The 143,857-nt window shown below is 45.1% G+C and overlaps 2 protein-coding genes across 2 annotated transcripts; one reads left to right on the top strand and one right to left on the bottom strand.

Moving 5' to 3' along the window:
- Nucleotides 1–2,326: 2,326 nt before the first annotated feature.
- TSPAN16 (tetraspanin 16) lies at nucleotides 2,327–16,031 on the bottom strand. Its single transcript, XM_066612688.1, has 7 exons — nucleotides 15,975–16,031; nucleotides 15,014–15,220; nucleotides 11,601–11,675; nucleotides 9,005–9,112; nucleotides 6,743–6,871; nucleotides 4,006–4,089; nucleotides 2,327–2,386 (listed from the first exon to the last, which is right to left on the bottom strand). Exons 1-7 carry the CDS (start codon nucleotides 16,029–16,031, stop codon nucleotides 2,327–2,329), a joined length of 720 nt encoding a protein of 239 aa, XP_066468785.1.
- Nucleotides 16,032–35,399: 19,368 nt separating this feature from the next.
- DOCK6 (dedicator of cytokinesis 6) lies at nucleotides 35,400–140,073 on the top strand. The gene is made up of 50 exons (XM_066616621.1): nucleotides 35,400–35,479; nucleotides 53,439–53,529; nucleotides 57,497–57,672; nucleotides 59,174–59,242; nucleotides 60,497–60,626; nucleotides 62,536–62,748; nucleotides 63,440–63,525; nucleotides 65,307–65,373; nucleotides 66,321–66,470; nucleotides 67,839–67,919; nucleotides 68,185–68,341; nucleotides 70,020–70,144; nucleotides 70,307–70,400; nucleotides 73,892–74,054; nucleotides 80,566–80,683; nucleotides 82,467–82,537; nucleotides 82,859–82,997; nucleotides 83,434–83,535; nucleotides 85,259–85,345; nucleotides 86,284–86,515; nucleotides 87,429–87,587; nucleotides 87,941–88,116; nucleotides 89,227–89,331; nucleotides 99,236–99,325; nucleotides 101,242–101,337; nucleotides 102,433–102,573; nucleotides 104,666–104,779; nucleotides 105,657–105,827; nucleotides 107,708–107,847; nucleotides 108,144–108,313; nucleotides 109,235–109,386; nucleotides 110,679–110,861; nucleotides 111,856–111,982; nucleotides 113,926–114,010; nucleotides 114,958–115,054; nucleotides 116,046–116,180; nucleotides 116,790–116,942; nucleotides 117,656–117,814; nucleotides 118,550–118,650; nucleotides 119,696–119,888; nucleotides 120,284–120,427; nucleotides 121,085–121,216; nucleotides 124,125–124,139; nucleotides 129,050–129,175; nucleotides 129,864–129,953; nucleotides 130,540–130,776; nucleotides 133,542–133,685; nucleotides 134,490–134,596; nucleotides 135,953–136,117; nucleotides 137,390–140,073. Exons 1-50 carry the CDS (start codon nucleotides 35,436–35,438, stop codon nucleotides 137,430–137,432), a joined length of 6,345 nt encoding a protein of 2,114 aa, XP_066472718.1. The 5' UTR covers nucleotides 35,400–35,435; the 3' UTR covers nucleotides 137,433–140,073.
- The last annotated feature ends 3,784 nt before the right edge of the window (nucleotides 140,074–143,857 follow it).

Here is a 143,857-nt window from a genome sequence, read left to right as displayed (position 1 = left end):
GTAAATTGATTAAAGAACATGTTGATGATTAATTAGCTATATTTTCACTGGCTAAATAAATGTCCGTATTAACAAAGCATCAGTACAAATATCTTTTTGAAATTCTGAAGGGAGAAAGAATTTACAATTTAAATAATAAAAGCTCCTATGTTGTTTGAAGGTGAACCATCTTTTTCCTTTTTTCCATTTTCTCTTACAGGGACACATCAGACTTGTCAGAGATCAATATGTAATCCCAGGCCAGAGTGTCCTAATTCACAGAAGGGAGGGACCAAGGAAGGTGATCTGGCTTCCCTAGTCCTTACCCCTGTACCAGGATCTTCTTCCTCTCTCAGGAGGAGATAGCTCCAGTCAGTGAAATAAGAAAAAAACCAAAGAAAAGGTTTATTCATTATATCATGTGAAAATAGTATAGAATAGGGGTGGCCAAACTGCAGCTCACGAGCCACACTCAGCTCTTTGACATATAATGTGCAGTTCTCAGAAATATGTTGGCTGGTTTTTTTTTTCATTATTAATATAAAAAGTAGAAAAAGAAATTTTCAAGGTTTAAAATTATATACTCAGTATATAATTAGAGATAGAGAATAATATCAGAGCGTTCACTGAATTAAAACATAAGTTTAATGTTCATAGTGAGTAAATATATTTAAGAATTTAAATGCTTCTTATGTATTGTAGCTCTCAAATATCTGAAGTTTATCATATGGGACTCCTTATGTTAAGCAAGTTTGGCCACACCGAGTAAAGTAGCTTGACAGAGCCAGTTCTTTGTTCCTCACTCTGGATGCAGGAAGAAGTGCACAGATGATGCTGAAGCAGAAGATGCAGTAGAAGAAGCCCCATCCATTCTCTGGGTTCATCTTTTACCTCCTTGTCTGGGGCAGTTTGTTCTTCCCCGTGGAACAGGCTCTGTTCTCAAGGCTCCTCCTCTACTTTAACCTCCTATCACTTGGTCTGGGGTTGACATGAACTAGAATTTTCCACTTCTCCATAATATCTAGCTTTGGGTGGTATCAAGACAAAGAGCAGCACCGTGTTATCAAAAGTGCAGGTGGCCAGTATGTTTCTGTCCTTCTTGCACGGGTCCTCGGTTTTCCGATCATATTGGTTTTGTGAGAACTGCATGTTCTGGGAAGTTTGTTCTATCCAAGGGAACCTGTCCCTGCTAAGGTTGTTTATGGAGGCAGTAAAGTTGTCTGTCTTCCGTCCTTTGTGTTCCAGCTTCTTCCCACTGTGCTTCAGTCCTGATCAGTCATTCTCCCATGCATTCCTGCCTCATTCCTATCTCTGCAAAATTTAGCCAAAGTCCTTTTCTGACTGCAGCCATGATCAAAGAATAAGGTCCTTGAGCTACTTTTCTGGAAATGGCAGCTGGTCTCTGGCAGAATCAAAACAGTCTCAACAAAATAAACACATCTATCTTTAACTCACAGTCTCGCTGCTTAAAATTGGCTGCCACTGTTGAATCATCTAAAGCCAGGGCTGACTATCAATTAAGCTGATTAAAGCTTAGAGCCCTAGCAGTTACTCAGTAAAAACAAGAACGCCCCTACTATATCAGAAGAACAGATCCACACAAGTCATGTTCCCATGTGGTATGTACCTTGAGTCATGCCCACCTTGCCAGGGTGGGTATTACTGAGAAGTATGGAGGAGAAGAGAGTGGTGGGCTTGGGCTAGAGACCATACCATTCTACTCTCTTCCACACTTCCTCTTCCACTCTGTTTCTCTCTTTCCATCCAGAGAGCAGGAGAAGCAGGGACTGGCACATCACCATGTAAGAGGTGACAGTGTGAAAAGGACTTGGGCAGCCCTGGCTTCTGCACTCCCAAAATGCCCACTAAGCCTGCAATCCTAAACACCTGAGAACAAGTCTCACTGAATACAGTGAGACTTACTTCTGAGTAATCAGGTACAGCATTGTGGTGTAAGCCATTATGCTTGGCAATAAGTGTTGTTACAAAGATGCGTCTTCAGTGTGCCCAAAGGAACCTAACCCTGTAAAAACTGCCCTGGATAAATCCTCCTGCAAAGGGAAAGGAGTGGAAGATACACAACTCAACAGGTTTATTTTCTGTGTTTTCAAGTTGCCTTGTCAAGAGAAAGCATAAGCTATTGAATAGGTACTATTTTTAAATAATGGAATTTTAAAAATGATTGTGATTTAATTACTGATAATGAGTGAAGAAGAGCAAGAGCTCCTAACCGTGCTGATCCAGAAAAAGGTAATACCCTCATTTGATCAGTGAATAAGGATGTTCTGATGGCAGGCCTCTTTCAGTGCCAGTGCAGAGATTGTCAGTAGAAGCAAAACACCTTCCTTCAGGAACTTGTAGTCTTAATCTGACTAAACAGCATCAAGGAGACAGCCATGGCAGCCAGCTAAGGAAGGAGAGAACAAGACAGTTTAGTGTCTTACACAAGACTCCCTGGGATTCATTGAAACACCTTGAGTGCTGTTTTACCATATCTCTGTCTCTCCCTGAAACAGTAACATTTCCCATACACTTACATAGTCTGACTCATAGGTTGTGTGGCATAAGAGCTCACACAGAGCCTGATCAATATCCCCTGGGGCATTCATTCTTGCTTTTTCATTAATCTGCCTATGCAGAATTTATAAAGGAGTTCTGGAGGAGAATCTGAATTTAAAAAAGAACCCAGTATAGACCTATATGGCTTATCTTCTGTGAAGATATGCTTGAAAACATCCAGGTAATTTTCTGCTGAGTGTGGAAGGATGGAGGGAGCAACAACCCCAAAGGGGGGGGGGTCCTTGCTACTCCACATGGCTAGCCAGCCCTCCATTATGGCTTGCCCTCTCCTCCATGGGTATCCTCTTTATATGCCCATTCCTTTACTATTCCCACCAGATGATTTCTGAACAGAATCAGTGTTAGCAGACATATTGTCATCTTCTATATGGAAAGCAGAATTTGAAGTTTCTGGTCACATGTCTGCAGCCATTTTTATTTCATCATTAAATAAAATCAGCTGGAGCAATCTCATTAAGCTCCCCAATTTGCAAAGAAATGCCTCAGATTACCAGGATTTAAAATCTGGAACCATATTTAGTCAACGATCCTAAGCCCTGAAAAATCTTCCACCACTCAAGGAAGTAGGAACAGCATTACCGTGAGAGTGGAGGCAGACACAGCATCACATGGAGCTCAGAGCACATCCTTGAGCCTTGGGGTGAGCTTGATTTTGCAATCAAAATGACAGGCATGCATGTCAGCAAATGAAATGCTGGCTCAGCTGACTTGCCCCTCCCTCATCATTCAGGTGGGATGTCATTTTTTTTAATGTTTGAAAGTACCACTTACAGACTTGCTTTTAAAAAGGGAGGGGAACACTTAAAACAGCGGGGGGGGGGGGAGGATAACCATCTTTGTACACAGCTTGGTTTTGCTTTAGTCTTGCAGAATTACCCCCTGCAACCCTGGACAAGAAAGGGACATTTTGATCTGAATGCAAGAATTGCCACTTACTGTTCCAAAATTGTCTTCACCCTGAAAGAGTCTTGCTCAAAACTCATTTGAGGAGAAAATTTTAGAACTTTTGGGACTAGTTTTCATATATGGTCCATCATTCTTCCACCTAGGAAGTGTAAGCTGGATCGTGCATATTGACAATTCTCCAGCAATATATTCAAGGTGCCAGCATGTTGCAACATAGCCTAAAGATGTCCCTTAAGATCAGGGGTGATGTGATTCCTTTTAGTGCAGGAAATAATCTCCAGTCATGTGGATAGTTTCCTGAGCTCACAGTCTGCATCTGCTCAATTGGCACAAAGGATGAAATATTCAGTCATAACTATGATGTGAAAAGAGCTCCCAAAGGGCCTGATCAAAGCAGACAGTAGGATGAGTGAGGCGGCCTTTCCAGGGTGGGTGATGGTCTTGGTGCTGGTTCATAGACCCCATTTTATTAACCCCATGTGATTAAAAAAGTGAATAAATTTCTATGGAAGGAGAGGTGCATAAGAAGTGAGCATTTACCTCAAGAACGCCAATCCCTAGAGCTACCCCTCCAACAATCTTCCCATGCTGGTTTAGGAATGTCTGGACTTTAAGCAGGCAGCCCTGCAAATGACATAGAGACATTAGGTAGCAAAAGGTGTTTCAGATATGATGCTCTTCTTTCTCCTCCTCATACCATTTCCATGTTAACCAAAAATAACATTCTTTAAATGTGTGATGTCATTAAAACAGCACTCTTTGATCTACATTGCCAGCAGATGCAAGCCCATGAACTTGTCATTGGACACACTGTCTTCATAGTAAAAATGGGGGCATAATGAAAAAAAATAATAGGGCCCTTCTAAACAGTTAGAGACTGCAAAGCTGTGCACACTTTCCTGAAAGTAAGCTCCATCAAACATGATAGGACTTACTTCTGAGTAAACATGCAGAGGAGTGTACCCTGATGTATATATTTTCTCTCTCCAAAAATGTCTTTACTTTATCATTAAAAGCACTGAGGCTTTGTTTAGAAGATTAAACTTAGATTTGGTAGATTAAATTGGCTGTGCAAAGGTTCTATACTGTTAAAAATGGGGAGACATGTTGGCCTTAGGGCCCAAACAACATGCATATTACAGCCCAATACTATGCATGTCTACTCAGAAGTATGTCTCATTGAGTTCAGTGGAACTTACTCCCAGGTAAACATGCACAGGATTGCAGCCTTAGAATCTGAATTCTAGTATCCAACTATCTCCTTTGTTTGCCTGAAAAAGTATACATATAACAGTGCCCTGGGGGGAGTTGTACTCCCACAATTATACTGAATATGTACTCTGAATCTGTGGAATGATCTTTGGAGTGCATTACCACAAATAATCAATAAATCGTTTAGAATCAAGCACTCCCTTGGATCATCACATTCAGTTCCATGCAGCAGTACAATTAATGTGTTTTGCAGTTATAATCTACCAGATTCATTGGGACTTGCACCCCAATAAGCATGTTTAAGATTCCTTCCTTGAGCCCCTTTCCCTCCTCATTCTAGCTGGATGGAAACCAACTTCCCAATAATATAGGGGAAGAGCCATAGCTTTGAGTACAGCACCAGCTTTACGCGCCAAAGTTCCCATGTAATTAATATGGGGAACTACTTGCCACAGGATATTGTGATAACCCTTTATAGATAACCTTTATAACCATAGATGCCTTTAAATGAGAATTGCACAGATTTAGGGAAGAAAAGTCCATCACGGGTTACAAGCCACAATGACGATATGCAACCTCTGGGTTTTAAGAAGTAGCCTATCTCTGAATGCCAGGTACAGGGATGGTAACAGGATATATTTATCATGTTGTCTTTGTGCTCATAGAAGCACCTGTGAGATACAGGAAGCTGGACTAGATGGGCCCTTTGCCTGATTCTTATGTTCCAGTTTTAATTGCTAGCACCTCCAGACAGGGCTGGGAAAGCCCCCTGCCTGAAACCCTGCACTGGATAGACTAATGGCCTGATATAGGCTGATGGGTTCTGAGCTGTCTGTGACAGATCAGGAGAGAGATCTCAGGGTGGTGGTGGACAGGTTGATGAAAGTGTCGACCCAATGTGTGGTGGCAGTAAAGAAGACCAATTCTATGCTTGGGATCATTAGGAAAGGTATTGAGAACAAAACAGCTAGTGTTATAATGCCGTTGTACAAATCGATGGTAAGGCCACACCTGGAGTATTGTGTCCAGTTCTGGTCGCCGCATCTCAAAAAAGACATAGTGGAAATGGAAAAGGTGCAAAAGAGCGACTAAGATGATTACGGGGCTGGGGCACCTTCCTTACAAGGAAAGGCTACGGCGTTTGGGCCTCTTCAGCCTAGAAAAGAGGCGCCTGAGGGGGGACATGATTGAGACATACAAAATTATGCAGGGGATGGACAGAGTGGATAGGGAGATGCTCTTTACACTCTCACATAACACCAGAACCAGGGGACATCCGCTAAAATTGAGTGTTGGGAGAGTTAGAACAGACAAAAGAAAATATTTCTTTACTCAGCATGCAGTTGTTCTGTGGAACTCCTTGCCACAGGATGTGGTGATGGCGTCTGGCCTGGACGCCTTTAAAAGGGGATTGGACAAGTTTCTGGAGGAAAAATCCATTACTGGTTACAAGCCATGATGTGCATGTACAACCTCCTGATTTTAGAAATGGGCTATGTCAGAATGCCAGATGCAAGGGAGGGCACCAGGATGAGGTCTCTTGTTATCTGGTGTGCTCCCTGGGGCATTTGGTGGGCTGCTGTGAGATACAGGAAGCTGGACTAGATGGGCCTATGGCCTGATCCAGAGGGGCCGTTCTTATGTTCTTAATGGCCTGACTCATTCTGAAGCAACTTCATATATATTCCAACTTCAGCATAACAGAAAACACTGTAACCTCTCTCCTGATCCTAATGTTCCCTGTTCTCACCTACCAATATATTGTTTCTGCTTCTATCTAATGTTAGAGGAGAATTACTCACTCTGATTTTTTACTTAACATTTTCTAGATCGGCCATATTTGACTCAAAATGTTTGGGCTTCTCTCACCCATCAAAGTGTATGAGACTGGGTTTGATTTTATGAGCCTGGGTTTAAGTAACCCATGTTATGACTAGTAAAATGTGACTTAGGCTGCAATCCTATACCCACTTTCCTGGAAGTCAGTCCCATTGAATTTGTGGCCTTACTTCTGAGGAGACATGCATCGGATTGCACTGTTTGGGATCCTTGAAAGGCAAGTTACCTTCTCCTTTACTTCAGATTCCTGGCACTCTTTGTTGGTTTTACAGCAAGCAGCTGGATATTTCTGCTTCACTTTTAGGTAGGTAGAATTGCTGAAATCTGTGTAGTTGTGGAATCCACAGCAACTCAGCTAGAACACAGAGATCCAACTTGTTTATAGCAGTCATTTTGTGTTACACCTACAGGTGAGACAGTAGCTAAAGAAGATTTTGCATAACAGGGTGATGCTAGGATGACACATGGCAACACCAGAGCTAGACCACTGCTCTCCTTTCCTCCACACTTCCTCTTCCATTCCATTTCTCTCCTTTTTGAGGAGGAAGAACAGAGGCAGCTGTTGACGTACTGCTGGATGAAGGGGGGTGCATTTGGTATGTTGCCTAAAATGCCAGGAGGGTCTGGGCTGACCCTGGGAGCATGAAGATACTATGGGTCCAATTGTCTCTGGTGGCACATGCTCTGAGGTTCAGAATCAATTGTACAAGAGCATGGATTCATTTCAACAGAGACGTCGCAATAAATTGTGCCTGGTATCTTAGGAAGAGATGCTAATGTCATTCTCCCTGCCTAAATTTCTCTGTGGATTTTGGAGATCTGAATTACTGATGACATTTGCACAGTGGCAAGAATATGTTAGCAATACACCACTATTCCATTTTTGAATTCTGGACTTTGTTCAGCCTGCTATGCATGGACTGTTTGCTGATTCTCTTAGGGCTCCATCTGGCTCTAAGCAGCTGACCTTTTGTCAGGGAAGGTACCAGAGGAAGGCAGTCTGACCAAGGAAGTATGTCCTAGTGGTTAGCATTCATGCAAATGTTCCTGCTCTCCGCTTTCCCTTTTTAGGGATCAACAGTTGAATGGGGTGGAAAATTGGTAATACTATCCTCTGCCACCATCCCAGTCGAAAGAGGCTAGACAAAGGGGGGGTTGTTGTCTGGGGGGGGAGAACCCTCACAGTACAGCACAGAACTAACTAGACAGTCAAAGGGTCAAAAAATACATGATTTGTTAAAAATCCAAAAGTGGGAAGAGGGGGCTAGAAAAATGGGAAGGGGGGCTAGAAAAAAAGTGCAAGCAGGCTGATGGAAAATGCCTGAACTTAGTTGGAGGAACTCAAGCATTTGAGCCAATGGATATAATCACTAGTAACAGTAGATAGAGCTGGGATGCCACTCCAGAGCAAAGCATACAAAACCCCAATGCATAGCTAAATTGGTGAAGTCGACAGGTTGGCTGGGAGTAAAGAAGAGCAAACAAAACAAAATCATCTTCCTGAACTTGTCTAGCTAGGAATACAGTACCTATTGCTAGCTACTTTCATTGTCCCAGGTATCCTGGTCACTGCAGTTACTAGACAGTAAGTAGATATGCCTCCTGCAAACCAGTACTAGATATCATGGCAGACCTAACAGAAACACATACTGTACAAGGATCCATGCGCTTAAACCTAAGTAACCTGTTGGTAGGTGTGAGGCAATAGAGTTACCTGACTAAATAGGTGGAACCCAACTGGCCACTCCATTCCACCCCTTTACCAGACAGACAGATTTGATTGCCCAATCAGGAGGCAGATGCCAGTCTCAGTAGAGGCTTACCTACTCTAGGCAGGGAGAAGGACCCTGAATGCACAAAAGCACAGGGCTGGCTGATAACAGCATTTCAAACCAAACCTCACAGTACAGCACAGAACTCACTAGGCAGTCAAAGGGTAAAAAAATACTGTATCCCAAGAGCTTCTGAACTTCTGAAGTGTTTGAAACAATGAGACATAGGCAAAAATGGGGGAAGAAGAGGACATTCATCATATCTCTGCTGGACCTGAACCCAGGGAGAGACCCCCACCCCACCTGCCATGGATGAAGCAGTGCTATCTTATGTTTGCCTCATCTTCTTTTTATTATTAATAAGAATGCTGATATATAGTTTTTTCAGCAAAAGCGTTCACAAAGTAGTTCAAATATATGCAAATCAAATATATATAGCAAATAGCAAATATATATAGCACATAGCAAATCAAATATATGATGTAATGTCATTTAAACAGAGAGGCCCTGTTAAAATCTCCAGATTTGCTTTCAGTAGTCATTTTGAGATTGATGTAGAGTCCTGGAGACCCAGGCCAATCCTGGAGGGTTGGAGCCCCTTCTTTGTAGCAGCACTTCCAGAGGTGCTCCAAACTCCTTCAAAACCTCTGCTGTGGAAGCAAGCCTTAAGGAGAAATCTACTTCTAACAATATGATTAGAAATTGGATATTGTCACCTCTCTCATTGTGGTGTCCCATATGGCTGTGATGTCCTCTTGATTCCCGTAGTCCTCCTTTAACGTCTTCAAGGCCCAGTTTTTCAAATAGTCTATAAATATATCTGCCTGGATTCAGGAGACAACTCTGTAAGTAACTCATAACTTTAAAGGACTTTCTTCCACCTATCCTTTAAGTAGGCTGCAATCCTAACCACACTTTCCTGAGAGAAAGCCCCATTGAACAAAATAGAACTTACTTCTGAGTAGACCTGGTTAGGATTGTGCCCGTAATAGGTTAAAGATGTTGCCTGTCTGCTTCTCACCTGTGACCAACCTTTCCAGCACTGGATAAATTGCAATGATGTCATGGAATGTTTACAAACATGTTAAATGGTGACAGTAAATGTAAATGCAAGAGAATGTTGGGGGCAAAAAAATTCAACTTCTGTACTAGAAGTGAAAGATAAATTTGACCTGAAGAAAATATTATACAGGGTATAGGGCAGGAAAAATTGGATGTTGTTGTAGGGCAAAAGCTCAAAGAAAGCAGGGGAGCTGGATAAACCTGGGACACAGAGGGCTATGAAATGGACTGAGAAGGGAACCTAGAGGAAAAATGGCTGAAGGAGTGGGGAGAGACCAGGCAGTAGATCAAGAAGTGGTTCATTCATTAATACTTTTGTTCTAATGATGTGTGTGTGTGTGTGTGTGTGTGTGTGTGTGTGTGTGTGTTTGTGTTTCAAGTAAGATAGCAATAGCAAACCAAATTCCCTTTGAAAATGAAATTCTTTTGGAAAAGAGAATATGCATTTGTTGTATTGAGAGTGGGTGTCATGGCTTAAGACACATCAACCTGATTCTTAAACAAGCTGAAATCAATATTCTATATGCCAATGCATTTTCCCAATCTTATTCCTAATGTCAGCTTTATCTGCTACCCGCTGCCTATCATCTTCACCCCTACTGCAAGCCACAGAGGCTTGAAATTCTTTCAGAAGACAGTCTTGTGCCGCCTTAAAGATTGACACATTGATTGTGGTATAAAATTGCATGAACCAGAGGCCACTTGGACCAGATGCACAGAATGTTTTATCAATTGGCAGACGTATGTAGGTGTATATTTATGTACACATACACAAGGCTGGCATCAAGGTCTATGTGGCACCCAGCCAGGGGCAGTGCTAGGCCCCTGTGCCACCTGAATCCCCTGTCTACTGCTGTGTCTGGATGTGTATGCAAACCCAGCATCTCCTGTTCATCCTTATTGCAGACAGGAAAGGCACAAAGCAGGGACTGTGCATGCCACATTCTTTATAAGTAAACTAAAGGAGGTGGGCGAGTTCCAAACTGCAAATTCATAAACACCAGGCAGGCTGAGAGTAGTAATTTGGAGCCATGGTGGTTTGCTTTTTACCCCATCTTTCTTGGCTGCCACTGCTATGATCCTCTTCTGACTTGCACCCAGTGGTAGACTGGAGAGTATGGTAGAGAGATGGGCTCATCTGTTCACCACCCCTCCAAGGGTGGCACCCCATGTGACTATTTCAAGTTGCCTCATGGTTGGGCCATCCCTGCCTCCAGGTCAAGATCTGATCTGGGCCTACCCCTCCCTGGTGCTTGCATGTCCAAAAGCACATACTGTGCACATGCATGCACACACACATGGAGTTATCAGACTATTCAAAGATGCCCCTTCTTCAGCGCTTTGGCAGCACTGAGGGAGGGGCACCCTCCAAGCTGGGTCCACTTCCTTTGCCTGACCGGGACAGGTTAGGGAAAAGAACCAGAATGATCAGAGGATGCCCCTTCTCAGCACTCCAGTGGCGTTAAGGGAGGGGTGCCTAAGCGGCCTTCATCATTACCTCTGAGGAAGGCCAATTGCAGATGGGATGGGTGGGACAATGCAGCAATGGCACAAGTTGCTCAGGAAGACAGAATAAGGTACCAATGGCACAAATTGCTCAGTTGAGTGACTTGTGCTATTGCATTCTACTTTGAAAGGCTTCAGGGGTTCTTTAGTTGGCCCAGGGGGACCCATGGGCTCTTGGCCAGAGCCCAACCTCATCAGCTTCTGATACCGACCCTGTACACCAACCCACAAACAGGTCAACCCACAAACATGTTCTTACAAGGTGCGATCGTAATGTTCAACAGTGCAAGAGGCAGTTGTGACACATCACTCCAACAGGTCAAATGGAAACCCAGTGCTACAATGCGTTTACTTGTCTTTCTGGAACTATAGGTTTCTCTGTTGTTTTTGCTGCAACAGACTTAGGGTCCAACCCTATCCAATTTTCCAGTGCCGGTGCAGCTGTGCCAAAGGGGTATGCACTGCTTCCTGTAATGGGGAGGCATTCACAGAGGTCTCCTGCATTGTGGTTGCACCGGTGCTGGAAAGTTGGATAGGATTAGGCCCTAACAGAGCTACCACTCTAGAGTTTTTCAAAGGACACTTGGAACATCCAAAGTGGCAGCTGTACAAATTCAGTGACATTGCCTCCCACTGGTATTTCAAACAACTCAGTCTGCAAGTCCAGTCAGGTTCCTGTTGCTGCACAACCTGGATGTCAGAAGCCACAGTCTTCACCGAGCCCACATGCTACTGTTGACTTACCACAGCAGAGAAAGCCAGCACCACAACAGCTCCTGACACTTCTACTATGAAGACAATCAGGACGACCACAAAGAACTGGAAACAGAAAAAGACAGCATGTGACAGCCACAGCCACAGCCTGGGGACTATAGGTTCTGTGGAGGTTGCCCACAGCCAAAGCCTTAAGCCTAAGGACTCTGGGCTCTGAGGAAATCTCCACTTCCTTCTTAGGGTTTTCAACTCGGACTGAAGCTATTCTTGGAGTTTTCCCTCCTCCCCCACATTGTGTAATGCCAGCAAGCTGTTAAACTCTCTAGTTACTTTTAGTCAACACCTGGAAACTGATGCTATTCCAGAAGAGTCCAGGTCAAACCTATTCCCTAACTAATGAGGCTCAAAGCAGCAGCATATAGTTGGCTCCAATACTGATCTCTTGTACACCTTTTCCCCCCTGGAGTAACAGCATTCTACTGTAATGGTTATATGATCCAATGGGCGTCCATTTAACTTGTGCACTGTCATTCTTCTCTATGATTGATGACCACAGGAATACTGGTGGCAACATCTTCCTCAGAGGGGAAATCATCTCTTGAAAACCCCCTTGCTCCACAGAACAGAGTAGCCAGAACTCTAAAGTCTCTGCTTCTAAAGGGGAGTGAGCCTGTCAAAGGAATGCGTTGAGGATAGAAAGTGTTTCACCAGTCTTGTGAGAGCTTGTGCAGACCTTGACCTGAGGCTGTCTGGTATGGCCAAAGCTAGTGCTCCTCTGAAGACAGTTCTCTTTGTTGCAGTTCCTTTGCTGGTGCATTAGAGGATTCCTGTTACCCTGCACATGCCCGATCTCATCTGATCTCAAAAGCTAAGCAGGGTCAGGCCTGGTTAGTACTTGGATGGGAGACTGCCTGGGAATACTGGGTGCTGTAGGCTTATACCATAGTCTTTCGAGACTGAAGGTTGCCAACCATTTAGAGGATTCCATCTACTCCAACTGGATAGCACCACCTTCCCATTTAACCAAATGTGGCCATAGACCACAGAAGCCACAAAACACCCTTGGGTGTTCCATGCCAAAGATTTTATTTCAGTGCCTTATATATACTGTGTTAGGCCTGTTTAGCTCAGTCCACATCAATTAGCAGCAGCCACACAGTTTGGGGTCTTCTTTTTCAACCCTACCTGGAGACATCAGGGACAGAACCTGTGATCTTCCGCATGGAAAGCAGCTGCTCTGTCTTTGAGCTAACTGAGCCAGAGCATCTCCCTCCACCCTTTCACAAAACATGAGCCCTGCAGTTTCGTGGCATTTGAGGAGCACAGTGATCCTGAATAATATTTAGCAGTAGACAGTCTACTTCCTCCACAAGCTGGGAAAAGCATGGCAGAAAAAGATATGCGTAGGAAGTTCTTTAAAAGGAAGGAGGTAGTCCAAAGATCATAGGGAAGGGAATTACACAATAATAGGCACTGAAGAGTATGAACTGATAGAAGTGATAATTGCTGTAATTTTTATGGAAAGTCCATAAGGGAGAGGGGAAAGCCCCTGAGGTTGCTGAATGAAAGGATATGGGATTTTACTTTGATGAATCAACTTACACAATGTATTTGTGTTAAGAAAGGAAAACAAAACAAGTATTTTTTTAGTGAGATGGTTTCCATGCATAAATTACTGTAAGAATGAAACATGCAGCAAGAAACAGTGTTGCAAATCCTTGCTGCAGGTAATGATTGTCATTGTACCTTTATAGATGTAATTGAGCAACTTTTGTAGCATTTGTTTTAAATATGCATATTAATATGCATTAACAGACTGAAATATTGAGATAGAATGTGAGAGATTTGCAACATGTCACTGGTCAAGAATAGACCTGCGAGCCAGATTCCAGTGGGCCCCCCCCCCCCGGAGCCCTTCCCAAATAACTTGTGCCATGCAGGCAAATGTGCTCTGTAACCATGAGGGCTTTAATCTTAGAAGATACCAGCTTTATGACTGAAGCTGGCAAGCTGCAAGAAGGCTAGATTGTCTGGTTTCACCAACAACTATTAGGGGAATAGGTGAGAATTCCCTATTCTTCAAGGAATGTAGTGAATGTAGTTTTCCATCCCTATCACAGGTGAGAAATAGTGCAATTGTATGCATGTTTTCTCAGATGTAAGTCTCATTTTATTCAGTGGAGCTTATTCCCAATTACCATCTTATTACATGTATAGGATTCCAACTAAGGCAAAGAATAAAGAGTTGGACAGGTCATTTTATGATGGAAAAGACCTTTTGGGTTCTAATGTTGATTCACTAAATAATCTATAGACTAAATCTGATTCTGTGTCTTTTGAGGTATTAAATTCCAGTATCAATCAATAAAAAATTAATTATGAGATGTATATCCTGCTTTTCACGTAGATCAATAAAAGCAATTTATAAAATACAGACTATCAACACGCTAAGCTAATGCTAGCTTCAAAGGAAATTCTATCCCTGACCATAGAGCCTTACTAACAGTGGGTGATGCTGAATCAATATCTTAAACTTGACTCAGCCTCCTTGGAGCTGGTTACCCTGGAGTCCCAGAAACCAAGCTCCACCTTTCCTAGCTTCTTCTTTGAAAAGAGGCTTTTGTGCCTATCGGAAAGGTCAGGGTTCACACTCTTCTTACAGAACAGCTGTCCTTGTATATCAAGATAACGAAACCTAGCCCTAATTACTTCTTAAGATATTAGAACCTGCTCGGCATAGTGCTTTTGACACAGAGTTAAAGAGAAACATCAGAAGCTTGGCTGCCTTTTTATTTTCCTTTTCTGAAGTTGTCTGTGTTCCTTGATATCTTTCACCTCATTGAATAGAGCACTGTTCTTGCCTGGAAAGCTGTGACTAGCCATATCATGAGATCAAGCCCAGCCCTTTGCCTGTTACTGACCTGAGAGTCAGGGCTAGCCTATCCACAGGGCCAGCTGGCCACCTCAGGCAGCAGACTGGTAGCGGTGGGGCACCTATCTCTGCCTACTTGCTCCCACTGCCCCTCCTTGCACACCCTGAATCGGAAAAGGAAGGTGGAGAAAAGGAGAGTGCTGAGCTAGAATGTGGGAGAGTGGGAGGAGCAGAGGTTGGCACATCATCGGGTAAGGAGGAGAACCATTTCGCGTGCTGCCTCTGTCTTGGGCTGACCTTGTTAAGATGAAAGTTAGGAGGACCCCTGTACCCAAAGAAACAGGGGAGACTGGAGACCTTGCTCCAGAACCTATTCTCCCCCTTGTTAACTCCTCCACTGGGGGGGATCCTATCTAGGAGTTGGATAATAAGGATACCAGAGCAATACAACTTTCATGCCCCAATGTCAGAAAATGTGCAAGACCCCAGCCCAGGCAGCGAGCAGTTCTAGAACACTTGAGCCCTGACCCAGGCTGATATCCCTTCCCCCTTCTTTTGTTAGGGCACCTACCAGCAGCAGCAGGCATTTGCTTTCTTTCATAGCCCCCCAGCATCCCAAAAAGCCCATGAGGAGAAGGAAGCAGCCAATGCCGATGCACAGGTAGCCTACGTTAGTCAGCTGCGTCAACTGTGGAGTTGCAGCTCCCAGGATCTTCACAAAGGATTTGCTGTCCACCTTCACCCAGATGCCGACGCCCAGCACAGCAGCACCCCCCAGCTGTGTGGATAAGGGAAAGCCGAGGAGTCAGAAGGGGTTGATTCAAGGCTAGAAAGCCCTGACAATGCAATGAAAAGCTGATATCTTAAACACTGCCCCCAACACACACATGCATACACCTTACCCACCCACCCCCACCGCCAGTTCTTAGATAGGCTGTTTGTAGATACACCAGCCAGAGATAGCCTTAGCAAGGAAGGGGCTGGTCTAAGTCAGGGTAGGGGGGCACTTGTCATCACCCCTCTTTCCAGAAGCCATGCCCAGTAGAGTTCATCCCCCTTGTTGGGTTTAAGGAATTGACTAGTGAAAGGGGCATAGGCATATAAGAGAAGCAAAACTGGAATTTCCTGGCCTCCCTACCTAGATTGGATTGTAAATGCAAGGCATGACAAAACATTAGAATGCTGCCTGTCTGGTGTGAAATGGTGTCATGTGTCCAATCTATCCTAGAGAGAGATGTTGGGGTCTAGGAAAGACCAGGCTGGGTCCTGCCTGTGGACTTTCATTGGCCATCCCTGTACAAGGTCAAGGCATCACCCACAACTACAGCTGCAACAATGTCCCACAGTGTGCAATTTGGGATGATCAATGCTACTATGCTGAAAATAGAGACAAAGCTTGCTCATACTGGACACCTTCTGGTGGCACAGAGATGACCTTGCAATGATGCATTTCTGCAAGGATGCAGACGATCCACTTGCTCCATTGCTCTACCCACCCTCAGTGTGCTTGACTGTCCATCTTCCATACTCACAAATATCACACCGTTGAACACAAACATCATCATCTTCAAGAAGGTGAAGCACCCCATCTTTCTGCACCTGTAACAGGGATAGCCAAGAGAGCAGCAAATTCCATGCTTAGCCATTGCGCAGCATCTTCATAGTTATCCAGTTAAAGAGACCACAGAATAGTTGACAATTGCAAACATAAGGCTGGCTTGGGCTAAATTCTGAGCCAGTTGCTACTTCTCTCAGCAGCCTGCTTTGGATAGCTAGGAGGCATATATGTGGACAGCCAACTTCTCACCACCACTGCACTTTTTGAAGGCCTTCAGACAAGTCTAGGTTCTATTCCTCACTTTTCGCTGATCCATTCATACTACCTAAAACTAGGGGTGGAGTGGAGAAAAAGAAGCTTCACAGGAAGAGGAAGGCACTCTCTTCTTCCTGGTAAGGTTTCCCTTCCTACCAGCCTTCCTCATAGTTCACTTTCTCCCTCTTTTCCATTTGAGAAGAGATGGGATTGGCAGCTGTGGAACCAGATAGTATCTCTTCAGCCTATGAGTTGAAGCAATTGGCACTTTGGAGTGCCAATTGCTCACCCCAACACAGGCCACATCATATCTGTAGTTCAAGGGGTGCAATGATGATTGCATCCTTGGTGGAAAAGTGGGTCATTCAGAACTGGCCCTAAAATGTTGACATACCTAATAGTGCAATGCTATGCTTGTCTACTCAGAAGTAGGTCCCATCGAGTTCAGCTATGACTTACCCCAAGGTACATGCCCCTCGGATTGAAGCCATAAACATTCTACAGACGCATGTATACAGAGGCATTCTACACAGGAATCACTTTATATCAGGGATGCTCAATAGGTGGATCGCGATCTACCGGTAGATCGCAAGGCAAAATGAGTAGATCGCGGAGTGCTGACCCCCCCCTTTCAGGTACCTCTGGGAGGAAACGCCGGGAGTAAGGCCCATTGTACTCAATGGGGTAAGGATTGCAGCCTCACAGCCTAATCCTAGGCATGTCTACTCAGGAGTAAGTCCTGTTATACTCAGTGGGGCTCAAGGTACACCAACATACATTGTACACATAAATGTTATATGTTATGATGGCGCAAACATTGTAAAAAAAACTCTGGTAGATCTCCGGACCTTGCTGGGTTTCAAAGTAGCTCTCGAGCCAAAAAAGTGTGAGCACCCCTGCTTTATATAAAGTGATACGTAATTCACAATAAAATAACAAATATGCTATTTTAAAATGGTAAAGATGGAATCATGTGGATATTTGGGTGATTTTGGCAATTGCTCCATGGAATTCTGGTCTGTGAAAAGGTTCAATAAACCCCCTGCCTCCTTCCCACCCCCAAACCCATTGGCATGGTGGCCATTTAAGGAATCAAACATTTTTTATTCCATTCACTTTACCACAGGGTAACCAAAACATTAAATAGGCACACTGAAGCAGCAGCTGTGTGTGACACTGTTCCCTCAAGAGACTGGCATTCTCAAAGGCAGCTGTTAGCTTGCGAACAGGCAGTTTACTGTGGGAACTCTACAGCCTGGTGTTTGTAATATTATTCATTATTCAGAAGTGTTTCTCTGGATCCCTCTGTCCAATTTGTTTGACAAGAATGACTACGTCTGAACTTGGCACTTCGCTGAGACTCAGTTTTTTAATAGTCTTCTATCGCTATATATTTGCGCAACATTTTTTTGTTCCGTATACATTTTTTCTTCTTTTTGTAAGCAAAACTTGAATAAAGTGTATTTTAATAAAACTCATATGAGGCTACACTACAGGAAGGAAGGGTGCAAAGGAACGGGAAGCAAACAGAGGAAAGATTCTGGATTCTCTCCAACTATGGAGCTGCAACTGTGCAAAGGCACACTTGACCAGAAAGGCACATAACGGGATGAATGTGGAACTTACCTACAACTGGCTGTGTGCACTCCTCCAAACAAACACGCCTCTCTCATCAATTCACAGTACAGTTTGGAAATTAGTACATATAAAACAAGATACAGCTGAGTCGCCAACACCACGTGGTGCCATAAAGCAGACACATATGCTGAATGTTTGTATGGAGGCATGTTGAGCCATTTATGACAGAGTAGTCTTTCAAAGTGTACTGTATTCTGTAGCAACTGGAGGGCTGTGCAATTTGTAATCTACACACGTATGGCCCTGTCAAGTGTTACTCTGCTGCTGCCACCACCACTGCTACTCTGCACCTAGACTTGGAGTGGTTGCAAGACAGTGATCCTGCTTGGCTCAGACTGAACCAGGGCTGACCGTACGCATTTCCAGATATGCAGTAGTTGGTTTTTCAGTTCCAGGGCTTCAAGGTCAGTTGCTGGGGCAAAGAATCTGGAGGGCGACAGATTGATGATCACACTGTATTGGCCACGTGAAGACAGAAGTGTAGGCTTCTAGTATTTTTATCAGATCTGGCCAATCCAGACTTCATCTTGGCTGCAGTTGCAATGCTGCACATTCTTACTGTGTGTTCCTGAAAACGTCTTTTGAGATCTGAGCATATGCAACCTTGGGGAGCTTACCAGGCGAGGCTTTGTCCTAAGACCACAAGATTAGACCCTGGAGTCCCTGACAACCATATGGACTGAGGGCTAGCTTAGGGTCAGCCAATAGAAGTGGTGACTTCTGGGAGCAAATCGGAGGGAGGGGAAAACACATCTCTGTCTGCCTACAGGGTTGCCTCTGTTGCTCCTCTTTCTCCTTCCACTGCCTGGTTTGGAAAAGAAAGGGGGGGGGGTGTGGCAAGGAAGAGGAAATAAGAAGGAGAGGAGAGTGCTAGAGATTGGAGAGCAAGAGGAACAAAGAAGGGCATATCATTGGGTAAAGGGGGGCAGCATTTGGCATGCTGCCTTGGGCACCAGAAGGTCTTGGACCAGCCCCGGGCTAGCTGCAGATGCAAATAGCCCTTCACACATACAGTGCCAGAACCCAGTGTCCCCCTATTTACTGCTATACTGGCTCACCCCAGCCACCTGGCTCCGGAAGGGGAGGGCATCTGATGCCATCTGACTGCAGGCTACAGCAGCGTTTGCTGCTTTGCTGGGCCATTTTGTTTCACTAGCATCCTTTTGTTGATCCGTTTGGGCTCTTGTTTTCCTGGCTGCTGGAGAGCAGCTGAAGCTGTTGCTTAGCAGCACCCTCACAGCTGTTCCTTTCTCGGAATTGCCTGGCTTTGGTTTCTCATCAGGAAAGGGATCTCCACCAGGACAGAGCCATTGCCAGGTGCATCACTTCATCCCTCGGATCAGGAAGCAGAAGCTTCCAATTACTTGGCCAGCCTGCAAGCCTCACAAATGTCTTTTCCCAGTATTCTCTGCACACTACAGGATCTCTCAGATCGGAGGATGTGGGATCTCAATAGAGATGAGTACAGAATATGGGATCTCAAATAGAGATGAATAAGAGAGACGAGGGCTGGGCTTGGTGCAAGATCTCTTTTTTATCCCCTCTTCCCCCTCATTCCAGACACTCTCTTTGCCTAATCAAACAAGCTAATCCTCTCACACCACGTCTGCCTTTTGTTGATTGGGTTTGAGGCAAGGAGGCTGAATCACGGGTGGCGTGGTTTGCCAGCGCCTTCGTGACAGCGTCCCTACATCTCCCCCTTTCTTGTTTTAAGGCATTGATATGCATAATACATCTGGCGTTGAGTGGGCACTAAGGCTTTCGGCCGACAATAAGGGATACAGAGGGCTAACAAATTAGGAATACATTGTACAAAACAACATCCTATGATTAAAACAATACAAATTAGTGCACCATATTGTACTAAGGTACGAAGCAGGCCAGTGGGAAGCCAAGACCAAAGGGCATCCTACCATGCAGGGATGCAGGTCTTGATGTATGCTCTGCGCATAGCTCTTAAGTTTGTTAATTTGTTGTTGAATTCGGTTGCTATTGTCTGTTAGGTTAAAACAACACATATCTTTTACTGCTTCACAATAGCAGCTCAGTTATCTAGAATAGCATGGTGAAGTTCGTGCTGTTCTTTTGCTAAGAGACCAATGGCTATAGAAGTGGCGTTGATGGTTTTTGCTAACAAACAGGCCATCTGGCCTATAGTTTTTGCATTATTCACTGCAAGGCCAGGGACGCCTACTAAACTGGCTGCTAAAGACACAACTGAGGGGATACATTGACACAAGGAGGGGATACATTGAATAAAACAACAGATAATGATCAGAACAACCATCCCAAAAAATCCCATGCCCAAAAGTCTGTCCAAGCCATGCAAAGTCCGGCAGCCATCCTGTAAGCCAATCCCAAAATCCACCAAAGTTTACATCTTGTTGTATTTGTGCAATTGTCTTGAGTTGTCCACCACCAATGCTAGGATTACTACTAGGGAGGCTGCCAGTGAAACATACTCAGCTTTGCTTAACAATTTTACATTTGTATCACAATCACTGTGGAGTTTTAGAGTGTCAGCGCCTTCAGATCTCCCCAGGTTAGGGGATGAGCTTCCTGTCTGGGTCTTTTGGCTGGCTGTCTGTTCCTTGGCTGCTCCTGTAGTCCCAGCTGGACTCATCTGGAAATTGGGGATCGGATTCTCCAGGCCCTGGTGACATCTTTGGCTGGCTGCACACACTGCGCTGGTACCTAAAGCATTCCTGTAGGAGTAAGCATAACAGCATAGCCTCGCCCCCAAGTTACCAATGGGGCTGGGTAATGGTTTCCTGACTCCTTCATGTCTTTCATTAGGAGTAAACCTTTCTGCATTTAATGTTAAAAATTTTAAGTATATAATAAAGTATAGAATATGATAAAGTATAGAGTGTTTCCTTAATATGTATTAGCCCAAATCGTCTCATATCTCCCTTTTTTGTTTTAATAAAAAGGTTTTAATAATTTGTGTTTGCACTTGTGAAAAAGGGATGGAAAATTGTTTAACTAACATCTTCCCGGACTGATGAATAGCTGACTAGCTATTGGATCAGAGAACAGGGAGGGAGTTCACTGATGAAATAGGGAGGCTCCTGAGAGTCTGATCAGCTTTGTCCTTTAGATAAGAGCCTTGGAAGGGGGTTGTGATTAGGATGTGGGCTACAAAATAAGGTTGGGTCCAGTCTTGAAGCAAATTCTGCATGTTTCTTCCATCTTTGGTGATGGGGGTGTGTGTGAAAAGAAAACACATTGGTTTTAAAAGCAGATAGAAAAAAAAATCATGGTACCAAAAATGATAATGAGCTCAATATACAAAAATAATAAAAAATTGTTGCAACGAATATCAGGCCTATTACAGAAAGGAAGTCATGTGGACTTCAGATAGACTTCACTATAAGTCAAAGACAAACAAGAACAAAGACAGACAAAGCGCTTCTTTCATACCACACACACACATCCAAAGAACATATAGAACATTTTAGTATTTGTATGTATATAAGCAGAGAACATAAGTAGAATTAAAAGAATTTGTCATGACAATTTTTCCATTAGAAAAGAAATACTTCATTAGTATTAAAAATATAGATATAGGATCACTGCTTATTCCTGTAATTGAGATTAAGTAAATTTGTCCTCTGGAGGACAAATGCTTTTTTCTTTTCTTTATCCTTACTTGCTGCTGAAACAAAAAGTTGCTATATCAAGCAAAATAAAATGTGTACATATGTCCTGTAAAAGAAACAAGGTTTAGTAATCTTTAGTCCTTCTCTTGAGAGCGAATGTTTTCTTTTCCTGTTCTTTCTTGTTGAAACAAAAAGGGTTAAAACAAAAGATTGCTGATATTTTGCACTCTGTGCATGCTCTGAGGCACAAAGATTAGGAGGGTTCCTTCTGCTTTTCTTTTCCTTAGGAACCATGCATTGGCTTTTTGCCTTGCATACATGAGAAACCTAGAAAGTTTTAAGGAAACACTAAGTTATTATTCAAACTTCTGTTGCTGGCTACAGTGGCAGGGAGTTCCATTGGCCAGCAGGATCTATTAACCTAGCATCAAAGAAACAAAAATGTTATTAAGACCTTTTAATAGGTTTTAAAATGCATTAAACATACACATGGTTTAGTCTTTGCTCCAACAGGATCATCTGATAAGAAGTGGAAATTTCCCACAAATGAAGGTTTTCATTTTTTGGTAAAAGGCAATTTAATTTTTACTACAGCCTTGCCTTGGAGCCTCACTGCTCTTTCTGGCCCCTTGTGAATGAGAGCAGTGATAGCCTTCTGATAAGGTAACACATTCCTGGATGGGTTGGCTGACTGACAAAGCCATTCAAGAATGTATATCTGAGTTTCTGTTTTAAGCTACAAAGGTGGGTGTATGGGTCAGAGAGTAGAATTACTAGCCACAAAAGATGGGAGCCAATCTACAAATTAGTGTCTCCTGATTTGTTATATTTCTTGTATGGAATTACAAGCTTCTGGAGAGAGGGTGATTTGCTTTGCGGGGTCTTGGCCCTCTTTAGGGTGGTCAAATACTGGCTTTAATAGTTGTGTGGGAAGCTTAAAATACATACCTAATGAATATGTCCCAGCAACTGCTGCAATTGTACTAAAGTCAGGCATTGGGAGATTTTTAATTCTGGGCTTGCAGGCGCAGCATAAGTTGTTAATACTTTATGCCCTAGATACAAATAAGGAACTTGTTGCTGTACCTTTTCTGGTGCTATGTGAAGACCAAACTGTTGTAAATTTTTAGATAGGTCTTGCAGGAGAGAAGAATTTAATTGGGGACCTGCTATCAATATATCTTCCATAAAATGTTGCATTATGAGTTTTGGATATTTATTAACATGGAATGGGATAGTGGGTTAAGGGTTTCTACCTGGATCCACATGACACTTTGTTGGGAGGTCTTCTCCCCTCCTACCTATCCTCACAACAACCCTGTGAGGTAGGTGAGGTTGAGAGAAAGTGACGGGGGGGGGGGAGATTTTGAAATTGGATCTTCCAGGTTTAAGTCTACTTCCCAAACCACTACACCACCATTACTCTCTTTGAAAATGACCTTTTCTTTCTTTCTTTCTTTCTTTTATATTTAAAGCGCTGTTTTTTGGCTTTAGGATTTTGCTGTAGAGCAGCAGAGAGTAGGCTGTAGAGCAGGTGGACCTTTGGACTTTGATTATCAGCCATCACTAAGCCTCTCACTGCAGCCAAGAGTTGGAGTGCTTTCCTACAGTTTTCATTTGCATTGTCTGCAGCAAGTTTTAACTTTAACTCTTCAGTTGCCTTGGGGGAATTCAAAGCTTCTTTTAATTGCTTAACAGGATTAATTGGGCACTGAGCTTCTCCTTCCCATTGAGGGTTAAATGGAGACTCTGGCCAACATCCTGCTTGCAGAATGAAGGGTTTGGATGGAACCTTCTCTTGTACTATGAATGATGCTACCTTGGGATTCTCTACCTGTTTAATGATTGTCTGCTGGAGGAGGTTTGCAGAATCCACATATGGTTCTGCAGCTTCCTGCTGGACTGTTGCAAAAGACTTTCCAGGCTTGCCTGTTGCTGGAATCTTTTGCAATGCCTGCAGGGCACAATCAGCTGTCTCATTCAGATTCAGGTTTCCTAATTGCACTTGCTTGTCTGTTTCAGAAACTGATCTACAGGGATGGCTTGTCCCTGTGTGTTCTGGCCAGCCCCTGCAGGGCAGATCATTGAATTTTTTTTCTGCTTTTAAATCTCCTGATTTCAGGGTCTCTCTGGCCATGCCTTCCATGACTGAAGCCTGCCTGTGAGGGGTAGTTTCTGGAGGTTCTTTCTTTTCTAGAGGAAAAAAGGCAGGGGATTCCCAGTGGTTGGCCAGATCTAGGGTGCCTGCTGTGCGGGCGGCTATTTGAGACCACCGCGGCGGCTCCGAAGGAGCACCAGGCACGGGAGGCGATTTAATTATTTCGAGGGTTGGCGCTGCTGGAAGGAGTATTGGATATAGGGGTGGCCCTGTAGCAGAGGGGAGAGTACCTTTCAGAAGCATATTATCAGGTGGATTAAGTTGGCACAGAGCTTTATACACCTTTTTCCAGGTTAAAATTAGAGCAATGGGGATCTGGGGTTCTGCCTGCAGATCTTTCCCCAGCCTCCCCCAATCCGCAGTCAGAAGACTGCCTCGTTTCGGATACCATGGACAAGAGGTGTCCAATTCCCTGACAAGATCTCGAAGATCTTGCACTGAAGCCGAGCCCTCGCCGGTCTGTTTGACCAATTTATATAATTCTTGAGCATGCTCGCTCTGTTCCTTTGACAAGGAATCCCCCATACTTACCAGGGAGCCGAAGCTGAGGTGCACCGAAGACTGTTCCAGTCGAGGTAAGTTGGGTTCTGGGATCACGTCGGGGTCACCAGATGTGGGATCTCAATAGAGATGAGTACAGAATATGGGATCTCAAATAGAGATGAATAAGAGAGACGAGGGCTGGGCTTGGTGCAAGATCTCTTTTTTATCCCCTCTTCCCCCTCATTCCAGACACTCTCTTTGCCTAATCAAACAAGCTAATCCTCTCACACCACGTCTGCCTTTTGTTGATTGGGTTTGAGGCAAGGAGGCTGAATCACGGGTGGCGTGGTTTGCCAGCGCCTTCGTGACAGCGTCCCTACAGGAGGAGCAATGTGTCACAGGACACTGAAAGCGTATTTGTGTCAAGTTTCCTTCTCCCATAACATCACTATCACTTAGCCCAGGGTTGGCTCCAGGACTGAGGGGAGGGCCATCAGCAAAATGCCCTCCATAGCCTCCCCAACACAGTCTCCTACCAGATGTCTCATGTGCAAATGGGTGCTTTTTCCTACAGGCAGGCAGGCAGTCATCCTGAAAACCTGGTATTTGTTATTCAATGCTAGAGGCTTCTGGTACAGAGAGTAACTCATTGTGTATATTCCCTCTACCAAATACATCCATTGGAATGACAAAACCAAAAAAAGCTGCAGACAGAAGCCTTTGTAGGAAATCTCCCATTTGTGGATAAGTCAACTGGGAGAAGACAGCAATGCAGTGACTCTCTTAGCCAGGAGGGCTTTCTGACACTATACTAAAGTGGGTTGTGGGTATTGCACCATCTGGACGCCCAGGGCAACTGCCCTTAGGTGCTACCCTCTACTGAACTCCAAATTATCCTGTTTCATATCATCATGTGCTTACATATCCCTTCCCCAGATCATTGGCCAGCAGGGGTGAAGAAACATGTGGTGTTCTGTCATCACAACCCTGGGTGATTCTTGGGTGCCCATTAATCTACTCATCCACCATGGGCAAGCCCTGCTACCTCCAGTACCACACACAGATCCTCTTGCTGAAGGTCTCATTTTCACATGCATTTTTGAGAAGAAACAGTAGGAGCCTCTTCCAGGCAGGAGATGCCTGTTGTTTTCTCACCTTCACCCATACATCAGTGCATATGAGAGAATATCCCACCTCTCTCTCAAGCCCTCAAGTGGGTGGTTTTGCTATCACAAATACTGAGTGGCTGGTCAGCCAAGCCCACATTTGTGGACCCCTGGTGAAACTCAGGAAGGGGTGCTATTTTAGTGCCAAGTGTGTTCGCAGCACTATGTAGCTCTGTTCTCTGGGCCCTGACTGGCAGGGAGCTCTTCTAGGTCAGGTCATCCTTAGCCTTGTAGATTATTTTGGCTACCATGGATAAGAGCCAGAATTGTTCTTTTCCTACCCTGGATAGTACCCTGGGATAGCCCAGCTGCTGAACTACTTCTGAAGATTTTGACCTGAGCTTCTGGTCCCCTGACTTAACCATACTTGTCTTCCCCTTGATGAACTTTGTATACACCCCACTAAACGGACATGGGTGCCAAGTCCTCAAGCCCTGATCAGGGAAGCATAAATGTCTAAAAGGGGAAAAAAAACTATTATTGAATTATATATCTGATGACTCTATGGTGAGAAATGGCATTCTGCCTGTACTCAAGATGCATTCCTTTCTCTGGAACAAACAGAAAAACAGAACAAAAGCACAACAGGGGGATATGTGGTCCCAGGGGCTTCGCAGCAGTTTATTTGTGGTTCAGTGTTGCTGTCAATTCCCAGCTCAGGCTGACCACTGAGCCTTGGGGCCGATTTGAATATTATGACACAGCTGTGTGCGTGATTTGTGCTTGTTACACTTAGCTTTCCCTTTGGAATGAGCTCAGAGTGGCTTATACTGGGTTCCTAGGTAGTCTCCCAATACCAAGTCTTCCCAACTTGGTATTGACCAAGTTAAGAAATCCACTCAGCTTTAACTCAGCATAGCCTGGTATGCCTCAGATTTCATCTTTAGGGCTTGTGCCTAGTGCTCCCCATCACACAGAAAGGCAGATATGCAAACGGCAACATCACACTCTGTTTTCCACCATCCCAGTGATTTACAACACCAGAGAAGGCAGAGGACATACTTAACAGTTATGGGAGAACATCTGAATGGGCTCCCCTCCAAAGGTCTGCTTTTATTTAACTCTTCTAGCTTCCCCACCCTCTTTTTGTTTCAGTGATAGGCAACATGAATGTCAAGTGTGCAGACCTCTGTCTAGATTAGCATAGGCATAGGCAAAAGAACAGCTTCTCCTGGGGGAGGGACAACAGCTTTCAAGTGGGACAGGAAGGACAGCACTGGGATTTAAGCAACCTTCTGCCACATGAATCTGTGTGCCCTATAAGATAAGCGGTTTTCAGCCTTTTTCATCTCACAGCACACTGGCAAGGTGCTAAAATGGTCAAGGCACACCATCAGGTTTTGGACAATTGACAAGGCATGCTGTGCTGTGGGGGGGGGGCTCACATCCACCAATAGCCCTACTAATAAATGACCTTCCCCCAAACTCCCATGGCACACATGCAGACCATTCACAGCACACCAATGTGCTATGACACAATGGTTGAAAATCGCAGTATACGATACTTCAGAGAGGGCTTCCTGTGAGTGCCACTGCCTTCGGAGACTTGGCTGGCAGTAATGGTCAGTTGTGGTCCCCCCAGTCTGAATTTCTGAATTGTTGTTGCTTGTAATTTCCATTGTTCACCTGAATTGTGATTTTCAATTCTTGTGATTATTACCTGCCATAAATGAACTGAGAAAGGGGATGTTCCATTAAAAAAAAATGAAACTGTGAAAATTACCAGCATCCAGAAGAAGGGGGGTTCCCTTGGCAGCAACTGTGCTGTGTATATAAAACCTAAGCACCACTGCCAGTACTCTGAGTACCAAGCTAGCAGCCACTCTGAGCTGAAAGCTAGGATGGCTGACAGGGTCACCAATCATTGACTGATGTCTAAGCGTGTGTAGAGAAAACATTAACTGAGTGTGGCTTAAAGAATAACTCTGAAAACCACCAGAAAGACCTGATGCCTGCTCTTATCTCTTGGGGTGCTCCTGTTTTGCACTCAAATTAAGACTCATTCCTGGAGAACTCTTCTCCATCTTAATAGAAATTATTTTAAATTATAACTCCCTCCATTCCACTTCTTACTGCATCATTTATTAGAACCTTAAGTTGATTTGGAAGATGGCAGGACTAAGGGTCAGTTGGCCAAAACAGGCACTGATGGAGCCTACACACCTTGCAGGCAAAGTAGACTCTCTTGTCAAATGCTGGTTTTGCTTTAGATACATTTTTAAAGCTAATGATTAAAGACTTGTCCAGTTCCATGAATCCAGTAGTTCAGAACACAGGAAGAAGCACTGAATAACGTACATTTTACTAACTCTCTAATAAAGCACTCAATTTCTTCCCAGTGAAAATTTGCTGTTTGGGCTAGCTGCTTTTTGAGTTCTCTCTCCATCGTGTGTGCCTTCCATTATGAATAAAGGGAGAAATATTTTGAAGTGGAACAAGACCGGGCATTTCCCCTGAAGAAATTTCCATTTTACCCCTCAATGGCTTGGTTCCAAAGAGCTACTAAGACATGCCCATATTGTTTTGACTTCTGCCTTTTGAGAGGCACAGTCACATGCCATCTCAAAAACTGCTGTTCAAGCTTATCATACTTTCAAAAGAGGCTCTTCATGCAGCAGGGGGATAGGGATGGGTGAGAGACTGCAGTTCCCAGGCTGCCTTGGGTGCACGTGGAATGGTCATGCGGTTCTTTGGATACATAAGTTTGGGAGAGTATGATGGAGAAAGGACTATAGAAGCAGACCTGGAATTGGAAGGGAGAACTGGGTAGTTCAGTCCCTCCTCATAGCCAGCCAGGTTCTCCAGAACTTAAAGGAGATATGGACCAAGTGATATGGAAGACCCTCTGGAAGAATCAGAGGTAGAATTTCAAAGCTATGGAAGAATCAGGAGGATTCCTTGATTTCCCCAAAATCAGTCTATATAGTTCATAGCTTGAACATTATCACTTACTAGTACCTGCAAACCCATTTGCTGTCAAAGACACAACAACAGGGGCTTATAAAAAAAGTTGGCAACCCTGCTTAAGAAACCTCACTAGGCAATGAGGTTCTAGGCAATGTCCTAAATATTATTCCACAGGCAAGCCACTTTAGTATTAAGGAATATCTGCACACCACACATCAGTTCAGTTTTAGTCCTCTCCTGCTCCAAACAAAGTAAGAGTCAGCCTTTCCTTTGTTACCCAGTTTCTGATGAGAGCCCCATCCTCAGTTAGTGGAAGAGAATGAACTCTGAGTGGCCACTAGAGATCTAGTAGTTGGTTGGCCAGAAGCTAAAGAGGGCACAACCCTAATAACTGTGAACACTAGAGGGAGGTTGTGTAGTTCACTCCTGCACAATAAACTCTACCACCTGAATTTCCCACTTTTTCATAACTAGTTTTGGGGGCCAGGCTCTCCCCCTTTGTGTCTGGTCACTCTACATCTGGCACACCTTTCAACAGAAATGCAAGACATTGTGCTCAATTCAATACATATATCCAGGTGAAACAGTCATTCTGCACAAAAGACTCTTACCTTTTGCAGATTCAGCTGTGAAATAGAACTCTGCGCCTAGCACCTTGTATGCTTCTGGTTTCCAAGGTGCGGCCAGCTACTTACCAAGCATCCCCATACCTGCTGCTTGGAGTCTACTTTCTCTCCCTGCCCTGCACCTGGCTCCAAGAGACTTTATCTCTCCCCTTCTTGCTCCTTAGCTCCCAGCCTCAAAAGAGGGAGGAGAATACACAGAGGTCCCTGGAGATGAGGCTGTTCATTAACCCCTTCTTTCCAAAACAGTCTGTCAGAGGAACCAAAGTGATTTCTGACCTTAAAAACATACCTGAGTAACTTAGGTATCCCCACTGGAGCTGCTGGGTACGTAAGCCCCTAGTTGACTTTGACTAATTTGTACCATTTGTACTCATGATAAAGCTACAGGCAATATGATTGTGTGTGTGTGTGTGTGTGTGTGTGTGTGTGTGTGAGAGAGAGAGAGAGAGAGAGAGAGAGAGAGAAGCAGAATATAAATCTTTTTGTTACTAATGATAAGAGGTTTCATGCCCCTCACCTGGAGACTTGCTCAGGGTGATGGCCTCTTACATTTCCTCCCAGCTTACAAATGCAAGGCTAAAGTTGTTGCTGTCCATCAGTGTCAGGACAAGTTATCCAAGTGCTCCCTTGTGGATTTGAAAGCCTGGGGAGGGGTAAACTCTCTCTTCTATATACTCCAGGATCAAGTACAGTTTGAATTGCATGTCCTCTTTTTCTCCCCTTTCAAATCTTTTCTTCTTAAAACCTGTGATACCTTTAATTTCATTTTAAGCCTCACAATTCTAGTCCAGGTAGTTAACACAATCCTGTTTTTATAACATGGATTTAAAAACTGGCATATTTTACAGGCAATTTTACTTGAGATGCAAAGTTTTGTTTTTGTTTTTAACAGCCAACATGAAATGTCACATACATTTGGAGTTCAGCCAGGCTTCCAAAATTTAAACAGCATTTTTAATTTCAAAAATTTGTATTTCAATGTTGAGAGATGAAAAAAATTCTTAACCTTCACTGATCATGAGAAAGGTAATAATGTTAAGTAACAATGTCACCCATTCAGAGCTTCCATTGTAAACAGCCACTTTTCTAAAACCTGCAAACCTAGCAGCATCTATAGAGACAGATGAAAATACATTTAATTAAGAAACAGATACAAAGATACATTGCTAGGTGGACTGCAAATGACGGAAATAAATTTTAGAAATAAATCTGAATTAGGAAAACTTGTTGAAATTTTTAGCTCTTCTGTTTTAGCTCTGATTTTCTCCTTCAATTCCAAGGAATAGGAGATTAAACACTAAAACAAAAGAATTTGCATATACTTATTAGGATTCCCTCTCATCCCACTAAACACACTTCTACAGTTGGTTTATCCTTTCTCTCTCAGAAATATTCCACACTGAACATCACTGCTGCCTTTATGTGGCCTAGACATTTGTTCTTCTCCCAGACACTGCAATAAATAATAAAACAAAGTGAAATGGTATTTGAAACTTTATGATCTTGAAATCAATAATATTTTGCCAAAGAGCAATTATTTAGGAGCATGTCCATTATAAACGCAAAAGAAATCCACTCAAGGGTTCCATTTATGAAACAGGACATTCCCCCCCCCCACGCATATCCCATGTGATTTTTTATAGGTAGTCCTTATACCTGTGTCCAGCTCACTAACCTCTAATGCAGAAATCTCAAACTTGTTTCATACAGAGGGTTGAAGTTAGCATTCATGGTAACTGCTGAGGGCCAAAAGTGACATCATTAAGCAGGAAGTGATATCATTAAGCAGATGATGGCCAGAAAGAAGCACTTTGTTCTCACATAGAAACTCATTAGCTGCATATGACAGAAGAGAAAATGTGCAAATCTTGGTCATATTTCCAAGGTATGAGATAGTTCAATTATAAAGCTGGGAGAGCCTAATTACTGTATAACGGGGGAGGGGATAAATGACTTCTGGGGGTTGCATTTGGCCTGTGGGCCTTATGTTTGATACCCTTGCTCTAGTGATTACTGTGATAAACAAATGGATTTATGTACAGGTCTACAGAGCTTGCGTCCTGAGTACACTACTGTACTGCAGCAAGTCATGGACTCTTCGCTCACAACAGGAGAGGAAACTGAACGCTTTCCACATGCGCTGCCTCCGACGCATCCTCGGCATCACCTGGCAGGACAAAGTTCCAAACAACACAGTCCTGGAACGTGCTGGAATCCCTAGCATGTATGCACTGCTGAAACAGAGATGCCTGCGTTGGCTCGGTCATGTCGTGAGAATGGATGATGGCGGGATCCCAAAGGATCTCCTCTATGGAGAACTCGTGCAAGGAAAGTGCCCTACAGGTAGACCACAGCTGTGATACAAGGACATCTGCAAGAGGGATCTGAAGGCCTTAGGAGTGGACCTCAACAAGTGGGAAACCCTGGCCTCTGAGCGGCCCGCTTGGAGGAAGGCTGTGCAGCATGGCCTTTCCCAGTTTGAAGAGACACTTGGCCAACAGTCTGAGGCTAAGAGGCAAAGAAGGAAGGCCCATAGCCAGGGGGACAGACCAGGGACAGAATGCACTTGCTCCCCGTGTGGAAGGGATTGTCACTCCCGAATTGGCCTTTTCAGCCACACTAGACACTATTCCAGAACCACCTTTCAGAGCGCGATACCATAGTCTTTTGAGACTGAAGGTTGCCAACAACTAATAGCTAGACGTGTCACAAGCACAAAGTCCTTTCTTTTAAAGAAGTTGGTTAATATTGTACGTGAACATCCACAACACAGATGCTGAAGTGCATCTGTAGCAATTAACAAAAATGTTGCTCTCATATACATGGTTCTAGCCACTGTAGTACTGAAGCTTTACGGAACTTTTGCAACCTCATGGGGACTTCAGGATCTGGAAGAGAAAACAGTATTTTCCCCCACACTCTTAAAATCTTCCCCAGTGGTGTTATATAGTACTAAAGGGATCAGATCCAAGGCTGCGAACCTGAGAATTTTATTGCCACATGTGTAGCAAGGGGCATGGAAAGGGAATTTCTGGAGAGTGGAAAAGGAAAAAGCTGCCCTGAAAATTTGCCATCATATAGGGACAGAGCTTTTATTTTTAACCTAGTGAAGTACCTCCCCCTGTCTTGCTGTGAATCTTGGCCCTCCCATCTCTTCCTCCTTTCCCCAAACCTCAATTTACTTTATCATTTTCTTCACAAGATTACCAGCAACTGAGGGTCAGACTAGACAGGATGAGGGAGTTCTGTAACTGGATCTCTCTTTTGCCCTTTTTATGTTCAAAACAGTTGCAAGGATGTGCGTTCTGGATCTTGGCTGCAGCACTGGGGGAGGTTAACCCCTCCTTACACACCATTCTGAGTTAAATCCCCCTGCAGTTGCTATTAGCTAGAGAGGCAGAAGATAACTTATTTTCCTTTGGGGTGAGAGGAGGAAAGTTATTTTATTTATTTTCCACATTTTTATACCACCCTTCTTCCAAGGAATTCAGGGTGGTATACATGGTTCCTTCCCTCCTTTTGTCCTCACAACAACCCTGTGAGGCAGGTGAGGCTGAGATAGTGACTGGCCCATCACCCAGGAAGCTTCATGGCTGAGCGGGGATTTGCACCTGGATCTTCCAGGTCTCAAGTCCAACTTCTGAACCACAATCCTGGTTCAGGGCCATGGAAGAAAAGGTTACACTCAAATTTGTAGCCCGAATCCTTCATCTCTACAGGGCTGCATGAAAAATACATCAGAAGGTTTGATTAAGGATCTCCTGCCTCATGTCTACTTTCACTCTCCATGACAAAAAGCTTCCTCTAATTTTGAAAACTAAGAGGTACTGAAAAAAGCAAGGGAAGCAATTTTAAGGTTGTTTGATGAAGCTCCACAAGGAGGCACTGTGGTTCCTTCTTGTCAGTGCAATATATGAACCAAATTTGCAAGCAGCAGCAGCTTCCCTACTTCCACTCCCAGTTCTTCAGGATTCTTCATTAGGCTGATGACAAAGCAAAACAATGGGGAAGGGGGAGAAGAGAGAGAGAGAGAGAGAAAAGTTGGGTAGAGTAGCATAGCCCCAAAGTCTGGAGTTACTTAAGATGGAGCACAGGACTTATTGTTATACCAATTTTCATTTATCAGTTTTGTTTAATGCTATTCTTCCATTTTTAGAAAAAATACACATCCAGCGGTTCTTTGGTTCTGTCTTCAGCACTAGCTGCAGCCCAGAATCCTTTGAAAAGCAAAGAGAAACATTTATATTAGTGAAGTCTGAAATTAATTGTAGGTAACACTCGGCACAGAGACAACAGAAGCCAACATTAGGTAGTATGACCTAGTAGCTGTAAAGTAATCACCCAAAGTAAAGTTTCATCTTCATGTGTGGTTGCAGACCATTTTCCATCCAGGATGGCTAAATGAGGCATTCTCCAAAATGCATTAAAAAAAAAAATCACAGGGACCTGGATTGGTTTACTAGGAACAACAACAACAACAAAAATCTACAAAGCCAGTCTGTCATTAGGACTTACCAGAATCAAAACAGAATGACAAGAGGGAAACAATTTTACAGTTGTTTTCATCACTTTTCCACAGAACATCTTTTAAAATATTGTTAACATGTCAAAGTATTTCCCTTTAGTACTGTTTTCTCTAGAGTAAACATAACTCAGGTTTTTTTGGAGATTTTTTCCTATCTCCTTAATCATTATTGTGGCTCTCCTCTGACTTCAACACAGTTTATGTGAATTCTGTCTGAATCATGGGGCCCAGAACTGGATACCCAGGTGTGCTAACCAGAGGCAGGTAGAGTGGTGCTTCAGAGGTCTGTTCATTATTCTGCATGCGTCCTCACCACAGGTTTGTAATACTGCACATATTTCTAGCCCCCTTTCCAATAATCTTTAACATTAAATTTGCCCTTTTCACTATCAGAGCACACCAAAGGCAGAATTGCATGCAATAAACATCAGGACGGAGACAATATTTTTAGGGGAGAATCTGCAGGCAGATGGGATGGGCAACCACTCTTGCAATTTTCTCTGGGCTCAGCTTATTTCTGAGAAAGATCTTTCCTGGCTCTCTCCCCAGAGATCCTTTTAACTGAAGATGCCACAAACTGGAGCTGAGGCCTTCTGCAAATGATGAATAAACATCATCACTGACCCGCCTGTTAGTTGTATCTATAGCAGTGTTTCTCAACCAGTGGTAGGGATACCACCATTGGTATTTGAGGTGGTGTCTGGTGGTACTTGCGGAACCGCTGGACACCTGCCACCCGGCAGTGAGACCAGGAATGTGACATAACAAACAGTGGGAAAAGGCTCCAAAGCACACTTTTTCGTGTTTCATAAAAGCCCTTCTGTCCACCCTGAGTCTCTTACTGGTGTTTGCTATGTCACATCTGGTCTCCCATCCCAGAAGTAACTGGTGATGATGTCATTGCAGTTACTTCTGGTGATCCTTTGAATAGATGGACCATGTGAAGTGGTATGGCCAAGGACAAACCTTGAGAAACACTGATCTAGAGTTCTAAGTGAGTTAAAGAATTTTTAATCAATCATATATTAGTAAGTTCATGAAATCTGCATCTACTTGCAGATAAGAAAAAAACAGCTCTCTACCAAAAAAGCACACTTTCCTTGTTTGGAGATGATATATGCATGTGTCACAGCAAGGATGATCTTATAAGACCCTTTCACACACATAGGAGGAAATGCTTCTAAGGCTGCAATCCTATCTAAAGTACCTGGGAGTAAGCCCCATTGACTATACTTGGACGTCATAAGAACAGCCCCACTGGATCAGGCCATAGGCCCATCTAGTCCAGCTTCCTGTATCTCACAGTGGCCCACCAAAGGGAGCACACTGGACAACAAGAGACCTGCATCCAGGTGCCCTCCCTTGCACCTGGCATTCTGAAATAGCCCATTTCTTAAATCAGGAGGTTGCACATACCCATTATGGCTTGTAACCCATGATGGACTTTTCCTCCAGAAGTTTGTCCAATCCCCTTTTAAAGGCAGATGCCATCACTACATCCAGTGGCAAGGAGTTCCACAGACTAACTATACTTACTTCAGAGTAATGCATAGGATTGGGCTGCAAGGTGTCATGTGAATCCACTCAAGAGCTCAGTTTCTGTGGACGAAGTCGAAGTGTCTCCCTAGAAGCCCGTTTGCCTAGCCTTGAGCATGCACGGGGAGGGCTTGGCGCCGTCTGCCCATGCTCAGAGGCACTCCTGCTGTCCCCATTATGACTTCATGCACGCACTTTCCAGGGCAGTGAGAACAGATGCTTCTGAAACTCCAGCCGCCAACTCCTCCGCGCGTGCCCTTCACACACAGGCACTGCAGGGCGAGGACCTTCCCAAGGCTTTCCTCGCTTGCAAAGGTGCGAGGGGGAGGGAGGAGAAACCGAGGCGCCGCAGCTGTGGCCGGCAGGGGGCGCTTCGGTGACAGGCGCTGGACCCCGCCCCCCATCCCGGCGGCTGCGGCTCGGTCAGCTTGGCTGCTCCCGCCTCCAGGCGGTGGCTGCAACCCAAGGAAGCGTCGCGCCCGCCCGCCCGCCACTCTCGGAGAGCTCCCGAGCGGAGGCAAGCGGCGCGCGTGGAGAGGATGGCGGCGTCGGAGCGCAGGGCCTTTGCGCACCGCATCAACCGGTGAGGAGCAGGAGGGGGACGCATGCGCTGCCGCCTCCCCCCCCCCGGGGTCTGGGGCCGGGGGAGCGCCAGAGCAGCAGCCCCTCCCTTTCCACGCACGCCTTGCTTGCCCCACTCCGCAGTTTCGCCCTGCCTACCTGCTGATGCCCTTTGCTCTCCCCTAGACGCCTCCAGAACTGCAATCCCGTGCACTACACTTACCTGGGAGTAAGCCCCGTTGACCATAATGGGACTTGCTTCCGAGTAGCCACGCATAGGATTGGGCTCTATGCCTTGCAAATGCATCCCCAGTAAAATCTTCCCCCGCCTCTTGGTGTCCCCTTCCTCTCTGCAGCCACACCTCCAAAGATACAATCCAATGCCCCACACTTACCTAGGAGTAAGCCCCATTGACTATAATGGGACTTGCTTCCGAGTAGCCACACATAGGCTTGGGCTCTTTACCTTGCAATTGCATCCCCACTACTAAAAGCTCCCTCCCCCCGCCCTTTACTGTTCCCTTCCTCCCTGTAGCCAGATGCAGCCATAGCTGCAACCCACTCCCCACACTTACCTGTGAGTAAGCCCCGTTGACCGTAATGGGACTTGCTTCCGAGTAGCCACGCATAGGATTGGGTTCTGTGCCTTGCAAATGCATCCCCAGTACTAAAAACCCCCTTCCCCTTCCCCCTCCCGTTGTCTTCCACGCCTACTTGTGCCAAGCCGTCTGTAACTCATTGATATCTTGGGAAAGGTGGGTGGAGAGCTGCTGCTACCTCCTCTTCCTGGTCACCTTGCTGGTGGCAGTGAGAACTTCGCATAGGCATCTGGGTGCATAGCTATATACAAGCTTTACTCCCCTCCCCCCCCGCTCACCTATAGTTCTCAGCGGCCCTTCCCCCCTACCTCATCCGAAGCGACCGCGCAGTCTGAGTTAGTGGGTGCTGGTAACCCCTTTTGGACCTCTTAGTAGCGTTCTTGCGCTAATGTAGAGAAGGCAGGTGAAGAACGGAGTAAGAGCCCCATCCTATGCATGTCTGCTCAGAAGTGAGTCCCATCAGAGTCACTAGAGCTTGCTCCCAGGGAAGTGTGGATAGGATTGCAACCTGAGAGCCCAATCCTATGCATGTCTACTCAGGAGTAAGTTCCATTATAGTCAATGGGGCTTGCTCCCATGAAAGTGTGGATAGGATTGCAACCTGAGAGCCCAATTCTCTGCACTTTCTACTCAGAAGTCAGTCCCATTATAGTCAATGGAGCTTACTCCCATGAAAGTGTGGATAGGATTGCAACCTGAGAGCCCAATCCTATGCATGTCTACTCAGAAATAAGTCCCATCCGAGTCAATGGGGCTCAGTCCCAGAAGAGTGTGGATAGGATTGCAGCCTGAGAGCCCCATCCTGTGCATGTCTACTCAGAAGTAAGTCCCATTATAGTCAATGTGGCTTACTCCCAGGAGAGTGTGGATAGGATTGTACCCTAAAAACGCTGCATTGCACAATCACTGTGGTATGTGTTTGACTGACTGAAGTGTGTAGCCTGAAGGCCTGGTGGTGCACCTTGCCAGCAAGTGCCAAGTGTTAATGGTTCCTCAGGTTTGTTAATCTGCAACCAGAGGGACACGCCCAGCATGTCTATTCATTGTCCTTATTTTGTGTTTATCATATAGTGACATCAGTGTGCATTAGGCTTTGCAAGGTATTAGCAAAAGGACAGGTCCCTGCCCCAAGGAGTTCACATTTTGATAATTTTGATAAAGGGAAGAGGATGAATGAGGGCCATACTGTACATCTGATTCCATACCTTTCTAGTCCGTCCTCTCAAAAGTAGTATATTCTAGGGAGAACTTGGCTGTGGAGGTCTCTCATAGAGAATTACCTTTTTTGTTTATTATCTCCAGTTATCAGGAAAAGTCTCCTCTCTCACCCTCCTCCACTGTCTATGACAAGAAGTTTGCTTTGTGATGGAACAGCAGCCCTATAAGCACAGTTTATGCAGCTGAATATCCCCCTTTGGTTAGGGACAGAAAACTGATTCCCATGATGGATAGATGGCATTTCTTCATTTTCTGCATTCCCTGCCTGCGTACAAGAAATTGCTTTCACTCTGTTGAGCTTTCGTGACTGGAAAAGCAGAGAGGGGGGTGGGTTGTGTATGTGTTTGCCTCCAGGGTGGGTTAAGGGCTTATACATCTCCAGTGTCCATTTGTTGTGCTCATTTTTATTTTAGTCTTTTCCTTTTCTCTTGGAGTGAGCTTTGGGTGATGACACGTACTGTACTGATTCTCACCCCACCCTCACCCATTTAAACTAAATGCAGAGGGGTTTTTTGTTTGTTGGTTGGTTGGTTGGTTTACAGATGAGAGTTAACATTCTTTGAGCTTCAGAGCCTAGGCAAAAAGAGACTTTCAGAAGCTACTAGCTCTGGCAAATTTTAAAAACTTTTAACAACTAAGTGTTGAGCATTCAAAATATGCACCTATACCTGCTTATGGGGAAGTTTCCCTGTAGATTTTTGAAAATGTGTCTGTGTGTATTGTACTAGCATCCTGTTTCCCCCAAATCAGTGTGTGTCTGTATAGCTGATCATGTGGATCTGTGTACTAGGAGGATGTTTGATGAGAAAGCAAGACCTGGATACACTTTGAACAGTGACGTCATTCATTGACAGTAGAACATGTTCACATTACATTTATAGTCTGTTAACACTATTCCTGTTATTTTGAGAGGAGCCTTGTTCATATGGTAGGTTTGTTGTGCTTCAGGGTAAATTTTTCTTTCCAAAACATTTATTTCTCTATCTTGAGAGCTAACATTTCATAGTTAAGTTAATGGTTCAAGCAGCTTCCTCATGAGGAAGCCTGTGCCATGGCTTCCTCATGAAGAAGCTGCTTGAACTTTTCACTAATGAGGCTATACTATATCTCCAAAACTAGACGTGATAGGGCAAAACGGATGCCATTTTTGGAATCGGGCACCCCAAATTCATATCAAACCACCATAAAGTTTGGGAAAAACTTTTCTGACCCTCAATTTTGTAGGCCTGTGTAATTAAAATACTTCTGTGAGCTCATGGAGGAGTCTGCCTGATGCATCTCTGCATGATTCACTGCTCTGATCTTAAGCTGAGCAAATCCTGACATCATGATCAGGTGAGTGATTCCTCCAGAACAGTGGTTCACAACATTTTAAAAATTGTGTACTCCTTGGCAGCCCATTTCCATAAATTGTACCCCTCATATTTGCCCCGTAAGGCATTCAAATACAGACCTGCCTTTTCCCACTTATTCAAGTCTTTTTCAAGTCCCCCTAAAGGTCCTGGCAAGTACCCCTGGGGTTACACATCTCCCACGTTGGGGACCACTACTTTAGAATTACAGAGGAATGAGCTCCACTAAGAGTGGGTCACTCTTACACACTCAAAAAGCCAACCCCTTTTCACTATGCTTCCAGTTATAGCTCAGAAAAAAGTATGCCATTGGATGTTAGCTACCTTTATTGAAAATCTTTATCTCCTTCCTTAATCTTCATACAAATAAACAGATAAAACAGGAAGTGGCCTTGAAAGAGAGGAGTCCTGGTTGTCATTTAACTTTAAGTAAAGGGTTTCTCCTTTAAAAAAAAAGTATCGGAGATAAGCTCTGTTTTGTCCAGAGCTGGAACATGTGATTAGTTAGCATTGCATTTCCTTGGGTGGGTGGAATGTCTGTCCCCTTGGACTGTGTGTTTAAGTAACTAGGTATAAAAGATGGAGGCAGAATTTGAGCAGCATGTCTAGACCATAGATGAGACCACTGGTAGCAAGCATCAACTGTCTTGCTTCTCAGTACAAATCATGCTTGTAGCATTTGGGGAACTAATCAGGCTAGAAGTACAATAGTCTTGTGTTACTCAAAACCTGTCTTCCAGAAGCAGGGAAATGCTTTTCATTCCCAGCACTGGAGAGAACAAATAAGGAGGATGGTGATAGACAACAGTTCTTTATGGCGATTGACAACAGATTTTCATTATTGTGAGTTCTTTGCTTGAGGGCAGCAAGAAAGAGGAGCATTTTCTGTCTTCCAGATGAAAGTGTTAAAGAGCTGGGGACTTAGCTGGAAAAGCCTCAAATGCATTTTAAGCTAGGCTTTTAAGACCTCTGAGGATGGAATAAGTTCCTTTGCTTTGTCTTTTGGATAGGTAAGGCTTATCTCTTCCTCCTGGATGAATGGGAGACTTTTCAGTAAGATCTCACATTACAAACTTCAGGATAAACATGTTTGTGTGTGCATCTCCTTAGGGAACAACCACTGAATGCATACTTAAATCTTAGTTGGACCATCCCATCGTGTTTGAATTGTTTTATGGGGAGGAAGGAAGTGGTGTCTTCCCCCACTTTTGTCAGGAGGGGACCTTGGCAACTGCACTGTGATTTTTTTTAAGTCTCTTTTTTCATTTGTTTCCTGCCTTTTGCTTCCCTTTGACCTCTCACTGGAAAGTTCAAGCTAATGCTTTTGGAAGGGAGCCTAATAGTTATTGCTGTTGCTTGAGCGGCTCTTGTCTTAACCCCCATCTCCCTTTTGCAGATAATTCACATTTGAGCAGCAGTTCCTGGAGTCCGAACTGCGTAGGAGGTGTTCTTAAACCAGAGTTCTTTCCTCTTTCCTTTCACCCCACCCATCCTTCCCTCAAATGCTAGTGGGCAACTCACTCACAAAATGTACCAGTAGTTGTCTGTGAAGCAGATGGAACTAAGTGGCACTTCAGAGAGGCTTCAGTGCTAGCAAGGAACATGGAGGGCGATTATTTCAGGGATGGCTTCTAAAGTCTGTCCGTTTCTGTGGCTGCCCTTGGCTTCCCCTTTTCTTCTCAAGACAGTAATGGGCCTGCAGAGGTGGGTTAGGGAGACATGAGTACTCTGAGACACAGGAAGAGATGTACAGTAGTCCTCTATTGCCTTAGGAGGAGTGATGCCCACTTTTATTCTTCACAGGGGTACTATCTGAATACTTGCTGTATTCAAGAGAGATTCAGATTTGAAAAGGGTATGTTTGACTGGACCATCTTCTACCATGAAAACCTGTGCAGGCTGGCATGCTACACGGAGCTTGTTCTGGCCCGTGGCTCTGACCAGGGCTGGTGGTTCTTTGGGATCAGAGGAAGAGGCAAGTGTAGTCCAGGGCTGTCATAAAAGAGCTTTATTTCTCTAAAATCTGAGCATTAACTTACAAGAGCATTTCCAGGCGACCCACCAGGCTACGCGGCCTGCTAATGTACATCAGCAAGGCCTGGGAGCAAAGCAGTGACTGACTACAAGGGCTTGTACAGGGGCTTATATAGGGTTACTAAAAATAGCATCACAATTACCAAGAAGAGGCTAATTGACAACAAAGTGGCAAACATTGCTGAAAATATAAACCATGTGTGACTGTTGCCTGGGTTCTCATCATTAAGAGGCATCTTATCAAATACTTGCAGCTAATAATTAATTGAACTGGTACAATCAAAAGATAACTGTAGGCATTAAGCCGTTTCTGTCTGTTGCATATACACAACAGAGACCAAATGTGTGCACCTTTAATGGACCTTTAAACAGCCAGCTGCAGGTGAGGTCATTTGCTTTGAGTCCCAACATCTCTGCTTCTCATGAGATTATTATAATGGAAGACACAGAGAGAAGATGGCTGCCAGGCCTTCTGAGAGAGTTAGGACAGACCAAAGAAAATATTTCTTTACCCAGCGTGTAATTAGTCTGTGGAACTTCTTGCTACAGGATGTGGTGATGGCATCTGGCCTGGAGGCCTTTAAAAAGGGATTGCACACATTTCTGGAGGAAAAGTCCGTCATGGGTTACAAGTCATGATAGGTATGTGCAAGCTCCTGATTTTAGAAGTAGGCTACCTCAGAATGCCAGATGGTGGGGACCACCAAGCAGTGGAGAGGCAAGCGGAGGGTGGGGAGAGGGCGGGGAAGAAGCATTACAGGAAGGGGGGAGAAGGTGTTCTGGGGGAGGGAGCGGGGAAGCAGGACTTCGCTCCACCTGATCCAGAGCCTCCACATCAGGCTCACCGCCTGACACGAACACTCTTGATTCACTACTGATCTTTTCATTCGTGGTGAATCAAGTAGCCCCATTGCGGGGGGGACAAAAGTCTCTTTCTCCTAAGGAGCCGCTGGCAGCTGCCTGGAGCATGCAGGATGTGTTGGCAGCCATTTTTGGCGCTGCTGCAGCCCCAGGCAGTTATTGATTGGGCTGCCAGTCATTGGTGTATTGATCAAGGAGTATGGGGAAGGAGACATGAAATAGGCCTCAGGCCTCTAGTAAAACACTCAAATATACATCCTACACCACTGAAGAAGCAATACAAACACTACACGTGCTGTTGTGTGAATAAGCCTCACACAAGACAAGGTCAAGGAGTTGGTGGGACTTTGGAGAGGCTGCGCCACAGACCAAGGTTACGTAGCCGTATTCTGCAAGGGTTGAGAATGTTGCACTGTAGGGGCTGCGACCCCAAGCTACCTGAACGATCATGATTCGAAAGAGGGATATTGCAAGCAGAAAGAGGGCAATGAAGCAAGTCCTAATCTGCACTGCAGCAGTAATCTCAAAGGGAGCAGGCTAAGGGAGCCAAGCTGCCTTTTATGAGGGAGGCCGCCCACAAGGTTAGCTGACCAACCCACACTGGCTCAGCAGGTTTGGTAGCAGTTGGGGAGATAGAGAGAGAGAAGGCTGGAAAGAAAAGGGGGACACCAGTCCAGGGTGCTGGCTGACCAGTGTGTGGAGGCTAGAATGGGGGTGACTTAATACAGCATAGGTGGGTTTATTATCCAGGACCAGCACCTTGGGCAGGAAAAAATGATACTCTGACCCTCTGGGGTCTCCCAAACACCTACTGTCCCTCTGTTATGCCCTCCTTCATGTCAGGGTGACGCTGGAACATCAGAAATACCTGGCTGAGGATATCTTTCTCCTCACTAAGCACTTGCATTTCACCCTCAAAGCTGTGGAGCAGATAAACCACCTGAGCTATAATGTCTCACTCCTCTCTGCCCAGTCACATCCACTTGGGTCTCCAGGGTCAGGTCGTGGAGCACCCGCTGCTGCTCCAACACTCTTTCAGGCAGGTTGAAAGGGGAGTTCCCCTTGGTTGCCACATGCTGGGTTAGTTGCTACAGTGGGAACCCCAGTGGTTCTTGCTTCTGCTACAGCTGCTCACTGTCCTGGACTCTGTGGTGCAAATGGCCTGCCAGCTTTCTGGCCCACTCAGTTGTAGTAGATATGTGCCTGCAAAGCACCCTGAACGCTCAGGTTGAGAGTATGGGCCATAAACCACATCCTTTTCATCTTACCAACCTGGAGTCTTGCTGCCATGTTGGCTGTGAAAGAGACCTTGCCTCTCTGCAGCTAGACTCAAATGCTGCAACACACCCCTCAGAGTCTCTTGACTGTTGGCAGCTGTGTGGTTGCCCTACATCACAACTGCATTCAGCATATACAGTACAGATATATGTTCAATGTATCGATGTTCTGCTTACCATAACTCTTTTCTGCCCAGCCCACAGGTGTGCACATTTGATCCCTGTTGTGTATATGCAATGCTGGGCAGAAATGGCTTAAGAGTGGACGCTTCCAGTCTCAGCTTCTGGTTTGCAGCTGCTGCGGGAAGCCATAGGGGCTTTCCCAGCAGCTCCACAGTAAATCTGACAATATTCCAAGTGAAACTAACAGCTTCCCTACTGAAAGACACTAGGCTGAGTGTGAAACTGACAGCTACAGAGGCAGAGACATTGCTGTACTTATGAACAGGCCCCTGGAACCTTGCTTGTGCATAAATAGAAGCGCTTCTCCATACCTGTATACTGAGGTACGGGTAAAGCTTATTAAATGATACTGAATATTTAACTCTTGATTAAAAAAACAAAACAAAAAACATGAGAAGTGACTTACTGGAGAAGATCGAGGCCTGTTTAGTCCTACGTTTTTGCAAGAATCTCAGCAGGCACTAGACAACCCACCAGAAATTGGCCACTAGTGGACAAAAGTAGTTGTTCTGTGTTCCTTCTTTCTTAGTACCAACAGGGTAGAGTCTGTTTGTGGTAGCACACATCCTTTAGAATGCCCTGCCCAGAGAAATCTGCCAAGCCATTTCCTTGCTCTCCTTCTACCAATAGATGAAGAAGATTTCATTTGAAGACCTTTGTTTTCTGTTGTATTATAATTAGGGAGGTTATTTTTAAGAGGTGGTTTGTATTGATTGATAAGCAGCTGTTTTATAGATTTTATAATACGTATTTATTGTAAGTTGTGATGTGTGCTTTCCATGACACAAAAGGGAAGCTGCTATAATTTTTCAGACTTTTCTTTGTAAAGTCATAGGCATTTGATGCTTAAAAAGAGAGCAAGGACTGCTCTATGCAGAATGCTAGCAATTGAATGAGAGTGTGTGTGTGTGTGTGTGTGTGTGTGCGCGCGCGCGCGCATGCGCGCGCACACGTGTAAAAACCTTGTATTGCAAGCAGATTTCTAGGCCCTTGTTTTTACAAATTTGACAGCCTCTTCCTTGTAGTTCTGTATAATACAGTACTCACTGTTTTTGAGCACAGGGTTTTGGTCTTATGCTGTCCCACTACTTGTCTGTAGTGTGCCTGGTGTAGGCAGGGGAATGAGTACAGCGTGATGTTCCCCATGTGGTTGCACAACAAACGCCCTTCACAACTGCCATATCAGACTTGTAGCACCAGATTGGTAGCCTGACATGCAAGTCTTTTGAACAAGGATTTATTTATGAATATTCCTCCTGATACTAAAGGTACAGTGAAGAACATAGTACAAAATTGGTAGGACACCCACACAGGCATGAACCAAAATTAAAATATGAATTCAGTTCAAAACAAATATCCTGATAAATAAATGTAAGGCTTCCTGTAGGTGAGACCTCAAATGAAAGGAAATTGCATTGTTTGGGGGCAGACTGAAGAATTTTTCTTCTGTGTCTTCGCTGATCAGACACAAAGCGCAGCTAGAAATGGGAACAAAGCTTAGTAACTTCTGCTTAGCATCCCTAATGAGGCAAAGGGGGAAGAGAAGAAGCTGATCTCCAAACTGTGAAGGCATTATGGATGTCCATTATAGACTAACTGCCTTGAAATTGTGCCTGGAAAGGAGGGCAGAGCAATGCGTACCTTGGAGCTCTCAAAGCATGGGTTTCCCATGGCTGTCCATGTTGGGGGGCTGCATGTCTGTGTTCTGGGGAACTTGTGCCATTTATCCAGTCCCCAACTTGGTTCAGATGGTCTAGACTTGGAATCCTGCAGACATGAAGTGTTGCTGCTCTATCTGAATCTGAGAGTATTGTATCCCTAACATTGGATGAAGATGATGGAAAGCACCTGTTGCTGCTTCTGGTCCTTGGTTCTCCAGGAGTAAGGATGATCCAAGGAGAGTTGCTGACCTAAATAATCATGGTGAATGTTATGCTCTGTTATGACATGTTAAAAACAGTTTTGACTACCTGGAATGAACTTAAACTGAGATTTTGAAAACAATTTTTTTTTGGCTTGCTGCTTTCCTGTTTTATGCCTTACACGATATTCTCTGACCCCTCCTAAACAGTAGCTCCAGAGAGAAAAATATTCCCTCCTTCCCCACCAGCCATATGTTATCACTGAGAAAGTGTAGTCCAAAATGCCATTGATGCTTGTGCCTCAGCATCATGCACTAAGCTGAGTTCAATTTGGAAGCCTTCATGTCCAACCAGTGCCTGCAGATGAATGAGACATCTGTCTGTCTGGCACAGTGGTCTGCAGCATACAAAGGCATGGCGGTGTCACTTTGGAAAGTGTTGTGCTCTATTCAGCCTGGCAGATGACAGCACAGGCAGGAAATAATTTATGGCTTGTGGCTTTGTGTTTGGCTAGGCTCCTACCTCGAAGGAAGAAATTAATAAAACCACGAACAACCTTGGGGCAGCATCTTATCAGATTTACTTAATAATTTTAGGACATTACAGTTATTTCACAGTTAGAATAAATTCTGTACATCATCTATAGCAGTATCAAACCTGTACCTATATAAATGCAGAAATATTTTTCTGAAATTCAAGAATACTCACCATTTGTCTGAATATTCCTATACTGTGTCCTGATATAACATGCTGATTTCTCCTTTAGAGATAGTGCTTCTAATCTCTTGCTTCAGACGGTTTTGTGTTGGCAAGCATCTCAGTAAAATCAACAGGAATTAATTCAGGGAAGAACTGCATATTACTTATAAACAAGTGTAACTGAAGTGAGAAAAGTGACAGTAGATGTTGTGTGTGGTGCTTACATTGTCCCTGTTCTCTCCCCCTTACGCTGTAACTTCTTTCCCCTAGAACCCTGTGAGAAACCAGATGCTTATTTTCAAAGATAAACATACATCTGAAAACTTTGCAAAAGGAAAAAGATCCTGGTATTGGGGGGTGGTGGTGGTGGTGATCAAGGCTGAAATCCTATACATACTTACCTGGGAGTAAGCCCCACTGAACTCATTACTTATTAGAAGTGTATATATAGGATTGTACTGTAAGCACGCACCCCTTCCTACCCTGCTGTTTCTATATCCCAAACCACCCTCTTTTTGGGTGTTGCTTTTCCCTAATAGAAATACCAGTTCAAGTTCTGTTACAGCCATTGGTAACGTGTAGTTCTGCCCTCCGAGGAACACATAAAATATATTTAGTATTGAAGAGTCTCTAGGACTGGCATGCCAAAAATTTCTTTGAGCTTGTGCTAAGTTTGTGTTAAAAAACAAAACAAAAACCTAGCACTGCAACCGGAAACCCTACATGCTGAGTTTTGGAAGCAGCTGTACCACTTGTCCCAACTTTCTGATCTGATACTGAGAGAGAGGATTCCTGGGAAAATTCTGCTAGTGGTCCGGAACAAAAAACTGTGCAAAGTAATGAAGCCCCACCTGCTGGCCGTTGGACGTTTTACTAGGCTCCACTTTCCTTTGGAACCAGAATTGTGTGTTTTCAAGTTGGTGGAGCATAGGCTGGTGAGAAATGAAGAAAACCTGCATTGGTTCTGCATTGGTTCAGTGACCTTCCTTCCTGCTATGTTCCTGGAAGGCATTGGTCATGGAAATTCTGAGGACCCATAGCCTGTGGAAGAGACTGTCCCCCTCCAAGCCCCACCGGAACTGTTGCATTCCTGTGAAACTCAGAGGAATTTTTATGTTTAGATTTCACAACACTTGGAGAATTTGTCTGCCCAATTGCTAAACGACCTCACCAGCTTGTTGTGTGGCTAAAATGCCAGTCTGAGCTCTTTGCAGAATGTGTGGGGTACAGATGTCCTGGATAATGAGGTGACTGTTGTAGCTGTTCTTCAAAGAGAGCAAGAAAAAGAAAGTAGCTTTGTTTTGGAGGTGCCTGTTGCTGATGCTCTTGGGTTGGTCACAGTTTGCATGGTTTATATCCTGCCTTACTCCTGTTGGCTCCAGTGCAGCACACAACAAAAATGAGAAATACCTAAACCATACCACACTGTTAAGCAAAATAACCACAAAGACAATCGGTCCAGCAACAATGTATAAAGCAAAATATACAGAGCAGCAGGACAATAAATTGGAAAGGGTTGGAGCAGTGCTGCTGAAACAAAAATATCTTCAGCCTTTTATGGAAAACTGACATCCATGCACCAGAATTTATGATCTCATAACAGATTATGTGCTGCTCAAACCTATGCATGTCTGTTTTGGAAGTAAGTCCTACTAAGTTCAGTGGGGTTTATCCTCAGGGAATGGTGTTGAGAATTGCAGCCATAATCATTTATACCCACTTTGAGCACCTCGGGCAAAGAAGTTTTTATAAATATGGCAAAGTGGAGATGAAGGGACATTTCTCCTTCATGGGTTTTTTCTCTGTTTAGGCTATTCAGTCTGTTCCTTTTGGCTGAGGATTGATGTAGTTAAAGATCAGAGAGGCAAATGTAGCACTTGAATAATATGACTACATATATATGTATACTTTCTCAGCCTATTGCATTCACACAATTTACTAGCCTGTCTGTTTCTTAACCACCGCATGGGTAGGGGAGAGGAAGATTCCCACCCTGAAGGTGCTCCCCAGGCAGGGAGAAAGTTCTTTTGCCAGGAGCTGGTCAGGTGGAGCCTCCCATGTATCCAGAGCAGCTTTTTCCAACTGGTGGTACGTGATGTATTGTCCAGTGGTACGTGCAGCTCCCAGGGCACACTGGCCGCCTGGCAGTGAGACAATGACAGATGCTACAAACAGCAGTACTATGCTTGGCAGGCAGAGCTCCAGCATGCAGTTTCCATGCACTTGAAGAAGTCCCCCACTCACACAGAGCCTCTTACTGCTGTTTGTAGCATTGTGTCTGGCCTCCTAACCCAGAAGTAACTGGTGATGATGTCATTGCCAGTTACATGTGAAGTGGAACATCTGGGGACAAAGGTTGAAAAACATTACTCTAGAGAGGGGAAGCAGATGAATCTTTGCTTGATTCTTTCTCCTCTTCAGATGGTTTCCTTGAGCTGTCAGTCTCAGCCTTTTGAGGAGCCAGGACCTCCTGCTGCATCATCCCTGGCTTTGGAATGGGCCTCAGAGCAGTTCCTGCAATTCCCAGTTCCTTCCCTTCCTGAACTACACCCTGGATCAGGCTTCCCTGTTGCTGAAGCAACAGACACAGCTCTATCAAAACTCCCATGCGATGTACAAGGCAACTCTCAGTGGTAGTAGTTCCCAGCAGGGCATCTTTTGCCCCTAGGCATCTCACCTGGGGTGCTATGAACTGAGTGGGCCTTTTTTCTGGGGGCAAACTCGGACATGGCCAATAGCACTTTCTGTTATCTTGCTTGGCCCATGTTTAGCCTTGACTGGGGAGGGGGAAAATACCTTCAGTTTACAAAAGCTTCTGTGCTAGGATGTCCAGAGATGATCCTTACTCTCCTGGTTCAAATGGGAGTCCCAGTATTTCAGCCTGATACTATACCTAGAGAGAGAAAAAAACCAACAGAAATATTGGGTGAACCTGGGAATTTGTTATAGTTTCAAAAGTGACGTACAGTATGTGTATGACTGAGCCCTTCTTGCAGCTGATTTTTGTATAACATTGGTAGCTGCACTGCTGTGCCCTTGTATGCAGTTGGGGTCCAGATGCCAAAGGCGTTTTATGAGGGCTGTCATGATTGTCCAGCTGCGGGCTTCTCGGTCAAGGTTAGTGCTGATGGGTGTCAGAAAAGCAAATCTTCAGTGATAACTGGGTTGCCCCAACATAGCTCAACACAGGCAGACCCAAGATAAACGTGAGGGAATCTGCGGCCTATAAAGGTAAATAGCCAGTGTGCAATGTTGTGGGACATATGCAGAAAAACATGGGTCAAGTGTTAAAAATGCCATGAACTCAGAGGAGATTTTTTCCATGAGGGACTGCTTGTTTTGAAAGTGAATCCTGAGGTAGAATATTTCCTGAGACACTTTGTTTTTCCTTTTGACATGCGTTATCAAGACAAGAAGTCATAAAGGGAAAGATTGAGGTTAAACTTGAGCTGGGTGAGCTTCTACAAACTATGGGGGAAGTATTTCCTGAGCCAGATCCTCATATGCAAACTTCCTTCCTTCTCTAGGCAGCGTCACTCTCCCAAATCCAGCAGATGTCAACCCATGGTTGGTGGCTGTTTTCTACTAACTTTACATTCTTTTCCCTCCAGCTGAAATCTAGTTGAATCACTTTTTTTGGGGTGGTGGGGGGGAGAATCTTCTCTTGCATTTAGGATTTATAAGCACTGAAATGTGCTTACAGTGCATGTGAATTTGGACGTCCCTCTTTATTGTTAATTCTCCTGTAGTTTTTGGCATCCCGTTTTTCAAAATTAACATCCCTTCTGTTGGATACTAAAAATAAATGTTGTCTCTAATGTGGAGCTACAGGCCTCGACAGCGTGCGGAGAGGCTGTGCGTGCATCTCATGCTCGTTTCTGTCTTGCCTTTCAGTTTGAAGCATCCTCTCTTGCTTGACCTGGGGCATCGCTCGTTTTCAGCATTGTAGTTGATGCGTTGATGATGTAGTTGATGCCTGATGTTCAGGCATCAGACTTCTCCTTGGGTGTTGCTAGGAGCTGCCTTCGTGGCATTGTGTATGGACCTAACACAGGCACAGGGTGATCTGAATTGCTATGGAGCTATGTGGAAAGATGGTCCTGCCATGAAGCAGGCATTTGTAACTGGTGGCTATCTGGACTCTTCCCATCTGTAATGTGGCTCCATTACATCCTTATGGTATTTTCATCCAGGCCAAGGGTTATGTGCCTTTGTTCTGCATGGATTTACTGATAAAGCAGCTTCCTTAGCCAAAGGAAAGGGTGAGGTAGTTTCCTGGTCCAGTCCCCAAGAGCCTGAGGCCTTGCATGTTTCCTTCCAAGCTGCAAAGTCCTCTCATAATTACAGTTTATTTACAATCTCCTTCTTCCTCTCCCTCTCCCAAATGCCCTTTGATCCTGTTAGGGGATTTAGTAACACATCTGCCTTCTTTGTTAAGCTGTCCACTTGGAAGCTTGGAGGCAAATATGTTGGGGGGGGGCAGACTTTTCTGCTGTTTTGAAAAACAAGTCATCAAGGACATATGGATTGTGAAGTAAGATCTGAGCTCTTTTTTCTGCCCTGCTAGCTTCAAATGTTTCATTGATTTCTACAGAGTAATTCCAAAAGGAGGAGCGCTGTGTCAATTTAGGGGTTCAGTAGTTTATTGCAGGGTAATAGTACAGCACTCCTCCTTTTGGAATTACTCTGCAGAAATGAATCACTGTACAGTGGTTCCCTCAGGAATTCCTCCCACACTGATTTTTAAAAAAAATTTGTATAGTACTTCCCACCCTATTTCTGATACTCATATGTTTGAGACTGTATGCTCTTAGAGATAATTTGTGTAATACAGTGGTTCTCAAACTTTTAGGGAAATTTACTCCCTAAGTAAGCCCTTGCAGTGGAGGGGTGAGGGCAGCAACGCGATCCCCAGGATCGTGTCGCTGAGGAGGGTGCTTGTACTCACTTTCACTTAGGGCTGCTGGAAGCTTCAGAAGGTGCGGGGGAGTCCCGCACGGCCCTCCGCAGGGCTCCCTGAGGCTTTTAGAATCTTCAGAAAACTGAGTGCAAAGCACTTCCTAGTTGCATTTGTCTTGGGGAGGGCTGTGCGGGGCTCCCCACACCTCCTGGAACCTCCTGCAGCCCTAACTAAGTGAAAGTGAGTACAAGCACGCCCCTTATCCCCTCCCTTAGCACATCGCTGCCCCTGCGCCTTAAAGGGACAGGGGACCCTTTACATGAACTGGTGGGTCGCAACCCACCAGTTTGAGAAAAAGTGATATATATATTTTTAATATGTATGAGCGTTCTTGGCTTTGCCCAAGGTCTTTGTAACTGGGCAGATGTGCTCCAGGAAGCCATGGGCTTGTGAAACAAGAAAGTAGGTCTGAAATCACAGAAATGGCTGTTGCTAAGGCCCGTTCTATTTGCTTGCTGCTTTTGTTCACTCAACCTTGTATACAGGGACAGCTGGAAACACTTGTGCAAGCGGAAAATATTATCTGCACTGACCTTTAATGGAGATGGAATCCTGTTTGCTGTCTATATAGGATGTTTTAATCCTGTGCCCCTTACTCCTGGACCAAGGTCTTTACTGGTGCTACAGAAGTGTGTCTCCTATGGAGTGACTTTAGGGAGGGCTGACATTAGCACATTTAGTACCCTGGACAGAGACTTATACTTCTGGGAATTGTATACATGTCCACTGGGGATTCTTTAGCATCAATGTGTTAGAAAGAGTCTCCTGTGCAGGGAGTTGGAGTTATTACCCAGCAAGGCTCTTTCCAGTTGCTTGCTGTTCTTTAACTGGCCTTGGTTTCAGGGAGCCTTGGCAGTCGCTAGCAACTAGAATGGGTAGTGCTCTTTCCTGCTTGCCTTGGCTTAATTAAAAAATGATCAAATTTCCGCTCCATCCGCACCAATGAGAAGCAAAAGCCTCTCAAGCCTTCTCCAAGCTTGAGCAGAGAATATTTCCAATGTGCCTTATTACAATGCTTTTAAATTATATTTAATTCGTTAGGCATAGTGTACCATGAGGTCATTAATTTATAACATTTTTGCTTCTCACGATTATGCATTGAAATAGTGATTCTTAGATGATAGATGTTCACAGACAACTAAGGGCTCAAAAACTCAGTCTTCCATCCATTTGATATGTAATGTGTTATTATTCACACTTCAGTTTAGCAATATTTTCAACCGTTTGCATACAGTACCACTAGTTACTGCACGTCAAAAATTCATTCTTATTTCTTTTCTCTTTTCTATTCCTCGAGTCTTTTTTGCCCTACACGCCTGTTCCCTTGGGTGGCAGATGTGCAGATAGCCCTTAGTTATGCACCAGTGGCCCCCTTCCTGAGTTATACTCCTGAGGTGGGAGCTGCTATAGCATGGCTTCTTCCTATCCTTCTTAGGGGTAGCCCAAGATGCCCTGTTGGCCATATGAGGAGGTGGCCAATCCTCATGGAGCAGTTCCTTCCATGTTGCCCATTTCTCATTTTAACCTTAGCAGTGCAGAAAAAAGCTGTGCTGCAGTTGCTCTCACACTGCCAGTGCAGTGTAAGGAAGGAACCTCAAACAGAGGCCAAGAGAAGGAGGGATGGTGTTCGGTACTATTCTCTCCTCTCTTCTGTGGGGTATTGATACCGGGGTGCTGACTTGGGTTCTTTGTGCTTGCATGTATTGACTGACCCTGGGAGGTGGGCAGTTCTCCTTTAAATAGCAAGTTAACAGAAGACCTCCCAAAGTTGGTTAAGCAGTTGCATGGAGGGCTGCAATTTAATCGTTTAACGAAGCCGGTAGAAAAGATGCTTTGCCACAAGTGCATCACGTCTGCATTTTTGGAGTCATGTGCATCTTATCTCTGCTGTGTAATGATCCTTGGAATTTGCTAACTGCATCAGATCTGGAAGTACTTTCCAGGGCTTTCTGCTGGCCTTGCAGCAACAGGGCCCTTAGATTGCAAGAGGTCTCTGTGTCTCCACTTTGCAGCTGGCTCTCTGAAGAAACAGTGGCTGCCAATTCAGTGCAATGCTGCTCCATCATCTTAGATCTGCTTGTCTAAGCCAGAGAAAAGCAGTGCTCTTATCTTGTCCATTCTCATTCTACTTTCATTGCCTCTTTCGTGCCTGGTACATCATGTTGCCTCCCAGTTGCCTGTTCAGGCCCTGGGTTTTGTGGGTGGGGACAGAGAGGATTGAGAGTGCACTCTTTGTGCATAAAATGCTCAGGGAAACTGAGCAGGATCCAGCACTAATCTTGTTTTGGGTTGCCAGGGTGAATCTGCTCTGCAGCTTGACTGCCAGTAAAAAAGAAATGAAGAAGCACAGTCTTGAGTTCCATCCAGAGTCAGAGTCATTTGTAAATGGACATAATAAATGTTCATAATCTCTAGGGAATTAGTGCTTTGCTGATCCAAGCACTGAACTGGGAGTCTTGGGCTTCCTTTTGTGGTCTCTGTGCAGACACTTAAGAGATCCTGCTCCTGTGCGGAACATCTCTTGGAACCTTCTAAAAAGTGGGGATGACCACTTACGTCCCTCCCTTCATGGGGAAAGTTCTATGTAGAGTCCTCCAAACTCTGGTCCGCAGGTCAAATTTTGTCTGCTGGATTATTCATCCTGGGTGTGTTGTGGCAGTGGTGACTCCTTGCCATTCCAGCGTGCAACAACCAGTTTTCACGCTGTGTGATTGCAGAGCTTCGTGCTGGGGAGCCACTTCCCCAGGAAATCGGGGCACAGAGAGTAAGTATGGCAGTGTGGATAATCTATGGGTATTTTGGTGCTGGTGTTTGAGCGCATTGGTGTGAATGATCTCTTAAGAGCTGGGTTGTGTGTCAATGAGCAGACTAGATGCTTTCAGGATGCAGCAAGGTCTGCCTCTTGTGTTATTGATAATTTTCTTCCTCTCTTGCAGGACAGTGGCTGCTGAAGTGAGGAAGCAGGTGTCCCGGGAGTATGGTAACTCTCCCCAACTTTCCAAGAAGCGTGGTGGCACCCCGCAGTCGGTGAGTTATCCTGTGCTGTACTGTGGATCTGCCAGAAAACAGACTCGCATGCCTGGCTAGTAACATAACAGAATCTGAGAGTCATAATCTCAGAACTGAAATTATTACCACAAAGCTGGACATAAAGTTTTGATCATATTTTGGGTAATACTGTTCTATTTAGAACCAAAGAATTGGGAAAACTGGAAACTAAAGATGGGATATCTTATATGTGAAGCATCCCAGAAGATGTCTCTAGGGCAGTGATTCCCAAACCTACCTGCGCCACGATGGCCCCACAGCCTTTTCTTCCCGGATCAGCTGAGTGTGAGATCCAAGATGGCAGCACCCGAATCTTGTGAGATTTCATGAGATTCAGGATGGCAGCAGAGAACCTGTTCAGGAGAACAGGTAGGAGGGCCTACCAGGGACATCTCACAGTGCCGCTATGAGTGTACTGTGATGCCATAAGGTGTTGCAACACACAGAGCACTCTAGGGAAAGCAATTGCACAAGGCTGCTTCTACTGTCCCTAGGCTGCATATTCTGTTGTTGCTCTGCACTTGAAGGTTAAATATACATTAGTAAAATATAACCAAAATCTCCTTGACTGTTTTTGGTTGGATTTTGTTTTCATTTGTTCTGTCTTTTTTTCTTTTAAGGAGATGAGGGTGAGGAAACCGCATGAGTTATGTGGATCATTTCTGTGGCAGTTCGTTTATATTTATTTATAGTATTTATACCCCACTTTTCTTAACCCTGATAGTAACGCAAAATATCGTATAGAATTAAAAGGTTTTTTTAAAAACACATGAAGAAATATATATTGTACATCTACAATATAATTTAAAAATTAAAATTAAAGAAAATACTGAAAGTGACTAAAAAAGAGTGGAACCACTGCAAAGCAGTGTCCCCAAGTCCCAGCCTAGCCAAATGACCCAGAAGGATACCATGGTTGATAGTGTTGGCATCCTTCAGTCTCGGAAGACTATGGTGTCACGCTCTGAATGGTGGTTCTGGAACAGAGTGTCCTCCCCAGTGCGCGAAGCCTGGGTAAAGTAGATATGGAGGATAGGCTGTTACCCATGCAGCAAATCCCCCCTCTCCACGTCACTGAAATGGTCCAATGGAAAGACAGAGGCCAATACGGTTGGTTCCAGCGGCGTCGCAGGAGTTGCCAGAACGTGACTGTGTTCAGCCATGAACTGCCTCAGAGACTCCGGCTCCGGATTTTGCCTCGAGGTTGACTCCTGAAGCCTTTTCCATAACTGGATGTAGCACAAGGCAGTGGAGGTTTGGGATCAGAGTTTTCCTTCTCTCAGATGAGCTGCCTTCCCAGGCTGACGAGTCCCATCTACCCGGTGGCTGTTTAGTCGCCTCTTACGACAAGTACAGCCAAACTGAGGGCCTATTCTTATCCCCAGCCCCAGCCATGGTATCCTTCTGGGTCATTTGGCTGGGCTGGGACTTGGGGACACTGCTTTGCAGTGGTTTCACTCTTTTTTGATCAGGACTAAAAAAGCAGGACCAACAGGGATGCACTCCCTCTATCCAGTCCCTGGCACAGGTAATCCATCAGGCTGACCAAAGCTGCCTCTGCCTGAAGACTGATTGAAAAGGGAACAGATAATCAACTTCCTCCGGGATCCCCTGCAGCTGAGATGCCACCACCTACTCAAATAACTTGCTCAAAAATAGATAATGACAGAAACTAGACTCTTCTGACTCTGTTATAAGTAGTGTAGGAAACCAGAGGCCAGTAGGTATGCAAGACCTGAGGAGATGTTTGCGAGAACCCTATCGAATTTGCAGGACACCATCCAAGAATAATTACTGAAACTGTTTATTAAGAAAACAAATTTGGACACAGCTAGTGTTACAGTCAAAATCACCAGGGTTGTGCCAGAACTAGATGCTACTGCAGACATGAGACTCCTCCTGTGAAAACAGTAACAGTAATGTCTTCTTGGACTGTGTGTTAACATCAGTTAATACAACATATGCATGTGGGATCATTGTGCTGCAAATGTCATTTTCCATAGGTTGCATGCCACCAGTGAAGTGGACCAGTGCTTCCAGTCCTCGATTAAGCTTGTACTAACAGAATGGTCAATGGAATTGTTGTTAAGATGTGTTGTCTGCCCAGTCAAAATGGAGTTGGTGGTCATTGTTGATTGAGAATCTAGTCACTCTGCTGTGGTTCAGACCGGCTCAAAACCCATCACTTGGCGACTGCTGCTGCTATAATTCCTTTACAGGGAGTTGAGATGTATGCAGAGTACGGTGTTGAATGGCAAGCAAAAGTGCCTGCATCTTAGGCACTGATTGCATTTATTTGCATCTTTTCTGCTCTTATTGGATGTGTTAGAAAGATCAAAACAGTTGCACAGGCTGTGCTGCAGTTCTTGGGCTTCAGCTATTGCTGGTGTCTGTTGTTGTCTTCTAAAAACATTGGGCTCCTTAATTTAGGGCTTCCCAAAGCAGTTGTTGGTTGGGTGGGTACATGTATCGCTAGAATATGGGATAGTTTTATATCTCAAGGTATGAAGAAAATTGGAGTTGTTATCCTTTGAGTGAGGCTTTGGGATGTGGGTGTCTTTGCTGTTGGCACCACTATTTGTCATTCACCTTCTCAGCTTGGCATCTTTCAAATATTCCTGTCTGGCTTTTTGGTGCGCCTATGAAACTGCCAGCAGAGGCTCCAGCGTCTTGGTAAATGCGCACATCTGCTGTCCTCTTGGCTCAGAAAAAGCAAGACAATTGGTAGCAGGTGCTGCTGTCTGGAGTTCAAGTAGATGGAACTTGCAAAGAAGGGCGACTGAATGGGTGATTTCTTTTGCCATTTGTCATCAGAACAGATGCTTGCATTTGGCCTTTTTCCAAATGGCCTTTAGCGTGGAACTCAATTGTCTTGAAAAAACCTCCAAAGGAAATGGGCTTCTCCTCCCCTTCCCAGCTGTTTGTTCTATTCCGTGTCTGAACAGTAGCAGTTCAGCAGCTCAGCAGCTCTCTGAACACTGTGGTCATTATAGTGAGGTTTTGAAAACTGCAGAAAGGTGTATTGTGTGGGGGGTTGAGAGCCAACTCTGCTGGGGGTGCTGTGTGGTGATGCAATGGTCTGAACAAATTCTTCATCTAAAGATGGTATCTTGCTCACCTGGGTTTCTGCACCTTCTTAAGTCTCTTCCTGAATGGCTCCTATTTGACTGTTGGCACCTCTTAAGCTCCGTAGGAGGCACCTCTAACCTCTGCTTCCATTTCCAACAGATGGGATAAGATTAAAATATCTTGCAGATTCATTGTGGGATATTTGTAAAGGGTCATGAATAAAGCTACAGTATGCTGTCTTAATCACAAGTTTTTGATTGAGAGTTTTTGATTGAAACTGTTTTTTAAGCCATTTCATTCTCATTGGTTTCCCAGGCTTTCCATAATACTTGCCATGTGAAGAATTCTGTATCATAATTCTTTCATTTGTCCTCACCACTGAATGTGCATGCAGTTTAGCTCGTTTTTATTCCCCGTAGCCCCCCCTGTGTATGTGTGCACGTGCTCGTGTGGTGATAGTGATGGATTAAAAAGCATTGTAAAGCATTGAAAGGACTGTGTCCATTCATAAATGAATTGGTTCCTGCTGCTTCAGACAATTCCCATCATCTGGGTTGCCATATCCCACAACAAGCATGGAGTAAGAGTGAGTCAGGCACCCCAGGTAACTTAGGGTGCAATCCTAACCCACTTTCCAGCACCGACATAAGGGCAATGCAGCTCTGAAGTAAAGGAACAAATGTTCCTTCCCTTTGAGGAGGCTTCTGTGAGTGCCACCCAACTGCAAGATGCAGCACATGTCCCATTGCCACCGCTATGCCAGTGCTGGAAAGTTGGTTAGGATTTGGACCTTAATCAAATGAGCTGAGCCACAAGTTTTTTGTTTTTTGTTTTTTTTCCTGATGTGCATGTTCACTTCCTTTTTGCTTCTTCTCAGGTGCCTTTAGCAGAAGTTGTGGAGCCAGTAGATTTTGAGGAGTACCTGTACAGCCACCAACCAGATGCTGAGCCGGGCCCACTCCGTGACCTGGTTGAGTTTCCTGCTGATGATCTGGAGGTGATCCATGAACCACGGGACTGCCGGACACTGGAGCCTGGTGTCCCTGAAGATGGGTAAGCAGTGTGGCTTCATAATGGCTTTTCTGGTACCTAGAGCAGTCCTTTCCACCTCCAGTTCTTTCTGTAACTTTCACTGCAGTGTCTTTTCATCTCTTAGTCAAAGGCATGCAAGAATTACTACGGCAAAGAACTTTGCAATTTGCTTACATTTTCTGTATTAAAACTTATTGATACTGTATTGTTTGACTAGTCAGTAAGTCCTAATGTGTGGTAGGCAGGGCAAGCCCAAAACTCTTGAGGTGTTGCCCCTCCTAACTCGATTATATGCCAGCCTCTGTTCCTTCTACTCTTCAGTCTTCTGGCTCAGCACTCAGGAAGAGAACAGAGGGGAAACTCTCATTATGTACATCACCATGCTCCCTAAAAGGAAAAGTGCTCTTCTTGTATTGGAGGATGCGCTTCCATTTGTAGATGTCTCAGTGAGACTCCTATCCAGAATGCAAGTTGTGGCACTTCTGAATGGTGATAGACTAGACACATTTGGGTAACACTACCTGTATTTATTTTCCCCACCGTAAGAGCTCAGGATGCAAAATATTCTCATTCAAAATAATAGTGTTAAATAAAAATTATGAAACAGTACATTTGAACTATGGCATAAACATATTTCATGTTATACCATGCTACTAAAACGTTTGCCAGTGAGAGTTTTTGGGGACCGTTCATATGTTATGTAGAGGCACGCTCAAACTTGCTGCCAGGTATGTTCCCCGGCAAGTGTGTTTGTGCGATAAAACATTGGCAAGCACATATGTTCTTCATTCGCATTTTTAAATGTACACTTAAAACATTTTGAATATACCTCCCCCCCAAAAAAAGAATGTGATATGGGTCCCAGACATAGAGAGCACCTACAAAAAATGTGATTCTATTTGAAAATGCAATAGATGCTATAGTTAGATGGATGCTGTTTGTTGATTTTTTATATGTGATGGGATATGGGAAGAGAGGAATATGTTCAGCTCAGGGCTCTAGCCCTTTGTAATACTAAAAGTAGCAGCTTGAGGTGTATCCAAAAGATAATGAGATGTGCCATTGCTGGCAGAGGACACCAGCTAAGACTTCTGAACTATTGTTGGGTCGGCTCCAAGTGGAGTGCATTGCAGAAATCTATCCTTGTGACAAAGTGTTGGTTACTATATCCAGATCTGACCAGAAAAGTTGTATTACCAAGAGGTACTCTTGATTGCTGCTGAAATCCAGGAGGTTCCTGCAGAGAGGACTAATGGTGACCATTTAAGTATCTTCTAAGAGCCAAGGCTACTAGATTTGGGGTCAGGTTTCCAGTTTGCGGCAGGATTGTGCATCGGTAATTGAGTTTTTGTGACCTGTATGGGAGAAAAATATCCCTTGGGTCTTCATCTGTTGTCTACTGAAGGTGTGGAGAGAAATTTTATGCTAAATTATTAATGCGAGTAAGTCCATGGAAGTAACAATTTTTAGCTGCCAGCCTTCCGTATCCTTGTAACCTTCTTCCCTTTCCTTTTGTCTACAGGAAGCAGGATGCCCGCGTACGAGATGCTGTACAGGTCTACACAGAAGACTGGGTCATTGTCCAGAGGAAGTAGGTTTACTGATTCTGTCCTGTTCTTGCAGCCTGTTTGGGAAAGGATAACAAGGTCTGGTTCCTGGTGGCGATGGTGGATGGGGACCTGAGGGTGCATGTCTCCTGGATGAGGGCTGAATGTGCGCACATAAAGGAACCTCTTGTAGTGGACCTCTGTTTTGGAAAAAGGATTTTGATTTCTAATGTGCACTCCAGTGAAAGGAATGTACCTTTTTAATTTTTTTTAAACTCCTTTCACTTCCCATCTATTCCAGCAGCCATTCATATCTTCTCATGAGCTACTTTTCACCCAACACCTATTCCTCCAAGGTGGGGGGAGGGGGAAGAGATAATACTATGCAAACTGACCATGGGACATTTTACATTGGAGCAAATCATTTGCCACTGTAGCATGCTAAAGTAATTGCACAGGCTTTTATCATATAATATACCCAGAATAGTGGAAATTCAGGGGCTTTCAGTAACTGCATAATTATTGCTTTAGCTGGCATCCATTGACAAAGGAGTAGTTTTGCTGAAAGGAGCCGTAATAAATGCTCTGGGTAAAGACATGTCAGCCCTGCTGCTTGTGGGACTTTCAGATAAAGTTCATAATATCAAGCAAGAGTGCCCTTGGTATATCGGTGTCCCAGGCTACAGCCTACAAATGATAGCCTGTCTTACTAATTGGGTAAAGCCAGTTGATCTTAGTGTTCATTCAACAAGAGAGTGAGTCAGTTGTATTTACTATGAGAATGGTGTGAAAAGCAGTCACAGGTTCATGTTCTGATGAAGCACAGGATTTCATACTTTCTGCTTTCAGCACATAACGAGCAAGCAAAATGGCCCTGACCTAGGGCTGCTTCTGAGGAGCCCATAGCAAATCCTGCATCGGCCACTTCCTTGTTGAGGCAGTGAAGAAAGAAAGCAAGATGCGATGGGGCTAGCAGAGTCAGATCTAGTATTTAGCACTATGGCAATGCAGAAGACCCAGTACAGCATTTGTGAAACACTTGCAAGAAGAAAGTACAGCACAGGTTGCAGACTTTTTCGTGGGAGTCATACAATTTCCAGATTTTAAAATAGCTACAGTCTGAAGGATGAACTGTAAGGGGGAGAAAGCAGAATTTGACAAGAGTTCAGATAAAGGTGAACATCATCCTGCAGGCGCTTGACGTGATGGGGTGTAAATTTCATTCATGTTGTCGCAGAATGACAGGAGGTTGCAGATTATCAGCAGGCAGTAATATTGCAGTTTCCTCCCTGGTCCAGGTACCAAAGGCTGAGCACCATGTACAATGCCAATACTGCTGAGAGGCAAAGGGACCGGCAGAAAGGGCTGCCTAGGCAAGTCTTTGAACTAGATGAAGTGGCTGAAGAGCGAAGCAGTCAGGGGGATTCGGTAAGTGCACTTTGATAGGTGGAACAGCAGTTTTTGCAAGTTGTAATTCATGTGTGGACAGAAAGTACTGTGAACACTGTATCTGGTCATGTTTTCATTCATCAATTAGAGGGGGTATTAGAACAGACAAGGCCAGCTTGTGATCTTTGGAGAGCAAGTCACTTGGTCTCCAAAGCAGTTCCAAGCCCTAAGGGAAAGAGAATAGCCAGACTACCCCTTGTAAGTGGGGCTGCCTCAGAAGAGGCTTCAGCTGGCTCAAAATGCTCCTGTAAGGTTCTTAGCAGAATAGATCACCCTGAACATGTAGCTCCTATTTCTGGGTCCTATTCAAAGCTTGGCTCTGGCTAAGACACTTGAGCCAAATTACTTCAAGGGTTACGTGTTCCCATCCCACCCAAACTCTGATACCAGCTGCTCTGTTCCCTTAGCGGATGATTGTTTGGCAAGTGTCAAGAACAGGGTCTTTTTCAGTGGTGGTTCCTTGACTGTGGAACTTCCTTTCTAGGTATCTGAGTAGGCTCCTTGCTTGCTGTCTTCAAAGGATTCTCTCCCCCCACCCCACCCCTGCTCTGCTCTTTGAATGCTTTGATGCAAGATTATTTTCCTGCTTGCTGCTTTTGTCTTTTATAATTTTATTATGAAAATATCTTGTGTCTGTAAGCTGATTTGACTTTTCATGACAAAGCAGGTTTAAAGAGTAGAGTGCCATGGACTGGGCCCTTCCCCTTGCTTGCTCTCAGGAAGGAGTATGTATATAGCTACTAAGCCACCTTGGTTGTCTTCTCTCCTGTGCTGCTCCTTCCCTAGGAGACCTGCACTTAATGGATCCTGCCCCACAACTCTCCCTGCCAGGGTCTACTCTGGCAGCAACTGGTAGCCATTACCATCTCCCTTCTACTACCCAGGACACCCAGCCAAGGAGGAAGCTGAGAACCCTTTGCCTCTGCAGACAGTGTCAGGGAGAGTTTGGGGTTTTGTTGCTGCAGTTCCCCTGCACTCCTCCTCCCTGCATTCAGCCCAATCAATAGCATTATTGCCTTTCGGCCTGTAGCAAATTTAGGCTAGGCACTGCAGTTCTCCATCTGAATAATCCACGCTGCATTTAATCAAAGTTAAAAGTTTATTTAATTAAGGCAAATTAGTAAGAGAGGGCACATGGCCCCCAGGGAAAGTAGTTAGTTGGGTACATTAAGCTTAGAATAAGCAGCAAGAAAGGAACAGAAAGCTAACTAAAACTAAGCACTACTTACACACTTAAGTTCCTGAATACTGGAAAGTTCAGCAAAGTAGTTAGATAGCATCTTCCTAGCCAGCAGCATCATGCCCCCCCCCCCCCGTTAGGTGAAGCACAAAACACTTGTTTACCAGTGTTTTGATTCTTTTTATTCTTAAGCTAACCAATCATAAATGAAATGAAACAATATGCTGAGTCAGGCAGTCTTGGCAAAAGACAGCCTGTCCAGGTGTCCGGTCTGATGATCTTGATTGAAATCCCAGAATCCTTCACATCTCATCTTGTGACATGATTCAGATAAGCACACAGCTGCAGGGTTACTCCCCCGGGCATACTCTGGCTTCTTAGAGACAGACTGGGAGCACAAAGTGGCCCTGTTGTTGGGCAGAAAATGAGCTGTCTTCTGATGTAAGATCACAACTTGGGAGGCAGATTCCTCCAATTTAGATAGAAACGCATGCAGGCCCCACTTCCCCTCCCCCCAGCACTTTCTGAGTCCCGATGCAGAGGCCATGTAAATCAGCACTTCAAAGTCACCCTGAGTGCACAATCTTAGAGTCCCACTTCATAGGCAAGATAGAAATCTATTAAATATCACACAAGGCTATGCTGTAAAAAAAAATGTAGAGCTGCCACCTTATCCTAGTAGCATGTGTTCCCTGCCTGACCCTCCAGGATGACCTGAAGCGATCCTCTGCCTCCCTGGATGATATGCCCCGAGGCAGCTGGGCCTCCAGCATCTTTGACTTGAAGAACTCTGCAGCAGACTCCTTGTTGCCCTCACTGCTGGCGCGGACAGCCATTGAGGAGACTGACCGCAGGAACGAGGAGCTACGGAAAGAGAACCGGCACAGTGAGATCCTGGCCCTTTATCCTGCTCCTGATGAGGTGAGCATGAGCCCTGAGGCTCCTTTGGCCTTTTGCAGAGTCCCGCTGAATCCAGGAGATGGCAGCATGCCTAGAATGTGCTGGTGGTGCTAGGAGAGTTTGTGGGTTGGAGGCAGAAACCAGGTGGTGTGGAGGATGCTTCCCCTGAAATCCTCTGCCAAGTGTTTGATACAGGTGGTAGAAGGAACCCTTCTGTTGCCCTTGTATTCTGTTTGCCCTGGTGTTAACAGAATAGGGGAACAGGAACTATAATGGAAAGTGCTGAGAGGAGGCCTGGGGCAGGGCCTGTAGTTACTGGCTTTTCTGGGTTCCTTAAGGGCTCCTTTAGCTAGCTGATTGCCTCTCTGTTCTGAGGCACTCCAGCAGGGATTGCTTTTTTCCTGGTGAGTTCTGCCACTGTTTCCCTAAGAGCACTGGTTCCCAAACGCACTGGGATCATGGTGCTCTGCAGCCTCTTCTTCCTGGCTCAGTCGGATACCGCTGTCTTGGATCTCATGAGACCCAAAATCCCATGAGACTGAGCACCACTCAGATCCAATATGGTGGCACCCAGGAGAACAGGTAGGAGATGCCTCCGGGGACATCCTGTGAGCGTGCCATGATACCCTAAGTCATTGCAATGCACCTTTGAGAACCCCTGCCCAAGAAGAAGCACATGCTTATGTCACGGGTGCCTATTTTGTTCCTTCAGGATGAAGCGGTAGAACGCTGCAGCATTCCAGAGGTTCCCAAGGAGCACTTTGGTCAGAGGATTCTGGTGAAGTGCTTATCTCTGAAGTAAGTCACAAAACCCACAAGCAGTTGGTAACAGTTTGGAGTGCTTCTTTGTCTCTGCAATGCAGAGTTTTTCGGTCAAGGCTTCAAGCTGTGGTACTGTTCCAAGAAGAAGGCCAAAGCAGGAGCCACACAGAAATTGCTTGGGTGGTTGTCTGTGAGCTGTGCTGGAGGACTTCAGAGTTGCTTCTGAAGAAGACTCCATTCTGAATCTTGAGCCAGTTTCACAGCAATGTTTTCTCTGGTGGGTGAGTGTGTTTGCAGTTGTTTCACATTGGTGAACTGTGTGGAGAGGTTATGTCTACCCAGCAAGCTTTCATGCTAAATTGTAAATAGGGCTGGAGTCCCTTGGGGAGGAGGGGCCCTCTTGTTCTTTAACATACTGTGGAAACCTATTTGCACAACTGCATTGCTAGTGCTGCTGGTGGGCGGACTGTTTCTGTGGATGGAACTACCAGGTAGATACGGGCATCAGTGTGTTACCATTGCCTAGTGTCTGTGTGACTGGCAGGGTTTGGAAATGCACCATGTGCTTCTGGACCTTGTCAAAAGGCATGTGTAGGTCATTATCTGTTCCATTGTAGATGGCCCTTCCCTTAACCTGGTTCCAGGCACATACAAGGTGATTGCAAAATATCTCCTGTGGACCAAAAACCCCCCAATTTTGTAACTCAACCCTTTTGCTTAGCACAAATAATATTGGTATTTTCTCCTCAGGTCTGTATAGTTCTGAACGCAGTGTTTTGCAAGGGGCAGCTTGGTGACTGGGCGAGTCATATATTCGTATGGGTAATGGGCAGTAGTATTAAAGGGCACACTATGGGTGGAAGAACCAAGATTGCTGAGCAAATGCTTGAGTTTAAAACGCCTTTTGAATAATTGCCTGCATGTTTTTTTTTTTCAGTATTTCTGCCACAATGGAAGATAGAGACTTGCTTTTTTATTGGAGAAAAAAGTGGAGAATCTTGGGAATCTAAATTATCACACCTAATTCCATGTGAAATTCCTGCAGAATACTTTGCCAAAAAAGGGAAGAGCCCTGAGTCAGTACATTTACCTGAGGAAGCTGCTCCTTTGTGCCAAATCATTGTCTGAGATATGTATGTTTTGATCATTAACTGCTCAGACATGGGGACCTCAGCACCTTGGTTTGGGGGTGGAGGTGTCCCTTTCTCTAGATCAGGGGTCTCCAAACTTTACAACCAGAGGGCCACATCAAATATCTGGCATGTTATTGAGGGCTGGGAAAAAAAATTGAATATAAAATTTAAATAACTACATTAGAGATGAAAACTAGATGAATGAATGAATAAATGAATGAATGGGCTCAAATTTCCCAGGAAACACCTGAAGCATGTTCTGAGGCCTTCAGAGGGCACAAAAAATCACTTACAATTTTTCAGGAAAACCAGGAAGTGTTGTTTTTAGGCCCTCAGAACTCCCTCTGGCTGTGCCCAGAGCACAGCTCTGGTCCTGTTCAGTCAAGTGAACCAGAGGCTTGTAGGGAACCAGAGGCTGTCCATAGGCAAGTGTCAGAGAGATGATGTGGCCCTCCTGCCAAAAACTTTGGACACCCCTGCTCTAGATCATCAGAGACAACCCTAGGATTAGTTTTTGTTTGCACTATAGTTAAACTTCCTCTGAAACCTTTTTGTTGTGCTTTCATTATTTAGGATCAGAAAGGGCACGTGACTGTAGCTGAGATAGGAGTGGTTATTTTCTCTCTCTGAAGAGAGAGAGAACCTTCTCAATGATATTTCCTTTCATTCTCATTCATGGAATAGATTTGAGATTGAGATTGAGCCCATCTTTGGATCCCTGGCTCTGTATGACGTGAAAGAGAAGAAGAAGGTACTGTACCTCATATTTCTGCTAACTTGCTGTGCTGGAGTAATCAACTGGAGTAATCAGAGACTCTGGGCAGCCTTTCAGCTGGAGTCAGGTCCAGATTCTAGAGTGGGCAGGAAGTGAGGAATAGCAGGAATCCAAGGGCTTCACCCATGGGCTGTAAATTAACAAGCTACCTCCTGTTGTGTAATATCCAGGGGTTTTTTTATACACTACTTTGTTAGGCATGGGGAATACTGGTTTGGTTGGAGCCACTTTGGATTATGCCAGTGGGATAGGTACCTTTGGCAGTGCATTTATACACTCTTGATGTGGGCTCATTTCTTCCCTTGTAGTCAGGAATTCAGTCTGCACTCCTCTTCTCCTTTGAATAGTTGGCAGGAACTACTCCCAGTTTTCTGAAGGAAGGATGTATTTTCTTTCTCCAGACAATGTCCTGCCTTTTGCTATTTTATCTGACTTCCCCTGATTCCTGCCTCATCCTCCTCCCCTTTGCTTGGGAGTTTGCTTGGGAGAAAGACAGATGGAGAAACCAGGGCAGTGATTCAGAGATGCTTGTGTTAGGAGCCTGTCTCTTCCATAGGTTGTGCTTTGCCTGGTTCCTTCCAACCCAAGGGGCTTCAGCAGTAGCAGGACAGCCAGTGAACTGCATGCCTGCTGCTCCCAGCTCTTTGAATTTGAGCATAATGAGCATCTCAGAAGATTACGATGTGGGTTTAGGCATATCTTAGGGTGGCTTCCTAGTGGCCACATGAAAGACTCTGACCAGGCTTCTTGTAAGAGCATTGGTGACAGCAGCAAACCATGTTCCAAGACCAGAGTGAATCTGTCCAGCAGATCTGAATTTCCCTCTGCTTGTTATCTGACAAACTGTGATGTTTCCAGTTGCATTGCTTTTAATGCTGATATGATAAGGACCTCCAGCTTCCTCCTTTTTCCAACTTCTTTAGATCTCTGAAAACTTCTACTTTGATCTCAATTCGGAGCACATGAAGGGCCTCCTGCGAGCTCACAGCGCTCACCCTGCCATCTCCACCCTGGCCCGCTCAGCTATCTTCTCTCTCACACATCCTTCTCCGGATATATTCTTGGTGATCAAGGTGAGATGCTTGGTTGGATGCCTCCAGAGTCCCATCCAGCTTGCAGCAGTCCTAGCAGATGTTCTGGGTGTGATATAGGCAGGATGGCTATGCTCTGCTATTTTGTGTGAGCACAGGAAAAGGATTTGTTGCAGAAGGCAGCATCTGGAAATCATGGTGTTGTGCTTTTTATGCATGCTTGTGGTTCTTTATGGCTGTGAAGATAGTTTTTAAAAACATACGAGCAATGATTCATGAATTCTCTGAAACCAGAATGGTGCTCAGTAAGATTTCCAGTAGTGGGACTCTAGAGTGTTGCTGTTAGAAGAATAAGCAAAATAAATTATTCAAATTAAAAAAAAAAAAAAGATGATGATGCAAAAATGTTTGAAATACATAATCTCTACAGGACCCAGTTTGGCTTTTCTTGCCACAGAAACTTCTTGATTTTTCTAAAGCACTGAGTAAGCATGGCTCTTGTGGATAGGGTTCTTCATTTGTCATTATCTATAGAATGTGTGGGAGAACTTTCAGGTTGAAGCCCTCCAGCTGCTTGAGATGTGTATGTCAGCTTTTCTCAGAGTTAGGACAGAACTTGAAACATAGCTCATGGAATCCTTGGTTTAATTTAAATCTTAAAAACATATTTCACCATACTGAAATATTTCCTTTTGTCCTAACTCTCCCACCACTCAATTTTAGTGGAAGCCCCCTGGTTCTGAGGTTGTGCGAGAGAGAAGAGAACATCCCTCTATCTATCCCATGCATAATTTTATACGTCTTATTAAGGCCTCTTTTGTCTGGGCTGAAGAGCCTCGAATGCTGTGGCCTTTCCTCATAAGGGAGGTGCCACAGCCCACAAATCAGTTTTTGCTATGACTCAAAGTGACTTATGTTAAAAGAAACAGTACAACAAGACACAAAAAAGTAATCCATACCCAACCGGTGGAATCAGCTTTAAAAGGTCAAACCCCTAGTTACAGAAAATCCATCATAGCGAGTGGGTCAGCTGTTCAAACAGAATCAGAACAAGCACAGAAGATCACCAAGTTCTGAATTCCTTGCAAACATAGGTGGGTTTTCACTTGCTGCCTGAAGATCAGGTGGCTAAGGGCCACTTGGATCATACAACAGAATGTAGGACCAGAGAGTCAGAACCACCACTGAAAAGACCCTGTTCCAAATGGATGAATGCCTCACCTCTGAAGGTTGCAGCATCTGAAGTAGTGTGTCAGATGAAGAGTGATGCATGCAAGGTGGTATATAATGGTGATGGTTATCCTTGAGACACACAGGACCCAAGCAATTTAAGATTTTGAAGATAAGTTATCAGAAACTTCAGGGTTTCCATTAGACTTCGTCACCAGTAACCAGCCTCTTCTCTTCTAGTTGGAAAAGGTGCTGCAGCAAGGGGACATCAGTGAGTGCTTTGAGCCTTACATGGTCATGAAGGAGACAGATGCTTTGAAGGTAGATGGAATCCAGCCAAGCTGGAAACTGCTGTGCTCCAAATAATGCTATGTTTGGGTGGGTGGGTGGTTATCGTATGTTGAACTTGGCTCTGGATTCCAGTTCCAGCTGTCATTCCTTCCTTGGGTGGCCTGAGAACAGTCAGTGTCACAGGCTCATATCCTCACCAGAATAATACAGGTCTATTTCACGAGTAAGGACTGAGTAATGAAAAGGCTCTCATTATTACATCTTTCTCCTTCCCCTCCCCCACTTGTGCATTCAGAACAAGGAGAAGTTGGAGAAGTTGCGGGTGGCAGCAGAGCAGTTTTGCACTCGCTTGGGGAGGTACCGCATGCCGTTTGCCTGGACCGCCATCCATCTCATGAATATAATCAATAGCACTGGAATGCTGGAGAGGGATGCTTCTGACGCTGAGGGTGGTAAGTTGAATGCTGTGGCCCAACTCAGTAGGAAAATGTCACTGGTCTTCTGTCTTCTGCTGCTGCTTCTTTGCTTGTTATGTTGATCCTGTGTCCGAGTAAAGCTTAGGATTTGGTGGTTGCTTGATGGGAGCTCCCTGTGTCTGGACTACCAGAAGAACAGGACGCGTGGCAGAGATGGAGTGATTTAGGGAGCAGGGGAGGCTGTTGTAAAGTAGGTTGCATACCTCCAAGATCAGGAAGAGAGATTACCCAAGACAGGAATTGTGAAGACAGGGGCACTGCGGCCAAGCAACCCACAATATTATTTATTTATTTACAGTGTTTGTATCCTTCCCTTTCAGTAAGAAATGTAGCAGGGTGGTTTGCAAATATTAAATTGGATGTCATAAAAACCAATCAAAAACAATAAATTAAAAAGTCAGCAATCAAAATAATATAAGCAGTTGGTAGAAAAGCATGACAGTAAAAATGAACCACGCTGCAGTCATTTATGTGCACCCTGAGGCTTGTAATGTGGAAATTTAGTATGAAGTGGTTTAATGGTCAAGAATTGGAGGCAAAAGAGGCTGTATCTTTTATGTGTCTTCTCTCCTTTCTTTAAACAAGGATGTCCTGCTGGTGAGTCCTCAATGAACTGGCAGCAACAGACAAGGGATCAGGCTCAGATTCAGGAGCTCTTGAATGATAGATCCCAAGTTTAATTTCCAGCCTATATTGTGTTTTGTCTCTGAAACAGTTTGTTAATAAACACTTGCCCCCCACTCCAAAAATTAATAGATTTGCTGCAGGGAACTTTGGCAGTCTGCATAGCCAAAGCACAGTGCAGAATACAGCCTCTGCAACAGATTCATGGTCCAATCCGATCCCCCTTTCCAGTGCCAATGCAGTTGCAAGGTAAGGGGACAAATATTCCCATAACTTGAGTAGGCCTCTGTGATCCCTACCACCATAGGATGCAGTGCATGCAACATTGACACAGCTGCATCAGTGCTGGAAGGTTGGATAGAATTGAGTCCTCAAGCAGGTTCAGGGCATGCTTTTCATCCACATGATCAGTTTTCTTCCGTCTAAGAACCTGGTTGTGTGAAATACTGCTACTTACCAGCTTTGATGCACCAGAATTTAAAATCATGTTTAAATTCCTAGACTTGATAAGCACATGACATAGCAGTGGATTTAATGACAGCCACCTCAGGTCATCTTGTGGGACACTGTGTTCTACAAGAGACCACAAATATTTAGGATGGGGAGGATAATTTGAAAATTTGTGGGTAATTCCTGGTACTGCTTCAGTAAAAGGTTACTTTTAATGCTTTGCAATACTTTTTAATTGCGATCACCACGCGCCCAGGCACACGCACGCATGCTTGAAGACAAAAGTTATGGAGAATAAAAACAAGCTAAACTGCATGCATGTGCAGTGGGGAGGACAAAGAAGAGAATTCTGATAAAGAACTCTGCACTTGGCGAAAATTATGGAACTGACAGACTGGCAGCAACTTGCCCAATGCCATACATTCAGCTCTCCCAATTGTTTTCTTGCCTGATTTGGCCCCACACATTTTGTGTGTGTGCATGAACTCTGTGTGTTGCCTCTTTCATAGGATGCGGACCTGTTGCCTTTCGGGGCATGAGAATGTTTTCTATCTTATCTCCTATTGAGCCTCTTTCCTAGACCGCAAAGGCACCTGGAATGAGCGCAAGAGGAAAGCGTACGAGCGCTTGAGTGTTGGGGAGGAGACCTGCAGCTTCAGCAACTTCCGCCCAGCTACCCTCACAGTCACCAACTTCTTCAAGCAGGTGCGCACTCTGAGCTTGGCTGGGTTAAGTCATCACAGGGGTAGTGCCCCATCCACTGAGGATTCCCTTTATCAAAGGATGGCACTCTGTTGCTTTGATTCAACTTTCTTCTTCCCTTTTCTGCTCTCCTCTTCTTCCCCCATCTCCACTCCCAAATTTCAGGAAAGTGATCGCCTCAGTGACGAAGACCTGTACAAGTTCCTAGCGGATATGAGGCGGCCATCATCTGTCCTTAGAAGGCTCCGACCTGTCACAGGTAGGGTGGGTTTCTGCTTGCTCATTTTGACTTTCTCTATAGCAATGTTTCTCAAACTGGGTTGAAATCAACTAGGTGGGTTGCGAGCCAATTTCAGGTGGGTCCCCGTTCATTTCAATATTTTATTTTTAATCCGTTAGACTTGATGCTACCGTGGTATATGACTTCATCTGAGGAAATGTTAAAGACCTGAACTTTTAACAGGTTACTATGTATATTCTTTTAACAATGATAGTAAATGGGACTTACTCCTGGGTAAGTGTGGGTAGGATTGCAGCCTAGGATTGTTAAAAATTTTCCTGCTTGATTATGTCACTTCCAGTCATGACATCACTTCTGGTGGGTCCTGACAGATTCTCATTCTAAAAGTGGGTCCCAGTGCTAAATTTGTGAGAACCACTCAGTGGCGTCACTAGGATTTGTGTCACCCGGTGCGGGAGGCCTGCATGTCACGGGCAACACCCCAGGTGGTGGGCGTGGTGATGTACCATTGCCCCGCCCCCACTGGTTTTTTGGCAGTACCTTTTGATAGAACACAGATATTTCAGTGTGGTTTGTTTCATTGCATTCTGCATGAAATTACGCATTGATTGATATATAACATGATAGTATTATTCCCCCAAATTCTGATTTTAGTGATTTTGAAAACTTGTAGAGACTCACTCACTCACTCACTCACTCACTCACTCACTCACTCACTCTCGTCAGCTTACTAACACCTTATTGCAGCAGTTCTCAAACGTTTAGCACCAGGACCCACTTTTTAGAATAACAATCTGTCCAGGACCCATTGAAAGTGATGTCATGGCCAGAAGTGACATCATCAAGCAAATTAAAATAATTATAAATAGCTAAATTAAAATAAAAGAAATAATTAAATAAGGGGGAACCAGTCCTGTTCCACCAAGTGAGTTTTCTCTGTAGTCTGCCTGCAATAACCCCCCCCCAAAGAATCATTGAGATCTTCAGCCCTCCCCAGTGCCCAGTTTAAAGTCCTTCTATTTCAAGCACATCAGTACAAAGACCCACCTGGTTTTACAAATCTGAGAGCCCAATCCTATGCCTGTCTACTCAGAAGTAAGTCCCATTAGAGTCAATGGGGCTTACTCCCAGGAAAGTGGGGATAGGAGTCCAGCCTCAGAGCCCAATTCTATGCATGTTTACTCAGAAGTAAGTCCCATTAGAGTCAGTTGGGCTTACTCTCAGGAAAGTGTGGGTAGGATTGGGCTGTGAGGGAAACTTTGCAAGTGCAAAATAGAAAACTTTCCCCTTACCAGTTCAAGCCTCTTTGTTGGTCCTTTCTAGTGGGGGGGGGGAGGCTGCCTTCTGGGGCTTTTGTTGCACTCCAGTCCCATCGAATTGGGACCATTCTGGTGTCCTCACATTCTTTGCCTGGCCTGACCACCAGCCAAGGCACATCTGCCTACTCGTGAGTAAATAATACGTGAGGCTGCTTCACTTCCCATAGGGCTCCATACACTCAGGTGTTTTGGGGGCTGCATTCATTGGATCAGGACCATTCTGACATTGGAGTCCTCTCAGTCTGCCCTTTTGGAGGGAGCAAAGCAAGGGTGTCTACTCACGAGTAAATGCGGCCACGTGGCTTCCTTTCCCTTCCCATAGAGCTGAACACATTCACAGCTGGGAGGGGGAACCTTCTTCTCAGGTGTTTTTTGGGGACTGCACTCATTGGGTCAGGACCATTCTGACTGGTTGGAGTCCTCTCAGCCTGCCCTTTCTGACAGACTAAGACAAGTGCGCCTACTCGCGAGTAAACGCAGCCACGTGGTTTCACTTGCTTTCCATAGGGCTGAATAGGGACCTCCTTCTCAGGTGTTTTTGGGGGGCTGCATTTACTGGATCGGGACCATTCTGGTGTTGTTGGAGTCCTTGCAGTGAGCCCTTTCCGCCAGACTCTGGCAAGTGCGCCTACTCACGAGGAAACACGCGCTACGGCTCACTTTCACTTTCCATAGGGCTCCATGCATTTTTCCTTCTGGTTTTTTGACCATAACTTTTGAAGGAAAGGAGCTCTCTCAACGGGGGTTTTTTGCATTGTGTTCCGCTGGTCATTCCACATTCAACGGTGTATGGCATGACGCAGTAGCTCGTAAAGGTGCGATTTTAGTGCGTCACCCCTCCCAGGGTGCGTCAACCGGTGCGGGCCCCCACCCCCTTTAGCGGCGCCACTGCAACCACTGTTCTATAGCACTGTCTCTTGCTATGTGCTCTTGCAGAATGGGAATATGTACTGGGGTAACTATGTTAGTCAGGTGTAAGAAAAACAACAAGGAGCCTTGGGGCTTCTGAAAAGGCTAAAGCATTTCTTGTGTTATTTTTTTATGGGCCAGAGTCGGCTTGATAAGATGCATGAAATGATCTTACTTGATTAAGTGCCTATATTCTGAATATAGAGAGAAGAAATAAAGTGTCTGGGTTGTCTTTTCTTTTTTTTTTTAAACAAGGTGAAACCAAAAAGTTCATCAATGCAGGTGTAGGTGTATATATCAGAATCCATTCAAATCCATTCAAATCGCCCTGGGGGCTGGGGGATAAGAATAGGCCCTCAGTTTGGCTGTACTTGTCGTAAGAGGCGACTAAACAGCCACCGGGTAGATGGGACTCGTTAGCCTGGGAAGGCAGCTCATCTGAGAGAAGGAAAACTCTGATCCCAAACCTCCACTGCCTTGTGGCTACATCCAGTTATGGAAAAGGCTTCAGGAGTCAACCTCGAGGCAAAATCCGGAGCCGGAGTCCCTGAGGCAGTTCATGGCTGAACACAGTCACGTTCTGGCAACTCCTGCGACACCACTGGAACCAACCGTATTGGCCTCTGCCTTTCCATTGGACCATTTCAGCGACATGGAGAGGGGGGATTTGCTGCATGGGTAACAGTCTATCCTCCATATCTACTCTACCCAGGCTTCGCGCACTGGAGAGGACACTATTCCAGAACCACTATTCAGAGCGCGATACCATAGTCTTCCAAGACTGAAGGATGCCAACAACCATTCAAATGTATACAGGGGTCAGTCAGCATTTTTATGATCCACTCCCAGCCTGTGCTGTTTCTTGCTGTGCCGTGCATAGAAATTAGGAGCTGGAAAGTGATTGCTAAGCCCTCTTTTTGTGTCTGTGAAATGCTGTGCAACCCAGTGGGATGTGTGGCAGAGGTCTCTCCAACCCTGTTCCCAGGCCAGTCAGACCTGTCACTCATTTCTAGACGAACTTGCAGTTTTGCTGCTGTAGGGTATTCAGCCTTCCACTAGTAGGTGGAGCAAAGTGAGCTGTTGGGTTCAGAATGACTTCGGGCATGATGGAAATGTGGAAGCGGCAGGAAACTCAAGCGCCCTGGAACTCCCCAGTCCCCCCATCAACCACGCTCTGTCTCAGTACCTCATATCTATATGGAAATGTTGTTGTGTTCTGAATACGAGCCTTCCACACACTTGTTCCTCCACCACATAACTTCTCTTGTTTCTGCCCCACAGCCCAGCTTAAGATAGACATTTCACCAGTGCCAGAGAGTCCCCACTACTGCTTGTCCCCGGAGCTGCTGCATGTCCAGCCCTATCCCGATCTCCGGGTCAGACCCACCAAGGAAATCCTAGACTTCCCAGTGAGGGAAGTCTACACACCTCAAACAACATACAGGTGAGTACAACTCATTTCACATTGTGGGCTTCAGTCTATCATGCAGACCTTTGAAGGAGAAAGTACAGTCAGCCCTTGGCATCTGCAGGGGTTCCATTCCCAGAACCCAGGTGGATGCCGAAACCCCTTCGGATAACTGAATCAGTGGTCTGGGCCCTTACCTGACCTCTGGACATGACCCGAAGTGCCTTTCCCGACACCTCCCAGAGGGGTGTTCTGTGTACAGCCTCTTCGGGCCTCAGAAAGCCTCCTAGACACGACTGGAAGGCACTTCAGGTCACATCTGGGAGGTCAGGTGGGGCCCACCACCACCGGTTTGGAACCTGCTTTGAGTCAAATTCACAGTTCCAAATTCACTGGTTCCAAACCTGCAGTTTTGGATACAAGTGGTACCCAAAATAACCAATTTTCCTTTTCGTTTGATTTGTAGCTATTTAAATGTCTGAACTCGGTTCTGCTCCTCACAAATTTACGTTTTTGTTCCTTGGTGTGTTTTAAATGGCAGACACTAATGATCGCATAGTACACTGTGGGCAGATTGAAGGTCCAGGTGCTGCAGACCACTAAGAGAAGAGTTATTCTATACTGGCACCTGATGTAGGTTGAAACCTGCTGTTTCTTTTCATTCTTTCCCAGATCATTCTCATCCCATTTCTTCCCTTTGGCTGCCCAGCAGGACCCTCTCTTTGTATGCCGTTCCCCCCAAGACTTACACTCAAAGTCTGTGTCCTGTATAGATCGGGTGAGTGGCTCCTTAAAAGAGCATGCTCAAAGAACAAAAGGAGACACAAGACCAGTGCTTTAAAACATTTTTATAAGGAGACCAGTTTCAACTTGGACTTTCTTTTAGCATTCAGTGCTGTACCAATTTTAAGTGAAACTGTAACAAGTTTCGATCAGTGCCAATGCTCTGGGCTTAGCTGCTGCGGTCATTGATCAGAATAATAAGCCAGCTCCTTTCCCAGCATGCAGTAGACAAAGCTAGTTTTTCAATAGCTCCTCTTGCAGCTCCCTTCTGAGCTCTGCTCTGACAAAGTGCTAGTAACATCACTGCTGTTCTTGCCGCCTTGGCCAGCTCTCGCAGACACAGAATGGTCGTCCCCACTGCACGGCAGGTGAGCATCCAAGTGTCCTCCACGACAGGGGGAGCCATACCTGTTGCAGAAGGCTGTCATGGGTTGTGGCCATGTCACTTACAGGAAGTTTGCTTGTTTTGCTGCTGCTCACAAAGAACTTTCTGCTGCTTCCTTTCTAAAGAACTCCTCAGAGGACTTGGAGTTCCTGACCTGAGCATATATTGTCTCTCCCATCTAGTTGCTTAGCTAACCAGGGATGGAGAGTGCTCTCAGTGAGGGGATAGCCCTTCCAGTCTTCTCTTGAACACTTACTGGTTACCCTGGGGCACACTGCTCAACGACATTGCAGGACAGATGCAACTGTCTGCTACGAGACTATTGTGCCTTGTCAAGTGGGAGCAGCTGGCTTTCTGCTTTGAAGCTCACAAATCTCCTCTTGAGCTCCAAGATCAGTTTTCTTATGGCATCTTTGTGTCCCCTGCACTCATTTTGGAACCTCCATGGTGGTTAATCTGAGAAGGACAAGTGAGAACATAAGAATATTAGAAAATCTCTGCTCGATCAGGCCAAAATCCCATCCAGTCCAGCTCCCCCTTCTCACAGGGGCCAACCAGATGCCTCGGGGACCACACAAAACAATAAGATACCTGCATCCTGTTGCCACTCCCTTACATCTGGCCTGTCACAGATAGCCTACTTCTAAAATCATCATGGCTTGTAACCTCTGATGGACTTTTCTTCCAGAAATCTGTCCAAACCCCTTTGAAAGACATCTAGGTCAGATGCCATCACCACATCCTGTGGCAAGGAATGCCGCAGATTAATTACGCTCTGGGTAAAGAAATATTTTATTTTGTCTGTTCCAACTCTCCTGCCACTCAATTTTAGTGGTTGTCCCCTGGTTCTAGTGTTGAGCAAGAGGGAAAAACCTCAGAGTGGATCCCTCTATCCACTCTGTCCATCCCATGCATAATTTTATACATCTCAGTCGGGTTCCTTTTGTCTAGACTGAAGAGCCCCAAACTCTGTAGCCTTTCCTAACAAGGGAAGTGCCCCAGCTCACTAATCATTTTGGTCTCTTTTGCACCTTTTCCAATAAAATTGTATTAGGCAAGCAGCCACACATCAAACCTCTTTTCCCTCCTGTGGTCTTGCCCGTCTGCAGACATGGAGACGGAGACTGTTTTTATAGCAAGTATCAGGTGGATGTACCACTTCTCATCTGCCTTCGTTTTGGGATGTGTCCCTTCCCTCCCCTTAGACTTTGTAATGATTATCACTATTACAGTGATGCTGTTGGGTGGGGGCCTGGAATATCTCAGACAGTTGTCTCCTCTAATAAACAACAACTTGGACCTCCCCCCCAACACTGCTCCACACTCTCATCTGATAATATGTTTAGGGACCTTCCCCAAGGAGCACTTCATGCCCCCCCGCCTTGCCTTTTCCTGAATCCAGAGCAGCTGTTCCTTCTGCCGAGCCATTTGCTGTTGCTGCTGGTGAGTTGCTCCCAGCAGGGACCAGATGGTGAGATTCTGCTGCTGCATGTGTGCCTGCAGGGAGAAGGTATCAGATAAGCGAGGGGCCTCTTTACAGCTTTGCACTTTTTATTCTCTCTTTGTCAGCAGTTTCACTTGTTTGAGACTTGGGCAAGTGATCCCAGTTCGCAGCCCTGGAGACTCCCAACCTCTTTCAGTGCCTGCTTGTGACTCTCCTTCCAGACACCTGACCCTCCAATGCGGAATGCCAATCTGCTGAGCATTTATGTTCACTCTTGTGCCTAGCAAGAAGACCTTGCTGTATGTTAGTTATCCAATTAGAGTTGCCACCTGGCCCTCTCTCTGACCTGAGAGACAGACCTCAGAGAGGCATTGCAGATGATAATACTGACCTCTGTGAGGGGTAGTTCATCCCCTGCCCTAATAGTGCGACTTGTGGAGGCCTAGATGACTTTAAGCATTAGGTGGAGATGCTGCTGCTTGCCTTTGGGAATTGTCCCTCTAGCCTTTCCTCAGTCCCTGCGAGGCAGTCTTCAGTCCCTACTAGACACTGAATAAGTGCCTGCTAGTAGTGTTAGCAGCACACTGAGCTCTGTGGAGCGCTGTCAGCCCTAATCCTTGCTGAGAGGTTCATGATGTTAAAGCAGACAGCACCTTAAAAGAGATTTGGATAAGCTGAAAATAAGCTTATGGACTTAAAACGGGTTGGGATCCGGCTTGATTTTTCCGAACAACAAGAATGCTATTGTTGAGATTCCAAGCAAGCATGTGTTGCTTTGAGACATGTGCAGTGTGAGCTGTGTATCTATAAGGTGCGTGATGCCCGCTGCTGTGCCACCTTGAGTGGGAGGGTGGAGTGTATCTGCTGTAGCTCAAGCTAACCCATGTACAGCCTGAACAATCTTGGATTGCTTCTGTCTGGCTAGCCAGGAGCTGCTGATTTGACAGTGTGCCTTTTCTCTATCAGCTGGGCACCATGGCAAGTTGCTCTGCTTTCATTCCATTGAAAGACGTGCAGAATTCTAATTTGGAGCTGAATGGCACTGTCTGGATAGAAGTCAGGTGGTGAAACTGCATCGATGAAGGAACCAGTTTGTTCATGCGTTTTCTTGTGAATGAACTTTGTGGGCTAGTTAGTAGAAATGAGGGCTGGGTGTATGCAGTTCTCTGTATCTGCCTTCATACGTGACAGTACAAATAAAGGTTGGAAGAAAAGTTGGCTAGGTGATGTTGTCTCCCACCCCACCCTCAAAAAGGGAATAACCTGTGGATAACTTCAGAGCCCTTATATTTGGGCACTTTTTGAACCTCATGGGCATTTTGGAGAACAGAGCGGCAGAAAGGATCAAACTATAAGTGAGTTGTGGTTCTGCTTTAGAGAACAGTTGTGCTTCCAAAGGTGAGCATGGTGGTTTACCTTCAGAGCAGGATAGCCCTGTTCCTTGCCTGGGAAGCCTCTCTCTTCCATGCTAGCCAACAGCTCTTCAACCCCCTTCACTCGTTGTGACAGATTCTCATTACCCACAAGCACCTTCTGCAGCATCTTCTTGTTGTTCCAAGTCTGTTGCCGCAGCACTGTGTTCTTTGCCTGTTGGAGAGAGACCCACAGAGATGGCAGGGGGTGTGGAAAAGAGTGTTACTAGGATCTGGCTGCTGACATCCTGGTCCTCGGATGTGAGCCAGTCTGGGAATCTGCCCACATATGGCTTCACAGTTAAAATGTCATCTATAGAACTAGGTTGTTGGCCCCAGTATCCTGATTCCCACTCATGATATTTAGTATACCCACTTCTCAGCCAACACTGGCTGCCAATGCAGCTTGCCATTAAATGTGGCTGATAGAGCTGCTACTTTGCTGTACTTCAGTGGCTGCTTGCTTATTTATTTTTAAAATAAACCTTGCTTTTATGTCTAGAAGGCAACCATCAAAGCCAGTTCACAGCACATGAAAATACAGATAGAAACTAACTATACAATTAAATCATCATCAGATAAAATCCACATGTCAGGAAAGGATGATAGAGCAGCAGTACCTCAGCGGAGAGGATACAAACACTTTTCATTCTTTGAAATAAAGAGATGAAATAAAGAGAAATAAAGGGATGTTAACATCACATCAGAAGACCAGGAATGAGGGCCCCAGATATTCTTCCTGGGAAAGGGGTTTCTGACAAGGCCCAATTCTGCATTCCTTCTCACTAAACCTTTGATGTGGGGGGTGGGAACACAGAGCTGGAGTCCCTTCTACCAGGTAAAAGACGTAAGAGATCAGGCAGGCTTCTGTGAGAGGAGGCAATCTTTAAGACACCAAGGTCCCTGGCCATTCCTGGCTTTCAAGGTTAATATCAGCACCTTGAATTGGGCATGGAAGCAAGTATAGAGCCTGTGCAATTGTCACAACAGTGGTGTTCCATGCTCCCTGTGGCAAACTCCAGTTAGAACTCTTGCTGCTGTATTTTGTATCCAGTGAGCCTTCTGAATGCTTTTCAAAGGCAGTGCCATACTGGCACAGCCTGACTATTGCCAAGGCATACAGGACTGTGCTTGGGTCAGATTGCATCAAGAACTGTGTAGACGGAGTGCCAGCCTAAAGCTGATAAAAGGCACCCTTGCTGCCTGTTTCCACATCCTGGAGCAGAACTGTGTCCAGAAACACACACCCCAAGCTGTGTCTGGAATTGCCTCTGTTGCTCTTACATTGTGAACCCCCTTACCTTCAGCCCCTCAACCACCTCTCTGATCTCCTTTTGGTCCTTCTGGGCTCTTTGAGTCTGACGATGTAGCACTCCTAGGCGCTGCTCATGGGTGCCGATGCTATGCCGAATCCTGTCCAATTTCTGGGCTGTAGAATCATAGAGGTCATGCAGTGACTTGCTGAACTGCAGCACCCCATACACCAGGATGTTCACGTCCCCCTGCAGGGCCACCTGCCGGAGCCCTGTAGATAAAGGGGCAGACATGGCTACATGGGGCAACAGGGTGCCCAGGAATATAAAAGTCAGCATTGCTGTCACTGGACTAAGTGAAGAACAGAAAGAGAGAATGAAGTCTGCCCCTTTATATACAGGGGATGGGAGGGGTCAGTTGGGAAACTGTGGATATTAAGCCTTGGAGCTCTGCTGAGCAATTCTCTCCAGCTGTTTCTGAGTCAGCAGTACTCTGAGTCTGGGCTCTTGTCCCACAATTAACTATTCACTCTCAGGGCACAAAGCCCCTGACCTGGGGCAGGCAGGCTGCCCAAGGCTGGCAGGAGATTACCACATGGACCTCTGGGGACGTGGAGGTTGGCTGTGGGTCCCTGGTCTGGCATTACCAAAACACTTCACAGCTGTGGGTGGGGGTGGAAGTGTATCTGTCCAGCCACGGGACAGTGTTTATACTGGCTGGGCTGTCAGAGAGCCAGTATGGAACGCCACAACATTATGTAATCTATTCGAGTGGGTCACATGAAAGAATGGCGTGATACAGGTGCTTGAGCTCCAAAGGTCACTTTCTACCTGGGCCTTCAGGTCTCTTGCTGTTTCTGTGTGTCACTACTCCGTCATTATGAATCCCTCTTTTATGGGAACTGGTTGCTTTTTTTGCAAAGATAGTTCAAGATTTCTAACTTTTAGGGTTTGAGGCAGTTCCTAATAAACAGTTCCTGAGCTGTTTGGTGGCAAAAGATTTCTCATTGGTATAGATGGAATTCCCTTCCACTGGAGTCTTGGAGCAGGCATAAGAACATAAGAACAGCCCCACTGGATCAGGCCATAGGCCCATCTAGTCCAACTTCCTGTATCTCACAGCCGCCCGCCAAATGCCCCAGGGAGCACACCAGATAACAAGAGACCTCATCCTGGTGCCCTCCCTTGAGGGCACTCTGGCAATCCCACCAAATATGATTCAGCTCCAACTGCCCACCCCCAAGCTGTAAAGGTTTTCCTTCCTTTGCAGGAACCTGCTCTACATTTATCCCCAAAGCCTGAACTTCAGCAGTCGCCAGGGCTCAGTGAGAAATATTGCAGTGAAGCTGCAGTTCATGGCTGGAGAGGACCCTAGCCAAGCCATGCCGGTGAGTGAGGCTAACTCCTTGCTGCTTCTTCAAGTCTCCTGGGGCTCCACTGAAATAGTAAAGCAAAAGCAAAGTGACATTGTGAAGCATAAGGAAAGTGGCATCAGAGCATAAGGAAAGTGTTTAAGTCCAAGATGCCATCTTGTCTGGAAACATGGTACCATGGCCAACTGGCATCTGTTTGGAGCTATCCGATTTGTATATATAAAAAAAATGAGCACATTTTGGGGGTTTCTTGCTACTGTATTCACAATTTGGATTTCTTTTGTCAATCTCTTAGTCTTCATCTCTGCGAACATTCATTTTGTAGTTGTGTTTGTAAAGGTTGACAACTGGTGATCCTCATGATGAATTGTCCAGTAAGGTAACCCTCTACAAGCCATCTGATACGATTTTGGATGGCAGATGCTGTTGCCTGCCTCCACCAGGAGTATTAATGCTCAGCAAAGGGGTTGCCTCTGAGCACTGCACATGGCTCTAGGGTTGGCTTGCTGTCACTGAGTAGGATTCTGTAGCCTGCGTGGCCTCTGGTCATGATCATGTTCCAACAAAAAAAGTCTGCCCTGAAGTCTGATATCTTCAGAACAAAGTTTGAGCAACTTCAGATGAAGTAATCAGAGTTGGCATAAAGATCATAGATTGAATTTAGTGCTTAGCTGGAGCTTGGCTGATTCCAAATGCAGGTCCAAATTCCAAATTATGTTTTCCCCTGCAAGTAATGTTAATGGTAGACAACACCATCCCTGCAGTAGGTATACTGTATTGCTGGTTCAGATTTCTTCAGTTTTGAATTGGCAATGTGCTCTGTAATGTTTGCTTAATTCACGACATACCTGTGAAGTAGGCGGTTGTCACTTCTGCAGATTTGAAGCTGAGAAGTAGTGATTTCTCATGGCTACACAATGAGTAGAGTCAGAGTCTGATTCAGTGATTTTCAATCTTTTTCATCTCATAGCACATTGACAAGACGCTAAAATGGTCAAGGCACACCATCAGGTTTTTGACCATTGACAAGGCACACCATGCTGTCGGCAGAGGGTTCACATCCCGCATTGGCCCTACTGATAAATAACCTTCCCCCAAATTCCTGTGGCACACCTGTGGACCACTTGTGGCACACCAGTTGTAAATGACTGGTCTAACACTATCCATGGGACTACAGCCATTGGTGGTGTGTAATCTACTGGAAAGACTTAAGCATATTTCATTTAGAAGTGAAAAGATTGGGGTGTGTTTGTGTTGGTGTGGTGCTCCCCCTCAGCCTCCCCTTGTTCCACAGGAGGAGTTTCACATCCTGGGAATGGAGGTACAATGAATCTAGAAATGAGGTATAGAGAGGAGGTGTGTTTGAAGGATTTGTTGCAACAACAAAACATCTCATCACTGAGTGTATCAGGGTCTGTTCAGAGCAAGCTTTGGCGATTCTGAGGCTCATGTGGCACTGTGGAGATTCACAGTACTCCACCCTTGATTTGGGGGATAAGGAGGAGGCAAGTTGTTTTGACAGTCATTTAAACATATCTGAAAGGTTGCCATGAAGAAGAAGAATGGTTTGCCAGAAAGGGTCATGGACCATGCGCGGGTCTCTTCTCCCCTCCAGGACAGCACCAGTGTGAAAAATATGGAGAACACTTTGTATTTTTTTGTAGGCAAACGGAAAATTGCATGCTCTTTCCAAGTGCCTCTTTGATCGTGGTGTCTTTCAGTCATTCTACCTGTGGCCAGATGGACTTCGCTCTCCCTGTCTCTGACCAATGCTATTTTTGTCTTTTCTAACACCCAGGTTATCTTTGGAAAGTCGAGTTGCAGCGAGTTTGCAAAAGAGGCCTACACAGCTGTGGTGTACCATAATAAGTGAGTCTGGGCAACTAGTCTGCTGAGGTGGGGCAGGTGCCACAAAATGAGGTGCATCTAGTTAGTTGTTATAAGAAAAACTTATAGCCTGTTTTTTCACCCTTGTGGGAGCTCAAGATAACTAGATAGTTGGGCCGCGCACACACACCCCTTCTGGAAGTGAGTTCCATTAAACTCAATGAGCCTTATTTTGGAGTAGACAAACAGGATTTTTGCTGTTAGCCTGTGGTTCATTCCACACAGCTTAATTATCTCTGGATCTCTTACCTGGCCATAGCTGGCTTTTAGTGGGCTATTGTGACATTCCTCACCTGTCCTCAGGTCTCCTGAGTTCTATGAAGAGTTTAAGCTGAAGATCCCAGCTAACCTGACAGACAACCACCACCTGCTCTTCACCTTTTATCATGTGAGCTGTCAGCAGAAGCAGAACACACCTCTAGAGACACCTGTTGGCTACACAGTGAGTGCTCACAGGATTCCCATAGCTTCAAAGAAGGGCATGTGCTTTGCATGTATAAGGTTTCAGGTTCAAATCCCCATATCTCCAATGGCAAGAAATCTTAGGTAGTAGAACTGGGAAAGACCTCAGAGAGCTAATGCCAGTTGGAATAAACAGTTCTGAGTTAGACAGAGCAATGATTTGACTCGATATGCAATATCATATGTTAATTTTGCCTGGGGCACCCCTTTGAGAGTGTTCTTCTGCCTTGTGTGAGGGATTCCTCCCCCATCAGTTTTGCTTTGTGGGACTTAATGTTGTCACCACTATTCTTTTTCTGAGGGTATTCTCTGATTTCTCTCTCCTCCTTGCTCAGTAAGGATGAATTGCTGCAAAGCAGTGACAAATGAAAACACATAATCCCGTTGGATCTCACTCTGCCTTTTTTCTCCTGCAGTGGATCCCACTCATGCAACATGGACGCCTGAGGACAGGTCAGTTCTGTCTTCCTGTGTCAGTTGACAAGCCTCCACCCAGCTACTCAGTACTCACCCCTGATGTAAGTAATAGTCAGTGTTCTTTGTACCGGGCAGTCTGGTGAACATAGAAATCTGTTGAAGGGCCTCTTCTTGCTTGTATGGTATTGTGAAACTTACTCTTTTCCTCCCTGTATCTCTTCTCCATGCCTTTCTGTGCCCCATGACATCCATTGTGAGAGTGCCTTGAAGCCAGGTTTTGTATAAAAATTATCCTGCCTTCTTACACTATGAATGAACTCAGTGGTTCCCATACTTACCTGGGTCATGAAGCCCCAGCAGCCTTTTCTTCCTGACTCAGACATCATGGATTTTGCAAGATCTGAGATGCTGGTGCCTAGGAGAAACAGGTAGGAGGGGTCACTGGGGACACCCCACGGCACCCCTGTGAGTGCGCCGCTACCTCCTAAGTTGTGTCGTGTTACACACTTTGGGAACCCCTGGATTAAATGAAGCAATTTTTATACATTTTTATGAATTTAGCTTTTTTCTTAAAGTTCAGATATATAAATGATTATTAAGTATCTAAAAGTAAAACTTGCATTTAGATATGGAGACCACGGAAGAGACAAAAATATCCAGAGTAGGTTGCGCAAGGGAAACTGTTGCATGAGCAACATCCTATTTTTTTTCTCTTTTCACTTTAACTAGACATGTATTGTCTGTTTTGTGAATTATTATTTACCATAAATGCAGGAAGTCATATTCTCGCTAGCAATGGGAATAAGTGGACACCTGAATGAATCTGAGGATCATTTTTATTAATGCAAATAGATCACACTGCTACATGATCTATGGAAAAGCATTTTTGCCACATTTGCTCATACATGCAAACTTAAAGTATATGAATAGGCTCATATTCATATTCATTCATTCATTCATATGAATATGAATTCATTCATTCATTCATTCATTCATTCATATGAATTCATATTCATTCATTCATATGAATTCCACATCAACAGTTTTACTTACCTCTCTGACCAAAACCAGTAATTGAGCTGTGATGCAACTTAAATGTGAATGAGAGATAGACAAACTCTCTCTTCTTCTTTCTTCACCCCATAGATATCTGTGGTCCATCTTCTTCTCTTTCCACCCCATAGTGCTCCTTTCCTTCTGTACCCACAAGGGTTTTCTCCACAGTCTTTTTTCTTGATACTTGCATTGTTTCTGTGTTCATCTTTCCAAACTCTGTTAAGGAGTAGCAATGTAGCCAACATGATGCAGCTCCTGTTTCCAACCCCCATTGTTGATGGGCATAGGCAGGCCAAAGAAGTGGGAACCAGCCCTATAACTGCATGCAGTGGGCATTTGCAGTGTCCCCAAGGGAGCTGCAAATAGTTGGGACAGGGGACCACAGTGGTTCTGTAGGCCACATGTTGTGCAAACCTGTTCCACAGAAAAGAATCATGGATGTCATCAGAGATTAATAAATTGACATCCTGGTTATATCTTGATACCCATCTAAAGCTGATCTTCCTCTGCAAGTGAAGAGCAGCAAAATGCAAGTACCAGTGAATATATGGGGCATGTGCTAGGCTGTGCGTGGAGAACTGGCAGTAATTTCGGAAGTGGGATGCTTCATTTCTCAAAAATCCTGGTGATGTCCTGGTTACTGCAGTCAGATCACACAAATATGGTTCCAGAGTAGGCCATGGGTGCTTGCACTTAGGACAGATCGTGCCAGGACTTTCTGTAACCTCTTGTGTAAAAATGCTGGTTCTTCCTACCGCTCCTCTGCAGGTGCAGCTGCCTGGAATGAAATGGGTGGATAATCATAAGGGTGTCTTCAGTGTGGAGGTGCTGGCAGTTTCTTCTGTCCACACTCAGGTAAGAAGAGGAGGTGGGGATGGGGAAGGTAGAGCTTCCACATTGCAAGAAATGGGAAACTCTCTCACTTTCCTTTCTTTTTTCAAACTATGCATGCAATAAATTTTCAACTCCAGCATCTGTTCTCAGTGTATAAAATCAGTATCTCATGAAGATTAAATAAGGCTTTCTTTGTCTCTTTAACATACCAAAACAATGCATGATGAGAAGTGTGCTTCTGAACTGTTCATCTCTCTGGATCCTATGATATTGAGCTGAACTGAACACTAGTCTTGTTCTACTAGGCAAGCCTTCATAATTAATCCTAGTAAAAATCTAAGGGCGCATTCCCTTGCTCCAGCCCAGGAGGGTTGCAAACATGCCATAAAGCACGTTTGCGCCTCCTCGAGAGTTGGCTGAGTCAGTGCACAGAGGCTGAATCCACGCTCAGCTGATGCAAGGCTCTAGGGAGGGTGGAGAGGAGGCGGGAGGGAGGCATTCTGGGATGGGGGAGGGTGTGCGGAAAGGGGTCCTGGGGCGGGCCGGTGGAGAATGGGAGGCGGGGCTGAGATCCGGCTGGTATGCTGGATTCTAGCCCCCATACCCAAGCAGCACGGAGCGGCTTGAAGCTGCTCCACTCTCCTTGGACTTGTGCCACCTCCTGAGATGGCGGAAGTCTGAGGAGACCCATTGGGGCTGCAGTGGCTGAGCCACTTTGGAGCCCTATCTTGCGCTGGATGCAGTGCGAGCCTCCTGGCTTCCTGTTCCGGTGCAAGAAAGGATTGCACTGCATATCTCCCAAAGGAGTATGAGTAGAGCAGGTTCTCTTGTTTCTTAAAATCTGGCGTGTCTTCCCTTGTCGTCATCACAATTGGTTAAGTGGCTAAATGATTATGAACTCTTAAGAAATGCATTGAACTCCTGGTGCAGCATAGATTGCTCATCCTTTATCCTGGCAGGACCCATTCCTAGACAAGTTCTTCACCCTGATCCATGTACTGGAAGAATACACTTTCCCCTTCCGACTGAAAGATGTGATCCTCACAGAGAGCAACATGGAGTCTGAGTTGAAATCCAGCGTGGGCAATCTGCGGGTGGCTAGTCTAGAGCCTCTGGTTGCCTTCAGCCACCAGATCCTCAACAAGCTCATTGAACTCATTGTTCGCCCGCCCATCATTGGAGGGCAGATCGGTGAGTCCTCCTCTTCTAGCCATTTGCATTGCATCCAACTTTGTTTCTGCCTCATTCACTCCCACTCCTGGGTTCCTCTGTTTATTTTGGCATTTGGGCTCTTTTGCAACTTAAAGGTGTGTTTGACATCTGAAGCTACAGCATACATGTGGTTTGCAAATAACTTGATGGGGGAGGGAGAGAAGTGCCAGTTATCTTTCACTTTAGTAAGAGGGTAGGAATCTGACTGAATGAATGCAGTGGAATCCTGGGTTCTACCCTTAACCCTGCAAATGAAGTAGGAGGATGGGTGTGAAGTCAGTCTGTAGGATGGGAGAGAGCCAGGCAAGAGCAATGTGTTCAACTTTTGATTTTGGATTTGCACTAGAGTCACACCAACTGTATCTTTAAAACAATTTTTTTTTTTTGGGGGGGGGGGGGAAGCAATAAATAGAAAGCAAGTTATAAATGCAGCAGTATACCAGAAACATGACTCTGATTATGACTAGAGTTTCAAAGTAAGATGAAAGGCAGTCAATTTGGCAGGGGGGATGCTTTCTTAATGCACCCCTTCCACTAGGTCATGCTAAACCTAGTTACACACATGATTGAGGCTCATGTGCTTGTTTTTTATTCATCAAATAGTTGAATCATGCCCCTTGCAAATTAGGGCAGCGGTGCTGGGGAGGAGGGTTAACCTACTGCTCCTGCCCACTGGCCTGGGTGCCTAGAGCAATATCTAGTTTGACCCTCAAGACTCAAAATTCTGTGTTAATTTTGATATTACATCAAATTTTATGTCCTTATTCTTCAGAAGTTCTCTTAAGTTTTCTTTGCGCTTCCCCATTCCATTACTTCCATTCCATTGCCCAGCGGTTATAACACTCAAAATAGTTTCATACACCCCTCCCATTTTTCTCATTGGCTTTTGCAGTGAACTTGGGTCGTGCAGCATTTGAGGCCATTGCCGTGATGGTGAACCAGATCCACAAGAGTCTTGAGGGCAGTCAGAACCAACATGGTCACAACCATCTACTGGCCTCCTACATCTTCTATGTTTTTCGTCTGCCTGCGATGGAACCAGGCTTACCAGGTAGCACTGAGTGTTAGGTATGTGGGTCGGTGTGGGAGAGACTGCATGGTTCTCTTTCACACCAAGCTGTGGGACATTTCCCCTGGTCTGCAATTCAGGTACTCAAGGGTTACTGAAGGATGTTCACAGCACAGGTGTCATTCATTCCTTGTGCTGATAGCTATGTATGTCTGTGTTAGAGCTAGTTTAATAGCACTGTGCGGACTGTCTGAGATGTTGACATTGTTGAAATTGTCTTGACTTTGCTTAGGGACCAGTTATTTAAAAGCAGAACAGGTTGTGCCGAGAGAGAGATGCATGTGGTGGCCATCTGTTTATATCTCTTGGCTTAACTCTGTGTACACTTCTTGCAGAGACTGGAGTACCCCCCCATAATGGCCCCATCCAGTATGCCACCTTGTCCCGCGCAACTGGACGCCCTGCCAGTCTAAATCTCTCCCGTTCTAAAAGCATCAGCAACAGCAACCCTGACCTGACCACCACGCCAAACTCCCCAGATGAGGAAGTTCAGAAAATCATTGGCAGCAAGGTGAGCAGTGCTGGGAGACCTGGGCACAGACCCTGTTGAATATCTTCTTCTATATGCTCTCGGAAGGAAAAAAATGTCCGACACCTTCATTGCAAAATCGTGGGTTGCGTTGATTGCACCACCTCAGAGAAATCGCTGTATTGCCCCAGGGCCACCACAGAGAAGGCCTGCTTTGTCCCACACATTGCATGTGTGTGTGATACTTGGTTATCTATGACAATTCAGGGATAAATCTGTTAGCCAAACCTGGTTCATAGGATCGTTCCCAGAAAAATGCTTAAAATAGAGCCTTTGGGGACTCTGTAGCAATTTCCTAGTGTCAAGGTGGCAGCACCAGCAATTACCAGTTGATTGTGTGCTGTTAAAGGATTATCACTTTTTTTCTCAGCCCTTTTAACCTTGTGATATTTTTATTCTGCTGTTATTTGTAATGATTTATTATGTTTACAACAATACCTTACAGTCTCATCTGCTTAGGTATCAGAGAATGAATGAGAGTAAAAAATGGATGAATGTTAAAGCATAGCCTTATTTAGCTTGCAAATTTATTTTGGCCAGTGAAAAACAAAAATAACTATATAACACATGTAAATGCATGCAAAACCTATAGAAACAGAATTAAAAATTTTTAAAAAAATCATTGATAAATGTTGAGGGAGGTTGGATGAAATCAAATGAAAGAGGAAAGCATGTGGACCAAATGTGAAATGTGGTTATATTGAAAGCAGTTGAAAGAGCAAAATGATGAAAGTCAAAGTATGCCTGTTTTCTTGTTTTATCTATTTTTTTAAAAAATGTGAACCACCCTGGAAATACTTATTGGAGGGTGGTAGATAAATGTACGCAATAAAATGATGCTCTATGTGCTTCCCTTTCAATGACTTGAGAGGCAACCTGACACGTGACTCCGGATTGAGCCCTGAACTTGCTTGTACTCTGCCTACTAGCTACTCCAATCATGGAAGTTTGGTTGTCTTTTCTCCCCTGCTTCTAACCAGCAGTAGCAATGGTTGTGGTTGCTTCTGAAGTCGTTGGGTCCTTCTGCTCTGATTTTGGCCCCTCCCTTGTGATTATGTTTCCTTTTTATGATTTCTTTTGCACGCTGCCTAGGGGATCGACCGCTCTCATTCCTGGGTCAACTCAGCTTATGCTCCTGGGGGCCCAAAGTCTGTGCTTCGCAGGAATCATCCGAACTCCAGTACTGACCTCAAGCAGGTGCCTCTCCTCTCCTTCTCATTTCCTTTTGCTTCCCTCGTGATTTGCTTGTGAGAGTGCAGCTGCAGCATTCTAGAACGCATTAAGATCAAAGAATAAGGTTTTCCGAAAGGCTGGCATGGGGAGACTAAGCTGAGCACAGCAATGGGCATCAAACAGATTTTCATGCCTGGGACCGGTTTATGTAGTTATTTAGATGATTTCTGTCCCATCTTTTCCCTCTGAATAAACAATACTTGAAAATAAAACAAGGCAATATATGATATCACAAAAGCTGGTATTCAAGTACCTAGTAACAAGACTCCATATATTTATCTAAATAACAATGCATTCCTAAGCATGTCTACTCAGAAGTAGATCTCATTGTGTTCGATGGGGCTTATTCCTAGGAAAGTGTATATAGGATTATGGCCTAAGTCTCTTCTAATCCTCGTTTATAATATGTAAGTTTTGTCATTCAGGCTGTTTGCCACATTTTCTCATACCATTCAGAGATGGTCAGAAGATGACTATCCTTCTGTTTAGTGGCTATTTAAATTATTGCAGCTGTAAACAAGTAAGTCATTGGGCCTCAATCAACCCCCAGGACTATTTTGACAGTATACCCCCAAAGTACTGTTTTCAGATTGTATGGTAAAAAAATAGCCCATGATGTCCATAATCTGTTGTTTCCAAAAGTTCAGTATCTCTGGACACTTCCCAAGCATATGAAAAATAGCTGCTGCCGCAGAATTGCATTTCTACCATCTATCACTTGGGAGATTATCAATGTGCTTTTGGAGTTAGGTGCTCCCTAAACAATGTTAATTGTCTTTGAAGTGAGATATTAATTAGACTTTTAGCATTGTTATTACATAGCTAGTCCCAATCTTTCTCAGTTAATTCCTACTTTAAATCTCTGTTTTATTGATTTATACACTCCCAAAGATTTATTGTTCGGGGGGGGGGGGGGAGAGCAGTAATTGATACTGGCTACTTATAAATCCCCCTGAACTGAGGATCTAGTTCAACATTCTGCTCTCTTGCATCTCATAAGGGACCATGTCTTTGTATTAAATTTTTCACTATATCTTGAAGCTGAACATGCTGGAATATTTGAGGACAGACTCCTCTCATTTTCTCCCTAATCTGTTCTGATGAAGCAACACAGTCATATGTCCATAGTTTATTCAAACTAACTAAACTAGTTTGTTTGCCCAGCTGGAAACATTTTTTGAAATCAAATTGAAACCTGAATTGTTAGCTTCACCTTTGAATTTGACCTATATTTCGAAACAGTATTTTAGCAGTATCACTGGTAGATTTTCCAAATTCACATTTTGTCTGTGGTATCATAACATTCTAGATAAGCTTTTTTAAGCCATTCTGACTTTTAAAGTCATTCAGCCAATTTACTAGACTTATAATAACATTCTGTATTGGGTAGCCCTCCTCCTTCCCTGATTTTTGTCTCAAAGCAATGCACCTTTTAGAAAGAAGTGCCCAGGCCATTGGCAGCTTATAACACCAGCTTCTATAGAGACTAACACTGTCTTGAAAATTTTATTACTGTTTTGTACTTTTTAAAATGTTATAAGTCACATTGGGAGCCTCTTCAGAGGTAGGAAGGGAAGATATAAATATATGGATAGTTAGATACATAAATATTCCCTAGGTATCTTAATGATGGTAGACATCCTTCCATTGGGAATAAAATCCATTTGATCTTGATATCTTTTATTGATTATTTTGTCCCATTTATGTGCCACTATTACCACTCAAACATTATGGTCTTGTGTATGATTTGGGTTTTATCTGGTCTTTCCGAGGTTTAGGTATTGTATCAGGGCTGCTTTAGTTTCAAGTCATATGTTGGTCATTGTATGTCTTCATACACAGAGTATTGATCACTGTACACAATAATGTTGTTTACTGGCTTTCAGGACCTGGGGATTTTTTGTTCTTTAATTAGAAATGGTTTCTCTAAGTTTCCTTACCCAAACTAGGCTTTCTAAACTGTTAGCACTCTCCTTAGAAAATTTTGGCAATCCTGATTTATCTAAGAAAACTTTGATATGTTCAACCAGTAGTTTATCTGGTTGTTAGAGCTTCTTGGATGATATAACAAATTGCTCACCATTGCTTTCAGTGTTGTCCCCATTTCCTCACTATATTTAATTGTCAGAACCAGATTCCTTCTCTGATAAGAACTGCCTTGGTTTATTGCTATTTTTGAAGAATGCCCACCTAGCAAAATTATATGAGTTTTTCCAGTCCCAGGGGAACCAGTGTGGAGGAAGGGAGGCTGCAACTGGATAGCCGAGGAAGCAGTGGCAGGAGTTGTTGCCCCCTCTCCTCCTTCCCTAGCAGCTCGGGAGGAAAAAAAACAGGCTACTGCAGGTCTGCTCCTCTTCCTGCTCGCTCTCAGTGAATAGGGATAGGACTGAGAGCCGTTCAGTGAGCAGCCAATCAGAGGGTAATGGCAGGCAGATGTGAGGTGTGTGAACAGTGAACTGGCAGTGAACCCCTGCCAGTTCACTGCCCCTCCCAATTGCTGCTTGATTTGAGCAGTTCAGGCAGCTTCATGAACATGCCAGCTCTTGAGTTCAACTAAAATATTGAAGATCTTATCTTTAGTTGTGGCCTCAGGACTGACAGTTGGATCATCATAAATTAATCTTGCACTTCTTCATGTTCATTTTCAGCTTTTCAAATTGTATCAATATAGCATGTAGAATAGCATTTCTAAATATAAATGTAACTAGCCAAGTCAAGGTTTTTTAAATAGTTATTTTAGCTCCTAGTGGCTACTTCTCCTCCAGTCTTGTTGACTTAATCTGTCAATGCTTCAATCTGTAGCTTCCTCAATCTGCAGTGTATATTTCTTCTTTCAGTCCTCTAAACCTTCAATTGCATTTTCTTTTTTCATACCGTAGTTGTTTCATTTCTGTTCTCAACTTTTTGATCTGTAATGGGCATCAAGGGCTTTCTTAACTTAACTCATGTTTGTAACTTGTTCCCCTTGTCTTTTGTCACTTTAGAAAAATTTGCATATGCAAAGCTTTCAAGTAATACATAGGTCTTCTGCAAGAAAGACCTTTTGATAAAATGAGGCTTGTCTGTCTGAGGAAACAGTTTTGTTATCAGAAATATTCAGTCAGCTAAAGCCTGGCAGCAATAAGAAAAGGATTAGATTGCAAAATTCTGTACAAGGTCTTATTTACCTTCCTCATGCAACTTTCATGTGTTTGCTGAAGGTATCATGACAGGTCACCTATGTCTGGTGCAGTCATAACACTTGCCTGATACCCTAACCATTGTTAGAAGATTGGGAGTGTTCCATGTGCTGCCCTGCTTCTCCTTTCAGAGCTAATATGGTTTGTGTGTACCAATCTTAATACTATCCATAGCAATGATGCTGTGCTATCTGCACAGCAGATTTGAGCAGTTCAGGCAGCTGAACTGTGCTATCTGCTGTGCTATTTTGCACATTGGGGCAAAAAATCAAACCTTCATATATAGGCTGATGGGTTCTGAGCTGTCTGTGACAGATCAGGAGAGAGATCTTGGGGTGGTGGTGGACAAGTCGATGAAAGTGTCAACCCAATGTGCGGCAGCAGTAAAGAAGGCCAATTAACAACAACTACTACTATAACTACAACTACAACTACAACATTTTTACCCCGCCTTTCTCCCCGAAGGGACTCAAGGCGGCTTACAACAGGTTAAAACAGATTTAAAACATAATTTGAAGAGCAGATAAAAGCATATAACACATATAAAAACAGTAGTCAGATAAAAAGTAATCAGGTAAAAAGAGCATAAAGCAGCAAATCATAAAAGAATCAGACCTGTACCAAGTATTTAAAAAATATAAAAAGGTGTTGAAAAGATGTTAAAAAGGCTGAGAACTCAGAAGGCTTGCTTAAACAGAAGGGTCTTCAGGCCTCACCGAAAAGTCTCAAGAGAGGGATCCATTCTTAAGTCAAGGGAAAGGGAATTCCATAGCGTTGGTGCCACTACTGAGAAGGCCCTATTTCTTGTCGCCGCCCCATGTACCTCCCTAGGCGGCGGCACTTGTAAAAAGGCCTTCTCTGATGACCTAAGTGGACAAGCTGGATTGTACGGGAGTAGGCGATCTCTAAGATACCCTGGCCCAGAGCAGTATAGGGCTTTAATGGTCAAAACCAGCACTTTGCATTGGGCCCTGAAACGAATGGGCAGCCAATGCAGCCGCTGGAGAAGCAGGCTGACAGAGTCAAACCGCCTACCTCCAGTAACTACATGAGCCGCCGCATTCTGCACTAGTTGCAGTTTCTGAACTGTCTTCAAGGGCAGCCCCACATAGAACGTGTTACAATAATCTAACCTCGATGTCACTGTGGCATGGATCACCGTGGCCAGGTCTGCACGATCCAAGTATGGCCACAGCTGGCACACCAGCTGAAGCTGAGCAAAGGCCCCCCTAGCCACAGCCGCCACCTGGGAATCCAGGAGCAGCTGCGAGTTCAGGTGGACTCCCAAGCTGCGGACCTGCTCCTTCAGAGGGAGTGCAACCCCATTCAGCGCAAGCCGATAGCCCAGCATCTGCATCGAGGATTTCTGAACCAGGAGAGCCTCTGTCTTATCTGGATTTAATTTCAGCTTGTTAGCCCCCATCCAGATCCTCCCTGCCTCCAGACAGCGCTCCAGGCCCTCAGCCGCCACCCTGGAGTCTGGAGGAAAGAAGAGATAGAGCTGGGTGTCATCGGCATATTGATGGCACCCCACTCCAAACCCCCGGATGACCTCTCCCAGCTGTTTCATGTATAGAAACATGTCATAATCGAACCCTGTGGCACCCCGCACCTCAAGGGCCAGGGTGTCGAACAGGCATCCCCCAGCACCACCATTTGGGACTGATCCTCCAAGTAGGAGCGGAATCACTGCAAAACAGTGCCTCCAACTCCCAACTTGGCCAGCTGGCCCAGAAGGATACCATGGTTGATGGTATTGAAAGCCGCTGAGAGGTCCAGCAGGACCAACAGGGACGCACTCCCCCTGTCCAGTCCCCGGCGTAGGTCATCCACCAAGGCGACCAAGGCAGTTTCTGTCTCAAAGCCCGGCCTGAAACCAGATTGAAAAGGATCTAGATACTCCGCTTCATCCAAGACCCTCTGGAGTTGAGACGCAACCATCCGCTCTATTACCTTGCCCAGAAACAGGATGTTGGAGACTGGCCGGTAGTTGTCTAACACAGTGGAATCTAGGGAGGGCTTCTTCAGGAGGAGGCGAACCACTGCCCGTTTCAAAGCACATGGCAACGTCCCCTCCATCAAGGAAGAGTTGACCACCCTCCCTGTCCACTCAGCCAGTCCACCCCGGGCAGCTCTTATCAGCCAAGCTGGGCAAGGGTCAAGCAGGCAGGCAGATGGCCTCACACTCCAAAGGAGTCTATCCACATCCTCAGGCTGTACAAGCTGAAAAGAATCCCACAACACTGGACAAGCAGTTGCCAGCGGGACATCATCAGACATTGTCAATGTGGCATCCAAGTTACGAATCCAGGTTACGAATACGATCAATTTTATTCCCAAGCAGTTCTATGCTTGGGAATATTAGAAAAGGTATTGAGAACAAAACAGCTAATATTATAATGCCGTTGTACAAATCGATGGTAAGGCCACACCTGGAGTATTCCATCCAGTTCTGGTCGCCACATCTCAAAAAGGACATAGTGGAAATGGAAAAGGTGCAAAAGAGAGCAACTAAGATGATTACTGGGCTGGGGCACCTTCCTTATGAGGAAAGGCTATGGTGTTTGGACCTCTTCAGCCTAGAAAAGAGGTGCCTGAGGAGGGACATGATTGAGACATACAAAATTATGCAGGGGATGGACAGGGTGGATAGAGAGATGCTCTTTACACTCTTGCATAACACCAGAACCAGGGGACCTCCACTAAAATTGAATGTTGGGAGAATTCGGACAGACAAAAGAAAATATTTCTTTACTCAGCATGTGGTTGGTCTGTGGAACTCCTTGCCGCAGGATGTGGTGAAGGCGTCTGGCCTGGACGCCTTTAAAAGGGGATTGGACAAGTTTCTGGAGGAAAAATCCATTACAGATTATAAGCCATGATGTGTATGTGCAACCTCCTGATTTTAGAAATGGGCTATGTCAGATGCAAGGGAGGGCACCAGGATGCAGGTCTCTTGTTATCTGGTGTGCTCCCTGGGGCATTTGGTGGGCTGCTGTGAGATACAGGAAGCTGGACTAGATGGGCCTATGGCCTGATCCAGTGGGGCTATTCTTATGTTCTTATGCAGTGATAGTTCGGACTAGGTTTGCAGACTAAAAACTAACCATGGTTATTGTTACATCAGTGCACTTGTAACACTAACCATAGTTCTGAATGGGAGGAAGGGCCATTCCCTCCAATCTTCCTCTGGTAACCAGGTGCTATTGAGCAATGGTGGGAGAGGGGTATTGTTTTATCTCCTACTTGCGGGCTTCCTAGAGGCATCTGCTTGGCCAGTGTGGGGGAAAAGGGTGCTTAACTATACAAGTTGAGGGTTTTGTTCCCAGAACTCACCTGGATGGCAAAAATTGCATTAAAGCAAATCCACTTAAAAAACAATGTCGCTTTGATAGGCAATTTAAAAACAGCTTTGCTGACCTTTGTGATGTAAGACAGAGGCATTAGGCAGACAATCCATCAATCAGTCTCTCTCCAGGCTCTTAGAAAGGCTTCACTCCAAGCCAGTGACCCCTCCCTTCACCCAGAGCAAAGTGATTATCTTTCTTTCACATGCTCAGGGGGAAGGGAGGAGTTGCTTGTCTTGGACTGAAGCTGCTCTAAGTGCCTGGAGAGAGAATGATTGATGGATTGCCAGCCGACTGCCCTCTCTCACAAGGCTATTGTTAAACAACTTTTTTCCTTTAATTTAAAGGGCCTTTATCGCATTGAGATAAAACCAGGGGTGAAACATCTGTGGATAATTAGGTATACCTGTATAGGCTTTGGCATGTTCCAGTATGACTTTTCCTGTGTCTCTCAATGTGGTTAGGAGGTTGAACAGCATTCCATCCACACTGGGCCTTTCCAGATGATACTATGGTGAAGCTTCCTTCTAAGGTAGGCCACAGCTGGCCTGTTTTTGTACTTTTCACCCCACCATATCTGGTTGTGCTGATCTGTGGTGAGTGGTAGGTGGTGGGTGGATCATCGCAAACATGAGCTTCTGGGTTGATTTGCAGGTTTCACTTTGAACTGAGCATTGAATGAAGCAAGAGTTCTAGCTTCAGGTTATTGCAGTACCCAGGCACCAAAAGCGAAGAAGGTTAAGGAAACCAACTGAGCAAGCTCCTGTGGTGTTGTGTACGAGAATGTTGAATCTAGGCAAAGAGAACTTGAATTCAAATCCTGATTTAGGAACATAAGAAGAGCCCTGCTGGATTGTGTTCTCTGTACTTATTAACACTAAAACTGACTACCTGAGTAATGGTTCAAGGGCCCAGCTTCCTATATCTTACAGTGGCCCATCAGATGCATCTGAGAGCACCCGAGATAATACCTGTTTCTTGTTGCTACTCCCTTGCATCTGGCATTCAAACAATCATTAAAAAAAACCTGAGTGGGTCACTCTGGACCTGCCACTATCTCTTAGCCCAGGGGTCTCCAAACGTTTTGGGCAGAGGGCCACATCAAATGTCTGGCATGGTTTTGAGGGCTGGAAAAAAAATTTAAATATAAAATTTATATAAATAAATTAGAGATGGAACTTAGATGAGTGAATAAATGAATGAATGAGCTCATTCGTTCAACCTCTCTGGCGCCTTAGGACACCGTCCAGATGCAACCAGAGCATAGTTCCAGTCATGTTTGGCAATGTGGGCTAGGGGCTTTCAGGGGACAAGAGGCTGGCCATGGGCCGCATCTGACCCCCGGGCCGGGGTTTGGAGACCCCTGTCTTAGCCTAACATACCTTGTGTGAGGGTTATGAGAATGAAAAAGGGATGACTCCATGTACATCACCCAGAGCTTCATAGAGAAAGGTTGTGATTGCTAAGTAACATGAGGATTCTGAGGATTAAACACAGCAATGTATTTGCTTTGGATTCTTGCAGTCTTGGCATATGCTGAGCTCAGGTTTTCATGGTTTCTCTCTATTCAATTGATAACACAGGCCTACAAAATTGAGGGTCAGAAAAGTTTTTCCCAAACTTTATGGTGGTTTGATATGAATTTGGGGTGCCAATTCAAAAAATGGCATCCGTTTTGCCCTATCACGTCTAGTTTTGGAGATAGAGTATAGCCTCATTAGTGAATGGTTCAAGCAGCTTCCTCATGAGGAAGCCGTGGGCTTCCAAAACTAGTGATAGGGCAAAACGGATGCCATTTTTGGAATCAGCTCCCCAAATATAACCAGGAATTGGTGTAACGTTTAAGGAAACAAAATGTGTGTTGGCCTGTGTAATCACTCTCTGGCCTTTATACATCGTCAGACCAGGAATGGTACTTATACTCATGTAGCATCTTTCTTGGCTGTTCATCATGCATAGAACATTTGAGAAAAAAGGGAGATGCCATTTTTGTCTTCAGTCATGCACTTGACTTATGTGTTTTGAAGAAGTCATAACTCCTATGACATTTTGAGAAGGCTAAGGAAAGTAGGCATTACTGTTTATTTTATGTATACTTTCCTTATTTGTAGGTTTCTTTGCACCGTCAGAAGCCCTCTGAAATTGGTTGTTGTCTTTCCATGCTGCAACAGTACCATCTAATGGCAGTTGTGTGGACTGCAGCTACCAACCCTGTATAGATTTGTAAGCAAGATTAAGTCCAAGTTAAGTTGTGGATCTGCAAGCCTGATGTGTGTGTTGGCACATATACCCCCAGAGCGGGAAGTTCAGAGTAGTTCACCTACTGAACTAGACCAGTAGCAACACTTAAGTAGCGTGTGTCGAGTTGTTCAGTTTTTCACAGACATTGACGTAGTAATGCCCTTACAACAATCCTGTAAGGTAGGCTAGTATTTTAAATTTCTATATCTTGTTGAGATAGAAATATAATGACAAACCTGTGACCATTTGGAAGCTCATGGCTCAGTGAACAAATGAGTCGAGGCTCCACTGGATCAGGGAGTATAGCGGATGGCCTAAGAAAACGGTACATCATTATGGGAGGAAAGATTGATTCCAGCTTTTATTTTTAAAGGACACAAAATTCCTGCTCCCTGGAAGCCTTTGCCGTTCCAGACAAAAAGCCTAACAGCAACATTTTGACAGAAATACACTTCTCTTCATTAACAGTCTGACTGACTGTTTTTGCTGATGTTTGGTAATCAAACCAGGGCTCTGTTAATTCAGCAAACTTCACCCACTTAAATTGCACCACCAATCTTCTCACCCTGGCTTGACCAGAGGTGCTTGTCTTTTGCAACTCTGCTGGGTTGGAATTGGGTACCTTACTCAAAAATTGGATCCTTGAAAATCACTTCTAAAGTCTCTCTAAAACAGTTGCCTTCCAGGATGATGGGCGGAACTATTAGAAAATGTGGGGCGCAAATCATTAAAAAATAATATATGCAGGCAGCATTTTCAAAACACTCACATGTCACTCCTTTGACATGCTGAACTTGGTTGGCTTGCTAGCCTTCCCATTATCTCTTGTTTAAATAAGGGAATTCCCCCTGGAATGACTAAAACATGTCTGATGATTTAATTTGTACAGCCTTGGGGTTGGTGACCTCACAAATGCTCTGTGGCCTCCAGCTCCCTGGCTAGGGATGGTTTCTTTTCAGATTCCAATCTCCCTCCTCTCAGGTAAGGAAGCCAGGCTGTGTTTTTTCTTAACCATCGCCTCACACCTTCTTCCATTCTGAGTAACACCTCTTCACCGTCATCGTCTCCTCTTTTTCTCTCTTGCCACTGCTCATTTTCCAGGCTGCAGAGCGAGCACCTAACCGCATCTCCTCCTATCTTGAGGGCTCCACTTTTGCTCCAACCACCCCGATGAGACCAGCAACCAGAAAGGTAGAGAAGGGCTGGGAAAATACCCCAATAGCATGCTCCCAAAGGTAGACTTAAGCAGTGTCCAGTCTTGTGTCTTTTGTGCAGCCACACTTGTGGTTATTGTGTCTACATCAGCCAGAAAGCTCTAAAGAGCTTAAAATGTTATGTTTGGGCCAGGAGCTCTGGCAAAGAACCAAGTAATACTGGGGGCTGAAATTCTGAAACTGTGTTTGCAACTGATGTATAAGTGCAAATGGCTCTCCTACAAGGCATAGCTCTGGCTGAGCCCTTGATCCTAATGGTTGACCTCTGCCATGGAGAATCGTATTGGGGGACCAAGGTGGTTGTGATAAAAGCCAGACCTTTTACTGTCATTCTTCTCTTTCCACTTTTTCATTCCTATCCCGTGAGTGTTGCTGTCAGGTGACACTTTTTGCCCCTTTATTGCTGAGCTTATGCTCTGATTCTTCTATTCAGTATATACAACTCACCTGAACCTTCCTCCCAAACCAGTACTCTAAAGCACTGTTAGAGAAGTGTGCAGTGTTTGCTCAGGAGTGGCCTTGTAGGCTTGGCTGTTGTTTACTTCTTGCTTTGGGCATGTGGAGGTAGGAGGTGTTCCTAGGTGGAACTTAGGAGCAGGGGCAGTTTGAATTCTTGCGACTATTTTAGCAGGTATGCTGAGACCAAAGTGCTCTTGTGTCTGATTCATTGATAACTTATTTTGCACTATGGGGATGAGGGAATCCCACAGCTTAATAAGCTGCCCAGTTCTGAATGCACTCATTGATCTGTCCATCTTGATTCCATTCCATCTTCCATCTTGATTCCATTCCAGAACAGTGCTATTGCGTCTGTGCAAAAGCACAAGATCAGACGGATTGTGCCTGCCCAAAAGTGCTGATGTAGCTGTCTGCGAATCGGACATCTGTAATTCAGGGTCCCAGTGCACCTGGAATCTAATAATAATATATAATAATATACAGTATTTATATACCGCCTTTCTTGGTCTTTATTCAAGACTTTATTCAAGGCGGTTTACATAGGCAGGCTTATTAAATCCACGCAGGGATTTTTACAAATTGAAAGAAGGTTCTCTCTTTCAAGAACCACCACATTCAAGATGTTACACTCCGATCTGGTTTCACATTCTGGCCTCCATCCTCCCACGCTCCGAGCAGATGGAACAGCTCAGCTGCAGCTTGCCAGCTGCTTCAAGGTCGCACGGTGCCGGTGGCCTCGAACTGGCGACCTTGTGGATGTTAATCTTCAGGCAAATGGAGGCTCTACCCTCTAGACCAGACCTCCTGCCCAGTGCTATAAGGGAATTGCTAATCTAGTGCTATAAGGACTTGGAAAGGGACAAAGAGAATGCAGATAACCCAATTTGGGTGTGACGTGTCTACTTCATCATCATCTCCCTAGCCCACCGAAAACCTCTGGAGTGAATTGCATGACCAAATGTTGGCTGCACATTTTGCACCAAAGCATCTGGCTGCTTGGCCATTGATACAATGAAACAGTGAGCTCAGTGGGATGAGTTTGGATAGGTACTACTCTGCAGGAGCATGCATCTTTCATCTTTGAATGTTAATTGGGAATGCATTACTACAAAAATCTCCTCGCAGATTTTTTTTTTGGGTGCTACCCATTTGGCCTATATTCAGAAGTCTGCCCCATTGTTTGGTTATCCATGGTCTAACAGCAGATCTGGGCACTTTTAGCCAGATTCTGCAAACTAATTCATTGTTGAAGGATATGAACTGTAAGTGAAGGTACATTCTCACTTCCTCTCTCCCTCTAGTCTAAAAGCTTTTACCCTAGTTGTATCTACAGAAATGATATTTCCTTCCTTGCCTTGAATTTTCAGATAGCATGTGTGCAGCTCTGTGTAGTTTTGTAACTAACACTTTCCATCTCTCTCCCTCGGCCTGTAGCTGCTTCATGAGGAACTGGCCCTGCAGTGGGTGGTCAGCACCAGTGCAGTGCGAGAGGCCACCATGCATCAAGCCTGGTTCTTCTTTCAGCTGATGGTATGTTCCTTATTTCTGCCTTCCCCCCCCCCCAAGTAGGATCTTCCTTGATTTGATTGCTTTTTTCCTGTAGTATTCCCTTTAGACCAGTGTGTCTCAATGTTTGTCTTCCGCCCTACCACTTTGCATGGTCCACCCATTGGAAGTACCACCAGAAGTAAACGGTGATGCCGTTGCCAGTGACTTCTGGATTGGGAGAAGCAATCGTGACAAACACCAGTAAAAGGCTCAGGATGGATAGGAGAGCTTTTTCAAGTGCGCCAAAAAGTGCATGCTGGAGCTCTGCCTGCCGAGCCAAGCCTCCTACTGCTGTTTATTGCATTGCATTGCTGGTCCTGCTGCCAGGTGGCAGGGATCTGGGGGTCCTGTGTGTACCACCTGACATCACCTTGTACCACTGGTGGTACAAGTGCCATTGGTTGAGAAATGCTGCTTTAGACAGCTTCTATCCCGTATGGCCCCCAGTTTTCTGCAGTGTCCTCATGGGTATAAGGTTTGAGAGAACTGAGTTGTCCCATGGGGTATGCAGAGCATTCCCCCCTCCCAATCATTTTAGATTGGCCTTTAGACAGAAATGTCCCCTGAAGTCCTGAAGAGCGGTTTTGCACTTGTGCAGAGTACTATGTGATCCTTACCCAGGTGTGTTTCACTATTTTGTCATGGGAAGCAGAGAAAAAGTCTCCAAAGGGCAGGTGGAAAAATTTGTCTGGCAGCATCCCATGTGATGGACATGAGGGCAGATTTCTCAGATATAAAGTGAAATTCTTATCCTATTGTGCAAGCTGTGAATCAGTATTCAGAGAATAGTGCTTTGGGAACTTAAAATGGAAAAAAGAGTGTAGACAACCCCATTTTGGCCTAACGTTGCCCTTAATGTCTTGGCATAGTAAGCTTGTGTGGAAAAATTGTATCTTAATAGACAGTTGAAGCGAGAACTATCTTAAACCTAATGCAGACTTCTAAGAAAGGGTTTTTCCAGTCCTGGACAACCAAACCTGCTGGTTCAGGTCTAGTTGAGAAGCCTTCGATTGGGTGTATCTGGCTGCTCACGCTGGTCCAGAATGGCTTGTTGGCACTTGCTCCTCTTTCTTTCAGGTGAAGAGTATGGCTCACCATCTGTTCCTGAGTGACAAGCTAGAGACACCTCGAAGGCAGCGCTTCCCTGACCGTTTCATTGATGATATCACAGCCCTCGTGTGCACCATCAGTGCTGAAATTGCCGGTCGTTGCCAGAAGGTTGGTGCCAAGGATTCTAGTCTTTTTCTGTCTGTCCAGTCAGACGTTTGTCTATACCTTCACTCCTCTTGCACTCAGTGTAACTTCATTCATGTTTTAAATCTGTATGGTCTAATGACTATGATACTTCCAGTTCCAAACCACCCACTCAGTTGTGAACCAAGGACTTCTGTTGATGTTAGAGCACAGAAGTGGTCCATTGAGTGATGCTCATGTCTCCACAGGGGACTGTGTCTTCAGCAGCAATACAGGGCAGATTTTGCCATATTTTCTTGTCCATCCTGCTTAGTGGTACATGTAAATACATGCACCAAGCTTTACATTTGCATATGTAAGATTTACTTGCTGGGTCCTCTTGGCAAAAATATATAATGAAGATGAATCTTCCCCCCCCCCCCAACTGGGTGCCTTGGGACATGTTGCTGCAGCCTGTTTACAATTCCCCATCTGTAAAATGATTGTGGAGTATTATTATGTACACCTCTGGGGGTGTCGTGAGGCCTCTTGACATATCAGCTAAGACACGGAGGAACGCTCCTTAGGACTTCTGTATTTGCCCTCGCAAGTGTTTTTACAAATACAAAAGGAAAAAAGGAGGGAAGGATCATCCTTCTACGCTTGGTTGTCTTCTTCACCCTTGGCCTTACAGTGTTCTCTTGGCGGGGAAGCTTACATGGAGGTGTGCTTCCTATAGTGTAGCCCAAGGTAGGACCTACCAGGGTGCCCCAGGCCCCAAACCATATGATGTGATAGCAAGGTCTCTCAGGGATAGGGTCCAGGTCCAACCCCACTCCCAGGGGTGCAATGGTTTTTGATGGGGGGCTTCCACTCCTTTACCTGCTCCAGTTACTGGCCCAACTTTTTCTTCATTCCTCTTCCTCCTCTTCTTTCCTGTTCCCTTCCTTCTCTGTTGTTCCCTCCTCTGGCCAGCTCAGGGTTGCTCTTAAGGGCTGAGCCTAGCCCCATATTCTCTTGGACAGCTACTGCCTGATCACCTCCCCACCTGGCCAAGAGCAGGCGGTGACCAGTGTTGTCACCAGCTGTCACCCTCTAGCTCAGGGGTGTCAAACATAAGACCTGAGGGCCAGATGCAGCCTTGGAAGCTTTTTATCCAGCCCTCAGGTTCTCAGCTGCTGAGCAGTGCTGAGGTGTTACTGCTATAAGGACAGCCCACATGAAAATTGGGCTCTCTCATATCTCAAAATATGATCAAAAATATCTCAAGATATCTTTGAGAAGATATTTTCTCTTCTGTCATTTGCAGCTAATAAGTTCCTAAGTGAGGAAAAGTGCTTATTTTTAGTTATGACCTGTTTAATGACATCATTTTCTGCCTAATGACATCACTTCTGACCCTTAGCAGGCACCATGAATGCTGTTTGGCCCTTGGTATGAAATGGGTTTGACACCCCTGCTCTAGCTCCTCACATGGACGAAGATTCCCTGTCTGTCCTCCTCCAGGCAACCAGATCACATGCCCAGTTTCCCAATTGTGGAGTGAAACTACACGGCTGATTGGCGTCATCATGTGGGGCTCCACCCAGCTGATCAGCAGTGTCAGTTGTCCCTCTTCGCTCAGCCAGATACAGCAGTAGCTCACAAGTACCTTGAAAGGTGGCATTTTAGTACCTGTTAATAGGTGGATACATGCCCCAGATCATTTCCACCCTCTTCACAAGTGTACAGCCATGCTGGTAAAGCTCATTTAAGCAAATTTATGCAAAAATAACCAACAAAGCCTATTTTTAAAAAGCAAGCTTTGAAAAAGAAATGTGCGTGATTATGTAACGCCACAAAAGGCAGAGTGTCTCATTCATCTTGTCTTCTGTTGATGTTTGCTGTTGGAGAATCTACTGACCACACCTGAATTGGCATTTTTCTCATACAACCTGTGCTGACATAGATAAGAATTGTGCAAGAGTTCTGCTCCATTTCCCTCCTGCCTGCTGTGCTCACTGTTTGCCAGTTGTTTGTGGAGATGGGATTCCTCTTCCCACTTCCTCACTCTTCAACCCTGCACTTTGGGACTGCCAGAGACCTACAGAGCCCACTTTGATTGTCACCTCACAAAACCCCTGCACTTCCCCCACAGGATATGGAGCTGGTGGAACATCTCAACAGCAGCTTGGCATTTTTCCTCAATGACCTGCTGTCCCTCATGGATCGTGGCTTTGTCTTCAGCCTTCTACGCTCCTATTACAAGCAGGTAACCATGGGAGCCCAGCTTGCCCTTTCCCAAGTATGTCAGGGGAGATGCCACACTGTCTGGCAGTGTAGCTTGCTTTCTGTAGATGACTGTGGGAAACCTTGTGAACTTGCAAAACTCATAGTTAAAGCTTGAAATCATTTGCACAGCTTCTGTTGGTGGATTACAAAATATGTAATCATTGGTCATCATTGGTCCTTCATCTTGTACAGTGGTGCTTAACTTTTTGGGGTCATAGACCCCTTCAAGAATATGATGAAAGCTATGAACCTCCTCTCTAGAAAAATCCATGTAAACACATAAATCTTTTGCACCTGGTTCACAGGACCCCCCCCCCCCGAAACCCATCTGTGGACCTCCTAGGGGCCCATGGACCCCAAGTTAAGAACCTCTGATCTAGTATTTTGTGGGAGTGAGTGCAGGGTAAGTGTTCGTGTACTTTGTGAAGGTCCAAAACCCTTCCACCAGTTCTTGTCTTGTTGACTTTAACCATGGTTTTTAAACTGTTTTTCCTGTGCATCTGCAAGCAGCAGCAGTTTCAGTAACATTGAAAGTGTTGCTAGTGCTCCCCGTGGTCACCATTTTTTTTTTTTTGGTCTTCTTTAGAACATGCTCACAAAAGACCCTACGACATATAGACCATTCTTTTCTGATGACAAACTTCGCCAGACAAAGAGAGAGACTCATATATACCCCATATAGAGGTGGAAGAAAGCCTCATTGGGGTGTTTCTAAGCACTACTCTTCAATCGTAATTGGGATTCTGTTGGAACCTCATAGTACTTGATGCAAGGAAGCATGAGAGTGGTTCTCTGGGACCACCGTCTGAGCCTGGAGCATTTTGCCAAGCCAATTGTGGCCTCTCTTCCTCTTTCAGATCAATAACCGGCTCCAGACCACTCAGAACCCCAACACCCTCATTGCACTAAGGATGGACTTCATCCGTATCATCTGTAGCCATGAGCACTATGTTACACTGAACCTTCCCTGCAGTGGTCTCTCACCACCTGCCTCCCCATCTCCCTCTGTCTCTTCAGCAACTTCCCAGGTAAGTGGCCAGTAGAAGGAATTGGGACATGAGTAGGGGGAGCAGCCTTGTTGAATCAGGCCAAAGGTCCATCAGGGCCACCATTCTGTCTCCAACAAGAGTCAGCCAGATGTCTCAAGAAACCCCCAAGCAGGGTGTGAGAAAGTACCAACCTTCCACTTGTCCCCAGCATCTCCCATTCTGAACACTGAGGACCCATTTAACTGTTGTGGTTCATAGGCATTTATAGGCCTTTCTTCTGTGAATCTCTCCAATCCTTTTTAAAGGTATGTGAGCTACTGGCAAAGAACATAAACCACGGGGGGGGGGGGGTAGACAGGAGGCTTGCAAATATAGGTTTACAGGAGGAATTTGAAAGAGGGAAGAGGGAAAGGTAGGGATCTGTGTTGACCCTCATTGAGGAAGAGTGTTTTCTTTCCATGGTTGAAAGCCAGCATTTCCTAACATCGTGTATCCAGAGGGTCCAGCTCTGTTTGTTCTGTCTGCCCCTATGAATGAATGGCAACATGAATGCTGGCAACATGAATGCTGCCAGGGCTGCTGCATATAGTAGTGCAAGTTGTGCAATGCACAAGGATGCCACATTTAAGGGGGCACCATTCACATAGGAAGGAATGCCACTTCCACCGGGAAGGAAGGGGTGCCTTTTTCTAATGTGCAGAAATCACCATATGGGCTAGCAGTAGCCCTAAATGCTGCTGGGTAGAGGTGTTTGAAAATGGTGTTATTTACCTTTACTTAGAAGTAAGCCCATTGTGTTCAGTAAGACTTAGGCTGTAATCCTGTCTTACCCACTGGAAACAAACACCTCTACTGCTGACATATAATCTTTTCTGGGATATATTTAGGGAAGTGGCATAGCTAAGGGAATACAGGGGGCAACAACCTGAGCTTGACACTAGTGGCCAAAATTGTGAAAATCTTGGTGTGTACGAATAATACCATCATATACAATTCAAAGCAGAATTTAACACAGAATGCAATGAAACAAACCACATCTATACTATCAAATGTAATAGCCAAATAACCAGAAAATAAGAACACAACTGCATCATGTAACAAAAACTGGATTTTCTTAACTCAAAACTGACCAATGAGACTGACTGCCAAGAGCCAATTAGATGTTACTATGATACATCAGGGAACCAATAAGGTATTAATATGAGTCAGCTCTCCATATATCAAAATGCAGTTACCCCTGCTAACTGGGTAAAGAGGCACTTTTTCAAGTGGCACGCCATTTATATTTAGCAGGGAGAGAATAACTGTCCCTCTTCACCCCAGCACAGTGTCTCTAATCAATATGGGGCACACTTTTTATTTACAGTATTTAAATTTCATTTCAACATGGGGGGGCTACAAAATCTTCTTTGACCCCGGGTAGCAGATGTCTTAGCTACACCACTGATTTGGGGAGACATTCATCTCTCTCCACCCCCCCCCCCCACAACTTCAGGTTCACTAAAGCAAAGCTTAATGGGTTCAGTAGTCCGTTCAGAAGGGTACCATTTAAAACAGTGGTTCCCAGACTGTGAGTCCAGGCCCCACCAGTGGGACATGAACCAATTTTAGGTGGTTTGTGAGACTGACAGGTAAGATTAGATGATGTGCATTGAGGGTTAAACAAGCTGCTACTGGGAGGGGGAACACTGCTGTTCAATAACCATTATAGCCACACATCTTGGCATCTATAAATCAGGCCATAGGCAAAAATTTGAGAACCACTGAGGGTGAGGCAGTTTGGTTAACAGGAATCATAGGGGCTCTTCATATTTGTTGTGATGAAAATTCACTAATTGTTTTGAGAAAATGCTTGTGACACGCTGGCAATGGAGGGACAAAATTTTGCTTGGTTTCTTGTGAGCTTTCTCCTTTTCCAGGGTTCAGCCTTCTCCAGCCACACGCAGGACCAGCGAGTGGCCAGTATGTTTGAACTCTCTGTGGCCTTTCGGCAACAGCACTTTCTAGCAGGGCTGGTGCTGATGGAGCTAGCACTCATCCTGGAACCAGATGCAGAGGGGTAGGTAGGATACCCAAGGTAATCCCCTCTGAAGTTGACCTTGCCTTAATCCTGGAGTATGTGAAGGCACAATGAGAACAAGGCCATTTCTGAGCTTCTGCCAGTATTTGTACAACCTCTGGGATTAGAGGGGAGGACTGGCTGAGTCTTCCCTCACTCTTAGTTTTCTCAGTGTCCAGAGAAAGTAATAGAGGTCAAGACAGTGTGCTCTAGTGGCTTCCAATACTCTGGTTCAAGCTAAAAGCTTATCTGCAACCAGCTCCCTCTCTGACACCCCTACCTTTACTTTATTTCAGGGCCTTTTTTCTGCAGAAGAAGGCCATCAGCACACTACACAACCTGCTGTGTGGCCATGACTCAGACATCCGCCACACAGATCGGACTGTGCGGGCGCATGTGGCTCAGCTGTACTTGCCTCTGATTGGCATCATCATGGATGCCTTGCCCCAGTTTTATGATTTCACAGGTGAGGCCAGGAGGTCTTTTTATAGGGATTAGGTGTGGAGGAGAATGGACTGGAGGTATCAATGCATGTAGATTCCCAGCCAGTTGAAATCATGGTATCTCCCCCAAGGCTTCAGTACGCATGTCAAACATGCTGCCTTCTGGTCTTACCCACATACTTGGAGGGAAGCCTGTTAATTAGAGAGCTTCAGTGATTATGGCATCTGTTCAGTTGCGTTGAGATGGTTGACTAGCCATTAAGAAGAATCCAGGTGTCCTTAATTTCTGTTTCTAAGGGTTGATTTACTCAACAGTTAAGATATAAGAAATGGATTTATTAAATGTTTTGCTATTTTTCACTGACCAAGTGTTTTAAACCAGCTACATTCATTCAGCATGTTAAGCATTATTATTTCAAGCTTAAAATCAGCACACTAGATTTCTTGATTATACTTAGGTCTAGAGCATCAGTATCCTGTGAATACTTGTGAAAGCTGCCCCCTCTGTCAAGTGCAAAACTGCACTCTGATCATTTTGCATCCTTTTTTTATTGTTTTCTGGATTTCATACAAGTATGAACCTCTGTGCCAATTTGTCTGGTTAAATTCTCGTCACCCGAAGTCTTTCAAAAACAGCATTGCACTTTGTGTCCAACCCTGTCTTGCAGTTTGAAAAAGACCTTCAAGTCTCGATTAGGGTTGGTAGCCCCAGCCTGGCCCTGTTCAGTAGTTTTGCTTAAAAAAACAAAGCCAACAATGTGACTTCACCACTATCTAAATAATGTTTTTGCCCCCCCCCCCATTAGCTTTTATTCCTGAATATTTCTATGGAGAGACTATCTTTTTGTGTTCAGAAAGCCATTCATCCAAAGTGTTAGTGCTTGGAAGCTTGGGGTCAACTGTTGTGTGTTCACTAATCAATCCTTGGCAATTCTCCTTTGCAGAGAATCATAGCCAGCGAGGGCGGCTAGCCTCTTTGATGGGTGAGGAAGGAGAAGGGGATGGCAGCACCATTAGCCAGTCAGTCGCTATGGCCATTGCTGGCTCTCCACTGCCTCATGCTCACCGGCTCAACCTCTTCCAGATGCCATCAGTGGTGAGTTGGGAACAAGTGCTGTGAAAACCCCAATAGAATGAGCCCGAGACACCTTGGAATAACTGGATGCCCACCAATCTCAATAAGCAGTAGAAGCTGTGTGTTGTGTGTTCAGATTTGTAGCACCCAAATCTGTAGCCTGTAACCCAAATTTGTAGCCTGTAGCACAGGTGGGCCCCAGTGAACAAATCAGTCCCTAGACCAGGGCAGCCCAATGATAGCTCAGTGCTAGTGAGGCTGCCTGGCTGAACAGGAGCAGGTGTGCCTCTGAGTCTCTCCAGGAGCTACAGTCAAGGAGGCGAACTGTCTCTGTCCCTGTATCAGGCCACCATTGCCCAGGGCCTACTTCCCTAGGGGCCATGGAACTCTCATCCCCATGACACCCTCAGCACTTGGGGTCACCAGCCTCACCCCTTTCAGTGACCCTTAAGCCTGGCCCTTAACCCCACTGCCCACTTAAGGTTAAGTGACCCTTAACCCCAGTCAGCATGTGTCATCCCAGCCCACCAGACATGAATGAAACATGCATGAATGCCCTATTCTTGCACCCATTCCACAGCAAAAATACATAAAGATGCTTCAGGCTGAATCTTTGGAAAGCATTCAGTAAAGGAACAGAACTCCAATGCAGAGTTGTTAGCCGTTGAGAACACCTCTTCTATGTACACAGTATGGTCTAGTACAGAACACAAAGGCAGTGGTGTACTTTGCAGGGGGTCCAGGGGACCACATGGTCCCAGGAGGCAGATGTGTAGCGGCAGCATTTGCCACCCCCTCCTGTGCCCGCTGTCTCCCCCCCCCCACCCGAGGCATTCTGAGGACCAGGGAGGCAGTGCGTATCCTCCCTGGCCCTCAGAAAGCCTTTTAAGGCCTTCTGGAGGCCAAAAACAGGAAGTGATGATTTTTGGCCTCCAGAAGGCCTTTTGAGGGTCAGGAAGGCTGTGTGTGGCCCCTCCGGCCCTCAGAACACCTGGGGGGGGGAAGCAGCAGGAATGGGGGGGAGGCACCTTCAAATGGGGGGCAGAACCCCTGCAGGTATGCCCCTGGGCGCCACAGCGGTGTGGATTGCCACTGCACAAAGCTGTCAGTGATTAGATTATGATTAGAAAGTAGCAGGTTTGTCCTTCCCTATGGTGGCAGTTGTTGTTATAGTGGGGGTTGATGGTGCTAACGGACTGTGATGCGTTGTCATTTTGGCTCACTCAGTGGGGGCAGGGTATAAAGGCATGCTGGTATCTTGTGAATTAGTTGGGTAGCCCGGAGACTTGAGCTTGGCGTTTATTTGTTTGCAGCCTCCTCGCCAGTACAGCACACTCTCTGCTGAGGCCAGCCGGAACCTGCTGGTGTGTCTCCTCTGGGTACTGAAGAATGCAGACGGAGCCCTGCTGCACCGTTGGCTTGCTGACCTCTCCGCCTTGCACGTGAACCGCCTCCTTGACCTGCTGTACCTCTGTGTCTCTTGCTTCGAATATAAGGTTAGAGAACATTGGGAACGGAGTGCTAAAAGATTATACAATGAAAATTAACTTAAACTATATACATTATGAGAAGCATAAACAGTAATTCAGCCATATGGTGAGTTATAAGGACTGATCTGAAAACATATATTGTGAAAGGAGGTAGAGAGATAAGAAACAGTTCATTGAAAATATATTCAAAAGATTTATGCTCTGCTTTTCCTAAGAAAATGAAAGCAGCTTACAATATTAAATACTTTTTAAAAATACATATATCTTGATGGTGCGTGCACAAATCAAGCAGATAACATTTTCTGGAATATCTTGCTATGTTGGTTCTGCATTTTTCATTGAAAGCTGCAGCTCTCCAAATGTAATGTGCCCTTCTCAGACAGAACAGAGCAGGCAGAGGTGAGTATAAAAGCAGTTAGACAATCAGGACTGGCTTTTCTTTCCGAGGCTTAGAGAGTGGCAGGTGTGCAATAATGTGGATCTCTAAGAATGCTCCTGATGTGGGAGGGTTGACTAGAAAGTGTGTGTAGGAAGGCACAGCTAATGGACATAAATGACCTGCTTCCATGCAGTTTATGTGAGAGCATTGCCATTGGGCTATTGCAATACCTGTTAGTGCAGCTGACTTCACTAAAGGACTGTCAGTACCTGTGAGATAAATGTGGAGGGGAGGTGGCCATACATTTTGAATTCCAAAATACCTGGTTGCCAATAGTGAGTAATGACAATGCTTAAACCTATTTCAGAATATTTGGTGTGGAATACAAGAGTGACTGATTTGGCCCCAGCCTACAACATTCCCTGATGGGGATCTTGAATAGAAAGGCCTTTGAATTCCAGTACTCAGTCCTTGTTGAAATGAGTACTTGACCAATTCTTTCATTCCCTCCTTAACCATGAACTGTGAGCAGCCCAACTCTACCTGAAGTCAGACTTGCCCCTTCAGTCCACCTTCCCCCTCTTCCTTAATGACATTTTGAGTCTTCCTGCCATCCCACAGGGCAAGAAGGCCTTTGAGCGCATCAACAGCTTGACATTCAAGAAGTCTCTGGACATGAAGGCCCGACTGGAGGAAGCCATCCTAGGCACCATTGGGGCCCGCCAGGAGATGGTTCGCCGCAGCCGAGGTGAGAACTGCAGAGGAGTGGGGCAGCTACTGTGAGCTTCCTTGTACTGTCCCCCAGAATAGGAACGCTTCAGGTCTTGGAGCAAGCAGACATAGCCTGCCATCATCTGTGCATCCCTGCATTGTTTAAGATTGGCAAGAGAGACCTCATAGGGGTACTATCAGGGTGATGCTTTCTGACCAAGAGGTGTGAACTCTATATCTTTCTTTACCCTGGAGACTTGCTCCCAGTACCTTTCAGCAGCTCATGAGAAAAGAATTTAGATGTCTTAACGAACCACAAGTTGGACATGAGCCAGGAATGTAATGTAGCTGCCAAAAAAGTGTGCACAGTGCTGGGCTGCAATACAACAGAGGCTTAAGTCCAGATATGAGAATTCCAACTCTATTCTGCACTAGCCAGACCTTGCTTGGCATTCTGCATTCAGTTTTGGACACCATGTTTAAGTGGAACATTGATAAGCTGGAGCAGGAGGGCAGCTGAAATGGTTATAGGTCTGGAATCCAAGTCTTATGAGAAGCGGTTAAAAGAGCTTGATATGTCTAGCCTGGAGAAGAGAAGTCTAGGCAGAAATGTGATAGCTGTCTTGGAGTACCTGAAGGACTGTCTGGCAGCAGAGGGAGAGACTTAGGGCCTTCTAAGCAACCAACTTAGCAATCCTAACCAACTTTCTTAGCAACTTAGCAACTTAGCAACTTAACTTAGCAATCCTAACCAACTTTCCAGCACCTGTGTAGCTAGAGTGTGGCCCTGAGGTAAGGTAACAAATGTTCCCTTACTTTGAGGAGGCCTCCATAACTGCTCCTCCACCATAGGATGCAGTGCACACCCCGTCAGCATGGCTGCATCAGTGCTAGAAAGTTGGATAGAATTTGGCCTTTAGTCTCTGTGGGCAAATTCCCACAAATTTAGTCTCTGTGCCCTCTGCTCTTGAGGGCAGGATTACAACCAGTGGGTTGAAACTACAGGAAGTAGGCTTAGGCTAAAATGAGGAAGGATTTCTGTAAAAGCAGTCTGGCACTGGAAGAGTCTGCCTCATGCAGCTGTGGGCTCTATTTCATTGGAGTCTTTCAAGCAGAGGCTGGGCATCCACCTGTCAGAGATGCTGTAGCAGTAGAGGGTTGCACTAATTTTATTTGAGAAACTTATATCCTGCCTTTCCCATGCTGAAGCAAATGCAAAAGGCAGCTTACAAAGCTCCATAATTAAAGTACAAAGTATCATAACCTGCACATGCCTAATCTTGTCTGATCTCGGAAGCTAAGCAGGGTCAGGCCTGGTTAGTACTTGGATGGGAGACCGCCTGGGAATACTGGGTGCTGTAGGCTTATACCATAGTCTTTCGAGACTGAAGGTTGCCAACCAACCATTTATCATAACAGGTAAGAAGAAAAAAAATATCAAACAAAGCATTAAAAACATTAATTTTAACATTAAACAGTGAAACGTAAAAACAAAACAAGACCTAACACATACCGTTGAGCCATTGGAGGAACAAAGAAGTCCAGGGAGGCAGTCAAGTAGATGACCACCAAGATACCTTCTAACTTGAATGTTCTATGATCTGTAAAGGAAAACTTAACCTTCTTGTGGGGATTGAGAATCATTTAGGTGATCCCAGCTTATACTCCGTTCCAGTTATTTCTGCTCACTACAGGTGGGCTATGAGTGAGCCCCTAAGCTTTGCGAAACTTTTTCAACTGGCGGCTCCCTTGATCTACTGTGCCTAGTGGTTCCTCATTAGGGCTACAATGGTAACCAGCTTCTGTGGCTGATTTCTGCAGCTCCCCAGGGAGCCGCAGCTCACAGTTTGGGAAGTGCATACAGAAATGTTGAGTGTCTCCTAGCTGCTTGTGTTCCCTGTATTCAGTGGTGAACTTGCTTTCTGGGACCTGCTCCAAGCCAGAGATACCTTTGCAATCCCCTTTTATCTTCCTCCTCAGAGCGCTGCCCATTTGGGAACCAAGAGAATGTTCGCTGGAGAAAGAATATTGCCCACTGGAGGCAGAATTCGGACAAGGTGGACAAGTGCGTTTTGGGGCAGCTGTGGGGTATTGGGGAGGGGGAATAATGCCTTTCACACATGCACTGTTTCTGAGATTTTATACAAGACCGTCTTCTTTTTTTTAAATATGTGGGGTGCCTCTCTACACCCCATGAGAGGTCTACACCTCAACATTCATGTCAGCTATAATCCTGTACCAGTAGTATTAAATGGTCAGATGTCATTGCAGGTAGGAGCTGTTGCCCTTAAACAGAAATTTGCACTCCAGCGCAGTGCATATCACTCCAGTGCATTGCTGATGTGCACTCCATTGCAGTAGTGAATCCTTCAAAGGATTGAAACAGTTCAAACAGTGGGAAGTGGCAAAGGGAATGTTCATTGTATGCCCAGGAGAGGCAAGCAATACCATGTATGTACATAGACCCACTCTCTCTAGCAGTGGAGCTTCATGGGTGGGACATGTCTTCTTTTAGAAGACAATATAATTTGCGGGCTAGTGTCTGTGCAACAAAGACAAATCTAGAATGGAAACATCTGTATCCCCTACAACTAAGGAGTAAGGTGGCTTCCTTTGGTAGAGAATATTATTTCCACAACCTAGCCTTTGATTCATTCCTTAAAGGCTTACCACGGTGTGTTAAAGCAAGATTTGCTTCACACACACACACACACCCCCAAAGTTTTTCAACCATGTTAATGCACAAGAGGCAGGGGCCACCATTCAAACAGGCATGCCCCGTATCCGTGGTTTCCATATCTGTGGAGGGGTCCATGGAATGAATCCCCTGCAGATACAAGGGCATGCCTGTATTCATCTCATGTTAATTTATCCTAAAAGGAATAAACTCACTATGACTGGAACTGCATGCGCATATATAAACTAGGATGGCAGAGGGAAGTTGCTTGAGAATGAAGCAAGGTGCTGCAGCTCAGGTCAAGGAGCGAATCAAATTTTTTGTTCCTTGCTCAGGTCTAAAGAAGAGATGGAACATGATGCTTTGGTGGATGGGAATATGGCCACAGAGGCCAACTTAGTGGTTCTGGACACCCTGGAAATCATTGTGCAGGTAAGATCTTGGTGAGGAAATGACACAGGCCTCATTTCCTCTGCAAAGCAGTTCTAGGCATAAAGGTCAAGAGGAGAGAGTGGAGTTATTTGAGGGAGCAAGAGATATTTGGGTGACTGAGGGTGGTGGGAGCAAATGTTGCATCAGGGATATATCAGAATAGGAGAGTAGAGGAGGGGATGCAGTGCTGGGATGGGTTTAGTCTTCCTTATCTAGGACAAATCATTCGGCTTGCAAATCTTGACTTGGGCAGAACTTTTGGTTTTCTTAAGACCCTGAACATGCCCGATCTTGTCTGATCTCGGAAGCTAAGCAGGGTTAGGCCTGGTTAGTACTTGGATGGGAGACCGCCTGGGAATACTGGGTGCTGTAGGCTTATACCATAGTCTTTCGAGACTGAAGGTTGCCAACCATTTTTCAAGACCTATTCAGACCTTCATCCATGTGACAAAAGGGCCATGTGGTAGCAATGTCAGGCAAGAGTATCTCTTTGCTGACTGACCACCAAAACCCTGCCCCAGTCCCCCACCTATACAGCAGTCTTCTGCACCAACAAATGCTGTACCCAAGGAATGATCATCCTCTTGCCTGGGAATGTTGCCGCTGTGGATGAAGTTCTGAAAAAGGCTTTAGTGTTCATTGTAAGTACAGTATGTCTTTGTGGCTGGACTCCACACTGTCACTCACATGTGCAACTGAGTCAATCACCTGGGTTTTCTGGATCATGCCAGAGCTGCACCTCCACCTTGACCCACATGTTGGTGTGGAAAGTATCTGTATGATCCAGGTGGCTGATATTGTCAGACCATGGTATCCTGACACTCGACCCGTGGATCCTGTCAATCGAAAAGCAGTTTTTCCATGGCCAGCCTATCACATTAGAGACTGGGGTTCAGCACAGTTCTGGTGCCTCTTCTGGAGGGGTTCATGGTTGGGGTTCAGCTTATTATTTCGTCCATCCTTCCAACCACACCACACTTTCTCCTTGCAGACAGTGATCTTATCTGAAGCAAAGGAGAGTGTTCTGGGTGGGGTGCTGAAAGTGCTTCTTCACAGCATGGGCTGTACACCTAGTGCTGCCTTCCTGCAACACTGCTTTGCCACCCAGCGGGCATTGGTCAGCAAGGTGAGTCATAAGATGGAGATGTGTTTGTTCAAGCTCTGGAAAACCTGGCAGAAGCAGATGTTGGCACTGAATTTCTTACTTTTGTAAAGCACCTGGTCCCATTCCTAAGGGAATTGCAGTGGCAGGCAATCATCCTGTCTGGGTCGGGCTTCCAGTTTGGAGGTTGGGTCCTTTAGGGGCTCTCTGGGTGAGGTGGACCGTATCTCTGCCCATCATGGTGTACCTGGCCCTTGGGTCTTAAGCTACTCTCTACCAGCCATTCACATTCTCTAGCTTTTCACTTTAAGACTTGCTGCTGCAGCCTTTCTATAGCTGCTTTCTTTTTCTGAGATGGTCTTGTACTGCCCAGAGCAAGATTTATTCAATTATGGAGCTGCAGACATGGAACAGCCTCCTAAAGAGTCCTGCCAGGCCCCATTTTTGCACTGTTCCAGTGTCGGGTGAAAACTTGACTTATAAAGGCTTTTATTGTTAAATCACAGAATTCTAATTTAATTTTCTGTTTTTTAAAGTATTTTTAATGCTTCTGCTCTGCACTACTTTGTCTGCAGTCAGTGGAAATGCCTGTATCCGTGTTAAATAAAAACAACTTCCGTCTTGTGCTTGCAGTTTCCTGAAATGCTTTTCGAGGAGGATACAGAACTGTGTGCAGACTTGTGCCTGCGCCTTCTGCGCCACTGCAGTAGTAGGGTGGGCACCATTCGCACCCATGCGAGTGCCTCGCTCTACCTTCTCATGCGACAGAACTTTGAGATTGGTAACGTAAGTACCAGTGGGAGGAAGAAGGCACTTGAGCTATCCTGTTTCTCTTCTGCCATGAGGCTATTGCTTTGTTGAGTAGCTGGGTGCTGACCTGGGCTCCAGGCAACTGAACTGGCCAGCTGATCCTGGAATGCAGATTGGTGCAGGCACTTCCTCTTACTCCTTCCCCAATGGTCATTTGACACCTCCTAGGGCCGGTGGCTCCTCTACACTGAGGGACCTCTGAGTGCCAGGTCCACCTTCATCATCACAGGGGAAGCTGCTGTCCAACTGTAAGATTTGCCCATCTGACTGACCAAGCCCTGAGCAGTAACAAGCGGAGGAAGAAGAAAGAAAGGAACTTCATTGGGGTGGAGGGCTGGTTGAGAAGGGGATAGCAGCTAGGGGACTGGGGAGAAAGAAATGTTGAAGCTGAAGTGGTGGTGTGTGTGCTCCACATATATACACTCGGGTCAAGAACAGGAAATTACTTGAGAACCCAGAGCAACCTGGCACTGACCTTGGGAGGAGGAGCAGAAATGGGGGGAGCAGCAGCAATGGAAAGAAGTATACTCTTCTAGACGCTTCTTTTCTCTGTGATCAGGGAATTTCTACGTAATTTCTACGTAATTTATTCCAAGCATAATTTCTGGCCATTCCCTGGCCCAGAGTTGGATAAGGCTTCACTTGCTAAGACTTCCGTTGCTGACTCTCACTTCATCTTCCTTGCACAGAACTTTGCCCGGGTGAAGATGCAGGTCACAATGTCGCTCTCCTCACTTGTGGGAACATCCCAGAACTTCAATGAGGAGCACCTGCGGCGCTCGCTGAAGACCATCTTGACCTATGCTGAGGAGGACCTGGAGTTACGGGACACCACTTTTGCTGAGCAGGTACCATTGCCAGTGGAAGACAAGATAAAACCTTGTCTTTGGCAGTGCCAGGCTTTGGGCCATGGCTTCATGGTCCACTTCCTGACACAGTGATAAGGTCTCTTCCACTGAGTGTTTGAGGCTGGGAGGCAGGACATGTGAACAACTCTGTGTAAACTGCTTTGTGAACTTTTTTGTTGTTGTTGAAAAGCAAATAGTTTTTCAATATAATAGCTCTATTGTTCTTGTCAAGGAGTGCTGTCTCTTTGTTTGCTTTAGGAGTTTTGCCTAGAAGGCTTAGGGGGGAGAGAGGCTCAAAGAAAGCAGCAAGAGAACTTTGGGAGGAAGGATCATGGTGCAAGTGTGACTGTTGTATAAAGAAGAAAAGGAGAAAAACACTGTCTGGCACATGCAGCTTGGGAGGTGTCTGACAAGCCCATGTCAGCCTTTCACTTGAATCTTCAGTTATTATAAATAAGTGTGTGAACACAAAAACAGACTTGCACAGAGTGACCAGGAATGAATGGAAGAATACAGTTCTGGTTCTTTCACCACTATAATGTCCAAGGAAATCAGTGTTGTTAGATAAGTAGCCCATTCAAATTCTCCTTTTGCCAAACTGACAGTTTTGTAGTGGTTTTCACTGAATTTCTTCTACTGAAATTCTGCGCAGCTGTATCACTAATACTGGTTTCAGATTTAAAGTAAGGTTAGCTATGCTTTTGTTCAATCGATGTTTCTTATCTCCCTGCGCAGGTTCAGGACCTTGTCTTCAACTTACACATGATCCTGACTGACACAGTGAAGATGAAGGAGCATCAAGAGGACCCTGAGATGCTGATGGACCTGATGTATAGGTGAGACAAGAACCAGTTCCCAAGGTGGAAAAGCAATAGGAAGGCACGAAGGCCCAACAGAGCTTGCTTTTTCAACCTTGATTCTTGCCAGGTTGTTTCTCACAATGAGGATGAATCAGGATAAAAGCGCCAGGGGTGGCTGCTTTTAGCCTTGGGACACCAGGTTCAAACCCCTAGATCAGCTGCTGGTTCAGATATTGGCAAGTCATCACCAGCACTGGCTTCCTGTGAATCAAGATCAAGACATGTTCAGGCTTTGTAAGCAAGGAAAGAGACTCTTGTTTTCTTTCTGCTTTCTCTCATGTTAGCCTTATACTGCTAATGATGAGAGGTCATCTCTCTTACTGCTGTCTAAAGACATAATGGAAGACGTATGCTCATCTTGCAATCCAGTAGGTAGCTTTGCTATGAGGGTTAACTTATTACTACCTATTTTGATATAAGGAGAACAAACACTCTGGAAAGAAGGGAATATTTCTGGAATGTTGACAGAAAAGGTTACTGAAACAGAACACTGCTGCGGGTTTGGAAAGATCCTTGCTGGTTATCATATCTACGAGGGCTGTGTGCAAAATCGGTACAAGGAGAAAGCACTCTCCCTCTGCTTTATTTTGAAGGTGTTCTCCTTCACAGACTGAAGGAGACGACAACTTGTGCTGCTCCAGGAAGAACCCATGACAGAAGAGCAACCACATTTGTGAGCTCTCATAAGTGGGAAAGCCATTTTCCTAGGAATCAAAAGTATGGTCTACCTGCAAAAGGTGCATTACTGGGAGGAAGGGAGATCCCCTGAAACAGTTTTGCAACCACTGTACTACTTTGTCATCTGGAAAACCCATATGTGGTGGTTTGAAGCTCAATTAGATAGGGGTTGTTGAAGCACTTCGCTCACTATAGGTGCTAGAGGAAGCTTTTGAGGTTTTTGTGAACTTTCCTGTCTGAGAGAGCTAGAACAGGATTGGCACAAGTCATCCTAAACTGTCACTGGTAAAGTTTCAGCCGTGGAACCCAGGAGTCCTGGCCCTGACAGTTGCCTGCCTCTTAGGATAGCCAAGGGATACCAGACGTCCCCAGACCTGAGGTTGACGTGGCTACAGAACATGGCTGCAAAGCACTCCGAGCGTGGGAATCATGCAGAGGCGGCTCAGTGCCTGGTGCACTCTGCTGCCCTGGTGGCCGAGTATCTGAGCATGCTGGAGGACTGCCGTTACCTCCCCGTGGGGTGTGTCACCTTTCAGGTAAGGAGGGGGTGAGGGCAGGGCAACTTCAGGAAAAGGACTGATCTGTTGCATCAAGGAATTCTGCCCCTCTCTCCCAGGCCTTCCTTAGTTCAATACTTGATGTGGTCAACCCTGATCCTGCGTTCTTGTGAGGGAGCCTAATATATAATTCAGGCCTTGCTGAGTCAGCAGATGTTCTGGCTCTCAGCATTCATTCCCCCATACAAGTGCGCTGCACTGCCCCACCAGAACTGGGAGCAGAACCCAGAAGCGCCCTGCCCCAGCAACCAACTCTGCATGAATCTGAAGGCCTTGATAGAGTTTTTGCTTTTCCATCTAGTGGGTTATGGGGGAGGAGACAGTAAGAAGAACTGCATTTTACTATCCTGTAATTATGTTTGTCCCTCTCTAAGAACATCTCTTCCAACGTGCTAGAAGAGTCTGCTGTCTCGGATGACGTCGTATCCCCTGACGAAGAGGGCATCTGCTCTGGAAAGTACTTCACGGAGCAGGGGCTGGTGGGGTTGCTCGAACAGTCGGCTTCCTCATTTACTATGGTGAGATCTTGCAGTGCATCACTGTTGCGGCATGCGAGGGAGGGAAAGCACATCAGTTTCCAATGTATGAAAACATTTTATTTCTTTGAGGTGGGAGTAACCTGCTACTGCTCTGTTGGAGGTCGAACCCTAAGATCAAGTAAATAGCTTGATTGGAATTGCTGTAGAACGTGGGTTCTTACGTGCAAATTTTGCTTTCATAGAAAGAACAACCTGATTATGGCTTACAACACAATCCTATGCATGTCTACTCCAAAGCTAGTTCTGTTGAGTTGAATGGACTTATTCCCAAGTAAATATGTATAGGATTGCAAGCCTAGAAACCTGAATGGTATGGGGGAGCGTTAAATAGGCAGGAAGAAGCAGCTTTTAGTCCAGTGGGAACGGGTGACATCTGGTGGTCTAAAACCGCTGACTCTTCAGTCTACACAGCTCTTCAAATGCAGCATGAGCTGCCCGTAGAGGAGTTTTCTGCTTTATTTCCTCAGAACTGGCTGTCTGTCTGCAGACTTTATCACCCTGACCCCTTCTGCACTCCAGTTGTCCCTCACTTCTCTCATCTGCCACTCCAACTCCTTTGTTGCTCTTTAAACAGTATTTTCCCTCATGACTTGGATGGCTCTTTGAATTCCTGCTCCATTTCCTCACTGTCCTCAGGGTGGGCTCTATGAGGCTGTCAATGAAGTCTACAAGATCCTCATTCCCATCCACGAAGCCAACAGGGACTTCAAGAAGCTGGCAGTGCTGCATGGCAAACTGCAGGATGCCTTCAGCAAGATCACCAATCAGGTGAGGACACCCTCCAAGACCTTGTTGTAGTGTCTCATTTTGGGAGGGGTTGCCGGGGGTGGGGGGTGGGGTGGGCGGGTACAAAATGTGTATAGGGCATGGTGGGCAAGGCAGTAAAAACTCATTTTTTTGGAGTACTTGTCCAGCCATTCTTTTGTACCCTTGCCCAAGCTTTATCCCAACACTACATGTGTAAAAAAAGTAAAATAAGAAGTGGGCTTGAAGAATTGGAAGCCACCAGAGTTGGAAGCAGGAGGTTGGATGAAGTCAGTTCTGGCATTGGAACTTGAAAAACATAGGCCTCAAGTTACTGAGTTTCCCTAACTGGTTGCTTCTTCTAAGTCCGCCTGGCAGCGACTTTGCAGTACCTGTGCCTTGGCTTACATTGTTCAACCTGCTGTGATTCTCTTGCAGAATTTTGAATCGGGCAGGCACCTTCCATATGAAGCTCCTTTTTCACACCTGCTCTGAGCTCTGGTATATTGTAATCTGGATGCTCTAGTAGTAGAGAAGGTATGATCAGGTGTGGATAATACTGCTTTAGGAAAGAGGGCTGGAGTAGTAGTGCAGAAGCTTAGAACCAAGAAGGACCAAAATATGTCATTTCCAGCTCTCAGATGTATGCTGCAGTAGATGTTGTATGTCTCCATAAGCTTCTAAGCCACTCAAGCATTCCAGATGAAAAGGTAGGTTTCATTGAGGCCAGTGGGATTAATTATGAATAAATTGGCATAGTTACATATTTATGACAAAGACCCATAAAACGAGATACGTATTTATCAAACATTCCTGAAAAATCTTCGCTTCAATCAACAAATGGCATTATTTCCATCAACAGGTGGCATTATTTCTCAGCCATTGCGGCCATCACTTTTAAATGTAAGCACAAACTTCACAACTAACTTTATCCTCTTGGAGACTTTGAATGCAAATTTTTCTTTGATAAGTTCAGTCGATGTGGTTAACAAAGTGAAAAGACCATACAGGTCAAAACCTGTGCTGCTTGAACTGTGTATAGGTTATATCTCAGAAAGTTGGTTATGTACATTTACCACAGCTCCTGCCTTAACATTATCCCACTTTTTTCATGACTGTCTCCAAAAGCTTGCATATGGTGGAACTGGAGGAATGTGCAATGTTCAGTGTTAATAAATGAAAGGCATCTGACAGAAGATTGCACATTCCTCTCAAATCTTGGTTAGGTTTGTGCTTACATTTGAAGGAAATGTCCATTATACTTTGTGTGACGTCTGAGAATAATATTATCAGTGAAAGAATCTGTCTAGCTGGTGCAGCACAGGTCCTTTGTATCTTGAGTTTGATAAAGGTTTCACCATAGAAATGCAACTGTGCCAAACTTACCCATGAGTCGTCCCATTGGACTTGATGGTCCATAATGGATTATTCACAAATCACCTGAGAGAGAGTGGATGCAAATTTCACCTGCAGTATGTAGCTGGAAGTGGTGGTTTCGCTAGGGGGTGTGGGCTGCACTGGGTGACATGCACAGGGAGGTGACACCGCTACTTGCCAGTATTTTTTAAATCTTGGTATTTTTGAATAATACCATCATGTTATAGTAATCAATGCGTAATTTCATGCAGAATGAAATAAAACAAACCATGCTGAAATATCTCTATTCTATAAAAAGTTTCAGACAAAAAAAGCAGTGGGGGTGGGGTGATGGTACATCACCCGTGCCTGGGCATTGCCCCACCCACTGCATGGGAGGAGATCCATCATAGGGTAACTTGCTGGTCTCCTGCACCAGGTGATGCAAAACCCGATGGCGCCACTGGCTGGAAGAAAGAAGTTCCCATGCTATAGGAAATTAAAGTTCTCTCCAGTCCTATAGCAGTCTGAGAAAAGCTTGGTTACCCCATCTGTTGAATAGGAGCCCACAATCTCTGCCTCTCTCAATTCCAATTTGAGAACAGAATGAGGTGAGCACCCAAAATTCTAGGATCCGCTTCCAGTTCTGATTGGGTAGGGCCATGCTGACTTAGACATGAGGATATTTCAAAGGCAACTTGTGGCCCCATTTCTGTTTCTGTGAGCCCTAAGCGCTGATAGTGTCAGACTTGGAAGAAGGTAGAAAGCGCTTTTAGGAGGTGATGGGAGACATGACAGAAGTGGAATCTTCTTGTTGTTTTTTCTTCCCCTGGGTCAAGACCACAGGGTGAATGTTTCAAGGTGATTGTCAATATGCTAGTTCAGGGGTGTCAAACATAAGGCCCAGGGGCCAGATGCAGCCCGTGGAAGATTTTTATCCGACCCACAGACTCTCAGCTGCTGAGCAGTGCTGAGGTGTTACTGCTGAAAGGCAGCCCACATGAAAATTGGTCTCTCCCATATTTTGAAATATGATCAAGATTTGTGTTTTTTCTCTTTTGTCATTTGCAGCTAACGAGTACCTAAGTAAGAAAAAGTGCTTATTTTTGGTTATGACTTGTTTAATGACATCACTTCCTGCCTAATCACTTCCAGCCCTCAGCAGGTGTCATGAGTGCTATTTGGCCCACTGTATGAAACCAGTTTGACACCCCTGCATGGCTGGGTCTTAGTGGCGGTTTTCCAGAAAGTCTTCCCTCTCTACTGGCTTTTAACTGATATCTGTCAGAGAAAGAATGGTACTAAGATTGAACTGCTAGCACCCAACCTGCCTGTTTCTTTCTGAACTCCAACTAAAGTGACTGGAAGGGAGGAGACAGAGGCAATTCCCTTTACTCCAAAGGGGGGAAATAAACATTGGGTCCTGATCAGGCTGTGGCCATTCAGGGTTATGTCCAGACCGAGCCCAAGTCCACTTGTGATCAGTTTGTGATGAGCAGGTGCTAGGTTCTGAAGAAATTAACTTCCTTCTTCCTGTTTTCTGTTCCCTTGCCATCCTCTCCGTTCTGTCAATCAGGCCTCTGGCTGGGAGGTAGGCTACAATGCATCTTACATTTTCTTTGTCAGTGTTTGTGTGCATGCTACCTGCATTCCTTGCAGTCTCCACTCTCCCGCTGAGCATGTATGACAATGCTTCTTTTCTACCAGATGCTTTTCAGTGCAGTTATGTGGTACCAAAATGGAGTTCCAGATTTTTCCTGTGCAGGCAAAACAGATCAGGGATGCATACATGTGTGTGCACCTTAAATGGCACCAATTTCCTGAGGGGGGGGGGAAACAAGTGCTAGCAGAGCTCCTCTTTGGATATCAGTTCCCCACTTACACTGTCAACTTAGGCAACAATCCTAACCTACTTTCCAGCACTGACATAAGCGCAGTGCAACTCCAAGGTAAGGGAACAAGCATTGCCTTACCTTGAGGAGGCCTCTGTGACTGCCCCCCAACTGCATGATGCAGCACTTGTCCCATTGGCACAGCTATGCCAGTGCTGGAAAGTGGGTTAGGATTGCACCCTTAGGCTGCCATCCTATGTTTCCTGTTGAACACAATGGGACGTTAATTGTCCCATTTGTACATTACGACAAATCTTCTGAACATCTGTGTTGTAAGGATCAGGTGCCCTTACTGATAAAAAGCCAGACTTGAGTGATGATCCCTTTCAAAAGTGAAATAGTATGTTTGCTATGTGTCCACTGTAGCTGTTAAGGTATATGATAAAGGGGCCTAGTGGCTGGGAATGCCTGTTTTGCAGTCTTCGTGGAGATCCTAGAAAATGGACTTGTAAGGTCCATAGACACCTCAGTGGGTCCCCTGCCTACTCTCTTTCTGGGTCCAGTCCACTTGGTACACTTGCTGGGGAACTGTTTGAATACAGAAGGCCTCACTGCAACCATTATCATGAGCAAAGGACATGCATTTTAAAGTGCATGTCTTTTTCACAAGTCACATGCTGCACTGAAGTTGATCTTTAGTGGCTTCTTTTGCTTGGTGTTGAACCTATGCAGGATGCACATGTGGAAAGGTGCTATGTGTATATCTTTTTCACAAGCCACATACTGCATTGAAGTACGCATGGCAGCTCCGTCTCCTGCAGATAGATGGCAGGACGCACATAGCAAGACTTTCCTAGTCAGGAGGGACCCGTTTTTCCCCCCAGCTTGGAATCCATTGAACTGCCCGTGCCACTGCTGGATTCCTAATTGGGGGGATGGCTCCTTCCTGATTGGGAAAGTCTTGCTATGTGCTTCCTGCCATCTATCTGCAGAAGACGGAGCTGCCATGCGTACTTCAATGCAGTATGTGGCTTGTGAAAAAGATATACACACCGCACCTTTCCACATGTGCATCCTGCATAGGTTCAGCCCTTTTCAAAATCATCAACGGCTGCAGTGTTCCAGCATCGGAGGAGCACCACGTTTTGTCAGAGGTATTGCGATTATTAGGAGTGATGTTCATTTTTGCTGGAGGCCCATAGCCACAATCAGAGCTGCATACAGCTGACTGGACATGTGGTAGCCACCATCCCCATTAGTCAGAGCTTCATTGATCCATCTTGCTCTGTGGTTGAGTAGGTAAGGATCTCCAGCTTGGAGCTTTCCCCGTCTTGCAGCTGGTGTACTGTCAACACTTATCCTTTCACTGCGTAGGGATGTCCTTATAGTGCTTTCTCTGTAGCACGTCCTGCCAGCTGCAGGGGCCTCGTGTAGTGTGAGTGACAAGCAAAGGCAGATATGGATGTTCTGAGGCTGGAGAGTGGATCCAGAGCACCCAGTAGGAGGTGAGGGAGGGGCTATGCTCTCCATCCTGTCGTTCTCCTCCCCTCCCCCCAGCATGATAAACTTCCAAGGTGAGAGCTGCCAGGCAAGGTTCATGCCTCTATGGGAATCCTGCCTGCTGACCTGGAAGTCCTCTTCTGTATCCCAGATGCATTGGAGTGGATCTATCTATCAGTCTATCCCTCAGGTAGATTACTCTCTATGATATGATCTACTTGTTATATGAAATGATCTATTTGTGAGTTTAATTCCCAATTATCCGAGACAAAGTGATACCCATTATTTGAAGCCAGTAATACATTAATTGTGTCCTTTCAATCTGCAGTCCTTTTTCAACAAAGTTAATCGATTATCCAACAGCATACAATTCTTCTAACAGGTAGATAAAATACATTTAAAATAATAATTACTTTTAATTTAAAATTTATACCCCCTTGTTTCTTTTCTAGAATCAAGGCAGCAAACGTATATAGCAGGGCTGCTCGAACCACAACCCAGGTGCCAAATACGGTGTTTGGGCAGATCCGTCCACCCGGTGAGCAGACCTTTTGGTTCCATCTGGGCGCTGCACAAAGTCCCCCTCGATCGGGGGACAGGGACACTCTGGGCAGTTGCCCAGGCATCCTGTCGAGCAGCCTTCTGGGATGCCGGGCAGAGGATGTGATTGCCCAGAGCATCCCTGTCCTCCAAATGAGGAAGATTTTGTGCAGCGCCCAAGCGGAACACTTGGATGTGGTCCGGATGGGGACTGCATTCTGAGCACACAGCGGCCACTAGTTTGAGCACCACTGGTATTTAGTAATTCATAAAAAGATAAAATCACAGCACTGAAAATATCAAAGTACATCAGATCGACTCTTCATAGTTACATAATCAGTTGCTTAAAGTTTTTGTGAAAAGGGAGATTTACAGTACTTGTGAGGTACTGTTAAGCTTTGGTGGCCTCCTTGGAAGGACATTTCCATGATGCTGGAGCCACTATCAAGAGGATAGTGTTGTGCACTGTTGTGCTTCAGTGTTGTGCAAATGTATTTTATTTGCAGTCACTAATTTTGGGGACAGTCGCACAACCCAGATAGAAGAGGAGTGTCCCACTGAGGTGTACGTGAGTGTACAAGTTGTACAAGTCTTCTAATCAAGTTGCAAACTTCCACATACATAGAACATTCACATCCAAGAAGTGACCTTAAAGGAAAACAGAACACCCTGCAATCCGCTGCTGCCTGCAGGACTGCCTTTGTTTGGAAGAAATAAGGGATTCAGAAACAACCTCCATGGCAGACGGAACAAGAAATAGCCCATTCTACACTAAGACAATTTCAAGCACTTACACAGCAACTGGGTCCCGATTCCTTGAGGAACTACTGCATAGCATATTTCATTAATGCTTTTCATTATAAAGGCATTCATAATATGCAGCGTTTATGTAGCATATTAATGCAGCAAGGGCCCAGGTGAATTTGCTCAAGTGGGGTTTTCTATAAATGTCAAACAACTACTGCTATTGAAGAGTGTCTGAGGTGTGGTCCATGGTCTTTAGAGGGCACGCTTGGTCAGTTTTGAGCTATGTACAGACAATGACTTCTGCAGAACTGTGGGAGTGTTGGGCCCTTGACCCTTACTGTAGTCCTTACCTAGTAATAATAGATTGATACTTGTACAAATGAAAGTGGAAGAGGGGAAAAAAGCCTCACTTCAGAGGATAAAGCTTTTTGCCTAACTGCACCCACTTCTTCCAGAATCCATAGAAACCAGTCAAGTGATGAAATGGACTAGATAGAATAGCAAGCAGCTTTTGGTCTCATTCAGGGGTCTCTAAACTTTTCAAATATCTGGCACACATCAAATATCTGGCACAGTATCGAATGCTGGGGGAAAAAAAATAAATACATTAGAGATGGAACTTAGATGAATTAAATGAATGAATGGGCTCAAATGCCTAGGATTTCTCCATGCACCAACAGAGCCCAAGAAATAAAGTACACACTTAAATGAACCCTCATTCCCCCACCCCACAAGCACAACTTTGGTTGTGTTTGGTCAACTGGCCAGAGGCTTTCAGTAGATCAGAGGCTGGCCACAGGCCATATAAAGACTGGCTGCGGGCTGCATTTGGCCCCTGAGCCAGGGTTTGGAGACCCCTGGTCTAGTTTTTCATACAAAGGGAAACAGAGAGAGAGAGAGAGAGAGACCTGCTTCTTGAATGTGTTGGAGAGAGAATGTGCAGTCATTCAAAGTAAGATTAGTTTTAAAGAATAAGAAAATGCTGTCAAAATGGTGGGACATTATTGTGCAGGAATGGATAGCCCTTATATATTCCCCCCCCCCTTTTCAAAGGGCTGATTGTGAATATACATGCATCTTTTGCATCATAAAATTAGGAAAAAAGTTTAAAAATTGCTGGATGGGTGGGTGGAGCAAAGAACTCAATAGTACCTCCTAGAGATCTCTGGAAAGTTATTCATCTCTGGTCTTAGGAATTGCCATGTTCCTAGATAGGATCTCAGAAGCTTTGTTAAAAAAACAAAAAAAGTCTTCTTGTTCTCATACCTAGCTCCCTTGGGCATTTGCTGGGTTTCAGTAGCTGATATACTAACTTCTCTTTCTTATTTTGCTTCCCATTCAACTTACCTAACCCTGCATCTGCCTCTCAACTGCCCTGGTTTGGTAAGTTGGAGCATGTTTCTTGCAATTTTGCAATGGGAGAATGAGACCTGGTTGGTTGATATGCCATAAAGGACTTAGGTGGGAGGCTTCAGAGGTGTAGGACATGACAAAGATAATGGTTAGAGTCTTGTATTTCAGGCAGGGACAATGGGTACAGAGTTTGCCCTTCATCTCCGTGTGAATGCACCACGGTGAGTGGTGACTTTCAAAAGTCAGTGGTCCTTGGGGTGGTTCTTCACAATCTGATGAAAATCTTGAGAACAAGAAACTTGTATCCCTTGTTCTTGGATGCCAGATTTACATATATAATGATATGTAATCATAAGATGTTATAGGATGATATCTGCATATAGGAAAACTCTAAGAAAGAAGTACTGTGACTTAGATGGTTGGTTGGGTTAGCAAAGGATGCATGTTAGGGCTTTAGAATCGTCACACTAGGTACAAGCCTGAGTCTTGTCTTATGCTCTTTTTCACTTGATCCCTTTAGGTCTCTTAGAGGATGTTTGGGACATATTTTCGGGTTGGTTTCTATGGCTGCAAGTTTGGGGACTTGGATGAGCAGGAGTTTGTTTACAAAGAACCCTCCATCACCAAATTAGCAGAAATCTCTCACCGACTTGAGGTAAGAGCTGGAGTGTCATTGAAGGACACATGGTTCAAGACAATAAACTCCCCATAGTGACTGTGGGGAGAATATAGCATGGCATTGGGTGGGTGGATGTAAGCGAAAGGCAGACCAACCTAGAGATCACAGTTTCAACCACTGGGTCGTTGTCTTGTTTTGAGCACATTTGTATACCTTACACTGCTTATAAATCTGGTGTAAATGTACTGGGACATTGCTGTCTATCTTGGCTTTCAGCACTTCTGTAGTAGAGTACAGTAATACCTCCCATGATATAAGAACAGTGTTATCAGAAAGTAGAGCTGTGTGTGAAACAGTGTTATAGGAGACTTTGTTAAATGTCATTAGATCCCCTTAGGAAGGTAGGATTAAAATATGGTAAATAATTAAAGAATGACTGTAAAGGAGGGGACTGTTGCCCTGGAACCAGCTTTGCTGATGAATGCTACTTTCATTCACCAAACTGTTTCATGACCTGTGTCATGTATGGGACCTGGTTCATGCACCCTCAACATTTCTGCCTTCATTTATTCTGAGAAGCACAAGATAACTCTTACTTCTTAGTAGCTCTAAGGAATTTCCCTTGGTTTGCACAGCTAGGGATGCCCATTAACTGGCAGGCCCATTCAGAGCTGTCCCTATCCTTTTTTGCCTGATCCTGAGGAGCATTCCTTTCCTTTTGCAGGAGTTTTATGCAGAGCGTTTTGGGGATGAAATAGTAGAAATCATCAAAGACTCCAATCCAGTGGACAAGGCTAAGCTGGATCCCAACAAGGTAGTTTCTTTCAAGCATTTGAAAGTCCATTGCACTAATAAGCTGGGCATTGAAAAGGCATCAAGAGGCCCTATCGGTGTAGCTTTTGTCCAAATGAAAGATCTCAAGTTAGGGAACTTTAGACAGCTGGGACTTTAGCCCCAACTGCCCTGGGATCCTTTCACTAGTTCAGCTGGGATGAGTTGCAGGCAGAGACCCCTAAAGGTTTACCACATGCCATTCTAGCCAAGAGTTCCCACTCCTCCCCATCTAAGATACCTCATTGGTAATGCATTGTAGTTTCCAGTTCCCTACTATTACCAAACACTTCACTTGTTCTTAGGTGACTAGAATGGGTGGTCATTTAGCAAATTACCACAAGAGCTTGGATATTTAAACTGCAGATGCCCAGCATGATTGGCACATCAAGAGGCTGAGCAGTTCAGTTTCCTTCTCAGGGAGCTTTGGGTATGGGCTTGATGGAAGGGTACTCCTCAGTTTCAACGTTTAGTTGCTGAAAGATGATCCAGGTTTGTGCTGTGGCTGGGATGTTTGTGCTGCCCCGACTCTTACTGACCCTTGTCTTGTGTTGACTCCCTTTCCCCAGGCCTACATTCAGTTGACTTATGTGGAGCCCTTCTTTGACACATACGAACTGAAGGACCGGGTCACGTATTTTGACAAGAACTACAATCTGCGTGCCTTCATGTTCTGCACACCATTCACGCTGGACGGCCGAGCACACGGTGACTTGCACGAGCAGTTCAAGCGCAAGACACTGCTCACTACCTCTCACGCTTTTCCTTACATCAAAACCCGCATCAATGTCATCCACAAGGAGGAGGTACGCTAGGGTGGGATGAGGGATGAGTGGGCACACGTGAGAATGAGACAGCACATGAGAATGAGACAGCACGTGTCTGATGTGTTGTGTAGAATCAGCTTCCTGTAACTTTCGGTGCCAAACTATGTACAGTATGTACTTAATAGGCATAGTTTGGATCGGAACTCCAGCACAGAGAAGGGGATATTTAACTCTTCTGTTCTGCGCTGTTACTGAAAATTACCTAAGAACATAAGAACAGCCCCACTAGATCAGGCCATAGGCCCATCTAGTCCCTGTATCTCACAGCAGCCCACCAAATGCCCCAGGGAGCACACCAGATAACAAGAGACCTGCATCCTGGTGCCCTCCCTTGCATCTGGCATTCTGACAGCCCATTTCTAAAATCAGGAGGTTGCACTTACACATCATGGCTTGTAACCCGTAATGGATTTTCCTCCTCCAATTTCCTCTGTTTCCTCCAAAATACCTCTGCATTTTAACTCTAAAAGTATCATTTGCTGCAATTACTGTACATTTTGAAGTCAGATTGTTGTTTCATCGAGTGACGTTCAGTAGAATAATAACATTAATGTACAGTTAAATATTCCTACTTCCATGCTGAAGTTGTGATCCAAACTGTGGCCCTCTGTGGCTGATACACAAAAGTCAATTAAAGGTTGTAACTACACACAGATGCATTTAGCGTTCCTGTGTAGTTTGGCCCTTAAGTTCTTAGCAGTTATGGCTGTGACAAGATACTTGAAAATGTATTTGCAGTACTTGCTGAACAGTTGGAAGTCAGGGAGGCTGTTGAATAACATTCCGTGCACTTGGTGATGGATTCAGCACCCTGCAAAGCCCCTTCTCAGTGACTTGCAAAACAAGAATACATTATTTGTAGAGGTGTTTGAAAATGGGGATGTTTGTTTTACGCAGAAGTAAGTGTGTTGAGTAAGATTTAGGCTATAATCCTCTCTTACTCACTCTGGAAACAAGCACCTCTGATTATCTAGAAAAGCAGCTGCCATAAAAATTGTTATGTTTACAGCCTAATCCTAACTGACATTACTTGAAAATTTACTTAAATAGACATGCCTTATCTGCTATTTATCAGATCTTGTTGCACCATGGTATGAACCTGAGGTTGCTTATGTGGCCAAATAGTGTAGGGTCCTTAAGGATTAAATGTACCTTGCAAGACTGGTTTCTTTGGTTTGGTGTGGAAACACACAATCTCTTCTACTTCAAAAGGTAATGACTTTCTGGATAAAGTAATGACTTTCTGATATTTGTCACCATTAAGGCTTTCAAAATGTGTTCAGACTGTAGTAGTGCCTGTTGGATATGTGGTCAAATGGAAACAGATTTTTTTTCCCCACTTTTGGTGATCCTGCAACAAAATATAATAGTTTTGAAATCAGACAGCAATATTAATTTCAGAAATGTTGACTATTGATAATAGGTCCAACCCAGTTTCTTCCTGCACAAGTTCATGGTAAAGTCACTAGTAGTTTGAAGGAGTCCCTATTATTTTATATGAATATAACAGCTAGGATCATTTTAGCCAAGTTTTGAAAGCCCAGAAAATGGCTGGTGAAATTATGGGAATTGGCTGAGATGTATAAATTTACAAGATATTTGAAAACGAAGTATAATCCAATAAGCAAAAAAAAATTTTTTTTTAATTGGGAAGATTTCAGAAAGTATTGGAATGCAAAACAATTATCTTAGGGAATCCATTTCTATTATTATGATTAAGGAAGTGAGTTTATTATAGGAGTCCTGTGAATTTTAGAGTTTTCAAAATAAAATTATTGGTGTAACATACCTTTAAAATCACATGGCGTTCTCCTCATCTGTTTGTGTGATTGTGTTAGAAAAGAACATGGTGACAGTATATGATATGTTTATAGAAAGGAAAAAATATGCAAATTAGTCAAGATCACAGAATGAACCAAGAAAAAGAAAATCCTGAACATTTAGTGCCCAGCGTTCTCCAACTTTCCAGTACTGATGCAACTGCAATGCAGCTTTGAGGTAAGGGAGCAAACATTCCCTTACTTTGAGAAGGCCTTTGTGTCTGCCCCCCCCCAACACAGCATGCAGCACATGCCCCATTGGCACAGCTGCATTGGCACTGGAAAGTTGGATAGGATTTGGGCCCTTATTCAATTTTCATGAAATGACAGTTTAGACTGGGTGCAAAGTTTGATTTTTTTTTTTAGCACAGAATACATAGTGCTAAAGCAGGGGTGCCCAAACCCCGGCCCGGGGGCCACTTGCGGCCCTTGAGGCCTCTCAATGCGGCCCTCAGGGAGCCCCCAGTCTCCAATGAGCCTCTGGCCCTCCTGAGATTTGTTGGAGCCCACACTGGCCCGATGCAACTGCTCTCAGCATGACGACCAACTGTTCGACCTTTCACATGAGCTGTGGTATGAGGGCTCCCTCCATTGCTTGCTGTTTCACATCTGTGATGCAGCAGTGGCAGCAAAGGAAAGGCAAGCCTTGCTTTGTGCAAGGCCTTTTATAGGCCTTGAGCTATTGCAAGACCTTCATTCATTCATATAAGTTCATCTTTAATAAATTCATTTATGTAAACTTATGTAAATTTATTCAAATTTTAAATGTAAATTAATTCTTTTTTTCCCCCGGCCCCCGACACAGTGTCAGAGAGACAATGTGGCCCTCCTGCCAAAAACTTTGGACACCCCTGTGCTAAAGGCACACCAAAAGGTCTACTGCCCAGCTGCTTATGTTTCCATCATTCAATCTTGTGTCCCCAGATTATTCTTATTCCGATTGAGGTGGCCATTGAAGACATGCAGAAGAAAACTCAGGAGCTGGCCTTTGCCACCCATCAGGATCCAGCCGATGCCAAGATGTTGCAGATGGTTCTCCAGGGATGCGTTGGCACTACAGTTAACCAGGTAGCCATTGGATGGGATGGAGTAATGGCAGGGAGGGGGCTCAGGTCAGGTTAGCAAACCTGTGGAGACTGCTGAGCGTCAGCAGTGCAAGGGGATAGAAAGAATACTGGTGAAGAGAATGAGTTCAGCTTAAACCAGGGGTGCCCAAACCCTGGCCCGGGGGCCACTTGCGGCCCTCAGGGGCTCCCAATCCGACCCGCAGGGTGCCTCCTGTCTCCAATGAGCCTCTGGCCCTCCAGAGACTTGCTGGAGCCTGTGCCAGCCCCACACAACTGCTCTCAGTGTGAGGATGACTGTTCAACCTCTCACTTGAGCTGTGGGATGAGGGCTTCCTCCACTACTTGCTGTTTCATGTCTGTGATGCAGCAGTGGCAGTGAAGGAAAAGCTGGCCTTGCTTTGTGCAAGGCTTTTTATAGGCCTTGAGCTACTTCAAGACCTTCATTCTTAGAAGTTCCATCTGTAATAAATTCATTTATGTAAATTTATTCAAATTTGAAATGCAAATTATTTTTCCCCCCGGCCCCTGACAGTGTCAGAGAGATGATGTGGCCCTCCTGCCAAAATGTTTGGACAGCCCTGGGTTAAACTGAAGGTGGGAGCAGGGGGAGAAAGCAGCAAATTGGGCTGAAAGACTCATCTTTTGTGATGCCTGTGAGAGTGAGTGGGTTATTAGGCTGGAATTGAGGTTGTAAGTGTGATAGTGGGAATGCTAGAAAAAAGAGTCCCTCTTCCTGGTCTTGGCCATGCCAGCACACTGAACCATCCCAGACACCCTTCTCAACACCAGAGCTTTTGTGTTTCAGGGACCTCTGGAAGTGGCACAGGTGTTCTTGGCCGAGATCCCTGATGACCCCAAGCTATACAGACACCACAACAAGTTGCGGCTCTGCTTCAAAGACTTTACCAAGAGGTACTATGCCGTTGTCCTTGTGCTGTGGGTATGAACTTGGAAAGGGGAACAGAGGCAAGTGTCCCTCAAGCAGGGTCGGCCCCAAGAGCAGCAGGGCCCAATGTGGAATGCTCGCATGGGCCCCCACTCACCAGGCAGCCGTGGCAAGCCAGACACTTGTGGTGCAAAGTGTGTGTGATGGTGTCACTGCCAACTGCTTCCAGGAGACCCATTTTGGCCCAACCAGATTCAAGGTGGACAGGAGGGGTCCACAGGAGCCAAGGTTCCACTCACCGCGCTACCCTCCCAGACACCAAGATGCTGGCTGTGGCAGTAGGCAGTTCGCCTACCACCCCAATGCATGGCCCCCCAAAGTGCGGGGCCAATTTGAAGAAATCTGGCAAATTGTCCTAAGGCTGACCGTTCCCTCAAGACCCCTGTCTCTGTAATGAAGCCCCCTCCCTTGCTTCCATTGGTCCCAGCGCTATCATTCAGAAAAAGACACTGAGTGGAGGGAAAGTTGAAACAGGAAACATCCACAAAATCCAGATGGGAAAGATATTGCAGCAAACTGAGGCCCTGCAACTTGAGGTTTCACCGCTGATGATTCTGGAAAGTTTAGGTGTTGATGAAATAATTGTTCTATTTGATGTTATCATTGCAGCTAATATGGGTCGGGGAAGGTGGGAGAAACCTTGCTGTGTAACCTTGCTTTGTTAACAGGCTTGCTGTGTAACAACTATGCTAAAAGAAGCCCTTCTCTAGTTTTGCTTTCCTGACTTTCTGGGAGTTTCTCATCCCATTTCCCACCATTCCTTGTGTAACGGTTAACCATTTTCCTGAGAGAAAAAGGCTGTTGGTTTCAACATGGTCAGTCACAACATGCAGCTCTATCTGGGGACTGATTGGTCTCACAGTACAATCTTATGCATGTCTACTCAGAAGAAGCATTGCATTTAATGCAGCTTGCACCCAAGAAAGTGTATCTAGGATTGCAGACTGAAGTCCAACTGTTTTCCCCTCCCTGCATGCATCTCTGGCCAAGAACCTCTGTCTCGGTGGCAGAAGAATGTTGTATGTTCAGTCTTAGTTTTGGTGAGACCTGCAGCTGCTGTTTCCTATATCACCAGCACATAATGTGGCCATTAAGATCTCTGATGATTCTGCCAGTGAATGAATCTTAGCTGGATGCCTGTATCATTGTGGAAAATAAGATTTAAACTTAACGCCAAAGAACAGCCCAACAATGGCATATGTGAGTTCAAACTCGGTTAGAGAGCTGGGGTCCTGACTTAGGCGAAGCTGTGAGCCAGAAAGTGTCTGGTTCAAATGTTTCCTGTGACCACGGGCCCCATTCCTGCTTCTGCTTCCTTTTAGGTGTGAAGATGCTCTTCGCAAGAACAAGACACTAATTGGGCCAGACCAACGAGAGTACCACCGAGAACTGGAGAGGAATTACCAGCGCCTGAAGGAATCCCTGCATCCTCTTCTCAATCGCAAAATCCCTCAGCTCTATACGCCTGTTGCCCCACCTGTTCACAGGTGAGAACAGGTGGCAGTTGACTTGTAGTAGCACCTGTGCAAGAGCAGGATATGAAAAGAGCCTTGAATCCAAAATGCTTGTAGGTCAAGAGGACAACTTTATCAGTTATTATTATTATTGTTATCACCACAATTATCACCACAATTCTGCCTTTGAAACCTTGGGCACCTGTACTCCTAATTGTCTCTGTACCTGTCTTTTTCCCAGAGATCTTCTGAGAAGTCTGTCTGGACTTGTGCTCTGTGGACTCCTCTGGAAACAGGCACAATCCACTAGAAGCTCCTCTTGTTCAAGCTTAATGAATATGCTCTTGCAATGCTACCTGATATAAAAAGGGAATTCCTGTTGGATTGTGCCCAGACATCTGGAAAACCATGGGGACCTAACCAAGCACCAAATGCATTGCTTTTATTTATGTTTAAGATGTGTTTCTAGCCCTGAATAGAAGTGTGTTGACAGTTTCTGCTAAATGTTCCCTAGTTAGGGTGTCCAGCAGTTAGGAAAGGGAAATTTTTTAGGTCCCAATCCTTCCCAGTTGCCCCTGGTCGTAGAATCTTAGAATTGGAAGGCAGCAGAAGAGGATCCAGTCCAACTCCTTAATGCAAAGCAGGATCAAAGCAGGTACCAGGCCATGGGTACCCCTGCTCTCCCACCAAGGTTCTGAAGAAGTCTCCTTTACTATCTTGTCCCTTCCTAGTCCAGTAGTATGTTGGGGACTTTTTCTTTGTTTCTCTTTTTTTTTAAGGCTGTGACACTAGGCTTGCAGTATATTGTCCACAGCCAGGTCAGACTCTTCCTGTGTGTGCATAGTTAAGCCATTTCTGCCAAATGTTGCATATACGCAACAGGGACCAAACGTGTATACCTGTGGGCTGGGCAAAAATGGGTTAACTTGGACAGAATCAACATCATTGCATGAAATATAAATGACTTGGGACCCCTCCTCCCTTATTAAAGCCAGCAACTGTACATTATTTTCAGAGCATAAGAAGTTATGAAGAGGGATTTTCAGCAGCTATTCTTAGAGGTCTCTGTCAGAGTCCTTTCCTCCTGAAGAGCTTTTGGAGGAGTTTTATTATAAAAGCAGCAGGCTTTGAAACCTGGATTTGAAGTTTTGAGGTTCAGTAAATTTAGACTGTACATTTGATCCTCATCTATTATCTCCCTTCAGACTGAAGTAAACTATGTGTTTGCCCTTTATCTCCATTATGCCATCCCAGCATGGAATAAGTTCCCTTCAAGACTTCTGTTGTATTATATTTCTCCTCCAGAAACTCCTTCAACAGATTGAGCCTGAGGAAGATTGAGGCCTAAAAAGAAGCCCCCACCAGAGCAGACCACTAGAGTCACAAGGACCAGATGCAAGGAGAGTTATGGACCTTTGAACCCTCAGGCTTCCAACCCTGCTCAGATGACACCCTTGTTCAGTGCTGGGACAGAACATGGACATTTTGAATCCCCTCCTCTGTTGCACTAGGCTCTCTCCAGGACATTGGGCCAATCTGCCACTCCGGCAGGAAGGAAAATGTCTCTGAAAATCAGTGGTAGGAGTCATATGGCTACCACATTTGCCCTGCTGAAGACTGTGCTCCATCCTCAGGAAACTTCTCAGTGTGATACCCTTCAAATTGGGCATTCCAGTCAAAGCCTTCTGCAGATCTTCTTCCCTGCTGAATGAAAGATTTGCTTGCACACATGAGCCATGGACTGCCATATGGAACAGCCAGATCTGAACCTTTGGGTTTGTGGTTGTGGTTGGAGTTTCATCCACTTGGATTCTGTGTGTCTTGTCTTTGACAAGTGCTGGGAGAAGCACTTCCTGATGGACCCCCACCCCCACACCACTCTTGTACTCTACTCTCCCTTTCAGCTGTCAGCAGCTGCCCTACTATTCATGGATCAATTGCTGAATGAAGTTCTGGCTCCTAGCCCTGACTCAGGGAAGGACTGGTTTGTGGGAGTTGGGGATTGGAACCTAGAATTGGTTCTGTTTCTGGCCTTGGGAGACGAGCAGGTCCTTGATCCACTTATCCCAAAGCTTTGTCTAAAACCCAGGAGTTTGAATTGCACTTCCTCTGTTCTTTCCTCAACCACTATTTCAGGAGACACTAGTTGCCACTTGGTGGTCACCAATACCATGCCAGTAGCCTACTGCCACCTGGGATCCTCAGTTTCTGCCCCTGAAATCTGGACCAAAGATCCTTTTCTAACTCACATGCCTCTAGTTGGGACCTTTCCAAGGCAGGTGCATGCATTCAGACACATTAAATCACAACAGTGCCTTCTAGAGCAGAGTGATGTTGGAGGAGGGTGGGGTGCCTGGTTACCTCCTTCTGTCCAGATGCCAGCTGTTGTCTTACACTAGTGTCCCGTTCTTCATCTGAGTTAGTGCCTTTTTCTCCTGTTGCCTCCCACTTGCAAGTGGTGGACAGGAAATGGCCTCCACAGGGTAGAACTGAAGGTTTTCTGTGCTCCCGTTAGGGAAAGAATGAGAGAGCAATGAAAAGATGCCATCAGCCCACAGTGGCAGTGAAGAAAAGGATGCATTCATTTCCCTTTAATAGGAAATGGTTTAGGGACAGAAGATAATGGCAAAATGGCTGTGGGGTTTTTATTCTGAATCCAGAATTGTGGGCAGGAGGTAATATTTCACCAAACAATATGGAGGTTAATTCAGATTATATGTCTGTCTAGTCTCTCTTGATGTGGGGTGCCAGTTTAACATGACTTTCACATAAAACAACTTGAACTAAAGCAGACAAATTTGTGAAGGCAGAGCTATGTATGGACCCTGGGCCACTGCAACAGGTGAACCTCCCATGGTTTCTCACTCCCCTGCTTGTGTTTCCACCCAAGGACTTTAAGATGAAGATCTGTGTCTCTCTCAAACAATAGAAGACAAAAAGGGATTACTGCTAGGGCTCTGTGGCCTGCCTGTAACCAAAAGCTGCAACTGTTAGATCTGTAGAGAGCAAGGTGGAGGCACATTTTGGGTCCAGAATTTCACCTTTTCTACAGTGCCCCAGGCCAGATTTCCTGATATGGTAGATGCCACCTATGTGTCATGACCAGGGCTATTGGATAGCTGAGCTTTGATTGTTGTCTGTCTGTCTTGCTCAAGAAAGCAAGCTTGTTTTATTTATAATGCAATTTAAAAAACAAAAACCCAAGAAACTGACTACTTTTTAAAAATGCATATGAAATATATCTCATTTGCACTTAAGGAACCTTGGAAACTGCAGAAGGTGCTACCATGCTGTAAACTTCATATGGCATATGACTGAGGGTCGCCTCGGAGAGAAAGACGGGGTAAAAATACTGTTAATTAATAAACAAGCCAATAAATAAGAGCTTAGCCACAGAGCCTGGTGAATCCTGAGAACCTAGACTTTCCTTTTAATAAATAGGCCAAGTTTCTGATCCTCATGGTTGGGAACAGAAACTTGAGAATAGAAGCAGGTTTTGCTTAGGACGGGGATGTCAAACATAAGGCCTGCGGAAGCTCTTTATCCAGCCTATGTAATAATAATTGGGCTCTCTCATTACTGTCCTTTCAGTAGCACTGCTTCTGCTGCTGCTCTGGAAGGAAGAGATGAAAGAAGGCCTCAGAAGGCAAGGAACATCATGGGGGAAGGAGCAAACTAAGGGGTTAGAGAGGGAGGTGCTGCTGCAATGCTGGGAGAGCTCATTATGTGGGCCACCCTTTTAACAGCGCTGCTGCTGCCAAGGTGTCACTTTGCAGGCCACCTGTCAGCTGCTGAGCTGTAAAATGATGCCTCGGCAGAAGCAGCACTTCTAAAAGGGTGGCCTACGTGATCATTGGGCTCTCCCATATCTTGAAAATATGATCAAGATTTGCACATTTTTCTCTTCTGTCATTTGGTGCTAATGAGGTTCTATATGAGAATAAAATACTTATTTCTGGTGAACATCTGCTTAATGATGTCACTTCTGGCCCTCAGCAAGCACCATGAATGCTGTTTGGCCCTGTATGAAACAGATTTGACACTCCTGGCATGGGGTGTAAGACATTTGTAGGACTTGTGTGAGCCAGGGTGCAATCCTAACCAACTTTCCAGCACCAGGGTAAGGGCAATGCATCTCTGAGGTAAGGAGACAAACATTTTGTTACCCTGAGGAGGCCACCGAACTGCAGGATGCAGCACATGCCCCATTGGCACAGCTATGTCAAAGCTGGAAAGTTGGTTAGTGGCTCAAGCCTTCCATCACTGCTTTCTTTCACTGGTTCTAATGCTTTGCACTAGTTATGCCTGGTATCCCCCACTCCTATTATTCAGGAAGCTGCTAGGCTCAGTCATTTCTGCACATCCTCTCCTATTCAGTTGACCTTGTGTTTTGTCAAGATCTAGCCACAAGATATCCCACTGCAGGCCAGTGTCAAGAGTGCTTGGTTGTCTCCAAAAGTACACACAGCAAATGGAAAAAAAGCTTTTGTTGGAGAACATCTTGTACCAGCCACCATGCACACTATGGACTATCTAATCTCACCAGGCTATTGTCATTGTCATGCAATGACAGGAAGACCCATCAGAGTCTTGTCCCTCATGGGTAACTGACACATTCAAAAGACATCACGGGCTGATAAGATGCTATTGTGCATTTGAAGGAGGGGCTGGTAATATCTGTCCTTCGGAATTGTGATTGAAGAAGAAAATTACAACACCCTAGTGGAAGATCAAAAATCTGGACAGGTAGCTTCCCCTGCAACTGGTCCCTGTGGCTCAGGTGATCCACTCTAGTGGGGGCTTCCTTTTAGGTTTCATGTCAATCTTCCACACTCCTGTTGAAAAAGTTGCTGGAGGAGAGAAATAAAAGTACACTGCATGGAGTGCCCCGGGATAGTGTTCTGCTAGTACTGCCTTGCCCCCTGTTGCCAGTGACATATATGCATAGCCCTACCTTGTGTGCATTTTGCCTGAAGCAACAAACACTGAACATGGGAAAAAGAGGGACTACTATCCAAGAGGGTCCTTCTTGCATCCTACATGTTTCAGAACATCTGTGCAAGGCTTAGTCCTGTTAGAACCAGTACCTCATTCCAAGTGCATATTTGGGGGAAGGGTGGGGGACAGGATCATGATGTGTCTTGGGGTGGTTCGGAGGGATGCTTTCAAAAGTGAGGACAGCTTGGGCAGTACAAGAGTTACTATCGTTAGCTGAGAAGTGTTAACGGGAACCCCATGACTTGAAGATGTTTACAGCAAAGGCAGAAAATAGCATCCCTTGCTTGTCCGATTATCTTAGCAGAAATAAAACAGAACAGGGCAGGAAGAAGAGCTCGGCTCAGCTGCTCAGAATAGAACAGTTGTTTGGGTTCACACATAAGCCTGCCTTAGATTTGTTCCCAAACTGTTTGAAAGAAAAAAGAAAAAAATCATTGCAGTCACGTCTCGCCACTACAAGGGGGGCAGGAAGAAAGGAGCAAGCTTCTCCCCACTCCTATTCTTGAACAGTTCCTTCAGGAGAGCCTCATTTCTCACAGGGGAGAGAACTTCCTCTTCAGAAAGCCAAGCAGGGGACAACACTGGGATATCACACATGCCTGACCTAAATGTGGCTCTCTAGGTAAGTTCTTATTCAGAAGCACATAGCCCTGGCTATCTGCCCAGAGGCACTGTCTTGCGCTTTCCTAGTCATGCAGTTAGCTCCTGGCTGTGTTCAGCAAGGCAAATGGATCAGTGGAGTTTGAAAAGGCCTTGCAGAAGAAGAGGCTCATGGGGTTGAGGGAAAGAGATGTGACAAAGGTTAAGTCCTCCATGGTAAGACCCAGACGTGAATTGTCTCTGCCCAGGGGAAAAGCAGGAATGCACCAAGAAATGAGAACCAATAGGAAGGGTGCGGCAAAGGGGATCAAGAACTGTGGAGGAAGGGCCACGGAGTTTGCTTTGGACAAGAAAAGGAATTTGGAGGAGAAACTTAGAAGGGAGTGGGGAAGCAAAGTTCGTGGAGGAGGAGGGAGCAGCTGTGATAAGGACAAGAGCATGAAGCAAGAAGTAAAGTAAGGAGAACACAAGGAGGGCCCTACCTTATACAGAGCCTTAGGCATGGCAGGAGACAGCTTTCTTCTCCCCTGGGAGCAATGCAGTCCCCCCCATCCTTCCCTGGAAATGGTATCTGGGTGATAGCAGCAATCCCAGGGTTTGGGGAATACAGTTATTGGTTTTTCTAACTACAAATGCACACTCAAAATAATGCTCAGTTCCAGGCATGACAGCTGATGAGTAATGTTGAGGCGCTGGAATAATTTAGAAGTGAATTCCAAGGATACTTCATGGCCTAGAAGCCACAGCTTCCAATGAGGCACCAGGTTAGAAGGAATTCACCCAGTCCAGCAGGAACAAGACTGCAGTGGGTTCAAAAACAACAAGGAGCACAACCTATTTAGGAGTGCTATGGGGTTTCCTTCCTTAGGGATTTTCAAGAAAATGTCAGGGTGTTTCAGTTCTGTTTCAAGGGTTTGGCAAATTGGCCAGCTGGATTGCTCTGAAAGGCCTCATCTCAAGTTCTACTCTACAGACAGAATGAAGCAGTTGTGAGTTGCTTCTGAAAAAGGTTCCCTCACCATCAATGGTCTTTAGTAAGCCTCAGGGACTTTTTATGCCACAGTTTGGCTTGAGTGGTAGTGAGTGTGTGAACTCAGGGTGACCGGTTGTCCTCTTTTTCCAGGACATGTCCTCTTTTTAGCACTGTGTCCTGGAAAAGAACTTAAATGTCCTCCTTTTCCCTGTGAGTGGGCCCCTGCAGGCAGCACATAGCCTTCTTGTAATTAATAAATTATATATAGTATAGTTTTAAATTTAATAATATATTTTTTAATTAACTGCATGAAATCAATATACAAGTGTTTTTAGCTTTCATTTTGTCATGTCCTACATTCTACTTGGATGTCCTACATTTTGGGATGCCTTATCCTCTTTGGTGGTTATTACATCTGGTCACCCTGGGTGAACTAGCCCCCATTTTTGAAGAGGCTTCCAAAACGGCATCAACTTGAGATCGTCCAGTTCTTCCTGTTTCTAGTAGAAGCTAGCAGTGTAGAATCTGATTGTCACAAGGGCCAGTCAATTAGGAAGACACGTCTCCCCTCCCCTCTACCTAGAACAATGATTCAAGTTTAAAACAGAAGGATTTTTTAAAATGCTATTTTATTAATGTATATAGTAAATAGATTTGGCACTTTGAAAAAATGGTTTGAAGAAGGCTACTTGAAGCTTGGGGGGGATGAAAATCTATACTAGCATCAGAATCAGGTATGTGTATGTGCCAGTAAAAGACTGGAGTGTGGCTGATGAAAATCACTGTAGGAAAACCAGCCTCCACTCCTGGATAGAGGAATGACTGTGGAACAGGAATGGCTGTGGTATGACTGTGTACGGCCTGCAGCCTTAAAACATTACAAATCCCATACCGCAGTGTTTCTCAAATGGTGTGTTGGGACCCACTAGGTGGGTCGTGAGCCAATTTCAGGTGGATCCCCATTCATTTCAATATTTTCTTTTTAATATATTAGACTTGATTCTGCCATGGCATGTGACTGCATTTGAGGAAATGTTACAGATCTGTACTTTGAACAGGCTACTATGTTTATGCTAATTATAGTCCCAATTATAGTAAATGGGACTTACTCCTGAATAAGGTAGGTAGGATTTTTAAAAATTTTCCTGCTTGATGATGTCACTTCATGATATCACTTCTGGTGGGTCCCAACAGATTCTCAT

The sequence above is a fragment of the Tiliqua scincoides genome, chromosome 2 (genome assembly GCF_035046505.1).
Source record: "Tiliqua scincoides isolate rTilSci1 chromosome 2, rTilSci1.hap2, whole genome shotgun sequence".
NCBI lineage: Eukaryota > Metazoa > Chordata > Lepidosauria > Squamata > Scincidae > Tiliqua > Tiliqua scincoides.
The sequence above is the reverse complement of the archived record's forward strand: the minus strand, read 5'-3'. Positions and strand labels throughout refer to the sequence as shown.

Excerpts from the sequence above, each read along its gene's own strand:
- TSPAN16 (XM_066612688.1), bottom strand. The coding sequence starts at position 16,031 with ATGGGGTGCTTCACCTTCTTGAAGATGATGATGTTTGTGTTCAACGGT. Across the intron at positions 11,676-15,013 it reads GCAAATGCCTGCTGCTGCTG|TTCTTTGTGGTCGTCCTGAT; the intron begins GTAGGTGCCCTA and ends TTCTGTTTCCAG. Across the intron at positions 2,387-4,005 it reads TAGGGATTGGCGTTCTTGAG|CTGGCTGCCATGGCTGTCTC; the intron begins GTAAATGCTCAC and ends CTCCTTCCTTAG.
- DOCK6 (XM_066616621.1), top strand. The coding sequence starts at position 35,436 with ATGGCGGCGTCGGAGCGCAGGGCCTTTGCGCACCGCATCAACCG. Across the intron at positions 65,374-66,320 it reads ACGTGAAAGAGAAGAAGAAG|ATCTCTGAAAACTTCTACTT; the intron begins GTACTGTACCTC and ends CAACTTCTTTAG. Across the intron at positions 99,326-101,241 it reads TGAGACCAGCAACCAGAAAG|CTGCTTCATGAGGAACTGGC; the intron begins GTAGAGAAGGGC and ends CTCGGCCTGTAG.